The 144,179-nt window shown below is 45.2% G+C and overlaps 1 protein-coding gene across 1 annotated transcript; it reads left to right on the top strand.

The window, feature by feature from the left end:
- Nucleotides 1–48,663: 48,663 nt before the first annotated feature.
- On the top strand, nucleotides 48,664–89,606 carry LOC146862612 (uncharacterized). Its single transcript, XM_085643100.1, has 3 exons — nucleotides 48,664–48,731; nucleotides 52,040–52,205; nucleotides 89,145–89,606. Exons 1-3 carry the CDS (start codon nucleotides 48,664–48,666, stop codon nucleotides 89,604–89,606), a joined length of 696 nt encoding a protein of 231 aa, XP_085499226.1.
- The last annotated feature ends 54,573 nt before the right edge of the window (nucleotides 89,607–144,179 follow it).

Below are 144,179 nucleotides of genomic sequence, written 5' to 3'. Positions count from 1 at the left end.
CCCTGGCTGTGATCCTATCTGTTTTTCCCAAAGCTGCATTCCCAGGTGGACTGTACCAGATGTGCCCAAAGTTACCAGAACCCACACTTGTAGGGTCTGCTTGCATGCTTCATCCGTACTTGCCAGGCGGCCAACCCCAAGCGCTGGGCGAGTGTTTGTTCTGCTGACATCCACTTACTGGCCTGTTGATAGGCACCTATACTCCCTGTATGCAATGGCAGTGCTATCCCTGTGCAGCTGCACTATACACTGCTGTGACCTGCTGCATAGAGCCTAGTGGATCAGTGTGTCCCCTCACATGGTGCATTGTTGTGAATACAAGGCCCGGCAGCGATACAGCACTCCCCGAGAAGCCCTGTAGTGTGGGGTTTATATGGGCTAGATGTGCGTTGTAAAGTCCTAAGGCTGCCTGACGACAGGTACTTTTTATGCTTGTATGCCTGAGGTGCCCTCCAAGTGCAAATTACCCTGGCCACTGAGCATCTCCTTCAGACCTGTGCCACCTGGGCAGCTGAACGGGGCACATGTCTGTTGTGCCTGTATGCTCCAATAGTACTACTCCTCCCAGATGATGTTGCCTTGCGCCACCTAGGATGGTGAAAATTTGCCTGCGCCCGTGAAGGGGCTCTGATTACCATCAATACTTAAACAAAAGGCCACAATCGTCCCCGCACCGCGCTTTACTAACAAAAGAGTAGAGCCAGTTTAAAAACACAGCGTGTACCGAAGGACTCCCTGTGTTTCGAAACTGGCTCTACACTTTTGTTAGTAAAGCGCGGGGACGATTGTGGCCTTTTGTTTAAGTATTGATGGTAATCAGAGCCCCTTCACGGGCTGTGATTACCATCAATACTTAAACAAAAGGCCACAATCTGCCCTGCGCTCTGCAGCCACACGCCCACATGCCCACAAGCCCCCAAGCATACAAGCCCCCAAGCCCCCAAGGCCACAAGCCCACAATCCCCCTTACCTGCACTCCGTCACGACTCCTCCGGCACGCACACCGCATTCAAAAGCGCCTGCTTTTCGCGCTACTCGCTTCTTTAAAGCGGTGGCACGACTCTCTCTCGCAACGTCCTGGCTGTGTGTGCGCTCCACAGACGGTAGTGCGTGCTGACGTCAGGAGAGGTGCGCGCGCGCCTTAAAGGGAACGGTGCTCCTGTCTGTTTTTCCCCCATTCCTTGAAGTTTCAGAGACCACTCATCTACTCAAACATGAGCAATCAAGAGTTGCCTACAAGTCAATGCACTAGATACTCAAGCCTATATTTATAATTTTTTCACGCAGCGCAATGCAGCTAACCACCTTGCTGTGCTGCGTGAAAGGAAAAGGACAGGAATGCGCCGTATTTAACATTTTACGGCGCATTCCTGTCCTTTCCTAGCGTTGGTGTCGTTTTGGCTGCCTAGCACCGACACAGGCACCCTTGCAACATGGTGCAATGGTTCCTGCGTTGTAGGCAGGATTGTTTTTGTGGAGGAAGGGAGACCTTCATGCACAAAAACAATCATGAGAGGCTTTTTGTTCTTTATTCTGCAGCACACATAGAAAGAGGAAAAAACAAGGAGAAATTAAGATATTTCTCCTCGTTACGCCTCCCCTGGGGAGGTGTAGCATTTTGATGCTTTCCCAGGTCTACCAGTAATGTTAAATCTGTGAATGCGCCAAAATTCATAGGTGGATGCATGTGAACACCACGCGCTACCTATGGAACGCCTTCCTGGGGCAGAGTAACGCAAAGCAGCGATTTTTGCTGCCTTGCATTCCTCTGGAATTATCAAACCAAGCAGAGTCACGCAACGTGGCCTTGAGGGGTTTAATACATCTCACTTAGGTTTTGCGTCGCCCTTGCACCCCTTTGCGAGGGGCAAGGGTGACACAAAACTTTGATAAATTGACCCCTAAGTCTTTGATTGAAGATCTGCATCCCAAGTCTACTTGACTCTATGGAGTAGCTTGGTCTAGCAGCATAAGACCTAACTCTAAGGAGCACAAGACCTAGCTCTAAGGAGGTGCAGTGAAGGTCGAGACAGGGTTATAACCAGGGCTTTAAGTGGGATGAAAAAACTGGGTGGTCTCTAAAGGGGACGTGGCCGATGTAATTAAGGGCGTGGCTTAAAAACACTTAAGATCAAAATCTGTGCTGTGCTTAGCATAGTGTGCCGCCCGACAGGTATTTTACTGCTGCCCGGTAATCAGAATCTTCACAAAACCAGGTTCATGAAAGAAAAACTATTCACAGCCAACTACCCAATATGGCGTCCTGCAATCCCTTACTGACATAAAAGCACAACAATGTATCTTGAAAGGGGAGAGATTGAAGCACTGCTTGAGCTTCAAACTTTAACAAGCATTTGTAATGCATTAGGTCTCGCATTTACGCGAGTTTGAGTTATTGACATTGCAAATAACAATGCCTATTGGCATTGTCATTTACAATGCCAATAGCTTTAACTCGTGTAACTGCGAGACCTATTGCATTGCAAATGCTTGTTAAAGAGAGTGGGGAAGCACCACGGAGGTGTAGGTGGGGGGATCAAATGGGTGAAAAAGAGCAACAAGGAGCTGGCAGAGAGAAAGCAGACTGGCGCAAAGGCAATGTAGGAAGAGTTGGGGCAAAGCACATGGGCGAAGGAAGAGGCGCGTAGAAGGATTTAAAGGAGAGAAGCTAAGAGAAGAGGAGAAAAGGAAGTGAAGCGGAGAGAAAGAAAAGACGCAGGGATAGGAAAGGAGATAAGTGGAGAGAAGGAAGAGATGCGCGGAGAAAGAGGGAAAAGAGAAGCGGGAGAATAAAGGAAATGAGAGAAGAGGAAAGAAGGAAGAGCCGCGGGGAGAAGAAAGGAAAGGAGAAAAGAGGAGCGAATGAAAGAAAGAAGAGATGCGGGGAGCAGGGGACGGGAAAGAGGATGGAAAGGTGCTCAGGAAGAAACTGGCGGCGAGAAGTTAAGTAGAGAACGATGAACTAGAGAAATGGAAATACAAGCAGGAAGTGGGATAAGGGAGGGGGTGGCAAATGGCGTGTACATTTCGCGGGCGCTTTGATGTTCGCAGTGGCTGAGCGGCTCACTGAGAACATCATAAGAGCATTGGCCTCGTGTGCAATTAACCTGAACCGCGGCTGAACTGTGCCCTTTGAACCCGGTGAGGAGATAAACACATTAGCCAGGTAATGATCATTAATACCGCTCTCTTTAACTGCAGCCTGCAAGCAGCAGCTCAAATCAAACATCGCACTGGTAACAGTGGGGGAGGAGCTCTGGCGACAAGGGAGGGAGGGCAGGGCTTGATCCGGTCCCAGGGAAAGCCTTTAGGAGTTCAGCGTCATTTCCTGCTAGTAGGCCCCGTGTAAAAGGCAAGGGGAGCTATGTCCACCCCGCCATATCTGGATTTATGGGCGCAGGGAAAGCTCGGTCTTGGAAGAAACTCGTGTCATTTAGTTCGATTCAAATGGTCTTAATTTAAAACTACTAAAGCTTGCAGAGATAAACAGAAGAAAAGGCGATTTACAAAAACTAAAGCAAGGCTTCAAAATGTCCCTCAATAGGAAAAGCCATCCTAAACCCAATGTCACCAGAATCCTGCATTGGCAAGAGAGGACTACATTACGCGTCACTGCATACGATTTTTTTTTTTAATTACGTGTTAATTTTTGGGGAAAGTTACATCAAAATATGTTTTCAAACAGAATTTCTTTAAAAACACAAACTAGTAAGTGAAATAGAAGACTACAAGGAGCTGGCAGAGAGAAAGCAGACTGGCGCAAAGGCAATGTAGGAAGAGTTGGGGCAAAGCACATGGCCGAAGGAAGAGGCGCGTAGAAGGATTTAAAGGAGAGAAGCTAAGAGAAGAGGAGAAAAGGAAGTGAAGCGGAGAGAAAGAAAAGACGTAGGGATAGGAAAGGAGATAAGTGGAGAGAAGGAAGAGATGCGCGGAGAAAGAGGGAAAAGAGAAGCGGGAGAATAAAGGAAATGAGAGAAGAGGAAAGAAGGAAGAGCCGCGGGGAGAAGAAAGGAAAGGAGAAAAGAGGAGCGAATGAAAGAAAGAAGAGATGCGGGAGCAGGGGATGGGAAAGAGGATGGAAAGGTGCTCAGGAAGAAACTGGCGGCGAGAAGTTAAGTAGAGAACGATGAACTAGAGAAATGGAAATACAAGCAGGAAGTGGAATAAGGGAGGGGGTGGCAAATGGCGTGTACATTTCGCGGGCGCTTTGATGTTCGAGTGGCCGCGCGGCTCACTGAGAACATCAAAGCGCCAGCGAAATGTACACTCAGGCTGCCAAATGGTGCGCGCGCCGCATGCACTGTGTGAAAGTGATCGCGATCGCGATCACATCAAAGCGGCCGTGCGGCCCGCGAAAGTGAAAGCAAACGAGTGCTTTCAGGCCTCCAAATGGTGCGCGCGCCCGGCGCACATGCACTGTATTTGGAGGCCTGAAAGCACTCGTTTGCACTTCCAGATCCCCCATTTACAAAAGCTCTTGCAAGAGCAGCGCTAAAGCGCTGTCTCAGGCGAGACCTAAAAAGGACATATTTGAATGAGCCACTCAAGCTTACTGCAAGACTAGAACAGCCTCGCTTGAACTCTGAAAGTTGTCAAGGATCCGATGTTCACCATTGTTGCCTAGGTAACGGCTGTGCTTCTGCGCAGCATATACCTTCTGAGTGTAATTAATGTGATAGGGGCGCACCCATATTTTCCTAGAATACATTCATAACAATTTATTTTGAAGGACTCGAACACTCCCTGAGCTTCCTGGTTTTCAAGTACCAAGAATAATTATGAAAGTCCTGACAAAAATTCTTGTGCAAGTCACCCAAATGATTGCCTGGTTAAGGAAGGCGCCTTGTTAGGGGCGTGGTGCTGGCGACAATAAGGAATGACACAGCAGGCAATACTACTATATTCAGACGTTATAGCCTTCCAAAATAAAACAAGTTTCCGCCGAACTGTGCACTACTAACCAGTCGCCACGGTATCATTGGAACGTGTTACTCAGGGAGATTGACAGCACAGTTTAGTGACAACTCTAATAATCTCAGTTCTCCTGCCATTTCAGCTCAATACTTCATTGAATATTTGAGGAGAAATCAACAAGCTGATATGTATAATTTGGAAAGTAGCAAGTTAATTGTGAGATCAGCGTGGGGAAAATATACAAAACCGAAAGAATGTCACAGCAGCAATGAACCAAATGGAGGAATGTCAGTCTGCGCGTTATCAATGTGCAGAAAAAGCTCTTACAGTGGCGTTAAAAAGTGTAAAAGGCTGTTCTAATACACAGCCAATGCACTGCTGTGAACAAAGTAGCGTAGTACAGGGTATCCTGGGTACTAATTCCTGAAAAGAAAATTGGTCTCCCTGGACCTCCCTTGAGAATTTAATCGACAGTCGTGATTGGGAAGCAGTGACCCCCACCTCATTCCTCGGGGTCGGTTTCATTGTACATGCTGCACTACGCCCTAGCATGAACATACGAAGAAGTTGACAGATTCTCTAAGCATTATCACATATGAAAATAAGCGCATGATTGAGAAAACGTATGCCCGACTACATGATGCACAGTACTGACAAAACAAATCACAATGCGCATGCCTCAACATTTAAAAAATATTCTACTCTAAATGATACAAAGAGCTTACATAGCAATACTTAGGTTTAAAATTTGGCAGTCGGGCTGTCCCCCACCAGGACATTTAAAGCATTAACAGAAACCGACATCAAGGCGGTTCCTGCCAATGTGTTGAAACTTTGCCGCACTGCTCTGTCCATTATGGCGTTGGAGGGGTGTAACCACGGCAGAGACAGATTAGTCTCTGCTGTCATTACACCAAAGGTCCACCTGCATATAAATCGAGCAGGCATACCATTTTATTGGGGGGAAGGGTATTCCATTCACATTGTCTTTTTTTAACTTTTATATAGCGCAAACTCAACCCAAAGGTATCAGAGCGCTTTACATGGTCACCAGTTGCATCAAAGACAGACACAGTAATTTTTGTTAGGAATGGGGAGATTAGGTGATTTGTCCAGAATCACAGGACGTTGAGCATCCCTGCCAAGACTCAAACTCAGTTCCCCAGCTTTGAGGTCGACTGCTCAAGTCTTTAGGCCTCTCTATTGCAACAGAGTACTCCTTTCGTCAACATGTAAATCGACCCCTTAGTCAGCTACAATAATTCTTCATAGTTGTTATTGCTGGGTCTGCCATTGCGTCCTGGGGTCTGAACTGATACCTCTCTTAACCCTGTAGGAGATCCTGACAGCAAGGACAAATTTTGTCCATGGTAAAACTAAGGGCCCGATTTAGAGTTTGGTGTAGAGGGTACTCCGTCGCAAAAGCAAAGGACTACTCACTCTGCCAAACTGAAAGTCTGCCCATCTCATTTAGTTGGTGGACCTTCAGTGTGTCAATGATATACACCTCTGACGGCCTGACAGAGTAAGAGACTTCAGAGAATTTGGCATTTATCCAGCCGCCCTACTTAGGGTGGGCGAACAAATTGCAAGATTTCACTGGCCATCAGAACCAAGTAAAACCTGACTGTAAGGGACAGTGAAAACTGTAAAATGACCTGCATGCTATGAGAACAAACTTCCCTGGTGAGGGGGCCATTGCTTTTTTTATTTTCAAAAACAAAAACCAGCATTGGGATTTTGTTTTTGCAAAATGAAGAAAACATTGAAAGTTAGCCATACAGCTTGGTCATGTTTACGGAGCTGTCAAACTTTCAATGCATTGCCAGGAACCACATTTTCACCTACTCTCTTGACTCTCCTCTAATCTCCTTTATACCATATTCCTTTCGCCCTACTCCCCTCCTTTTCTCCTCTCTTCTATTTCAAAGCATGTGGTGTCCTTCTCCCTCTGACCTACATTTAATTCTCCTGCTACCAGATACCTGCTACCATTAGTCTCTTTCTCATCCAAATCTTTTTTTATTTCTCTCCCTCACTGACTCACTTCCTACCATTCTCTATTACACTATTATTCGACCCCTTTTTCTTCTCTTCCCTTTCCTCTTTTGCAGGTTTTTATCTCCTTTCTCTTTCTCTGGTCTTCCTCAATTCTTTAAAGTTTTACTGTCTCTGTTTTTCTCAGTTTCATTTATACTCTTTATTACTCTACTATCCTCTTCTCCCTTTTCTTCTTTCCCTTTCTGTTTCCTCCAAATGCCATCTTTCCTTCCTCTTCCCCCTTCATACTCTAGTTTGCACTTCCTTTCCTTGGGTACACTTAATTCCCCACCCGCGTTCTTTTTCTGAGCAACAGCTCCTTTCTCCCTCTCCTCTTCTACTGCAAATTTTAAAAAAAAATTGACCTTACTCCGCGGGTGGTAGGTGTTGCTGTTGAGACTGTGTTCAAGAGAGAAACAGCTAGTATTTTTACTCACAGGGCTCTACATAACAGCTGCATTGTTTTTGTTTTACTGTAAGTGCGAGAAGGACAACCCAGTCACAGGGGACTATTTTACTTTTATTTCATAAATTAAGAAAGATTTCAATACATCTGCTTCTTTATTTTTGCTCCAAGCACTACATTAATCAGACTTTGCGTGCACATGAATTTACCACGGTTTTGGCAAGTCAGATTGCTTTGAGGAGGATGGGTTTTAGGAGATTGTTAAGAATATGAACTTACATGGCCTGACGTTTTATTTTTGTATTAGATGCTATATTTCGCAATTTCTTCTGATAAATACATTGTTTTACAGATTGTTATCAGTGCTACCTACTGCTGCATTTTCTCGCCTGGCTCGAAATTAATCACATTTTGCTCGCAGCTGATTTCAACAATAGGTTGTCAGAAAAGAACATTTTGTACAGATGTGTTGGTGCTTTAGGACATTAAATGTGTGCTTCTTGATTGTGTTTTAAGCACTAAGTTCATTGCATTTTACTTACATTTGATTTGAACACCACTTTGGGGGAGCTCCATATGTTTTTGCGGGGTGGGTGCTGATTGGTATTAAGTGTGCGACACATAACATCACCTGCTTCTGGATTCTGACTTAGGTGCTACACTTGTGACTTCTTTTCTCTCACTTTTTTAAACATGGCTTTAAGGGAACATCAGACGGTACCACATGACTGAAGGAAAAGGGGGAGGGGGGATGCAAGAAGTAGATCTGAAATAAAACAGGAAGGGGAGATACAAAATGAGAGAGGTGAGTGAATAAGCACTTAGGCAATTAGGAAAAGGCACTCAAAACCAACCCAGATATCGATAGGAAAACATACCTTTCCAATGTTTTGGAAACGGAATTTCATAAGAAAAAATAATCGCAGTGTCGTACATTCCTAGGTCAGAGGCCTTGCTTGACAAGTGAATGGGTATTGTTAGAAATAAATTTGAACAAAGAGCTAAAAAGCCCAGCTCTGAACCAGATCATTGTAAAGAAAAAGCAGGAATGCCATCATGCACCCTTAAAAGCAGGAATTGTATGTTTGAGTTATATGCATATGCATTTTCACAACAATAAAACTCCAGTTTATCAGCCATGCTCGTGGCGCTGTGGTTTGCAAATCTTAACTCTTAGGGCATTAGGCAAATTGGTGGATCTTTATTTTGCCCATAGATTGAAATTTTGACAGCATTTTTGAGCCTGAGGAATTTTACAAATGCCATATAGTTTGGGGAACAGAGGACCTTAGTTTGTTTGTTTTCTCAAGCCCACTGGGTTGGTCCAATCCTTCTTTTGAAGGTTGGGATTATCTTTGAGGGCCACTAAATTGGGAAGTGAGTTAATAGTAAGTCTTTGATTTTTTCACTGAAAATTACTAGTTTGGGTGAGCTGTAGATTTTGGTTGGATTCTTCTTTTGGGGCTAGTATGTTTTGTCTTGTGTCAATAGTGGATCTTGGATTCCTTTTTGGGCGCCAATTTGTCTTGTTTTTAGTCAACAGTGGATCTTGCTTTTCCTTGGGGGTCATTATGTTTGGTCTTAAGTCAATATTGAATTTTGGATTCTTCAAGAGACCATTAGCTTTAGCTTCAGTTCAGCAGTGATTAATCATTTCGTTGGCGAAGCTGGCAATAGGTTGGGTGTAGGATCAAATAGTGTTTGGTTGTTTCCTCGATGCCTAGTAATTGAGGTATATTTTGAGCACCTGCTCACATGTCCTGGAATTGAAGCTAATACACTTCTGTCATTGACTGTACCTTTCCCACCAAGGCTACGTAGCTTACAGACTCTGATACTGGAAGACATTGAATTGCCAAGCTTCGGAGCACCACAGTCTCCTCAAGAGATTGCAGCATCGTGAGCTGAACTGTTACAATGAGTCATTGATGAGATTGGCTCTGACCTGATATGGGATGTAAATTGAAATGTAAACCGTAAATAATTTGTTAGAAGAGGAAAACCTAGGCCCGATTGCAGGAATAATAACAATATGGATTTCTATCTCAAAGGAGAAGGAGGGATGGGGAGGTCTTCCAAGCTGTGTAAATACTGCAAATAGAGACTATTGAAAAGAAGTTTCCCAGATTTCAAATAGTAAGTTGCTCAAGAACATTGCCATACGTGAATAGAGGTGGAAAAAAGAGACACTGTGTGTGTTGATCCAAGCTACTCTAAAAGGGGAGTCTGGAAATTTGAATCGTAGGCACAAATGTATTGCAGGTGCAGTCATTTTTGGGGGTAATTGTAGTAATAGCGGTAGCCATTACAGAGGCAATTGTAAACGCACACACAACCAAGAGACCTGGGGTGGCGGTACATCGGACATCTGCACATACCACTACTGTCTTGAAGGAGGGTACACTAGAATCTGAGAAAGGCTTAATAGAGCAAACTAGTCACTTTCTTCATGTAGATCTGTCTGAGGGAGATTATACATTGAATGCTTATGCTAAGTTGCTGTATGAGAATGTTGACACTATGGAGGTGAGAGATTGCTCTGTGTGCATGCAATTACCTGCTTCAGTTGAGGAGGGAATACGATTTCATCGCTTACCCTTGACTTATGGCATTAGTTGTAGTTTACTTCTTAGTATGTTTTATGGAAAAAACAATTACGAGTACTACTTTTTAAATTATGACGTGGTCCTTAAAGAAATACCTGTATATAAACACCTGAATAAATGCAATTATTTTAAGAGAATAGAAATAATGAAAAAATACTTCTTACCAACAGTGACACTGCTTACGTGCATAGGCATAACTTAACCTACAAACTAACAGATATAGAAAATAAATGTATATATTAAGTAGAAGATAGATGTAGGGGAGTAGTTAGGAATGTTGACAATAAGGACAAGGATTCAGATTGGACCAACAAGGAATTAGCTTACAAGGCTAAGGGAAGTCCTGGTCCTCTAGCTTTAGATTGGCAACAATGAGGCAAGCTTTGCATACGCCAAGCTGAGACTTGGTACGATACACTATTTGAGGGACAGAGTGCGTGTGATCATGTCTTCTTAGTTAATGGTCCTTGGAGGACATTTTTACAGGAGTCAGTTTGAATGGTACCAGAAGTGTATTGTGTGTGTGGAAAGAATGCATATGTTCGACTACTGAGCAAGTGGTGTGGCACTTGTTATTTAATGGTCGTGTTTCTGAAAATATATAATGTGGATGACTTGGAGAGATCCGAAGGGGTGTCGAACAGCAGGGAAAAATGTGGACTGACTGCTGTAGAGGTTGTGGGACCTATATTTGGAGCAATGATACCTAGTTTGGGAATGGTGTTGAATGACATCAAGATTAGAAGGTTGTCTACCAGAGTTTATATGTTTTCTGCTAACACAGAACAGTCTTTGCTATTCATAGATGGGGAGATGGTCACGATGAGAGCTATGAGAATGCAGAATCGACTTGCTTCAGATGTGTTATTGGCAAAAGAAGGTGGGGTCTGTTGGATACCGAAGGTCCAACAGTGTCGTACTTATATTCCTGATAGAAGTAAAAAATTTGAGGGAATATATTAATAACATCACTGATATACATCGTGAAATACAGGATTTGGCAGCTGAAAGAGTTTGGAATAAGATTGGAAAAGGATTTGGTGCAGTTGGAAGTTGGTTTGCAAATCTAGGAAGTGGAACGGTTGGATACATCTTGAAACCGATAATGATTGTTATAAGTGGTATCATTGTCTTGGTAGGAATGATAAGGGCAGACAAGTGGCACAATGTGAGGCAAGTGGAGAACTCCTAAAGGGAAAGAGAGGAAAGGATGGAAAGACTACTGGACAGTCCCTATGAGAAATTGAAGATAATGGATGAGTGCAGGCAGAGGAGACATCTGTTTAGATCAGTCTACTCTGCAGGGATGTTTTGAAGTGTTTTATGATGACTCAACATCATCAGCGGGGGAACTGATGGAGTGTAAATCACATTTCATTGGTAGGGGTGCATCATAATCACATGCAGAACCCACCCGCATATAACCTTGGAACTGCATTAAAGTGAAGTGTTAGAATTGTGAAATGTCTTATTGTAACTATGTGACGTATTTTAGGTTATTGACAAGTAAATGGAGAATTAACGTAGAAAATGAATGTAACTAGCAGAAAACGTTAACATGAAGAACTTGTTTTGTGAAACTGACAAATAGTCATGTAGGTAAATGCATTTGTTTAAAATGTTTTAATGTTTACGTGAATATGCAAATGCTTACATAATGCATTCTTATGTTAGCTGAAATTTTAGGTCTGACATGCAAATCCCTGACAACTTTCGCTTTAGAATTATCAGTTTGAATTTCATGTGTGCAGTGGAATCTGTTCTTTCTCACGTTTTATATTTCAGGTGAATAAGATCTCTTTTAGGCAGAATAATGTTTGTGTTTTACTAGCTAGGCAAGGAGAGAAGCAGTTACAATCATGTGACTTTTGTCGCTAAAGGAAGGACATTACAATTCACACAGGAGAAAGCCTGGGAACCAAAGACATATTGTTGCAAGAAAGGTACATGTACAACACCGTGGAAAAGTACATTCAGGACTGTACCCAGAGTAAATGGCTTGAGCAAGGTGCTTTATGGGATTTCTACCTGTGGATAACTGATTGATGGAACTAGGGAAAGTGCTCTAATTCTTTCTTGCCTTCAGAGAGAGAGCATCCCATAACAAGCTCCTTCATTGTGATGGTGGCTTTATGCTACTTGTCCCTTTGATAGTGGAGAGGCTTCTTAGGAAGACTCCACGCACTGACACCTTTTATCCTTTCTATTGGAAATTCTTATGTAGGGATGTCATCTCAGCGTTAGAGTAGGAATAGATTTCATGCTTTTCAATCATCAACCCTCGATTCAGGGAGATTTGGACTCACGGTTCCTGATTTTCGGTATCTTACTTCTTGAATTAGTAGTTTTGTTCATGCTGCACCGTTTAAATGGGATGCGTAGACTTGGCTTCATGTGAATACCTTTGTATTTCTATACCCTCCTGTTGAGGTGTCTTTATGTCCAGTTATTTTTGGCTTTATAATAAACTAACTAACCTTACATATTTGCCCATGGGTTAATATGTATCAAGAATCATTATTGGCTAATTGACTGTCTATTAACAACTTGTCTCCTCTTTCCACTTACTTTCATAATGCGAAAAAGAACCATCATAGTGTTTCTTAAGAAAAGGTCTAGATCTAAAGGCCTTGCCCTTTCACAAACAGAGAGATAGAAAATCATATAGTTGCGCTTGGCTATAGTAAAGGTGAAAAGAGGGAATAGAGAAAGGGGAAAGAGGCATTAGTGCCTGATAAAGTAGAGAAGGGCTGAACATGTATGTCTGTGAGAGCGAGAGAGTAAGGAGATAAATTCAAACACCGCAGATGGAGTTATTTCCGGCAGCTTTTACAGATTTAAATCATGCCTGCCCATGATAAAAATTCATCAAGAACCAAGCTGTACAAAAACCCCAAAGACAGTACCTCCATAGAGTTACAACCCATATGAGGCACCTCGAACAACTCTGATGTGTACTAATGTGGATGCTTGATGCATCTTACCAGGGAGACTGAGAATCACCTAAAGGTGACCAGCAGCTTTACATGACCCAAAGGTGACCAAGAAAGCCAGTGATACAATTGTGAGCAGGAACCTCAATGAAAATGAAGTGAGGAGTGTCAGTGACCGTAACATTATATTAGAGTCTCAGTGGCCGAAGGTGAGCATAAGCTTCAGGAATCTGCGTCCAAGAGCAGGAGCCTCTGGGAGACCCGAGGGTGAAGAAGAGCCTCAGGGAAATAATGCTGAGGTGGAATCTTGGGCATCTGAGAGTGAGCAGGAGTGTCAAAGATCTGAAGGTGATCAGAGGCCTTGGTACAAACAGGAATCTCAGAGACCTGAAATTGAACAAGTACCTCAGGGAAATGAAGGAGAACTGGCGACTCAGGTATTTAAATTGACCCTCGGAGCTCCTGCTCACCCCATTGCACTCTGTAGGCATTGGGAGTGAATGGGGCCCCAGGTCCTTAGAGTGAGCAGAGTTCCCTTGATAACTGAGGGTAAATATAAGAGTCAGAGCAGTTCTGCTGAACATGGCTCTTAGTAACCTGGGAGTGAACTTGAGCTTCCAGGTAAAAGTGAGCATGACTTACAAGGCCTAAGGGTGCACAGAGAAGTTGGGCAAGCTGGATTCCATAGGTATCTGAGAGTGAGCTGGATTGCAAGGTACCTGAGAGTAAGCAGGAGCCTTGGGGGACCTCAGTGTGAGCAGGAGTCTCAGCAATATGAGCCACAACAGGAGCCTTAAGGTTCCCGTTGGTGTGTGAGTAGCTTTAAGACTATCAAACGGTAAGCAACAGCCTCAAAGCTTTAGTGTGAGCAGTACTCGTGAGTCCTCCAGGATGAACAGAGGCTTCCAGACCTGAATATGAGTTTGACTCCGAGTTTCTGTCACTCTGTGGAAAGTGAGGAACCCTAAGGATGAGCATGAGCTTCATGGCCTGATGTCAGGCTGGGGATTCAAGGATCTGAGGGCGATTGCAGGCTAAGGGGCCTAGTTGTGATCAATGAATTCAAGGACCTGAGAATGAAGAAATGTATAGACCTGAAGATAAGGTGAGGAGATCTGTGGATAAGTTGCTGTGGAAATATGGTGTTTCTAGTCTTGGCCAATGCTACTGGTCATACAGACTTAAAAAGGTTAATTCATCACACATTTCTCCAATAGTTACCCTGATACTAACTAAGCAATGTTTCTTTAAAAAAGACTTCATCTGTACAAATAGGCCACTTTTCCAAGGGTGCCTGGGACTTATGATTACCCCAGTTTCACCCTGCATATTACTTTAATCATTCTGTCTCCCCTCTTATGTTTCATAGCACTCAGTGGGGGCATCACGTTGTTTGGACGCAATTGTGTGACACATAGTGGCCAATTCAAAAAGGTATTTATGAGTACACGAAGTAGTACTCCATTAATAGTACTTCACATAGTTTCAAATGCCTTTATGAATTGGCCCCAAAACATCTAAAATGGAAATATTCGGGAAGTATTAATATACAGTTAGTAGGAAGGTGGTATAATTAGTAATTTTTTAAGAGTTTTATATAGCACGAACTAGACCCGAGACATCGGGTATCAGAGCGCGTTACATGAGCACCAGTTTCGTTACAGGTGGACATATTTATTTTTGTTAGGCACGGGGAGATTAAGTGATTTTCCTAGAATCACAGGATGTTGAGTGTCGTTGCCGAGACTCGAACTCGGTCCCCCAGCTTCGAGGTCGACCGCTCTAACCTTAAAGATACATTTTCTATTTCTGGGATAATCCAGAAAGGCATTTATGAGTTCATGAAGAAGAATTCCTGTAGTGCTATTGCACACTACTCTGTGGATTGGCTTCTAAATGATGCTTGCTTCTGGGTTGTTTGACCCTACATTCGTCACGTTTTTTCCGACTTGATTTTACCAGGATTTTGTTTGAGCAACAAATTGATCGCGGATGTTGGCAGGTCATTAAGTGTTTGACATATAGCACCATTTTCTGCATTGCATGAAAGGAGGGACAGTTATTACACTTGCTCGCGCTTGATTTCAAGAGCTTTTTGTAATATTGTTAGGAAGCGGGCGGGTAATGGAAGCTTCTGAAATACACCCCAGCCTGCTTCTGGGCTGTGCACCATGCACTTCACTGCTCATGCGAATCTTGAACAGCACTGTGTAGGAGCATCGCATTGCTCGGAGTTGTGTGTGGGATGACAGGTTGCTAAACGTGTGACACAAAAGCATCTGCACCTGGAGTGTCTGCCCAGATGCCACGTCTGCCCCTTTTGCTCACACACTGTGAGGAAGCAGTGTATTGTGTGGAGTCATGTGGTTGCTGGCAGATTAGCAAATGTGTGACGCACCGTCTGCATATGGATTGTGTTCCAGGTTCTACATCGATCACAATTGACTCGCACTTCATTTTAGCAGCAATGGTCAGAGCAGCCCTGTTTCTGTGTGATGACGCGGGAGGACAGAACATTTAAGTTGATATATACCTTTGCCTGCTACTGCATTGTGTGCCGGGTGCTAAATGTATTACTCTTTTGTTGCATTTGGTTTCACTAGGACTTTGTGTGAACATTGTGTGGCGGTGCTGGGTGCCCTTTAATTTATTATAGGCAATGAGGCTTCTCTCTGTGTGCTTCGAATGTTACATTGATTCCTTTTGCTTGGGCTCAATTTTAACAGAGCTTTCTGGAAGCATTTCAATGTTTATAGTCCTGTGATGGCAGGTCGTTTTAGAGTGGGACACAACGCCGCCTAGATGCTTCTAGTTTGTTCGCCAGATGCTACATTCATCAGTTGCCACTGAGTACCAGCATCTTCAACACACACATCACTATATTTAGTGATCCCACTCGAATTGGGCTGCCATTATATGTTTTACGCAGTAGCAGCTAGTGGCATGTGTAAGTGGTGGGACCAAGAGCACCAGGTCTCGTGGCAAGTTCAGCAACAACTTAATAGGCCCCTGCACCCTCCCCGTCAAATTAGTAAAACTGCACTTTTTAATGAAATAAATGAAAACAAAAGTACTTACATTTCAGGTGCAGGGAATACCCCGGAGATGTGGGACCACCATCCATTTGGTGTCCTCACAGAAGACACTCCACTGCTGAAACCACAGAACCTGACTCGGAAGTAGAAGGCCAATAAACCCTAACCAATCCTGGAGCTACTCTCATGCCATTTTTAGGGTGAGAGTAGCGCCATGATTGGTAGCAGCAGGCTGACACAGCGCTCCTTGTTAGAGTGGAATCCGCCTGGCTGTTTTACAGCTGGTACTGCGGCGGCCTGAAGTGCGCGTGTCGGTCTGGCCGTCGCCAATCCAAACTGTGGACCTTAGGTTTTAAGCAAGTCATTCCTGCTGTCAATCAGCAGAAGGATTGGCCCCACCCCGGGAAACGGCACACACTTCACCAAAATGGTCATGTCCATTTTGACCATTTTATTTAAATTATGTTTTGCTGCAGCTGTTATGCTTGCAGCAGACACTCCTCCACCCTCAAGGAGGAACCACCACTTGTTTTTATGTGAGGCAAAAAGACACACATAATATGTTCAGAGTGGGCCTATGTGAGTGATGTAGGGTGAAGGTGTGGAAACAACGGATGGCGTACTGCTGAAACGCCTGTAGCTGTTTTGTTGAGGATGTCACAGTTGTGCATGCTGCATGCACCCAGCAATCTGGGCTGCACATTGACTATGATTACAGTAACAATGAATACTCAAGCACTGCTCCAGGCAGCTAGTACCATCACTGGTGCTTCACTGCAGTCAACTAGTAGCACATCACCTACACTTAGATAAGACCCTGGCAAAAATACAATGATGGTTAGAAGGCCCTGAGTTACAATTGCAGTTCTCAGAAACAGGCAAGTCCGAGTTTAATTCCTGTTTTGTGATGGCACATCCATTGGAACCGTCTTGTTCCAATCTGTGGAATCAGAAATTGACAATATCTAGAGCTCTGAGAGGTCTTCAATGCCACCACTGATTTTGAGTCTAAGACCATTGTTAGACCTGGCAGCATTAGGGCAGACTTCCCTCAAACATTTTGCCTACTCCCTTCCTGCTCGTGGAAAGTCGTTTTTGCTGGGTTTAGGACTCTGTGCACTCTACCACTGCTAACCAGCGCTAAAGTGCCTGTCCTCTCTTCTTTAAACAAGGTAAAATTGGCCTACACCTGATTGATCCATTTAATGTACCCATAACTCCCTAATAAAATGGTACAACATGTACCCAGGGCCTGTAAATTAAATGCTACTAGTGGGCCTGCAGCACTTCTTGTGCCACTCACTCATGTAGCCTTTTAAGACAGGTCTGTGATTGCAGCATGTGTGTAGTTTTAAACTGCCAATTCAAGCTGACAAATTAACCTATCTGCTAGGTCTAAAACTCCCTTTTTAATACATACAAGTCAACTCTAAGATAAGCCACAAACTCCCCATAGTGTAGCGTGCAGTGTGTTTAAAAAGTTGGACATGTATTTGTAAGGTTTACATGTCCTGGTAGTGAAAAAACCCTAAATTTGTTTTTCACTACTGTGAGGCCAACGTGATTCATGTATAGAATATATGTGCCTCAATAGTCAATAGACAGAAGCAGATGAAAGTTATTTGAAGTATCAAGACAATGAACAGGATAAAAAAAATCCCCCTTCATGATAATACAGTGAATATATGCAGGCATATAAAACAATCTGGAATTCTGGGGTACTCCTACTATGCAGTCCCTACCCTAAGTGTCTAGGGTGTGTGTATATGGGTTCCGCCAAGAATCCCCATACTGGATGATCCAACCCCTGTTACCTGAAGGGAAAGAATGTAAGTCCCCATCTTGGTCATGAGCTGGAAACCCTTGCGGAGATATCAGCAAGCTGTTGGGCCAAAGTTTCAGCGAGTAGAGACCGCGTCAATGTCAGTAATGCATTCCTATGATTAAACCTGGAAATGCATGGTTATTTAGAATGAAAAGCATCTTTGCAAGTCCTGTGCAAGCCAGCATTGCTATGGCCTATAGACAGCTACGTCGCCCTGTGTATGAAAAGTAGGATGACAGTTGCACAATGTGTGTCGAGATCTTGTACATGGTGTTCAAGGAGTTGTGATAATAATGTTAAGTGAAGCGGAATCTCTTAGCGAAACAATTTCAGAGAAACTAATCCAGCATTGTCACACACACAAATGTGTGTAAAAGGTTATTATGTGAAAGGGAAGTCAATATAAGAAACATGTTCACTGCAGCGTTTTTACATGGGCCTAACTAAGACACATTCCACTACTAGAGTGTTAAGCAGAGGTTCATTTTGTGGCTTTTGAGGTTCACTTTGACAGAGATTGTAGTTGTTGCTTGAGAAGGGTATTCACCCCGCTCAACCAAAAACCCAATTTCCTACAGCCACTGATAGAGAGTTGAAGTAACTAAGGAACACGACATACCAAGCACAGCAGAAGCAAGAGTTCAAATGAAAGAATATTCAGGCAATAGATACCCAGTTTTCATGGAATCTATGATAACGGAGTGCTAGGGTGGCACGTCAATCTATGGCAGAAGCCCCAACAAGGACATCACTACAAACAGAGCAAAACAAGGGTATTGCACTTGTTCACCATGCTGAATGTCATATCCATGTTTAGTAATTTGACGTCACATCATAGACTGACATTCACAGTAGCCTTCCTAAAGCCAGTAAAATTGCATCACTTCCAGTAACACTCCTGGAATATGGCAGCAAGCAAGGAATTTAACATGTGCCTAGCTGCATTACAAGCACACAAAGTCATGGGTACAGGCAACACGCCACTCATACTCTAGCTCACCTGTGGTGGTCTTCTGAATGCAATCAAATATGCAAGCTGAACCATCTTAGGGTATATCTACTTAATAGAAAACAGGCAATAATACTAGCTCTGGAGCTTCTGTTGATTCCTTTGTAGAAATTGAGTGTTTTGGGAGACGGTGCAAGCTTGTAGAGAACCCCGTTCTATCATAATTTCCCCGCTTCCTTGCCATTGACACAAACCTTGGCTGTTGGGAAGACACAGCGCACCAGGATCATCCTTAGGAATACAGGGTTATGCCCCTTACTCACAGGGTCAGCTCCAGGAAGTTTTAGCCAACTCTGTCAAAATATTTATCTGAATCTGATGAAAGGAGTAGTACCAGTGTGTTCTTCTTTGCTACTATATTTATACGAGTGTGCTACTTTTTAGGGTTGTCTCCGAACTGTGGTTTGGAAATGAAACCTGCCTGGTCAGTTCATTCAAACTTGCAGTTTATCTTCATTGTTAAGGAATAAGAGGGTACGGTATGCCCAAGGCCACTGGAAATATGTGATTGTGTTTCCACAGCATTTATAAAAAAATTATGGATCTGCCACATAATCCATCATCTGCTGCATAATCTGCAGATTTTAACAAAAAACTTTTTTTCTCGCTCACTGTTCAAAACGTACTATTAATGCAGCGATACGTGTTGCAGCGCAGTGGAAGACCCGTTACAAAGGTTGACTGGTCACCTTTCTGTTGCTTATTGCAATGTTTAGGTGTTAAACTGAATGAGATACAACCTATACCCAGATGATGTTATCAAGAGTAGAAATGGCAAAATAATTAAACAATACTATCAAAAAGTGTGCCCCATTATGCAGCATAATTTGCATTTACTTTCAGCATAATTTAGTCAACCCTGCCACATAATATGGCCCTCTCCTGCCGCATAATTTCAGTGGTGCTGGGTATGCCCCACAGTTCTCCGGGTCTTTTTGCAGCTTCAACAATAATGAAATTCTGGCCTGAGCCATCGAGGGGTTGATCATTCCTATCATGGCAAAGTTATTAAATAACATGGAGTCAGATAAAAACCCATTTTGTGGTTGCAAAACCCTGCAATTCGGTAAATCGCAGGATTTGAAAGAGAAAATGTATTTTCCAAATGTACTAAACCTATTTAGTGATTCAGTGAGAGCTACCAGACCTACAGCATCCCTTCTGTAACTTTCAGTCTCTAATGTGACATCTAGACTCCACGTCAACTCCATTGCTCCCTGGGATACTTTACATCCCAATGCCAGTGGGCTTCAACTATGGGGGATCATTTTTGACTGCTGTCTGATGTTGATGCAGCAGCCGTCCTCTCTAAATTCTCCTTTGCGTGTAACTTCATACAGGATAGAAGCTTCTCCTCTGCTTTGGCGCTGGGGTTAACTTTGGGTTGGGATCGGCTGCCCATACCACTTCGCCACTGTAGTGTCCTATTGAACACGTTCTAGTGTGTCAACAGGCACTAGGTTAGCAGCCACTCCCTCTAGGGCAGACCATACAACCATCCCACACCCATCCAACACAGACATCACCTGTCAGGTGACCCGGCCAATAAAGGAGTCCAAATGCATGTGCCTAAGGAAGTTTAGTACCCTTTCTAATGTGTGTCTGTGTCTTCCTTTACCAATTAGGTAGGCCCTGAGCCCATGACTTTACAATGATGAGGGATATGACCTCACCTGCTGTACTGCCTAAACTGCCCTGAAGAAGGAGGGTGTATGGCTCCATAGATGCTGCCACCATAGTCTGCCAAGGGCAATGAGGCAGTGCCCTCACAATGAGAGGGAACGCTTTTACTGCCAGAAGAAGGGTAGAAAGGAGACTGGTCATCTCCATCACTACTCTGCAGCTGCTGCCATACGCCTCTACCCAACTGTGCTGATGGTGGGAGAAGCCCGCAGCGCTGTCATACGCTGCTGCGAGCGCAGGATCAGCGAGGCACAGAGACTCACACGATGGTCTGTGAAGAAACTGAGCTCCCGCTCGCTGAGGAGTGAAATACTCCCCGTTGTTCCCACCCGATGTGTCCTAACACACACAAGTGAAGGTATTATCAGGTTTGGGCAGGAGGCTCAGCACAGTATGGCCTGTGTGTGAGGCAACCCGCAGAAGACTGTCCCCGCCCACAAGCAAGCCATCCGCCGACCTTTATGTTAAAGAGTAGCGCCCTTTCAGCATAGTGAGCCATACTTCTCAGCAACGGTGGCACACCGGCACATATAGACACTGCAGATCTCTATCAAAGCACCCGCAAGCCGCACCACTGCTCCGCGGAACAAGGCCATCACCTGCACGAGTCTTGCTGCTGTACGGTGCTAAATGCGGTCACTGCCACAAGGAAGTAGTGCCCCACACCTTAATGGCTTCAAGCCCCACTGTTCACAGAATGCCTAGTCATTTGGATTTACCCAGAACACCAACCTTACTCCCAAGGAACACATTGCAAAAAAACAAAACAAAGACAGCCTGCTACCAGCTCTCTCTTCTAAATAAAGTCGAACCATCACTGCCAGAATACAGCTTCAGAACTGCTGTACAAGTCCTTGATCTCTAGCATCTGGCTAGTGGTAAAGCCCTCCATCATGGTCTTCCAGACTCCACACTGGCATGCCTTATGGGCATCCTACACACAACAGCACGTCTCATCAGGTCCTGAAGAGACCAGATCACATTGTCTCATTCTGAAACAATTGGATTCACTCCTGTTGCTGACCTGCATCGCCTCCTTGAAAACCACCTACAAGCCATCACGACCAGCACCTCTGACAATCTTACTACCTCAGCACAGTTGCAGCCAGCACACCATCAGAATACACACTAAGACGTGTAAAAAAAGAAAAAAAACAGAACAGCAAGTCTTTTCTATCTATGCACCCCAGGATTTGGAACGACATCAAGTTCACCCTATAATCAGTGGTCGAAGTGGGGGAAAAAAAGTAGGGGAACTGTGGGCGGAGAATCATAGGGCGGGAATAACCCAAGGATTGGCTCAGTGGGCGGAGACAGAGGTGTGGCTAGAATGCGCAAATATCCCAATTTTTAGTATTTGTTTGGCATTTCACTGCCCAGTTTAATCAACCAATGGATACACAGGATTATATAAGGTTATAATGAGTTATTGACATTAAAACACATTCACAAAGTGGGATATGCTTCTAATCACAGAATGTCCCAAATACGATAAAATGTGGAAGCACAAGCAATTTTTCGCAGAGCCATGGTGTTTATCATCAGCACTTCTCCCTTTTTCCACAACAGCAATTCAAACATGAATGGCAAAATATCCTAGTTTGCAAATGTTTTCTATATAACTCTGGCTCTGCCATACTTGCCTCCTAATACAAGATCTGCTGCATGATCTGACCATTTAAACTAATAAATTGTTTATAGCTCAAATGTATCAAAAGTTAACAAAAAATGTGACTTGTTTTGCTGTGGAGTGGATGGCTTATTGCAAAGGTTGACTGATCATCTTTCTCACTGTTGCATTTGTATGTTACACTGGTGCTAATAAGGCAAAATCTTTCCAAAGACTGTTAGCATGTGTACACGTCAAAATAATAAAATATCAGAAAATATACTGCATTACGCTGCAGCCTTTTTTTTAATGCATAATTTAGTCAACACTGTGGCATAATTTTGTCCTCCTTTGCTGCATATTTAATTCCAGTGACCCCACAGCAAGCAGCACATGTTAAAAGTGCTTGTGAATGAAGCAGAGAGACTGTGAAGTTTGCGAACTTAGTTTGGTGTGCGTGCCAAATTCTGCATTGCCAATCCCTGGTGAGTTGCAGCTACTACTTCTGAAACAAGGCCAATGGAGCTAACTATGGTTGAGGCAGACTGGCCTCAAGGGCAGGGCCGGTCTTAGCACTGGTGGTGCCCTCTGCATTAATGTTTGTTAGTACCCCCCAATGACCACACTCTCTCTCAGATGCATTTAATTTGATTTACAGCACCACTCATACCAGTGTAGGGTGTCAGAGCACTTTACATCACACACATTACTCAGAGACAATCAATATGTGTGTAAATCACTGTATAGAAAATGTTACATAAGACTAAGGACTAGAAGGTGTAGGAGTCACATGACAACCATACTACTAGGCGGTATAGTTTAATAGTGATTGGTCTGGAGAAACAAACTCAGAATTTTAAAACATAATACCATGGTTGGTGGTTCTCTTTAATAATCAGAATTGATTTCTGTCCAAAAGAACACTTTTTGCAACATTAGGATAATCAAAGACTGGGGGGAAAAACATAACGCTCTAATCTATACCTTGCTGTTTGTATGCAGCTCTCAGATGAAAGTAAATAGCTCACTGTTCTATGTTAGGATTTTAACTTATAAACTGCAAGTAACAAAAGGATCTCTCTGTCAAACTCAGTAGCTCACTGACCTATTTACATTATGTGCACTTTGTGATCTGTGTAGGAAGGTGGAATCTGACTACATGGTTGCCCCCACTTTTTTCCTGGTGTTTTGCCGGTTTTCGACTTAGTCTGGCTGGGATCCTGCTATTCAGGACCCCAGCCTATCTGCTTTCTCCCTTAAATTGATTACAAGTACTATAGGTACACTCAAGATTGGATTCTGGGGTACCCTTATAAGTCCCTAGTATATGGTATACTATGTACCAAGGGCATAGGTACCCCAGAGGCCTACCAGGGGCTGCAGCATGTATTGTGTCACCCCTGGGAAGCCTTCCAACATGACACCACAGGTCTGCTACTGCAGCCTGGGTAAGGTGGTGCATGCACCCCTTACTGAGATATAGGTTCACTATATCTCTCCATATTACTGCACATATAAACCTATCAGTCACCCCTATGGCAGGCCTTACCAATCCTGAAGGCAGGGTGCTGGGTTTTATGTGAGAGGGTGCCCATGCATGAGCAGAGCCCCTCAGCAGCCTTCAGAACCTTTATTCTGGGGTTGTTTGTGATGCTGCCAAACCATACACTCTTAAGTGCATTATAACCAAACGGTAAATGCTAACTTTGGAATGGCTGCACGGAAACATGTTGTATTTGGTGTCAAACACTTTGGAATCATACCCCCACACAAGTAACTGGTCCCACCCTTCTAGAGGGAGAGACATGACAGCACCCGTATACCCAGTACCAGCTAACAGAGCCCTGGCATCACAAAATGGATGCTGCCCTCCTGTTGCTGGATGAAACTCCGGCAGGGGAGGCTTGGACAATAGGTTTCCTGTCACAGGGAGGTGTCATCACCTCCCAGAAAGGCTTTAGTGTATTGGGGCTGGGTGGGTGCACTCCAAGAGTGCTTTGACGTTCAGCACTGGGGGCACATTTGGTGTCCCTGTGCATAGTCCAGCTCAAACCGGTTGCAGGGGCTACCAGCCCCTGCTCTGGCGTGAAACTGGACAAAGGAAATGGGTGTAGCCACCCCTCTTTCCTGACCCTCCCATAGGTGGGTCCCTAGAGTTTGTCCCACCACGTCCTTGGGTATAAGAAAGGAACCCCTGGCTACTGGACTTTAGATTACACCTGGACGAAACTCTGATACTGAATCCTGGAACTTCGACGATCTACATTGAACTAGATAAGGAAAGAATCTCCCTGTTCCGTGAGCTGGCCCTTTGTGTTTTCTCTCGAGGTCCCTTCGCGATCCCTAGTCCATCGACTGGTGGGTCCCTGTGAAGGCAACTTTACCTCTAATTAGGCTTACCTGATTGCTCCAGACGTGTCCTGACACTCCATTGCTTGGGGAGTCCCCAGGACCTTGCTGGTCCGCACCAAAGCATCTTTTCTCTTTCTGCGTGGGTTGCTGTTGCCAAGGCTTGTTGTGTTCAATACGAGGACCGACACCCCAGCACTCGACATCCTTTGTGGGACAGCACAAATCCAGCTTCTGGTTGTCGTCGACGCCTCCTGGTCCTCATGGCTGCAGAGTCAAGCTTCGCCTCTTCGCACTTGAATCACCCAACATCGGTGTATTTTCGTCTACCATGCCCCTGGTCACTGGCAAGTGACCCAGACTCTGTACCCTCTGCTTTCAGGTTCTTCTGATCTTCGATCCAGGCTTGGATCACACCGGACACTTTTCTCCTTCCCAGCAGCAGCACTTTGCAGTAGATCGCCATTGAAATCAACGACGACACCATTGCACCCGGCTTCCCTGGGTGAGGTAACTCAAGTACTCCGGTGCTCCCGTGGGTGCTGGCCCTAGAACCCCCTAAGCCTAAAGGGGTTTTCTCAAAGTCCTCTCCTAAGTGTCCTTAACTTCTAAAATTCCAACCGTGACTTTCCCATAAAATAGTATGGGGCTCGCGCCTGTGTTCTCACACTGCACACGTCCCCTGTGGGTCTCCTGTGTCACTACCTTGGGTGGTTCCTTGGGGTCCCAGCGATTCTACGTGCTTTAAGCACTGTGTCTAGTGAAGTCGTGGTTCTTATACCACTTTCTTAATATATGGTTTGGTCCGCCCCTAGGGCCCATTGTATATTGTGCTATTTACTGTCGTTTTAGAACTGTATTATTGTGCATCTTGGAATCTAATCTCATAAAGAGATTAGTAGTGAGTGTTTAGAAATAAATACATATATTTTATATATACCTTGTGTGGATCTCCTTTCATTTAGTAATTCAAGAGGTTATAATCTGGTAAACCAAGTTGCTTTACACTCCTTCAAGATTTAGCCTGAAGGCTGCTCTCCATAGGTACCACTAGGATAGCTTTCAATAAAGGTTGTCTTTAAACCTATCATCAATAAGGGTTGTTTGGACTGGTACAAGGTGCCCACTATAACTAGTGGACAGCATATACTAGGCCAACTTCTCACAATCTGTATGGTACATGTTCTTTGCAGCAGGCACATTAACCCTCTGAGCTACCTTTCCATGAATCAGAACTTCCACTAGACAAAATGATCTCTCTCTAGGAAGAACATTAAACACCAGAGTCATCATGACATTTTTATTGTTGCCGAAAATTGCTGGAGGCCAGGAAGAAGGCAGCAAGCACTTTTAAAACCTTAATATACTTGCAAACATAATGCCTCCACCCAAAGTCAGCACCCGGTGCGGTCACACCGGTTGCACTGCCCTAGAGCTGGCCCTTCTCAAGTGTCCTGTGACCTCAGTGACAGAGTCACTGTCGCTCTAGGGTGTGCTGCTTCATAGGCCTGTCTGCAAGACTGGAGGGGAACTTCAATATGGATTGTGGTGGACAAACCTTGAAGGTTAACCCACACTTTCCACTGCTAGGGTCCACCTGCTGGCGCTAAGACACCAGGGCTTCTAAGGTCTTGCGCAGCCTTCTAAGGTCTAGCATGGGATTGTGCTCTCTCAGGAGAGTGGTCTGGTGGACTGGTTATTAAGGCTGAACCTGGTTCCCCAGTTACAAATTCAGTAGCTCTGGCCATAGTGCCACATTCTCTCCCCCACTGAACACCATACTGCCCCACTGAGAAAAACTCACACTGCCTTCAACTACAACCCAATTGCTGCCGGCTATAAACACCTGGATGTGGCTCAATTTAAATGACGCAGCGCAATATGCAGCCTACAAAAAAAAGTGACAAAATACTGGAAAAAGCAAACACTCATAGGGAATGCAAAATTTAGCAAACCATGTGAATTGTAAGCAGGAACAACATGGTTACCTTAATGCGTTTACACTCACTATTCAGAAATCAGTGAATGCTCTTGCCTGAAAAGTTAAGGACATGACTACAGGGCCCTGAATGGACCCATTTCAATGCCCATTGCTTAAATCCTTACAAAACGTAAGCAGTATGGTAAAAAGACCACATCCCTGTACGCAGAGCCGCAGTACACATTTTGTTTTCCAATCCACACTTTGCAGTACCTCGAGGATTGGTGCACTAGTTGCAAGCCCAGGGAAAACAAAGACAAGAAAACAAAAATAGCGCTTCACTGGCAAACTCTGTAAAAGTGGCGCTAATGTGTTTGGGTGTGAATAAAATCAATCTGGTCAGTTTGCTACCAGCAGGCGCGCAACACCCATTGGACTCAAAGGGCTTCAGCCGCCCCCTCCCCCCCTCTCGTGTGTGGCAGCCCGGGATGAGACAGCTTCCCGGGCACCCAGACAGCCGCACCCGAGCACTTCACAGGTCTTTTAAAGACCATTTGCATGTTAATGAGGCCTTGCTGTTGTTTCACCCCTTTTAAGAGCCCCTGCAGCTCCACTTTGCCTATTGCTTACAGATTAAACCCCCCCCCCCCGAAAAATTTTCTTTGCCCTCTGGCTACCAGTCAGTCTTACTTTACTTTGTTATTTTTCCTATTTTTAACCTTTTATTCCAGATGCTGCACTTTGGAATTAAAATACGACAAAATTATTTTCATTTTTGGATCCATTTCACAGGGGAGGAAATAAGAGAAAGGAGAGGAAAGAGAGTGAAAACCCCGTCTTGAAGTCATGGTTTTCAGTAAGAGAAGAACTGCTAGACAGAAAGAGAGGGAAGAGGGAAAGAGTTGGGGGGAGGGGGGAAGGCAGTTGAAGCTACAGAGCAGAAGCGGACACTGTATTTTTCTTCCCTGGGTAAGAAGAAAAAGACAGGGTCCTGTTACTTCTCTGCCGCCCGTCCTCGAACGCCAGGAACGCCGAGCTTTATAGGCCATGCCGATTTCTTGCGGAATCGCTGGAATTGAAGAAGTAGGGGCACGCCGTGCCCTGCCGTTCCCCCCCACTTCGACCACTGGCTTCACAATGAATTAACTATCTACAACCTATATTTCTGTACTATTGCTTATTGCCTTTATGTTTGTCTTTGACCATGTATAGTTCTCTGCTCCCTTGTGTCTAGGTTCGCGCTATAGAAATACATATATACATACACACTGAAAATAGATGCCATCACAACATATAGCTAAGCATTATCTGCTCCCCCTGGGGTAGATAATGCTGCAACCCTGCGTGTATTTGTAAAGGTCACGTTCACCCCGAACGGGGTATCTTGGCGCTGATTAACAGATGTTTATTGTTACCCAACTCAAAGGTAGTCATTTCAACGACCTCAGATGGATGAAAGGCTGAGTGGACCTCCTGGATTTGAACCTGTGACCATGAGGTCCAACACAGGCCCCTGCAGTGGATGCGTTAGTCCCCTGAGCCACCAGACCCTACTTTGCTATTTTACCTTTTCTCTCATTCTAGGTCTGAACCTGCCTTCCAGCTTTAAGCTCATTTATTGTTGCCTGTGAGAGTGAAGCCAAGGACTGGCCTCTGTGTATTAATTCGTTCCGCCCTTTCCCTCTCTGGTCCAGGTCTAAATTGATTCTTAAAACTTAACCCACCCAAGACGGAGATCATAGCTACAGAAAACCATGTTTGTGGAAGGGATTGTTTGTTTTGGCACCAAAACCCCGGAGCGTCCCCCAGACCAGCACAGATGGTAAAAACACGGTACTCTGATAGGTTCTGGCCTCTCCATTGAGGAACAACTTACTGCAGCATCAACATCTGGATGTCATCCTTTCAGTATTCGTCTGCATATTTTCAATTTTTTGCTTACAGAGTCCTTACAAACGAAGTGCTTATACTATCTGACAATGCAGTATATTTAGGTCTGCCTATTAAACAGCATTGGACTCCTCTGTGTCTCCAAAACACAGCAGCCAGGACCTTGCTCGATTTGAAAAAGTATGACCATCTCCGCGACCTTTAACAACAGCATCATTTGTTTTCCTTTCATGGAAGAATCTAGTTTAAAGCCTTGTGCGTTATGCACAGGATTTGATTGGTCATGTTCCTAAATTCCTGTTTGAAATACTCACCAAGTATGTACCTTGGCACCTGCTAATCGTTATCCTGTCTTTTGTTCGATTTCCCAAGATCCAAATGCAAAGGATGATGCCATTGAGGCTATGGCTCCTTCCGTGCCCAAGGTGCCATGACTAGGCACAGTCTGTCCTCAGTCTTGTGCTGCCAAGAAGGCCAGTTAAAATTCAGGAAAAAGTTAAATAGGTGGTTGTTTACCTCTTAATGTCCACCACGCGCCATGATTTTCTGCATAAGGTTCAATAGCACCAAGAGAGTATTCAGAGAGCCAAGGCACTGGCCTTCATCAATAATACAATAATATTAATAACACAACAGTAATAATGATAATAATAATAATAATAATAATAATAATAACAACTCCCATGATGAATTTTACTATGGACCAGAGGAAGGGATCTGAAATCTGGTAGCCAATCATGGCGTTATCCCAGGCCTGGAGTAGGTGGGTATCATCAGTGAGCTGCCACTCTTACTGCCCCATGAAGTAATTAGGATGTCCTCCTTTATAAACAAGCTGCACGTTCTCACTGATAGTCACTAATGGATAAGTACATGCCTTGACTCTGGGCGCCCTAGCTTAAACCAGAGGACTCCATCATGAAAATAGTGTATGGCCCATCAGCCCAAAATTAATTTGGTGAAAACCCGTTTTTGGATTCTGGAATTTCTCTGAAAGACACCAGTTTTAATTTTGGAAGTGACCCCAATGACCTCCCCTAAATGGTGAAGATGATACTTGGCAAGTTTTAGCTCCTGATTGGAATGAATGAATACATTTAGGATTTATAAAGCACCTGGTTACTCCGATAGAGTGTCCCTGCGCTAAGCAATAGTCACATATCAAGGTCAGAAATAGTCAGAAGCAAGTAGGCCCTATGCTCCTTCTAACTCTGTTTGAAGAGCCAGGTCTTCAGGGTTTTACAGAAACTTGCCTCAGACTGTTCAAGTCTAAGGTTAAGTGGCATTGCGTACCATAGCTCGGCTGCACGGAGACCAAAGGAGCAACCCCACAGTCGAGCACGCCGCACTCTGGGAATCACTGCCAGAGCTGCTTCCCCAGATCTAAGTACTCTGGAGGGGGAGTAAGCACTGATCAAGGGGAAGAGATAACTAGTACCCCTCTGATTCATTATCCTGTGCATAAGACACAGAGCTTTAAATGAGATTCTGTGTTTTACAGAAAGACAGTGAAGTTCAGCCAAACCGAGGCCAATGGTGGTCCATTTCAGAATTCTTAATAGCATCTGGGCTGCTGAATTTTGTACTCTTTGAAGCATTGCCAGTCTGCCTATAGAAATCCCGAGTAGAGCATTAGCCTCAAAAACTTCCTTAACAGCCTCAGTACCCCGAAACAGGTGCCCACCGTGGCCCTGATCTGACTTTCAAACGATAGCTGAGCGTCAAAGGGGATGCCTAGATTTTTCACTTTAAGTTTTGGAATAGGGGTGGGGCCCAGAACAGCAAGCCACCACGCCGAGGACCAGATTGAGGGCTGTTTCCCAACCACCAGCACCTCTGTTTTATCTGCATTTAACTTCAGGCAGCTAGCCTGCATCCATGTCGCTGGATCAGCGAGACATGATTTAACATTTCCTGCAGCCCTACCGTCATCATTAGCAAGTGTAATAACTAGCTGAGTGTCCTCAGCTTATGACACCAATCTCCATGGTCCTCAATAACGTCAGCCAGTGGGAAAAGATGTGAGTTAAAAAAAGTAGGGTTCAGTGCCGATCCCTGGGGCACTCCCTGCTGTAAGGGGATAATGTCAGAGGTATATCACTTCTGAGTTACCTGGAAAGAGCATTTATGGAGAAAATCTGCAATCCAATCAAAAGCTCTACCCTTTATGTCCTGTGTCCACAATCGTTCCAGCAGCACAGTGTGCATACATCAAATGCTGCGCTATGATCCAGCATGATGAGTGCCCCAGTTTTCCCTTTGTCGGCTAGCCTGCATGGCATCTCTGAGGCCAAAAGCAAGGCAGATTCCGTGCTGTACTGTGGTCTGAAACCCAATTGAGTCTCAAGAAGGAGATTGTTCTCTGTGATAAACTCCGTCAGTAGAGAATTGACATGTTTTAAGCAGCCGCGGTCGGTAGTAGGAGTAACTGCAGGGCGGTGACGTGGGGAGGGGGAGGGTCAGGGTGGGGGGTAGTAAACTATGGATGAGGAGGTTTACAGGTAAGTTAACATATAAATTAATAAAACAAATTTCGTTGCGTGCACTGCATCCCCAAATGCGATGTAGTACACGTAACGAAATTCGTTTTATTAATTTATATGTTAACTCACCTGTAAACCTCCATAAACCATAGTTTACTACCCCCCCCCGCCCCTCCCTCTCCCCACGTCACCACCCTGCAGGTACTCCTACTACCGACAGCGGCTGGTTTTAAGCCAGTTTTGCCAGGAAAGTAAGTAGGGAGATAGTGCGAAAATAATGTGGATATCTCAAACAAAGGCATTGAACATGGTTTCTCTGTAATTGTACAATCAACACGTTTGTTGTTTGGCAGGTTTTCACTCTAGAGCAGCAACACAAAACTAAGTATTGCCACACAGCTTCACTCGCAGCCACCAGGTATCGGTGAAAGATCACTGTGTGAGTCACCGTGAGCCCTGTAAGCTTTTGAATGCACTGCTGAGCTTTTAAGAACGGTGGTGAACGGGGCTGTGCTTCACACAGCTTGTCAGTGCTTGTTGCAAAAGCCTGGTCCGACAGGACTGCACATTTTACGCACACACAGGATTTCATTTCACTGCATTGTGCTGGGTCAAAGAGAGGGTAATATCAATATTTATGAAGGTTGGTGTATGATTTGATTTAACATTAACTGTTGTACTTTAAAAGGCTGTGCCGCTTTAGCATTCAGTTTTATCTGTTTGGCTGCCGTATTTTATTATGCTCAAGTGTTAGCTTTCTCCTTCTCCTCTGTCTGACTCTGGGTAGGTGCAGAATAATGCAGCATCCGTTCCTGTAGTGTACGCATATAACTTTGTGATTGCTCATTGATTACCCTGACCAGTTGGTTATGGCATGAGGAGCTTTGAATCTTTGATTAGGATCCATACTTGCTGTCAGTGCTTCATTTGCAAAAGAATAAGTGCTGGGTCCCACAGTGCTATTGAAGGTCCGGGTGCCAAATACCACGGCTTTCTAGCCTAAAATTGAACTCATGCCTCTTTGATCAACCACCAGACACGCCTTGCTCCTTTATCTCAGTCATTCTGGTTCTTTTTTACCCCTTCTTTCCTCCTTTGTCACTGTTTTCTGTTTTTCTCCTCCTTCCTCTTTCCCCTTTCATGTTTTTCTGTCTCTTGCTCTGGATCAAAGTCTATTGTTGAAAAATAATTGCCAGTGATCCCCACCTGCAACCATAAGCACTTAAGCAATGCTTGGTGTGTCTTTACCAGATGTCTTCAACCAGTCCATGCAGAAACCTTCAGAGTAGCTCCCTAATTAGGAACTGCAATATATAAGCTTGTGTTTTCCTTTAAAGTTAAGGAAAGGCTATGTTTTTTTCACAATATTATCAGGCTGCAGATAGCAGGGCCTAATAATGAGCAGTGCTACACTCCAGGTGGGTAACAGAAGTTCAGAACTGGAGCACTGAGGTATTGAACTCTTAAATGAAACTTATTCTCAACTCAATATTGGAGCACGAGAACATAATTATATTTTTGAATATTTTTGAATGAGAGAATATTCAAATGAAGCATGAAAGTTGTGATTAAGGTAACTCTTCATTTGAATTTTCTCCCTTTTCAAAGTGTTGCATTTAGACACAGCAGGCATTTTGCTCCCAGTGGATGGTAGACACAGTGCCTTATTTATAACTGAAAAATACAGTATTTTTCTTTTAAATGGGAGAAATTTTAAAATGATGTTTTTCACTACTTCAAATTATGCCAATTGAGTCCTAATGTTTAATGACACATGCTTCTGTACTTTAAATTCCTCACATTTAAACAAATTACTATTTTCCTGTTAAAAAATAGGGCACCATGTCCACAGGCCACTAGAAGTGAAATGCCTGCTGTTTGTAAAGACCCTTTGACATGGGAGAAATTTAAAATGATGATTTTTATATAATGTATATAAACATAAAGTTAACTCAGTTGAATCTTCTCCCATTTCAAAGTGTCACAATTGCACACAGGCGGTATGCTCTTGGTGGCTGGTAGACATGCTGCCATATTTATAACTGAAAAATACAGCCATTTTTTAAATTGGGAGAAGTTTAAAGTGAAGTAAAATGATACTCATTAGGAACATTTTTGAAGAACTTTTTTCTGCACTTTAAATTTCTCTCATTTAAAAAGAAATGGTTTTATGTTTGTGTTTTACATGTAGCAGTGCCAGATATGGCGAAAGGTATGTCCTGTTATGTTATGTTATGTTAAACTTTTATTTCTATAGCGCACGGCTACTCCGTGGAGTGTCCCGGCGCTTTATCGATGCAGCTCAGTAAAACCTAAAAACATGAAAACAAAGAAAAGGAGAAAAAAAAAAAAAAAAAAAAAACACCCTAAAGGTTAAAAAGCCACGTCTTGAGGCTCTTCCTAAACAAAAGGAGAGAAGAAGAGGACCGTAGGACCAAAGGCAAAGAGTTCCACAGCTGAGGGGCCCTCAGACTGAAAGAGCGACCCCCGTGCGGGCCTTCCTCACCCGAGGAACCACCGCGAGAAACAAAGATTCCGACCGCAGACATCTAACTGGGCGGTAGAAGGACATTCTCTGCTGTAGATACTTTGCTCCGGTGCCAAAGAGCGCTTTATGCGCCAGGGTCAGTACTTTAAACATAATCCGCTTCCGGATTGGTAACCAATGAAGCGATCGGACCAGACCCGAAGCTCTCGCTCGCCTATGAAGGCCAAAGATGGCACGGGCCGCGGAGTTCTGCACAACCTGCAGCCGCTGAACCAGATATTCCGGAAGACCTACATAAAGGACGTTCGCGTAGTCCAATCTAGAGCCTATCAAGGCTTGCACAGTGATCTTTCTATGCTCTTCTGTGAGTAAAGGCAGGAACTTCCGGAGCATCTTAAGCATGCCGAAGCAAGTACCCACCAGGCCAGAAATATGTGAGCTCAGTGACAAATTATTGTCAACCTTCACTCCGAGATTCTTAGCCACGAGCGATGCCTGGACAGGGGAATCCATACCTGATGGCCACCAGGCCTGCCAATCGGGGTCCAGAGAGCAGCCGAAGAACAACACCTCCGATTTACTGGAGTTTGCCTCCAGCCAAAGACCATCTCCAAGCAGCCCCGGATGTTCTCACCATCAAAAGCCTGGTCTTTCCCACACGTGAAAAGCAGTTGGGTGTCATCAGCGTAGGATACGATCCGAGCCCCAAAGGACTCCACCAGTGCCGCCAAAGGTGTCCTAAAGATGTTGAACAGAGTCGGGCTCAACACAGAACCCTGTGGAACACCGACTCCCAATGGCGGCATCTCGGCGGAGCTCGGAGAGGCCCAGACCGTTTGTCGACGGCCCTCGAGAAAAGATGTAAACCAATTGAACACCATCCCCCTCAGACCGATGTCATAAAGTCTGGAGAGGAGCACCTCATGGGGGACGGTGTCAAAGGCCGCCGACAGATCCAGCATGACGAGCATGGCCCTTCCTCCAGAATCCAGTGTCTCCCTGATGATCTCAGACACTTCCAGAAGTGCCGTCTCCGTGCTTAAATTAGGACGGAACCCGGACTGCGATGGATGGAACAAATCATTGGATTCAAGAAAACTGGAGAGAACGCCATGAACATGCTTCTCTGTGATCTTAGCCAAGGCCGGCAGAAGGGAAATCGGCCTGTAATTGGCCAAGACCTCAGAGTCCAACCCAGGCTTTTTGAGGAGGGGGATCACCATAGCTCTTTTCCATGGCACCGGAACCTTCCCCTCTCTCAAGGATAGATTCACCACAGGGTTGACTAGTGGGTTAACCACGGCCGCCATCTTGGCCAAAAATTTAGCAGGACAAGAATCCAAAGGTGAGCCCGATTTAAGGCTGGCCAGCAGAGCAAGAGAAACATCGGCCGAGACAGGAGGAAACTCGGCCAGAACCGCACCCTGCCCGGACGGAAAGGACAATCCGGCCATCGGGCTGGAACACACCTCCACAGACCTCACTGGGAAGGAGTCCTGGATAGATTTTATCTTATCCGTGAAAAATTTGGCCAGATCACAGACCCAGCGCTCCGATGGAACACTATGGGCCACGATGGATCTAGGCGCCGTAAACTCCCTCACCACAGTGAAGATCTCTTTACAGGAGTTGGAGGCAGTCTCAATCCTCCTGGCCAGATACTCCTTTTTCTCCCAGAGAATATCCTGATGATAGGATTTGATCATTGTCCTATAGGCCAATCTAGCTTCCGGGTCATAGCGAAGACGCCATGCCCTCTCGGCCACCTTACACTGTGCACGAGTAGCACACAATGCCTTCGTGAACCATGGGGCTGAGACCCTCTTAGCCCTATCCCGAGGGGCCATTACGGGGGCCAGGTCGTTCAGCCTCTCCAGCAGCCAACCCTGCAAGGACTCCACATCCTGCTCTAAATCCCCTAAAAGAGGGCAAGGATGATCTATAGCAGCCTGCGCAAGCAACTCGGGTGTAACTCTGTGCAGAGCCCTTTGAATAGTGCCATGCTGTCTGGGGGCGCTACTGAATAATTTATCGCCACCCAATACACCGAATCTGGCCAACCTATGGTCGGTCCAGAGCACCGGAAGGAGCCACCGGTACATAAGACACAGGCTTTCAGTCACCCATACACATCAATCCCATTCATTCGCACACATGTTCATACATCCCTACTGACCATGCACTCACTGATGCACATGGCAGCCCTATCATATTACCCCTAGTCACAGTATTTTGTTCAAGCCATAGTATCGGGCTCCATGGACATTAGGTTTGCGAGTTACTTGGCCTTCAGTACCTCACAAAGATTTTCACTGATCAAAGTAGCTTTCATTACAGAAAAGGTTGGAGACCCCTGGTTTACACTATCTTTTAGCCTTTTTAAAAGTTTGTCCTGTTTTAAACTGGATAGAAAGCAAATGGTCCTCACGTCTTTAGTCTACATCATTGTAGTTGGGTCTCCAATTCAAGTTAGAAAGTACCCATTTTAAAAATAGATAGGTGGGGCTCAGACCACGGGCATTACTCAAGAGTAAAATCTATGTTGTGAGGGGGATAGCCCCAAGGTTTTTTGGCCTCTAAAGGGCCCCTAAAAGGCTTAAAAGAATCATTCCTTCCCCGTCCATGCCCAAACTGTACCTGCTAGTGACCTCTGTGACCCTTCACCAAGCAGGATAATTGGCCATGGATTGAGGGGCTGGCTAAACATAGGTCTTTTGGGATTTGAAACCACATACATAGACAGCAAACATTAGAATCTGACAGCTTTATCTGTCCCTATCTGCGGAAACATGGCTTTCTTTTGATCGCTATGCCCAGGATTCTGATTCTAGCAGGATATTGGGCCGACAGTAGGAAAACCAGAAGTCGAGGTCTACCAGTGCTTGCAGTCCCTCCACAACAATGAACCGTAGACTATGCCACATTTCTTTTCCCTTCTTGCGGGGAGTGCAGACTCCTTATCCTTTTCTGGCTACGCACATAGTAGGACAGAAAGAAAGTCGGGGTATGTGTCAGTAAAACAGAGGTCTTGTGAGACATGAAGTTACTTAACTGGGTAGCACTAGGGTATTTTCTCCCCCTCCTTCGAGGGAGTGTGGCTCCCTTTGGACATCGCTTAGCCTGCCACCAAAAAGATACAGGGCGAAGGAGGTTCTGGTAAAACATATGTATCATTAATAGTTTTTAACTGAAATGTATTTAGATATATATTTATTGCTATTTAGGTTTTTGGTGGATGGTCTGACCATGGCTTTTGCGGTGCCGTGACAAGGCATACTCGGTGCCCCACCACCAAAGTCGTAAGCAGGCCCTAGGTGTTGCCCTACAATGGCATTCTTTGCATTAAGTCAGCTGATGACATCATCAGCATACAACTCTTTGTAAATATGGTTCTGTGCATTTTTTCATTTTTCCCGCAATTCAACACAGCAGAATTTTACCCAGCACAGCGCTGCCTGATGTTTTGTATATCTGGAAAAATGTTTGCTATGAGGCACACTCTCCTCACACATCCAAAACCAGGGTGAGAAACCCTACAGAAACTCCCAAAATCCCCTCATTGCACAATACTATGTGTTCCTTTCTCCAAGATTCATTATGCCTACTGTGTACCTTACTAGGCTCAAGCTATGCCAGGGATGACGGTGTGGATGAGACATATTTTTTCTACAGCCCTAAAAACTTGCAAACACCTGATGCATCCTTTATTGCATCTTCTTATTTGTAGATCCTACTACAATTGATTGTACTGACATTGCACAATTTTCCTGTATGAACCATTTTCTTAACTCTTAGGGGCCTATTACGATGGCGGGCCTACCGGGAAACTGGACTGGCCACCACAGGTGCGGCGGTCTTGCCATGGGAATTAGGATGCCACCGCCACGGTAGCGGTGGCATGCCGCATATATTGCATTGTGGCACGCGGTGCTGTAAGAAGCACCCGTCACAATGCAATATATGCATGTCGTGCATTTGCATGCACAACTTGGCAGGCACCGCGCGGTGCCTGCCACATTGTGCATGCAAATGGAGGGTGGTACCAATGGTACCCCCCAAGTGCGCCCCCAACCCACCCCAACCCCTGGGGGCCCACAATGGGCCCCCGAAAGTGAACTCCACCTGGCTTTCCATGACGGGGTCTCCGCCATTAAAAGCCCTGCAGCGCCGCCCATCCTAATATGGATGGCGAAGTCTTGCAGACACTACCACCATATTGGAGCCCCTTCTCACCCAGTCGCCTGTCCCACCGGCAAGACCGTCCGCTGGGGTCCCCATTGCCATCGTAATTTGGCGGGGGAAATGGTAGGCGGGCGTTGGACAATAACAGGCGGATCACCACGTCCAGACGGGCGGTGGCAATCTGCCCGCCATCCAAATAAACCCCTTAGTTGCTGAGAAAGCAGCGTAGTCATAAGTCCCATTGCTGTTGATAGTTATCTAGACATCAACCTACACATCTGCTCCTTTTGAAGTCTAGCATTCACACTAAATTGCCTGTAGAACCAAACGAAGCAGTCCGGGAATCCCCCACTCTTTTAAATCCAATGTTTTAACTATCCTCTGTATTTAGTTTTCAGGATCACCCATATGACAGGCAGGTTTGACAAGCATGCTCTACCTACTGCCACAGTAATCTGATGAGGTCAGACTGATCTTATGTCCAGTTGAACCAGGTGTCGAGCGAAGTGGTGATGCGAGGGGAGGACAAAACAAAAACCAAATGCAAACAAAAAAAAGTACCTGAATCCGGCTGCATTACCACTCTTCTGGCTGCACTTCAGGCACAGGCTCCCAGATTGCCCTGCGGCCAATCCTGATGCTGCTCTCACTGACTGCATGAGAGAAGATTCAGGATTGGCCTGAGCACCCTCGATTTGCTCTCCCGGGGAGACTGGACCTGCTGTCTCCAACCCGGTAACGCAGCTCGGGATGGAGACAGCTTCAGTGTGCATGACGGTTTGACCGGCCTGAGACAGTCCACCAAACCATCATGCGTACTGATAGGAGTGCCCATCACTCCCCTCAGTAGCTACCATCCCCTGCCCCACCTCCATGACTCCTCGGCAGGAGAAAAAGAAAACAATAATAAACATGCTTTAATATCGTTTTATTTTTCAAGTTTTGCAGCTGTTGGCTGAGCAGGCATCACTCTTCCTCCTTAGCGGAGGAGCCGCCCTTGCTTACATCAACCATGATGAAGTTTGTGAACTCACTTGACATTGGAGCAACTTTGTAAGACAGTTTACATGTTAAATATCTGCTGCGGGTTTCAGGAAACGTAGATGTGCTTAATACACAATGGTAAAGTTATTTGTTTTCTTTGTAGACGTATTGTGACACCAATAAAAATAAAAAAGAAGAAAGACTTGAAAAAGAGAGAGATCGACAGAGAGTGAGCGAGAGAGAGTTGCACAGATTTGCTTCACGGTATTTATGGCAGATGAACTTTTCTATTCTTATGTAGCAGTCTTCTTTTATGCTGAAAAGATGGAAGGATAACAGAGAGTTTTACACAAACTTCATAAATTAACACAATCAGGGTTCAAGAAAGCAACAAAAATGAATGAAGAAATCACACTAGATAGTTCAGACAGAAACAGTTCGCTATGTGATATAATACCCATAAAAGCTATTATATGCAAGACTATGGTGGGGATAGCATAGATGAGCTTGAGAGTATAAATCCCTAGTTAAAATGAGTCCAGACTATAGTTCTTGGCAGTGTAAAATGGATGGATTAATATCCTTAAATCCCTCTATCTGAGGGGGCTAGTATAATATCACTGTGTTCCATCTAGGGGAAGGTGGCATTAAAAAATTGGCTTTTCATTTTAATTTTGTAGATATTATCCTTATCACCGCAGTGATGGGGTGCTGTAGTCTGGGAGCATGACTAGAGAAGAACTGTTTGGTTGTTTATGATTTTTTCATCGGAATCATAATGAGTGTTTTTGTGCTCCTTAGTTGCAGGGGTGACTTCTCTGCTGTGGCGGTGGAGCGGTGCCCCCCCCCCCCCCCCAGCCAGCAGCAGCAGCAGCTGCAAAACTTGAAAAATAAAATTATAATAAAGCATGTTTATTATTGTTTTATTTTTCTCCTATTGTGTAGTCTTTGCGGCGGAGCCAGGGGATGACAGGCACTGAGAGGGAGCGGTGGGCACTGTTATCAGGGTGCGTGATGGTTTTGCCGGTCATCTCAGGCCAGCCAAACTGTCATGTGCACGGAAGCTGTCTACAACCCAAGCTGCGTTTCTGGGTTGGAGATAGCATGAACAGGCTTCCAGGCTTCCTGGGGGTGCACAGGCCAATCCTGAAGCTGCTCTCATACTGTGAGAGCAGCATCAGGATTGGCCGCAGCGCAGTCTGGAAGCCAGTGACTGTAGTGGAGCCAGGAGAGCTTTAGGTGCATTTTTTGGGGGTATTTGTTTTTCGCTTTGCACCCTCTTCCGCACCCTTCCACTTCACCCTGAGTCCAGCCATGACTGCTTAGTTGGTGTTGAACTCCTGAGAGCTGTAGTTTCTTTGCTGGACAGATTGGTGTAGCTTTGTATATTGCATGTGAATGAAGCAAGCTAGCTTGAAGCTGTTTCCTGCTACATGTGAGATCCAGTTGAGTGAGTTCAGGAAGGGAAATATATGGTTACATGTTTTTGCTCCCATAAATCAGCTTGATTTCTGCCTGTATAGCTGCTTTGAGGGAGGCTAGGTATACTATTGAAATTCCAACTAAAATGGAGTTTCCATAGTCCATTCTTACTAGAACTAGGGCCAAAATTACGTGTGAAGCTCTGTTCAGTTTTGAATTTGTTATCTCTTTCATTAGTCAGTTGGAGTAGCGCTCCATTTGTGATGTTACTGATATCAGCATGCAGGTTTATGTGTATGTCAAGGATAAAACTAAGAAATGTCATAGTGTTCAAGATGGTTCAAGATAGTCACCCAAGCACTCATCAGCAGCAGACTTAACTACGGCAATGCTCTCCAAGCCGGCACCACCCAGAAACTCCTCAAGAAACACAGATTGTTCAAAATGCTGCATCCAGACTGGTCCTCAACATCCCCCCGCCGCAGCCACGTCACCGAACACCATTGAGAACTCCACTGGCTCCCAGTCAAAAAAAGAATCACTTTCAAGCTCCTCACACACGCCTACAAAGCCCTCCTCGACGCTGGAGCAGCATATCTGAACCATCGCCTCTTATTCCACGTACCCACCAGACACCTCCACTCCAACCAACTGGCCCTGGTCACCATCTCATGGATCCACAAGACCAGAGTGTTTAAAGATAGAGAGAGACCCCTTGTCAAATTCAAGGGAATAGGGTACTTTTCCAAGTAGAAACTAGCAGTCCCTTGAGCTCACATATATTAAAAACAATATAAATTTATGAAGATAGTCACTGTGCACAAAATTAAGTTGAAAAACCGTGTACATTTATTTTATAAAAACATATGTTTGATCACATTTAAAAACATCACTGTATATTCATTGCTCTTCTAATATGCATCCTAGATCTAATCACATACAATATTTCATGACTAACCAGTATATACAAAGAGTTTCAGACAGAATAACACATTTGTCATACACAAATCAAATAATTAAAACCTATACACGCCCCTATTTTAAGCCCACATCCCAGAGAGAATACAACATGAAAAAAGACACTCTACTTTGTCATAAACTATACATCCAATTCGAGACAGCTAAGAGGATTAAACACTTGTAAGATCTTGACCCATTTATCCTGTCAAGTGGATATCCGTTTCTTTGGATTGTATTTATCCTATGCGTCGACGCGTTTCGATGGGCTTGATTTCTGCCACTATCTTTATCAAGACCAATGATCGATGTTTTTCTCTCGTTCAGTGTTGGTTTTTTAATTTTCAACTAAGGAAAGAAATTTTTTTTTTATTAATAATATATTTAGGTGGGTTTTCCATTGTATCTATTTCGACAATGTTATGACTGGACTGTACCTTAGCCCTAATGCTAGTGTTGTTTCATCTGGACAACTGGATATCCCCAAGTTCTAAACCATTGTCCCTGTCACTCTTACTGCTTGATATCTTTTGTAACTTAAGCTAGTCTTTCCACTCAATTTTGGTATTTATACTGTCTCTACTCATCAATGTTCTCACCTGAGTATATTACTCCTAGTTCCTTTTTGGTTCAACCTCCTACAGATGGTTGGGAAATACTTCTTGTGTAGCGGCAATTATTATTCCTCCTTCTTCTTTCGGCTATGTATAATCTGTAAAGCATTTAAATTCCCTTATTATCATTATTTTGTCATCTTCGCTTTATTTAACTGCCTCCCTCTGTGCCTTTAAATAGTATGGTTAATGTTTGCTTTTCATTCTTACCGGTAGATTTGTATAGAGCTGCTCGACTTTTCCAAAAACAGGCCACTGTTCTGGCTCTTGTTCAATTGGCCCCGTTATTGTTGTCAGTCTATAATACATACATATTGCATTAATATCTCTACTTTATTTGACCTCATCCGTTCCTATCATAGGCCCATTGTTTGTTTTGAGAAAAACTTTTTTATTTTCGTACCTTTTTCTTCCCATTTATGGTATTGCCCGCATGTAATTCTGTTGCTTCAGCTCTTAAGCAGATAAAATTGCGACTACTTCGAGGTCCGGAAGTGACTGGAGCGTCCTCCCTGTTTTACACTTCCCTGTTTTAAGATAAGAAAAAAGGGAGTTTTTACAATTAATGTTGGAGACACGTAAGGAGTATGCCCCTTGTTAAGTCTCTCAAAAGCCCTCATTTTTCTTTCTTGTTACAGCGAAAAATAAATAATTTCACTGTTCGTTTTTCCCTTATTATTCTCACCTTAGCAATGCCGGTAAAAAACGTCCATGCGGGGATCCCTCCTTGATGCGGTCTATGATTGCCGCCATTATCACCCTATGTACTCTATTTATTCAGACAGAATCCCTTTCTGATTGGTTGTTTTTGTCCTGTGACTTGTCTTAAGCCAAACACTTTTGCTCCTTCGCGTGGCTTGTGATTATTTGCATGTTAGCTCGCTGCTCATACGCTGATTCAGACATGATGAGTTATAAACAGTAGAACCCCATTCATTGGTTCTAATGTCCCCACCTCCCTCTTGTGGTTATGTTTCACTCGTCCTATTTTTTTATTTTGAGGGTAATTTAAATAAAGCTTTACGAATTTCTTAAGTTGTTCAGTTTGACACTAAAAAGAAAGAGAAAAAAACGTTTTTGTTCGTTTTGTTCTCACATATGATTTCCTGTTTTCTTCCTTTTCCCGTTGTTTATTAGGTGTTACTGGTTCTCCATTTATGTAACGATAATGTGTGTCTACTCTCCCTTCGTAATTACGGACAAGTTATTCCAGTTTGTCCAAAAAAATATATAGGCGAAATATTTGCCACCTAACAGAATCTTCCACATATTTATACCTACGGAGAAGGGAAGCCAAATGCCCCTTCCCTATGACGAATCGTGTTAGTAACCCTTATTGTCCTACACTGTCTGTATAGAAAATGATATCAAGATTTTAAACTCCCTGTTCATGCAGTTATCCCTCCGGAAAAGAGGGTCGGAATCATGCTGACCGAACGTGCAAATGTATCGATGTTATCAATTATCACAAATGCTCAAATTATGACCAAAAACACAGATATTGGTCTAAAATGATATATTATATGAACTTGACACATATAAGTATATGTATTGGATCATTCATGGTATCTGCTCATAAGGCTTAAAGGTTGCAGATAAATGAATTAATGCCCCGGCTATGTCACTGAACCATTGTTACACTCAAACTATCTAAAACCCAATCGGGCCTAAGATATCTCAAAAAGTCTCTCATCTTGTGATGATACTCATCCAATCTTCCTTGGAATTAAGGCCCCTATCCACTGTATTCAAATAGCACATGAACCATTGTTCACGTTGTTTTCTCCGGGTATTGGGGTCCCCTCCTCTCCTATTTACTAGTATTTTTTCTAAGATGAACCATTGGAATTCATTGTAATCATGTTTGAGTTTGCTATAATGGTCTGTGAGTGGAGCCTTGTCTTTCATATTCTTAATTGCGGACCTATGTTCACACAGGCGAGTGCGGAGTTCTCTGCCTGTCTCCCCTACATAGCCCAATCCACACGGGCAGATGAGGAGATAGACAACATTTTTGCTGCGGCAATTGTTCAGTGTTTTCGCCGATATGATCTTTTGATTATGTGTGATGCTTTTACCTTCTAAGCATTGTGCACAAGCCAAACAAGAGCCACATTTGTAATTCCCTTTGGCTTTTTCACCTGCCAGCGTAGTTTGAGTATCGTGAGTCTGTTTATAGGTCTTCACTAAGGAGTTACGAATTGTTTTATTGCGTCTAAATGAGAAGAGAGGTTTTTCTAATCTGTGTTCTGATTCATAGTTGAGAATTTTCCAATTTCTATTAACTATGTTTTTGATCTTATTGCTTATGTTGGAAAATTGTGATACAAAAACAATTCTGCCACTTGATATGTCTTTTTTCTTTTTATTTTTGTTGGTCTCTAGTAGACATTCTCGGTTGTAAAATCTCGCCCTTTTTAAGGAATGTTTTATTAGCTTCCTAGGATATCCTCGTGCTTTTAGTTTGTTTGTTAGGATTTCCGCATGGCGGTAGAAGTCATCCAAGGTCGTACAATTGCGTCTCAGTCTTAAAAATTCCCCAAAGGGGATATTATCTTTTTGGGAACGAGGGTGGTTACTGTCATATGTAAGTAAAGTGTTCTTATCTGTAGGCTTTGTGAAAAGTTCCATCTGTAACTTATTTGCCACATTCTTAATTTTGATGTCCAAAAAATCAACATACGAATTGCTGTAATTTGCTGTAAATTTGAGATTTTGGTCACCCAGATTAATCCAGTCTATAAAAGAATCTAACTCCTGGCTGTTACCGTTCCATACAAAAATAATATCGTCTATGAGACGATGCCATCCCTGTATGTTCTCAAAAAATGGAGCCATCTCATTGAAGATGTGTTTCTGTTCGAAGTTACTGACATAGAGGCATGCCAGACTGGGAGCACAGGTAGCCCCCATGCTGGTCCCTTTCACCTGTATATATGCATCATTTTTAAATAGAAAAATATTATTCTTAAGAACCATTTCTATACAGGAGACTATAAAAGTTTTATTAGCCCCTTCCAAGTTTTCGTTCTCAAAGATGTCTGCAACCACCCTGATAGTGTCATTTTGGGGAATGTTTGTGTATAAAGCTTCGATATCCAGGGTGACCAAAAGTTGGGTCACCCCGTTGAAGCTCTGTCCTTCAAAGATAGAAATCGCATGAGCTGTATCTTTAATATAGGACCTCTGTTTCTGTACTATCGGTTTAAGGAAGTGGTCAACATATCTACTTAAGGGTTCCAACATTGAGCCTATACTGCTGACTATGGGCCGCATGGGAGGGTTACTAATGTTTTTATGGATTTTCGGTAGACCATAAATGGCCGGTGTGATTGGATGCGCGTTTAATAGAAATTTGTACTCATTTTTGCAAATCCATCTCTCATCTAATCCCTGTTTAAGAATGGTAGCCACTTCCTTCTTGAGGTCTTCTATAGCACTGAGATGGATGGGACAATAGTGGTCCCTCACCTCTAGGAGATTCCTCATTCTTCTATCATAATCATTGGAGTCGAAGATTACAACTCCCCCGCCTTTATCGGCGGGTTTGATGACTATCTCCTCACATTGTTGCAATGATCTCAGAGCCTTTTTGTGTTCCAAGGATAAATTGTAATTATTGTGTTTAGGCATGGTATTGCTCATGTTTTTTATCTCCATTTCTACTACCCTTTCGAAAATCTCCACATTTTTATTTACTTGTCCCAAATTTGGGGTAAATGTCGATTTTGGTTTGAAACCAGAAACATTATTTGGTTGTATGTACTCCTTATCTTCAAAAAACCTATTTAATCTTATTTTCCTAAAGAACATTTTTAGGTCACTTTCCAGCTCGTATGTATTGTGGGGGGCTGTTGGTGCAAAACTAAATCCCTTTTTTAAAATCTCTTCTTCATTTTTCGTTAAAATCTTATTTGACAAATTAATGATGGGTAGTTCCTCTATCTCCAGTATTGTCTGTTCCTGGTTGTCAGGTATTCCTGCCCTGGGTTTTGAGGTTGAGGGTTCCTCGGGGGTTCCTGCCGATTGTAATTCCTGTAACCCCTCTGTCCCCGATTTTGGCGCCTGCCTAAAAAAGGTTCCCTCTCGAATGCTGGTGTTGGTCTGCTGTTGTGTTCCCCCTCTTGTTCTTCCTCACAACTGGAACCTGAGGTCTCCGAAAAGGTAACCCGTTTGCTGCCACCTCTTGAATATACAGGTCTAGTGTATTGGGGTTTTTCCCACCTTTGGTCTTGTCTATTTTTGTAATAGTCTTTCCCCAAATATGGATATACTACTTCTTCGTTATATCTTTCTATATCCTTTCTTAATTTCTTCATTTTTTTATTTGTTAAATAGTCTTGATAGCTCTTCGTTTCATTTTCTAATTCTTCTAATTTTTTCTTTGCTTCTTCTAATGCTGAACTTTGTTTTAATTGGATCTCCAAATCTTCTATTTGTTTCCTTTCTATTTCTATTAGTTCTTGCGCTGTCTCAATAATGAGAATCAGCCAATCTCGGCTGCAGCGATTGGCTATATGTGTCCAAGTTTCTATAAATTTGGGGTTCTCTGTAAAAAGTCCAGGCTCATTCCTTACTTGCAGACCTATAGGAATTACCCCAGCCTTCAAATATTCAATTAGAAATTCCGCATGTAATTCTGTGCGGATCAATTTCTTTTTAGCATTCAAGATTTTTATCAATTGTTCATGACTTGTATTTTTCAGGGCATTATTATTGCCAGAGCGAGGGTTTAGGCTAATAAGCCTGTTAAATTGGTCCTCTGAAAATCCAAAAGTTTTTAACTTATCCATATGTATTATAAATAAAAACCTATGAGTGTCCTAAGATCACTTTGATTGATTATCAATACCTAGGAAACCTAGGTTCTCTCCAACCGACAGGTTGTACTTAACAAGTGTTTAAAGATAGAGAGAGACCCCTTGTCAAATTCAAGGGAATAGGGTACTTTTCCAAGTAGCAACTAGCAGTCCCTTGAGCTCACATATATTAAAAACAATATAAATTTATGAAGATAGTCACTGTGCACAAAATTAAGTTGAAAAACCGTGTACATTTATTTTATAAAAACATATGTTTGATCACATTTAAAAACATCACTGTATATTCATTGCTCTTCTAATATGCATCCTAGATCTAATCACATACAATATTTCATGACTAACCAGTATATACAAAGAGTTTCAGACAGAATAACACATGTGTCATACACAAATCAAATAATTAAAACCTATACACGCCCCTATTTTAAGCCCACATCCCAGAGAGAATACAACATGAAAAAAGACACTCTACTTTGTCATAAACTATACATCCAATTCGAGACAGCTAAGAGGATTAAACACTTGTAAGATCTTGACCCATTTATCCTATCAAGTGGATATCCGTTTCTTTGGATTGTATTTATCCTATGCGTCGACGCGTTTCGATGGGCTTGATTTCTGCCACTATCTTTATCAAGACCAATGATCGATGTTTTTCTCTCGTTCAGTGTTGGTTTTTTAATTTTCAACTAAGGAAAGAATTTTTTTTTTTATTAATAATATATTTAGGTGGGTTTTCCATTGTATCTATTTCGACAATGTTATGACTGGACTGTACCTTAGCCCTAATGCTAGTGTTGTTGCATCTGGACAACTGGATATCCCCAAGTTCTAAACCATTGTCCCTGTCACTCTTACTGCTTGATATCTTTTGTAACTTAAGCTAGTCTTTCCACTCAATTTTGGTATTTATACTGTCTCTACTCATCAATGTTCTCACCTGAGTATATTACTCCTAGTTCCTTTTTGGTGCAACCTCCTACAGATGGTTGGGAAATACTTCTTGTGTAGCGGCAATTATTATTCCTCCTTCTTCTTTCGGCTATGTATAATCTGTAAAGCATTTAAATTCCCTTATTATCATTATTTTGTCATCTTCGCTTTATTTAACTGCCTCCCTCTGTGCCTTTAAATAGTATGGTTAATGTTTGCTTTTCATTCTTACCGGTAGATTTGTATAGAGCTGCTCGACTTTTCCGAAAACAGGCCACTGTTCTGGCTCTTGTTCAATTGGCCCCGTTATTGTTGTCAGTCTATAATACATACATATTGCATTAATATCTCTACTTTATTTGACCTCATCCGTTCCTATCATAGGCCCATTGTTTGTTTTGAGAAAAACTTTTTTATTTTCGTACCTTTTTCTTCCCATTTATGGTATTGCCCGCATGTAATTCTGTTGCTTCAGCTCTTAAGCAGATAAAATTGCGACTACTTCGAGGTCCGGAAGTGACTGGAGCGTCCTCCCTGTTTTACACTTCCCTGCTTTAAGATAAGAAAAAAGGGAGTTTTTACAATTAATGTTGGAGACACGTAAGGAGTATGCCCCTTGTTAAGTCTCTCAAAAGCCCTCATTTTTCTTTCTTGTTACAGCGAAAAATAAATAATTTCACTGTTCGTTTTTCCCTTATTATTCTCACCTTAGCAATGCCGGTAAAAAACGTCCATGCGGGGATCCCTCCTTGATGCGGTCTATGATTGCCGCCATTATCACCCTATGTACTCTATTTATTCAGACAGAATCCCTTTCTGATTGGTTGTTTTTGTCCTGTGACTTGTCTTAAGCCAATCACTTTTGCTCCTTCGCGTGGCTTGTGATTATTTGCATGTTAGCTCGCTGCTCATACGCTGATTCAGACATGATGAGTTATAAACAGTAGAACCCCATTCATTGGTTCTAATGTCCCCACCTCCCTCTTGTAGTTATGTTTCACTCGTCCTATTTTTTTATTTTGAGGGTAATTTAAATAAAGCTTTACGAATTTCTTAAGTTGTTCAGTTTGACACTAAAAAGAAAGAGAAAAAAACGTTTTTGTTCGTTTTGTTCTCACATATGATTTCCTGTTTTCTTCCTTTTCCCGTTGTTTATTAGGTGTTACTGGTTCTCCATTTATGTAACGATAATGTGTGTCTACTCTCCCTTCGTAATTACGGACAAGTTATTCCAGTTTGTCCAAAAAAATATATAGGCAAAATATTTGCCACCTAACAGAATCTTCCACATATTTATACCTACGGAGAAGGGAAGCCAAATGCCCCTTCCCTATGACGAATCGTGTTAGTAACCCTTATTGTCCTACACTGTCTGTATAGAAAATGATATCAAGATTTTAAACTCCCTGTTCATGCAGTTATCCCTCCGGAAAAGAGGGTCGGAATCATGCTGACCGAACGTGCAAATGTATCGATGTTATCAATTATCACAAATGCTCAAATTATGACCAAAAACACAGATATTCTGTCTGAATAAATAGAGTACATAGGGTGATAATGGCGGCAATCATAGACCGCATCAAGGAGGGATCCCCGCATGGACGTTTTTTACCGGCATTGCTAAGGTGAGAATAATAAGGGAAAAACGAACAGTGAAATTATTTATTTTTCGCTGTAACAAGAAAGAAAAATGAGGGCTTTTGAGAGACTTAACAAGGGGCATACTCCTTACGTGTCTCCAACATTAATTGTAAAAACTCCCTTTTTTCTTATCTTAAAACAGGGAAGTGTAAAACAGGGAGGACGCTCCAGTCACTTCCGGACCTCGAAGTAGTCGCAATTTTATCTGCTTAAGAGCTGAAGCAACAGAATTACATGCGGGCAATACCATAAATGGGAAGAAAAAGGTACGAAAATAAAAAAGTTTTTCTCAAAACAAACAATGGGCCTATGATAGGAACGGATGAGGTCAAATAAAGTAGAGATATTAATGCAATATGTATGTATTATAGACTTACAACAATAACGGGGCCAATTGAACAAGAGCCAGAACAGTGGCCTGTTTTCGGAAAAGTCGAGCAGCTCTATACAAATCTACCGGTAAGAATGAAAAGCAAACATTAACCATACTATTTAAAGGCACAGAGGGAGGCAGTTAAATAAAGCGAAGATGACAAAATAATGATAATAAGGGAATTTAAATGCTTTACAGATTATACATAGCCGAAAGAAGAAGGAGGAATAATAATTGCCGCTACACAAGAAGTATTTCCCAACCATCTGTAGGAGGTTGCACCAAAAAGGAACTAGGAGTAATATACTCAGGTGAGAACATTGATGAGTAGAGACAGTATAAATACCAAAATTGAGTGGAAAGACTAGCTTAAGTTACAAAAGATATCAAGCAGTAAGAGTGACAGGGACAATGGTTTAGAACTTGGAGATATCCAGTTGTCCAGATGCAACAACACTAGCATTAGGGCTAAGGTACAGTCCAGTCATAACATTGTCGAAATAGATACAATGGAAAACCCACCTAAATATATTATTAATAAAAAAAAAAATTCTTTCCTTAGTTGAAAATTAAAAAACCAACACTGAACGAGAGAAAAACATCGATCATTGGTCTTGATAAAGATAGTGGCAGAAATCAAGCCCATCGAAACGCGTCGACGCATAGGATAAATACAATCCAAAGAAACGGATATCCACTTGATAGGATAAATGGGTCAAGATCTTACAAGTGTTTAATCCTCTTAGCTGTCTCGAATTGGATGTATAGTTTATGACAAAGTAGAGTGTCTTTTTTCATGTTGTATTCTCTCTGGGATGTGGGCTTAAAATAGGGGCGTGTATAGGTTTTAATTATTTGATTTGTGTATGACAAATGTGTTATTCTGTCTGAAACTCTTTGTATATACTGGTTAGTCATGAAATATTGTATGTGATTAGATCTAGGATGCATATTAGAAGAGCAATGAATATACAGTGATGTTTTTAAATGTGATCAAACATATGTTTTTATAAAATAAATGTACACGGTTTTTCAACTTAATTTTGTGCACAGTGACTATCTTCATAAATTTATATTGTTTTTAATATATGTGAGCTCAAGGGACTGCTAGTTGCTACTCCACAAGACCAGAACCATAGGAAGATCCTTCTCCTACCTCTCTGCCAAGACCTGGAATAACCTGCCTCTCCACCTTAGGCAACCCCGTCGCTGACCCAGTTCAGTAAGGATCTCAAGACCAGGCTTTTCGACTGAACCTCAGCGCCCAGACGGATCAGCAGCCCCCCCTTTCCCCCATCAGTGCATTGAAAGCCTCATGGGTGAGTTGCCTCACCATACAAATCCCTGATTGATTAATTGATAGATTGATTGATTGATGGTTTGGTTGGTGTTGAGAATATGTTTTCCCTTGAGCCAGGCTTTACCGGGGTGCTACATTTGTGTAGCATGATGATGAGAAATTCTGTTTTATTGGGTTTAGTTTTAAGTAGTGTTTGGTTAGCCAGGATTGGCTCACATTGAGTAGCTAGTTAATAATACTTGTTAGACCTGACAGCCTTAGGGTGGTCTTCTTCCCAACTTTTTGCCTTCCTCCTCCACTTTTTCTGACATAGTTTTTCCTGGCCTTAGGACTATGAGCACTTTACCACTGCTAACCAGTGCTACAGTAGATGCACTCTCTCCCTAAAACATGGTAATATTGGCATATCCCCAACTGCCATATTTAATTATATAAATCTGCAAGTTAAATGCAAAGAGTGGCCCTGTATCACCTATTGTGCCGCCCACTTAAGTAGCCCTCATGTCTCAGGCCTGCCACTGCAGTGCCTGTGTGTGCAGTTCGCACTGCTATTTTGACGTGGCAAAATAAACTTTTTGCTAGGCACAAACCTTCCCTTTTTTGTACATATAAGTCACATCTTATGTAGGCCCGGGACAACCCACAGGGCAGGGTGCAATGTATTTGAAAGGCAGGGCATGTACTTTTAAGTTGTATATGTCCTGGGAGTGAAAAACTCTCAAATTCATTTTTTTACTACTACGAGGCCCATCTCTCCGATAGGATAACATTGGGATTACATTATTCCATATTTTGTAAGTGTAATTCCCAATTGTGAAGAGATGGACTTTTCAAGTTTAGTGTCTCTGGAATTAAAAATTAAAATCACAACTGATGGTGAACTGGGATTTTAAATTGCAATTCTGATAATGACACTTTTAGAAAGTTGGCATTTTCTTACTTTAGCCATTTGGTGCAGGCAGCCTGTCTCTGATACATGCCTGAGATGAGTGACAGTTGTGCTTTGTGCATTCCCCATAGACAGCAACACACAATGGGAGCTTAGGTGTGACTTGATGGGCCATCCTAGCAATATGGGAGGGAGGAGCTGGACTCAGCCTCACGTACACCTGAATAGGCTGTGTCCTGTTTCCACACAAAAAGTTAGATTCCCACCCATAGTGAGTCGGGAGCCAAGGCAGGGAGGGAGGACCTTTGTGCACTTCAAAGATCGGTGTTTGAAGTCTTCCCCCTTTCAAAGGCACAACTCGATATAAGTACTGGACATAAAAGCCTTCAAATTTACCTGCTTCTGCACTTGGACTCTCCCATCTGTGAGTCTGCCCTGTTAAGTGGTGCCACCTCTGTCCTGGACCCATGGAAGTAGGCCTAAGGTTCTTACTGCAGTAAAACCTATGCATTCCCTGTCAAATTGCATGGATCAGGACCAGCGCTTCACCCCAATGCACATATAAGAGCCGTCACGTCACACCTGTTGCCTGGATTAAAACCAGAGCAACACTCCTGTTGCGTGGTTTGGAACCAGCACATCACCTCTACTGCGTGGACAGGCCTCAATGCATCGCCTTGGGAACCACCACTGTACAAGGTCTCTGCATCTCTGTCAATGACATCCTCAGTGACGATGATGAATCTCCACATCACATCTCTACGCTCATTGGAAATGATGAATCGTTGCTGTTGTGCAGATCAGGACTGGCGCATTGCCACTACTGCGTGGATCAATACCGCTGCATCGCTTCAACAGCGCCCCTCATCTTCAACATCGACATAGCCAGGATCAAGGTACTTTTAGTCAGCTGACCTCTCAGGGTCCCTGTATCCAACCCAAATGTAGGAGAGTAGGATCTGCTTCTTATGATTACCCCCACTTTTTGCTGATGTTACACTGTTTTTCGACTTTAGTCTGGCTGGGGCCCTGCTATTCAGGACCCCAGCCTAGCTGCTTCCTCTCTAAATGGATTCCTAGTACCTTAGGTATACCACAGATTGGATTCTGGGGTGCCCTTATAAGTCCCTAGTATATGATATACTATATACCCAGGGCATAGGTACCCCAGGGGCCTACCAGGAGCTGCAGCATGTATTATGCCACCCATGGGAAGTCCTCCAAAATGACACCACAGGTCTGCTACTTCAGCCTGAGTAAGGTGGTGCATGCACCCCTTACTGAGATATAGGTTCACTATATCACACCCTATCACTGCACATATAAACCTATCAGTCACCCCTATGGCAGGCCTTATCAATCCTGAAGGCACTGTGCTTGGTTTTGTGTGATAGGGTGTCCATGCGTGAGCAGAGCCCCTCTGCAGCCTTTGGAATCTCTTCTCCGGGGTTGTCTGTGATGCAGCCTGACCATATACTCTTAAGTGCATTATAACCAAACGGTAAATGTTAACTTTGGACTGGCTGCACGGAAACATGTTGTGTTTGGTGTCAAACACCTTGGAATCATACCCCCATGCCAGTAACTGGTGTGGGAGTATGATCCCCAGTGCTTTAAATGGGCCGGTACTCACCGGTACTGAGTACCGGCACCTTTTCATTTTCTCCCCTTGAGTACCGGCACTTTTTCTAGAACGAAGAGAGTACCGGTACTCATGGGGACCTGACTTTAACCGAGGCAGCGCTCCTTCATCCCTTAACTGATACCAAGGCAGCACCTTTAACAAGCACTGCACGGAATCAATCACAGGAGCTCGTCACCAGGACACAGCGTGAGCTCATCAGAGCAGGGGGGTGTCTGCAGAGTCATTAGCATATCATTGATCTTTCACAGTGGGGCTGAGAGGGTGCTGTAAAATCTAATGGGTGGCGGTGGGAGGCACTGTTCAGGACATAGCAAAAGAACATTTGTTAATGCTTTTACTGTGGCCACGCATCTAAATTGCCTTCTTCCATGTGTAAATAAGAAGGGATCTTGTTACCAAACTCGCCGATTCCTATTTTACCAACCTTGGACAGACTGTAAGTCCAATGAAAAAGGTGGAGATTGGCACCTGGTTCCCCAGTACAGACATTGTCAGCTCTGGCCCAAACTCAGTTTTTCAAAAGTTTCAGGAGAGACTCGTGTACTAGACAGATGGCTCAGTGGACTGTAGGACACCGGTTCGATTTAAGGCAGGCTGAAGCAGCATGTCATCCTTAGGCGGTCGATTAAATAAATGCATTTTAGATAGATTATCGAAAAATCTGTTATGCAATTGCTTCATTAGTATTCAGACCTTGAGGTTTGATACATAAACTGTCCTCATTTCTTTGGAATGCTTCACATTACAAATTTTATTTCAAACCGTTTGCAGGCGCGAGTGGTTCCGTTTAAAAAGTACTTCTTTTATGCACAGATTACAAAATCGAAGCAAATGGAAATATTTGCTGAGGTGAACTTTGTGGATGCTGTATTCAGAAAGGAAGGTTTACTGAAAGTTATAATAGTGACAGTGGAGGCAATTTAAAGCTGTAACGTTCTAACAGTACATGAGCAGGAGTGGGTAAATCTGCCTACCACCCTAAAGGAAATTGGAGTGTGCAACGGTTTAACAGCAAAGATAAAGGGGTTATTGAGTTGGCAAAAAAACAAATAAACTGAATTGGGAGAAAGAAGTAAGACAAGCATTGGCAAAGCCATCAGGTCTTGTAATGGGACAGTTAAAACGAAGCTCTATGAAGCGGCCAGTAGAAACATGGAAGTAGTGGCAGTGGGTAGAAGAAACAGGATAGGAAGAGGTGGAGGCAGGGCTTAATTTGTGCCGGTGCTTTCCGGTGCTTAGCACCGGCACTTAATTATCAGGGCCGGGTCTACGTGTCTGAAGCAAGCAGCATTATTCACAAGGTTGATAACATAACTGATTACTGCTCCTGAGTCCCGGTGAAGAAGAGTGCTGCAAACTTGCATAGTACTGGTGTTGCGGCGCGGCAGTGAGAGCCTGAGCCAAGATTCAGCCAAGAAGATTCATTTCAGATTTATGATGGCATTCAGGCTTTGGCAGGCCCTTAGTTCAGTGTTGCCGGTGGGCGGGACACTGAGATTGGGCTGGATTTGGTTCTCCGGGGGTCGGGGCTGTGCGGCAGCTTCCGCAGATTTTATTCAGGTTGCCACGCCCCATGCCCCGGCTTGATCACGCGCTCCCCGTAACGAGTGATCAGCATTAACAGCAGCAGCAGTCTGACGACGTTTAGGGCAGTGCAGGCAGCAGAAGCACCACCAGGCCCCGTGTATTTATATTTGTTAATAAAGGCACTAACAGGCAGTGTGACCCGGACCAGCCCAACACATAACCGTAAGTACTACTAGCAGTATTATAGTAAAGAGGCTAGCAGTAGCCATAAACACGCCGTCGTTACTGTCTGCCCGCCCCCAGCCTGTGGCGTAGCTTGGGCCGCCTAACGAGCTTCTTGGTGTGTGGCACCGCACCGGCCACCAGTAGCAGCGTCAGTGTTTAAATTAAGATTTTCTTGCGCGGGCCCTGTGCACAAACATTATTTGCTTTAAATTTCTTATAATTTATTACACTCGTCGGGAGAGGCTGGGAAAAAGGCCAGGTCGGGTGGCCCTGGCTATGACTGCGAGGAATTGGCTCTTTGAAGTTCGCAGGGGTAGGCAGAGAGGACTGACCTCCCCGACATCGGATCCGATCACCAGAGAAGACATGAGGTGTTGAATAATGTGTGTTATTCCGGAAAGACAATCAACATCAGTTAAATCAGAGATTCGACTTTTGACCTTATTTCTGTGTCAGGCGCCGGCGATTATCTCTGTAAACACATACATTCCTTTTTAGGTCTCGCCTGAGACAGCGCTTTAGCGCTGCTCTGGCGAGACTTATAGTAAGCGACATTTGGAAGTGGAAACCAGTGCATTTCAGGCCGCCAACTACAGTGCATGTGCTCCGGGCGCACGCACCATTTGGCAGCCTGAAAGCATTCGTTTTCTTTCACTTTCGCGGCCGATAAGATCTCCCCAAAGGCTGCCCCACAAACTCCTCCCTTTTAACAAGATCCCCCTCTGAAAACAAGCAAGCAGAACAATTCAACCGCTTGGCAGACTTCCCCACCCGCTTCCTTCTGCTCGCACTTGATTTCTCCACTCAGAGACTTTTAAAGTTTGCTCACATTTCAGACTAGATTGCACTGATCCATTTTAAAACAGCTATTGTTTTACTTCACTTGTCCCCGCCCCAGTACTTCGGCACCTCGCTTAGCCGGCTATATTTACAAACACCCCTGCCGGTCCCACCTGCGAAACCTCAGATATGCAAACACATCTTTTGTGTTCATTTCTCCTGTTTAGTAAAGTACTCCCGAATCAAGCACTCCAACTGCTCCTATGCAGCCAAGGCATGACGCACAATGTCACACCAGCAGAAGCTGCACGCCATACGGACACCAGATAACGTAACATACATTGGTGTTTACAATACTGGAATGGTCTAAAGCCCACATTAATTTCCATCTGGTCTGGGAGTAAGTTGAAAGAAAGTCATTCCCAGGTCGCCAGCTTTTTCATACCAACCCCTATGAAGTATCCCTATTCCTGCATGTGCGACTGCTAGGGTGATTGTATATGGCGAGTGTCTTAGAGTTTTGTTACACCACTGTCTTTCAGACTGCCTGACAGTGTGAGGAGGGTGGAGAGAGGTGAGGGGTGAAGGGAGGCTGGTGCAGACGATTTGTAGGCTCGGCATCACAATTTAAGTAAACAACCCCTTCCTGGTTCACAGGACATCCTTAGTTAGAATTTAGCAGAGCCCGTCTTAAATTACACTAAAAAAAATGGTCTGCACTGTGGGCATCAAAATTCACAGCTGTCACCATTCATCCTAATCCAAACTTCCGCAGTTGACTGACGTTGTGTGATTCTGTGCAAAGCACTTTATTTCACTATGGCTTCAAGTGTAAAAAAAAAAAAGAATAAGGTAATGGGCATTTCAAGTACGTAACGTCTCTTCATTATAAAAAAAATCTTTTGTCGTCACCAAACATTCTATTTAATGTACATTTCTCCGCTGCTTCCCAGCCGTTTGTGCACTATACAAATGTCAATACATTCATACAATAAATGGAAAAGCAAGTTTGATAGGATGATGTATCGCAGATCTTCTGTCCACAAAGATTGTGTGATTCCCATGAGCTCCATGAGGATAGAAGTGAACGTTTGCAAAATACTAACAATGTACGAGGATAAACATACCACAATGCACAGACTATCTATATTATGACTTTGCTGACACTAAAGTTCGATATGTAGGGATCTAGTGGACCCATAATATGAAAGCGAATTTCAGCTTGCCGCAGAAAGCATTCTAGGGCTTGTAGTTTTCATTTCTCTATTGTCAGTGTGTCACTGCAGGTCCTGGCATGCATAGAGCTGTTGGCTGAAAACCCAGCACTGGGAAAGAGTCAGACCTCTGAGACAGGCTCAGCGTATGCTCATACATCAAGCACATTTGTTCAGCCATCATGTTTGCAGCCACGCAAAGATATTTTCAATTCAGAAGCTGACCGATGGGACAATTGTAACACAATACTCATCATGTGACATAGTATTGCAACTAGAAACGCGTGTCTCAAAGACATCAAGCAAGAAATGGTGAAAGCATGCTCCAATTAAACCACTACTTTTTCTGCTCCATTTGCAGACGGAAGGGCCGGTCATATTAGCTAACAAGGTTTACATAAAGCAGAGGTCTCAGGTTTCCCATATCCATGCATGAGCAGCTCTTCCAGTTCAGGTTTTTTGGCGTTCTGAGGCTTGGAGGCCTGTCTTTTGATGTTATAAACAGGATTACAAAGCCTGTTTTACGGAAAAAAAAAAGCTGGAATTGATAGACTGCTCGCAAATTGAACTTGTTAGGTCTCGCCTGAGACAGCGCTTTAGCGCTGTTCTGGCGAGACTTATAGTAAGCACTTTTGGAAGTGCAAACGAGTGCTTTCAGGCCACCAACTACTGTGCATGTGTGCCGGGCGCGCGCACCATTTGGCAGCCTGAAAGCACTCGTCTTTCACTTTCGCCTGTCACACAGCCGCGCTTTGAAGTGTGATCGCGATTGCTATCACTTACATTTCGCGGGCGCTTTGATGTTTTCAGTGAGCCGCGCGGCCACTGAAAACTTTGTAGCTACGTCTGTGTACGAGGCACCTCTTGATCTCTAGTTTTGTATTACGAATAACAAGCCTTGCACTTTAAGTTGTAGGGCTGTCCGTGTTTTGCGTTTCATTCTACTGCTTTCTTTGTTGTGTGTGATAAAATGTCTTTGGAAAAATGTAATTAAGACGGAAAGACAGTAGTGTCCAGGAACTCTATTTTCTAATGAACTGACAAGAACAAAAGTGCGATTTTCATTAAATGGACTGTGAAATAAAAGCACATTGATACCTTTTGTGAATAGTGAGGGTTCTATAAAGTGTTGGCTTTAGATTGCGGTAGCGGAAGCACTTTTAGACGGTCGTTAGCACCGGGCAGATCGGACTGCTAAAGCTTCACAAGCTTCTTGTTCTACTTTGCCACAGAGACACTGGTCCGCTGATAAACCTTTCTTCGTCGTAGTAAGGGGTAGAATCTCGGATAACCCACTGCTGGTCTACCCAGAGAGGACCATTGATAGCCAACTCCAAAGCACAGTTTCAAAGTAAGAACATTTCAATTTCGTTTTCGGTGGTTTTGTTTTATTTGGGACAATCGTTTTTTTCGAGCTAACATGATCAACCAGCGAGATCAAATTTTATGGAGTCAATTAGTACTATGTTTCTGCCACCATTCATTAATAAAAGTTACATTTAAATTCACACTTTTCATAAATCTGTGTTATATGTATCCGGAATTGATGGTCTTAAGAATGCATAGGGGTCTGCTGGAACCCTTAAAAGCCCCCCCCCCATTCTAATGAGAGCCCAGAATGTATTTTTATGCCCTCAAAGTAATATAGCCCTCTCAGTTGGTTCGCAGTGACCTCAAACTTGTAATCACCCATCACGTAAGCTTCTTGGCAGGTTCCAAACAAGCAGATGATATAGAAGTGGTAACATGTTACCACCTTCGAAAAACCAATGTTTCAGACAAATTTAATAGAACTTTCATCAGGTGTGCCAAGTTGGATCGTCCTGTGCCCACAATAAATGGTGCTTCTGTGACCCGGGTTGTTATAAATATGTGTTTGTTTCATAGTTTGGGGCAATTAGCATAATGCATTTGCACCAATAGAACGTGTGATATCAAATTGTTACGGAAGATTGACTGGGATTAACCTAGTGCCTAGATAGACCACATTTTAAAGTATATGCCATGTAAGTATAAGGGTTTCTGTCACTGCTTAGCCATGGCCCCTTGCTCACTTTGCCACTGCATTCAAGATAGCCTGGCTGACGAGGGTTATGAACCTGAAACCGGTCCCAGGATGCTTGTTTCCGGTTACAGGGAAGACATGGCTTGGCAGTCCGGCTGGACTGTACCCATGAGGCACAGGGTCAGACTGATTTGCATATGGCCATGTCTGAACTGGGGTGGCGGAGTGAGCTAAAGAACGGTGATGGATTAAACCCAGATCAGTTGACTGGGGGTGACTGCTTGCAATGTTCAACACTCCGTCCATCACCCCCTTTGGTTTTGCTATGATCCAGGACATCAAAGCGCCCGTGAACACCATTTGCCACCCCCACCTCTTCAGCCAACTTACTCGCCATGTCTGCTCTGGATTCTTGTGCCTCTTTTTGAAACTCATGAGCAGTAACATTGTCGTGGTGTCACTAGTTTTTTAAAGCACCTCCACCACTAATGATAAAGCGCCCAAACAAATGGTGGCCCAAACGCTCCCATATTTTCAGAGGGAGGGATTTCTCCACACAGAAAAAAAAAATTTCCACATCGAGGGAATAAAATAATTTAGATCGAAACATCCGGCACTTTAAGGTCAAGTACCCGCACTATGGATTTCATGGATTTCCCAGATTTTCATGGCCAACCGAAGGGGCTTTTACTTTTACAGTCCTTAAATCGCTTCCGTAAGCTTCTGACAACAAAAGTTACTCATTTTAGTTTTGTGAGCTCAAACTGTACACACTAAAATGTCCATTCGCAGCAAAGAAACGAGGCAAAAATACTGTTCAGAGTTTTCTTTAATTACAAATTCAGATGGTGTTTTTACCGTGAAATCGAGATTTGTGTTGACACCGCGACCATTGACCTTTACACGGAAAGACAGAGTCTTTAGAGCGGCCCTGCATGTTTAAACAAGGTCACGACAAGCTTGTAGGGACAGATGTGTTAATATTTGCAACTTTTGTCCAATACGAGCGGGTCCCTCGCCGCTTGCTGACCTGGGGCCCTGTGGCTGCTGATAAGGCTCGTCCACTGCAAGCAGACACTGCCCTCTTGTGGTAAAGACAGGGATCTGTGACAGCCCCGACAGGAGTTAAACGCGATTCGTGGACTGGCAAGAAGCTAACAGGTGGTAGTAGACTTTTGTCTCGTAGCTTCTGTTCATACTCAAATAGTTTATAAATGAGAAAATTGCCGGCTCTAGAACTAATTTAGGTCAGCTGTTTGAGGCCCTCTGGGGGTCCACCACTGTTTAGAAAATTAAATGATACTAGCAGATTAATAAAGTACATACACGTGACTAGGCGCTGAAGCTTGCGTTCCCTGCAGTATGCACACGGCCCGGCACCCCAGGCTGGATGTCCCTTCAAAGGCCAGTGACAATGCCTCCCTGCATATATTTTGTGCCAGTAGTTAAAAGCAATATCAGCAAAAACAACGGAATGGAATGATGTTCAGAGTGGTTAGCAAATCAAGCATTTCTATGCGTCTATTTTTATTCTCCTGGAAATTACCGACTTCAATGTCACTGCAAGTTATCAATTATAGAAGTAACAGGGACGCAATTAACTATGATGACATAAAAAGCTGATCGCCTACTAATACTGGTGAAACGTGTGGAACACAAGAGATGCAGTTTACTTTACTCCATCTACACGACAGCTTCCTAAAATCAGCTAAATGTTGGGAGATGTTGGGATGAGTTGGGCAATCCTGTTGTAAAGGTACCCCACTCTTTGCTCAACAGGTCTTAATACTGCGGTTCAGTGACTGAGGTTGACTTAGTGAAGGGGTGATCCACGCCACACACTGCTGCACACTGCTGCATTACTCACTGCTGCATGCTGCACGACACTGCTGCACGCCACACACTGCTGCACGCCACACACTGCTGCACGCCGCACACTGCTGCACTCCACACACTGCTGCACTCCACACACTGCTGCACTCCACACACTGCTGCACTCCACACACTGCTTTTATGCGAGTTAATGCTACTGACATTGTAAATGACAATGCCTTTTATTTGTTTTAAAACCAAAACCTAAATAAAAGGCATTGTAATTTTACAATGCCAATAGCTCAAACTCTTATAAATGCGAGACCTATTGCATTGCAAATGCTTGTTTTTAATAGGGTGATTTGTTTGTTCATAATATTTACTTGGTTAGATGTTGGGTGACAACACAGTGCACGAGGCGTGCACGCGCGCGAAGCAGCCATATGGCTTTATGTCGCTCTCCCTGCCTCTTTGACCCTTGCATTCCCCCCTCCCTTCTCACCCAGCCCTTTGATGCTCTGCTCCATTGCTTTCACTTTTGCCGCTTTGATGTTTGGATAACATGGGATTAAGCTACTTTGCAGGCGCTGATGTTAAGCACGTGAATTTACAATTGCTCAGGAGATTCTTGTATAAGATAATATACATGTGTGAATTTGCTCACAAGGAAAGTAACATTCAAAGCGGTTTGATAGAAGTGCAGTTTCCAGGCCTAGTTGTTTCAATTTCTAAAAGTTGTCGATCTGCACCAATGCAAGGACAGGACCCACGGGCGCACTTTTATGACTTTTTTTAAGAATCAGACTCCCAAGTTTATTTTCATGTTGCCCATCATTTTGTCCATAATTGTTTTGCACGGATTATCAATATATATTAATCTTTTTTTAATGTTGGCATGCCTCAAACATGTTTTAATAAATTATGCCTCCGGGAAATAGTAGTTAAAGTTGCACAACAGTTTAGCAAAATGTATTTAAGCTCCATTTTTGTGTTTACAGGTTACTTTGAAAGCAATCACCAATCTTGCGCGTATATTTTTGACTGTATTTGAATATCATCGGGGGACATTCTGGGAACAACATGAATATTCTCCAATTGCTAAATTTTGCAAACGTGTGCACATTTTCATATTGAAACCACTGCCAGTAATGCAAGCTGAGCTCACAGCACACTGCATTTCCTTAGCGTACTCGCCCTAAGGCCTTGAATTAATGAAAAGTACATAGAAGTTTCAACAATTTTTGTACACCTGTTGTCTTACTGGCAAACAATTATTTTTCACCGAGCCATACTGGGGTACCATAGGGGCATTAGGCACAGGGTGTGAATTTAGATCACGACCATTGGCCGAGGGCTCAGAAGGCACAGCCGTGGCCATGCAGAGCATGAATAAAGGCCATCTACCTGTTCCCCTATTTTGTTAAGTTTTTGTCTGATCCTCAAACAAAATGCAGCATAATAGGTAACACACTTACAGAAGCACATTTTCAGGTGGGCACGACATGTTCCTGCACATTTCTCATCGGTCTCATCTCAAGCATCAGTCTGGAGCCAGAACTTTCTTTTTACATGTAATAGCTTCCTCGTGGCATGAAGCGGTGTTGCGGCTTTACATATGAATTTTCTCAGCATTACCAGGTTTAGCAACAGTGACAAATATCCAGTCCCTTAAAATATCAATCCCATAGGATATGTCCACCGAGATCTAAATCAGGCCCTCAGTGAGCCTCAGTTCTTGATTGCTAGACCAAGCAGTATTTACTTATTGAATGAATGAAGAAAAGGCAATGTTATCCCTAACCAATACTTATTATCAGCACTGTTCCTGCCAACATCAATGAGCCAGCCTTGCCCCTGGTGAAATGCGCTCACAGTCCATTTGGAAGCTCCTCTGTCGCCACAGCAAACAAAATCCTAATGCGAAAAACAATTCAAGATACTCCATGGTTTTGGATGGCCGTCCCTTTTTTTGTCAGCAGATCCTACAAACGATTGAGCATCAATTCTAAAATCTATTCTTCCGTCAATATAGACAAGCATTTGCAATGCAATAGGTCTCGCATTTACGCAAGTGTAAGTTATTGGCATTGTAAATAACAATGCCTTTTATTTATTTTTTTAAAACAATAACAAAAATAAAAGGCATTGTCATTTGCAATGTCAATAGCTCAAACTCACGTAAATGCGAGACCTATTGCATTGCAAATGCTTGTTACCATTTCTAGCTAAAGAACAGCAGAAGGAAGCTGTGAGAGAGGACACGAGCACCAATCTGCCGGACACGGACAGATCAAGTATATTGTATTCACTCCAGGCAACCGAGCTATTGTCTTCTGTCTGCTGCTCCAGCCCGATCCCATTTCACCAACCTGGCAATGCCACAAACAGGGGTCAGGGACAGGCACAGAATGGCCTGAAACCGGCAAAAACTCTCCTAGTACACCAGCAATTTAAAAGAACATTGCCAAAACTGGAGAGCTTTTTATTAGCTTTTTTCTATAGCATTTGTATTTATTGTCAGAGGCGTCCATTATGCTCTCAGCGTCACACAACTACTCAGCTTTACTGCTCACCGCATTTTTACGCCTATGCTACACAGCCAATTAGAAAATATTTTTTTATCCCCGATGCTGAACGTGACCTAAGGATTTTGTCAGTGCTTGGTTTAATTAAAGTACCCACAACACTGTACTATCGGAACATGGGTTATCAATTGTATGGTAGGTTAGTTTAGAGATATGGTAGGTGTGGAATGTCGGTATGGTGGGTGTGGTATATTAGGAAGGATTGGTTTGGTAAGTGTCTGGTATTTAAAGTTTTATATGGTGTGGTATGTAATGTTAGTTATGGTATGTAAAATTAGATATGGTATATATATATATATATATATATATATATATATATATATCCAGCTCACGGGAAGGTCCAACAATTGGGCTGCACTCGAACACAGAAGAGCTTTTCCCAAAGGCTTTATTTGGTAAAACAGTCGCGCTGACCCGGTCAATAAGGCAGCAGACCACAGCCCTGACGCGTTTCGAGAGTTCTCTTTTTCAAAGGGTAAGTGTAGTCAGAAGCACGCATGTGGCCACACCTTCCTTTTCCACCATATCGTGAGTCCTGATTGGACAACTCTGTATGAGGGGCTTCGTTTGTGGGGCACAGAAGTGGATTTAAACCGCCAAGCTGTCCGGGGCTCATGGGGAGCCGTAATCTGCAGTGAATTTGGAGCACCACCATCTAAGGGTTTTAACACGGACTACACCTCCCAGAACACAACGTGAAATCTCATACAGAGTTGTCCAATCAGGACTCACGATATGGTGGAAAAGGAAGGTGTGGCCACATGCGTGCTTCTGACTACACTTACCCTTTGAAAAAGAGAACTCTCGAAACGCGTCAGGGCTGTGGTCTGCTGCCTTATTGACCGGGTCAGCGCGACTGTTTTACCAAATAAAGCCTTTGGGAAAAGCTCTTCTGTGTTCGAGTGCAGCCCAATTGTTGGACCTTCCCGTGAGCTGGATATAGATGCGGCCGTCCTGCCGCAGGGCTGCACCACTTCGTAATGGGGGCCACGGAGTTCCTAATCAAGAGGGGCTTCGTTTGTGGGGCACAGAAGTGGATTTAAACCGCCAAGCTGTCCGGGGCTCATGGGGAGCCGTAATCTGCAGTGAATTTGGAGCACCACCATCTAAGGGTTTTAACACGGACTACACCTCCCAGAACACAACGTGAAATCTCATACAGAGTTGTCCAATCAGGACTCACGATATGGTGGAAAAGGAAGGTGTGGCCACATGCGTGCTTCTGACTACACTTACCCTTTGAAAAAGAGAACTCTCGAAACGCGTCAGGGCTGTGGTCTGCTGCCTTATTGACCGGGTCAGCGCGACTGTTTTACCAAATAAAGCCTTTGGGAAAAGCTCTTCTGTGTTCGAGTGCAGCCCAATTGTTGGACCTTCCCGTGAGCTGGATATAGATGCGGCCGTCCTGCCGCAGGGCTGCACCACTTCGTAATGGGGGCCACGGAGTTCCTAATCAAGAGGGGCTTCGTTTGTGGGGCACAGAAGTGGATTTAAACCGCCAAGCTGTCCGGGGCTCATGGGGAGCCGTAATCTGCAGTGAATTTGGAGCACCACCATCTAAGGGTTTTAACACGGACTACACCTCCCAGAACACAACGTGAAATCTCATACAGAGTTGTCCAATCAGGACTCACGATATGGTGGAAAAGGAAGGTGTGGCCACATGCGTGCTTCTGACTACACTTACCCTTTGAAAAAGAGAACTCTCGAAACGCGTCAGGGCTGTGGTCTGCTGCCTTATTGACCGGGTCAGCGCGACTGTTTTACCAAATAAAGCCTTTGGGAAAAGCTCTTCTGTGTTCGAGTGCAGCCCAATTGTTGGACCTTCCCGTGAGCTGGATATAGATGCGGCCGTCCTGCCGCAGGGCTGCACCACTTCGTAATGGGGGCCACGGAGTTCCTAATCAAGAGGGGCTTCGTTTGTGGGGCACAGAAGTGGATTTAAACCGCCAAGCTGTCCGGGGCTCATGGGGAGCCGTAATCTGCAGTGAATTTGGAGCACCACCATCTAAGGGTTTTAACACGGACTACACCTCCCAGAACACAACGTGAAATCTCATACAGAGTTGTCCAATCAGGACTCACGATATGGTGGAAAAGGAAGGTGTGGCCACATGCGTGCTTCTGACTACACTTACCCTTTGAAAAAGAGAACTCTCGAAACGCGTCAGGGCTGTGGTCTGCTGCCTTATTGACCGGGTCAGCGCGACTGTTTTACCAAATAAAGCCTTTGGGAAAAGCTCTTCTGTGTTCGAGTGCAGCCCAATTGTTGGACCTTCCCGTGAGCTGGATATAGATGCGGCCGTCCTGCCGCAGGGCTGCACCACTTCGTAATGGGGGCCACGGAGTTCCTAATCAAGAGGGGCTTCGTTTGTGGGGCACAGAAGTGGATTTAAACCGCCAAGCTGTCCGGGGCTCATGGGGAGCCGTAATCTGCAGTGAATTTGGAGCACCACCATCTAAGGGTTTTAACACGGACTACACCTCCCAGAACACAACGTGAAATCTCATACAGAGTTGTCCAATCAGGACTCACGATATGGTGGAAAAGGAAGGTGTGGCCACATGCGTGCTTCTGACTACACTTACCCTTTGAAAAAGAGAACTCTCGAAACGCGTCAGGGCTGTGGTCTGCTGCCTTATTGACCGGGTCAGCGCGACTGTTTTACCAAATAAAGCCTTTGGGAAAAGCTCTTCTGTGTTCGAGTGCAGCCCAATTGTTGGACCTTCTTGTGAGCTGGATATAGATGCGGCCGTCCTGCCGCAGGGCTGCACCACTTCGTAATGGGGGCCACGGAGTTCCTAATCAAGAGGGGCTTCGTTTGTGGGGCACAGAAGTGGATTTAAACCGCCAAGCTGTCCGGGGATCATGGGGAGCCGTAATCTGCAGTGAATTTGGAGCACCACCATCTAAGGGTTTTAACACGGACTACACCTCCCAGAACACAACGTGAAATCTCATACAGAGTTGTCCAATCAGGACTCACGATATGGTGGAAAAGGAAGGTGTGGCCACATGCGTGCTTCTGACTACACTTACCCTTTGAAAAAGAGAACTCTCGAAACGCGTCAGGGCTGTGGTCTGCTGCCTTATTGACCGGGTCAGCGCGACTGTTTTACCAAATAAAGCCTTTGGGAAAAGCTCTTCTGTGTTCGAGTGCAGCCCAATTGTTGGACCTTCCCGTGAGCTGGATATAGATGCGGCCGTCCTGCCGCAGGGCTGCACCACTTCGTAATGGGGGCCATGGAGTTCCTAATCAAGAGGGGCTTCGTTTGTGGGGCACAGAAGTGGATTTAAACCGCCAAGCTGTCCGGGGCTCATGGGGAGCCGTAATCTGCAGTGAATTTGGAGCACCACCATCTAAGGGTTTTAACACGGACTACACCTCCCAGAACACAACGTGAAATCTCATACAGAGTTGTCCAATCAGGACTCACGATATGGTGGAAAAGGAAGGTGTGGCCACATGCGTGCTTCTGACTACACTTACCCTTTGAAAAAGAGAACTCTCGAAACGCGTCAGGGCTGTGGTCTGCTGCCTTATTGACCGGGTCAGCGCGACTGTTTTACCAAATAAAGCCTTTGGGAAAAGCTCTTCTGTGTTCGAGTGCAGCCCAATTGTTGGACCTTCCCGTGAGCTGGATATAGATGCGGCCGTCCTGCCGCAGGGCTGCACCACTTCGTAATGGGGGCCACGGAGTTCCTAATCAAGAGGGGCTTCGTTTGTGGGGCACAGAAGTGGATTTAAACCGCCAAGCTGTCCGGGGCTCATGGGGAGCCGTAATCTGCAGTGAATTTGGAGCACCACCATCTAAGGGTTTTAACACGGACTACACCTCCCAGAACACAACGTGAAATCTCATACAGAATTGTCCAATCAGGACTCACGATATGGTGGAAAAGGAAGGTGTGGCCACATGCGTGCTTCTGACTACACTTACCCTTTGAAAAAGAGAACTCTCGAAACGCGTCAGGGCTGTGGTCTGCTGCCTTATTGACCGGGTCAGCGCGACTGTTTTACCAAATAAAGCCTTTGGGAAAAGCTCTTCTGTGTTCGAGTGCAGCCCAATTGTTGGACCTTCCCGTGAGCTGGATATAGATGCGGCCGTCCTGCCGCAGGGCTGCACCACTTCGTAATGGGGGCCACGGAGTTCCTAATCAAGAGGGGCTTCGTTTGTGGGGCACAGAAGTGGATTTAAACCGCCAAGCTGTCCGGGGCTCATGGGGAGCCGTAATCTGCAGTGAATTTGGAGCACCACCATCTAAGGGTTTTAATACGGACTACACCTCCCAGAACACAACGTGAAATCTCATACAGAGTTGTCCAATCAGGACTCACGATATGGTGGAAAAGGAAGGTGTGGCCACATGCGTGCTTCTGACTACACTTACCCTTTGAAAAAGAGAACTCTCGAAACGCGTCAGGGCTGTGGTCTGCTGCCTTATTGACCGGGTCAGCGCGACTGTTTTACCAAATAAAGCCTTTGGGAAAAGCTCTTCTGTGTTCGAGTGCAGCCCAATTGTTGGACCTTCCCGTGAGCTGGATATAGATGCGGCCGTCCTGCCGCAGGGCTGCACCACTTCGTAATGGGGGCCACGGAGTTCCTAATCAAGAGGGGCTTCGTTTGTGGGGCACAGAAGTGGATTTAAACCGCCAAGCTGTCCGGGGCTCATGGGGAGCCGTAATCTGCAGTGAATTTGGAGCACCACCATCTAAGGGTTTTAACACGGACTACACCTCCCAGAACACAACGTGAAATCTCATACAGAGTTGTCCAATCAGGACTCACGATATGGTGGAAAAGGAAGGTGTGGCCACATGCGTGCTTCTGACTACACTTACCCTTTGAAAAAGAGAACTCTCGAAACGCGTCAGGGCTGTGGTCTGCTGCCTTATTGACCGGGTCAGCGCGACTGTTTTACCAAATAAAGCCTTTGGGAAAAGCTCTTCTGTGTTCGAGTGCAGCCCAATTGTTGGACCTTCCCGTGAGCTGGATATAGATGCGGCCGTCCTGCCGCAGGGCTGCACCACTTCGTAATGGGGGCCACGGAGTTCCTAATCAAGAGGGGCTTCGTTTGTGGGGCACAGAAGTGGATTTAAACCGCCAAGCTGTCCGGGGCTCATGGGGAGCCGTAATCTGCAGTGAATTTGGAGCACCACCATCTAAGGGTTTTAACACGGACTACACCTCCCAGAACACAACGTGAAATCTCATACAGAGTTGTCCAATCAGGACTCACGATATGGTGGAAAAGGAAGGTGTGGCCACATGCGTGCTTCTGACTACACTTACCCTTTGAAAAAGAGAACTCTCGAAACGCGTCAGGGCTGTGGTCTGCTGCCTTATTGACCGGGTCAGCGCGACTGTTTTACCAAATAAAGCCTTTGGGAAAAGCTCTTCTGTGTTCGAGTGCAGCCCAATTGTTGGACCTTCCCGTGAGCTGGATATAGATGCGGCCGTCCTGCCGCAGGGCTGCACCACTTCGTAATGGGGGCCACGGAGTTCCTAATCAAGAGGGGCTTCGTTTGTGGGGCACAGAAGTGGATTTAAACCGCCAAGCTGTCCGGGGCTCATGGGGAGCCATAATCTGCAGTGAATTTGGAGCACCACCATCTAAGGGTTTTAACACGGACTACACCTCCCAGAACACAACGTGAAATCTCATACAGAGTTGTCCAATCAGGACTCACGATATGGTGGAAAAGGAAGGTGTGGCCACATGCGTGCTTCTGACTACACTTACCCTTTGAAAAAGAGAACTCTCGAAACGCGTCAGGGCTGTGGTCTGCTGCCTTATTGACCGGGTCAGCGCGACTGTTTTACCAAATAAAACCTTTGGGAAAAGCTCTTCTGTGTTCGAGTGCAGCCCAATTGTTGGACCTTCCCGTGAGCTGGATATAGATGCGGCCGTCCTGCCGCAGGGCTGCACCACTTCGTAATGGGGGCCACGGAGTTCCTAATCAAGAGGGGCTTCGTTTGTGGGGCACAGAAGTGGATTTAAACCGCCAAGCTGTCCGGGGCTCATGGGGAGCCGTAATCTGCAGTGAATTTGGAGCACCACCATCTAAGGGTTTTAACACGGACTACACCTCCCAGAACACAACGTGAAATCTCATACAGAGTTGTCCAATCAGGACTCACGATATGGTGGAAAAGGAAGGTGTGGCCACATGCGTGCTTCTGACTACACTTACCCTTTGAAAAAGAGAACTCTCGAAACGCGTCAGGGCTGTGGTCTGCTGCCTTATTGACCGGGTCAGCGCGACTGTTTTACCAAATTAAGCCTTTGGGAAAAGCTCTTCTGTGTTCGAGTGCAGCCCAATTGTTGGACCTTCCCGTGAGCTGGATATAGATGCGGCCGTCCTGCCGCAGGGCTGCACCACTTCGTAATGGGGGCCACGGAGTTCCTAATCAAGAGGGGCTTCGTTTGTGGGGCACAGAAGTGGATTTAAACAGCCAAGCTGTCCGGGGCTCATGGGGAGCCGTAATCTGCAGTGAATTTGGAGCACCACCATCTAAGGGTTTTAACACGGACTACACCTCCCAGAACACAACGTGAAATCTCATACAGAGTTGTCCAATCAGGACTCACGATATGGTGGAAAAGGAAGGTGTGGCCACATGCGTGCTTCTGACTACACTTACCCTTTGAAAAAGAGAACTCTCGAAACGCGTCAGGGCTGTGGTCTGCTGCCTTATTGACCGGGTCAGCGCGACTGTTTTACCAAATAAAGCCTTTGGGAAAAGCTCTTCTGTGTTCGAGTGCAGCCCAATTGTTGGACCTTCCCGTGAGCTGGATATAGATGCGGCCGTCCTGCCGCAGGGCTGCACCACTTCGTAATGGGGGCCACGGAGTTCCTAATCAAGAGGGGCTTCGTTTGTGGGGCACAGAAGTGGATTTAAACCGCCAAGCTGTCCGGGGCTCATGGGGAGCCGTAATCTGCAGTGAATTTGGAGCACCACCATCTAAGGGTTTTAACACGGACTACACCTCCCAGAACACAACGTGAAATCTCATACAGAGTTGTCCAATCAGGACTCACGATATGGTGGAAAAGGAAGGTGTGGCCACATGCGTGCTTCTGACTACACTTACCCTTTGAAAAAGAGAACTCTCGAAACGCGTCAGGGCTGTGGTCTGCTGCCTTATTGACCGGGTCAGCGCGACTGTTTTACCAAATAAAGCCTTTGGGAAAAGCTCTTCTGTGTTCGAGTGCAGCCCAATTGTTGGACCTTCCCGTGAGCTGGATATAGATGCGGCCGTCCTGCCGCAGGGCTGCACCACTTCGTAATGGGGGCCACGGAGTTCCTAATCAAGAGGGGCTTCGTTTGTGGGGCACAGAAGTGGATTTAAACCGCCAAGCTGTCCGGGGCTCATGGGGAGCCGTAATCTGCAGTGAATTTGGAGCACCACCATCTAAGGGTTTTAACACGGACTACACCTCCCAGAACACAACGTGAAATCTCATACAGAGTTGTCCAATCAGGACTCACGATATGGTGGAAAAGGAAGGTGTGGCCACATGCGTGCTTCTGACTACACTTACCCTTTGAAAAAGAGAACTCTCGAAACGCGTCAGGGCTGTGGTCTGCTGCCTTATTGACCGGGTCAGCGCGACTGTTTTACCAAATAAAGCCTTTGGGAAAAGCTCTTCTGTGTTCGAGTGCAGCCCAATTGTTGGACCTTCCCGTGAGCTGGATATAGATGCGGCCGTCCTGCCGCAGGGCTGCACCACTTCGTAATGGGGGCCACGGAGTTCCTAATCAAGAGGGGCTTCGTTTGTGGGGCACAGAAGTGGATTTAAACCGCCAAGCTGTCCGGGGCTCATGGGGAGCCGTAATCTGCAGTGAATTTGGAGCACCACCATCTAAGGGTTTTAACACGGACTACACCTCCCAGAACACAACGTGAAATCTCATACAGAGTTGTCCAATCAGGACTCACGATATGGTGGAAAAGGAAGGTGTGGCCACATGCGTGCTTCTGACTACACTTACCCTTTGAAAAAGAGAACTCTCGAAACGCGTCAGGGCTGTGGTCTGCTGCCTTATTGACCGGGTCAGCGCGACTGTTTTACCAAATAAAGCCTTTGGGAAAAGCTCTTCTGTGTTCGAGTGCAGCCCAATTGTTGGACCTTCCCGTGAGCTGGATATATATATATATATATATATATATATATATATATATATATATATATATATATATATATATATATATATATATATATATATATATATATATATATATATATGGTATATATAAGGTATGGTCCAGAAGGGATGGTATATAAGGTAAGATATGAAAAGTTTCCACAGAACAGAGAACTCAGCCACACAACTGTTTTTACATGTAAACATACAGAAACATTGTGGGGAATGGAAGCCTATACATTTAGGGGCCTATTTGTTTCAAAGTTGTTCTAAATGCTGATAGAGAAAGTCATGAATGGATTTATTTTCAATTACTTAAAGCAAGGAAAGGACACCTCCTTTTTACTTCCTACTACAAGTGCATTCTGTTTAAACCCCAAGCCCTAAGTAGAGTACTGTAGCACCACTGGCTTATGTTTCTAGAAAAATTGAACTGTGACTCTCACAAAACATTGTGGTTAAACTATCACTAGGCCTCAGGGAAACAGAAAACCAGAAACTCTTCCACTGAATCTTCCCCCCTGGCTCTCCGCATAATATATTTAATTGCTCAGAAAGCATAAGTAGTCTGCCTACGCACACCTCTACAAAGACTTTACATAATATATTTCAAACTGGAAGGTCGCAAACCACTTTCACTTTGCCTTCCTGTTTCAAAAAATATATCTGTGTCCTTTTTTCCTATCTCATCTGTTTGCTGCATTTTAATTAGATGAATGGTTGTGTTATTGAAGGAAATGTATTTTGGTCCATAGCTTTGCTATGGTTAAACAACTCTAATTGAAAAGAATATACTTGGAATATTGTTTAATATCTTCTTCACGGTTGTGACATTTCCAAGGACTGGGCGTTTGGTTTGAATTGTGATAATAGCAATAGCACTTATATAGAACACACTGTGCCCTACTCTGTCTAGGCACTGTAGAGTCTTTTACTAGTAATAAGAAGTGATGACATCATACAACGAGGAAAATTTTAGAGTGGTCCTAAATATCATTGATTTAAGCTGCCACTAAATGTCTAAAAGCAGAGTGTTCCACTGCTTAAACACCTCCCACCCACACACTTAACAATCAAGTCTACTGATTCTGAACATAGTACTTCTGAGTCAAACGACCTTGGCCCTTTGGTACAAATGGGGTAGAGATGTTTTCCTTCAAGTAAAAGAGTGCTAAGTGCTTAATTGATAATGTACTGCTTTGGAAAGTCCAGGCAGTTGAACTTAATGTGGCTTTCAATTTTGAGCGAACACGCCGCTCCTGGTATTGGATATATGACCTCTCTTACATGTAGGGGTGTAGCTAGTATTGGTGCAGCAGGTACAGTAGCACCAGGCCACAGAGCCTTGAGGTGCCCAATGAACCCTGGTAATTGCTGACTACCACAATAACAGTTAAAGGGGGCATTTTCCTTGCTTGCAGCAGGGCCCATTACATCCTTGCTACTCCATCGCTTCCATGCAGGCAGAATTTCTAACACTGTCATTCTGTGCTGCCTCGAGTCTGTGCAACAGACCTTTGGTTAGGCTAAGCCAAAGGGATTTGCATCATTCCTAGCATTACAGGTTATTGAAGTGTTTCGTACATAAAAAGCTTAGGAAATGCAGATTTCTTTGAAAACATTCAAAATGCTCCACTGCAACATACCTAACCACCACACCCTCACCACCTCCGCCAGAATGGGCAAGGCTCCTTTGTTATGTTTGTCCTTACTGTGATGTCTGGATTTTTCACAATCTTATTGACTTCTTCAATGATGTAACATTTAGGGCAGCTGTAGCACCAACACTGTGAAAATTGTTCCAGCTGAAAATTGTTCCAGCGCTACTGGCTTGGTTTGGGTGCCTTTGTTTGACATTTTAATGTTTTCTGGTCTGGCTGGGTGCCTTTGTTTGATGTTTTCATGCTTTCTGGCCTGGGTGCCGCCATTGTGTAACGTTTCCATGCTATCTGGCCTGGGTGCCTTTGTGCACCATTTCCATGCTTCCTGGTCTGAGTACCGTGTGAGATTATGATTTCTGGCCTGGGTGCTTATGTCAGGTCATCATTTATGATTTACTATGCTTTGAAAGTTAATACAGCTAAATATCTAATGGAAAATGTGTTGTGCACCATTTTGGTCTTTGTTTTTACAAAATGTTCTTGAGGGGAGAATTCCTCCCCGCTGTCCCCCAACACCTATAGCAGCCGTTAAGCTTGCTTGCTAGGCACCGTATGGGGGCTGGTCTAACAAAACTTGTGAGGGCTGCTTTGGGTTACCAGTCTGGCCCTGAGCGTCTATTAATTAATAATTTTTGTGACTGACAGTGGGAAACGAACTCTGCACTCTGCCACCAACGTCACCCTGCTTTTGGAGTAATACCTTTATGAACTCAAACCCCTTCCACCACTGGAAGTAACTAAGTGACTCATTCAACTGTATTGCATGATTTTATTCAGTTTATCTATTAAGTGTGTTTTCACAACATTTTGGTTTATTTTGTCACATACGCTATGTAAAAGTTGTATCTTTGAACTCATAGACTCTGTTAAAAATGGCATCCCCCAGTATTGTCCTTTACCCAAATCAGCACATAGAGCACTGGAATTATCCCTTTTCAATGCATTAGTGATTCTAGCTAATTTATTCCCAAATTGTGCTTTGAATGCACTTTTGATTTAATCTTTTTCCAAATTTTCACAGGGCAGGGAAACCTCCTATCAAAACCTTACTATGATGAAGGCTCCCTTGCTGAAATTCAGATCGGGTATGGGGTATTATTACATCTGACTTTTAGCAGTGCCAGTTGAGGATGTGGGTGGAGCTAATAGAGTAAGTGGGTGGAGCAAGTAGAGGAAGTGGGCGGAGCCAGAGAAAAGTAGGTGTGGCCTCTGACAAACATTTGAGCACCAGTACTTCATATTTTATAAACTAAGCACTGGGTGGAGTGGAGAAGAAACAAGATGGAGGAGGGCGGGGGAAGGTTAAAAAAGTGCAGTGACGTGGCCAGCATTTACGACCTCATATCGTCATAAAAAAAGGTTACTTATTAGTAAATGCCTTATATATAGTTATTTGTGAGATAACTAATGGCCACATACATCCCATATTCTAACAATGCATGCAGATTTTGTGCATACAACCTTGGCACGGTCAAAAAGCGAACCCCGCCCCTTGTTCCACCTTAGCACCGCCCTTGTGCCCACCCTAAACTCCGCCCACTGCTCCTTTTGGTGAGTACCTGCACTTATTTTTTTCCATTTAAAGCACTGATGATATCACCCTTCTAGAGGGAGAGACATGACAGCACCGGTATACCCGTTACCAGCTTACAGAGCCCTGGCATCACAAAATGGATGCTGCCAGCCACAGACACGAGTCTGGCCTCCTGCTGATGACCGAAACTCCGTCAGGGGAGTCATGGACAATAGGTTTCCTGTCACAGGAAGGTGTTACCACCTCCCAGACAGGCCTTAGTGGATTAGGGCTGGGTGGGAGCACTCCAGGAGAGCTTTGAAGTCTGCTCTGGGGGGACATTTGGTGTCCCTGTGCATAGTCCAGCTCAAACCGGTTGCAGGGGCTACCAGCACCCGCTCTGGCGCGTAACTGGACAAAGGAAATGGGTGTAGCCACCCCTCTTTCCAAACCCTCCCATAGGTGGGTCCCCAGAGTTAGTCCAACCCCTTCCTCGGGTATAAAGAAGGAACTCCTGTCCTTAGGACTTTAGATTACACCTGAACGAAACTGTGATACAGAAATCCTGGAACTTCAACGATCTACATGAGTAGATGACTGAAGAATCTCCCTTGGAGTAAAGGAGTTACTCCCCTGCTTGGCAGGCACCAAAGACGCATCTGTCCGGTCTGCATCTCTGAAGCTCCCGCCGGATGCCGAAGACTTTGCAACACAGGAGGTTGGTTTCCAGACTTCCCAGAGGCTGACCCGAGTCCCCAGCAAAGCTGGGACCTGTAGCCCTCGTGGGTACTGTGGAACCGGAACCCCTGGACACCGTGCACATTTGCAAGTGCATCAGCTTCTCGACGTCCTTTAAGGCTGTGCATTGGGTTACTTGTAGCCCAGACCCCGAGCACCTTTTCCACCAAAGATTGCTGGCCTACACTCCATGAGTGTTCCGTGAGCCCGCCCTTTGTGTGTTCACTCGAGGTTCCTTTGCGATCCCCAGTCTGTTGACTGGTGGGTCCCTGTAAAGGCAACTCTTACTTTAATTTAGCTTCCCTGGTTCCTCCGAATGTGCCCTGACTCTCCATTGCTTGGGTAGTCCCCAGAACCTTGCTGGTCCTCACTGAAGCATCTTTTCTCTTGCTGCGTGGGTTTCTGTTGCCAAGGCTTGTTGTGTCCAATTCGGGCACACATGATGTAGCACTCGACAACCTTTGTGGGACAGCTCGAATCCAGCTCCCGGTTGTCCTCGACGCCTCCTGGTCCTCGTGGCTGAAGAGTCAAGCTTCCCCTCTTCGCACCTGAAGCACCCAACATCAGTGGGCATTCGTCTATCATGCCCCTGGTCACTGGCAAGTGACCTAGACTCTGTCCCCTCTGCTTTCAGGTTCTACACATCTTCGATCCAGGCTTGGATCTCTTCGGGCACTTCTCATCTGCCCGGCATCAGCACTTTTTCAGTCTCCTGCCATTGAAAACGACGACGCGACCCAACACCATTTGACATCTATGCACCTGGCTTCACTGGGTGAGGTAACACGAGTACTACGGAGCTCCCATGGGTGTTGGCCCTAGAACCATCTAAGTCCAAAAGGGTTTGTTTCTAGTCCACCTCTAAGTGTCCTTAAACTTTAAAATTCTAACCGCGACTTTCCCCATAGAAGCTAACGGGAGCTCGTGGCTGTGTTCTCACATTGCACACGGCCCCCGTGTGTCACCTGTGTCACTACCTTGGGTGGTTCCTTGGGGTCCCAACGATTCTACAGATCTAGGCTTTGTGTCTAGTCAAGTCGTGGTTTTTATTCCACTTTCTTAGTATATGGTTTGGTCCGCCCCTAGGACCTAACGCGTATTGTGCTAATTTACTGTAATAGTTGAAGTGTAACGTATGTGCCTTTGCCTCTAGCCTCATAAAGAGACTAGAGGGGTGTGTTTAGTAATAAATACATATATTTTATTTATATACCTGGTGTGGTCTCCTTTCATTTAGCCACTCAAGAGATTATAGACTGGTAAAACAAGCTGCTTTACATTCCTTCAAGACTTAGCCTGAAGGCTGCTCTCCATAGCTACCACTAGGATAGCTTTCAATAAAGGTTGTCTTTAACTTATCACCTCTAAGGAGTTGTTGGGACTGGTGCAAAGTGCCCACTATAACTAGTGGACAGCATATACCAGGCCAACTTCTCACACCGCACTCCCTCGCAGTCAGCCTGAATGTTTGGCTTTGTCCTGGTCCAGCGCCACCAGATATCCCTAGTAAGCGCTTATTGTTTCTAAGAGCTATTTTACAGATTAGTCTTTAAAAATTCATATCTCATGTTCTACTTTGGATTTTTGTCATTTTGTTTTTGTTTTATTTATTAAATTAAGTTTTATATTTTTAACCTGGCATGGAATCTTTTTACGTGGTATTTTTACTGTTTTACAGTTTTATGTGTTGCACAGAAACTTTACACATTGCCTCTAGGTTAAGCCTAACGGCTCTGTGCCAAACTAACAGAGGGAGAGCACAGGATAATTTATGGTTTGCCTGCTTCTTACCCTGACTAGGACTGTGTTTGCCGCTTGACCAGGGCTCATACCCCAGTCAGCCTGTTAGAAACTGGGTCTCAAGTTTGTAGTGGTTTGCACCCTACCCAAGTACGGACCACAATCCTAGTCAAGACAAGTTTGATACTTCAACCTAAATTAACCTGTGCTCTCCCTCTGGTAGCTTGGCACAGAGCAGTCAGGGTTAACTTAAGATGCAATGTGTTAAGTATTCGTGGAACACATAAATTACAGTATCACAGTGAAAAGATCACATAAAGGCTCCACTCCAGTTCAGAAAAATAGAGAACATTTGTCTGAGCAAAACAAGACCAACACGACAAAAATGCAATTAGTAGAACTTGAGCTACAAATTTCTAAATAATAAACTACAATACAGTGCTTAAATGTCAACAACGCTATGGGGTTACTTGAGGTCATGGTAGACCGAGGTAATTTCAAAGTTTCAGGCTGACTGAGATGGAGGGCAGGACCCGCTGAAAAAGTACCTTGGAGCAAGTGTCAGTGTCGGGGACTCACTGCATCGGCTCAAATTCACAGAGTCGGGTCGATGCTTGGAAGTCGAGCCACGCAGTTGGGTCTCACATTGTCATCAAACCCCTTGCAGGCATTGTGTCGCTTTCGGACTTTGCAGTGGTGTCTTTGAATCAGTGCTGTGTCATCGTCGAACCACGTAAATTACGATCTGTGTCATCGTCGAACTGTCACTGCGTCTGATTTAAAAGGTCCTGCGTCAGTTCTGATTAGCGCAAAGTCGTCACTGCATCGTCTTTTGCAGGAAGACAGCTGCAGAACCCCTTTATCAGGCCCAGGACTGAATTGGCACCCAAGAGGTTGCCACAGTTTAAAAATTCCAGCAGCTGAAGCAGAGTTGAAGGAAGTCTTTGATGGCCCTGCGATTTCAACAACAGGGGACAAACCAACAAGCCGTTGGAGAAACTTGGGTGCAAGGATGTAGAGATCAGGTCCAGTCCTTTTCACTCCCAGGCAAGAGGCAGCAGGCCAGCGCCGCAAGCAGGTATCAAAGCGCCAGTCCCTTCTGCAGCACAGCAATCAGCAGGCAGCAGGCCAACACTGGAAAGCAGTTAGCTGAGTGACAGTCCCACCTACACCAGAGCAGCTCTCTTTCCTGTCAGAATGCACTTGGTTCCAGCAAAGTTAATATTTTGGTGGTGTCAGTACTTAGACCCAGTTTTGCCTTTGAAGTTGGGTAGACTTCAAAGAGGCCTTTGAAGATCACAAGACCCTGCCTTTACTGCCCTGGCTCCAGACACACTACAGGGAGATATGCAGCTCTTTGTATGGGGAAGAGCAAATCCCTGTTCAACTGCAAGTGTCAGCTTCTCCCTGCCAATCTACCACAGGATGGACCATCAGCATGCACATGTCACACTCTAGCTCCCTTTGTGTGTGACTGTCTAGAGGGAATGCACATAGTTCAGCTGTCACCCAACCCAGACGTTTATTCAGAGACAGCACAGAATGGTTAAAGTAAGTGTTGGAAAACGAGGCAGCATCTGTGAGGCCTGCACAAATAACATGACTATATTTGTCCTTCACTGGGAACCAAACACCCAATTGTAGCGCCTGACTCTCAGAGGGTAGCGTTGCAGAGCAGTCTGAGACTTACTCAAGGGAGGTGGTGTGGGCTAGTAATCGCCATTTGCAGGTGCACAAAAATAACACTCAATAATTGATTGTCCAGTCTGTACTTTGCTTTATAAAAGTAAGAGTACATTTATTAAACACACACACCACTCAATACTATGCACCAATTTACAAATATACATAAGCTGTTGGAATTACTTTGTGACATTGCATAACATCTCCACCCCTCCCGCAGGGGGGGGGTCTAGTACCACCACTCCCATGTATGCACATCAACTTTGTGGTACTTTAAATTCTGGACCCGTGTTATAAACATCGTCGTATCATGACGATTTTGGTATCAGCAGACCGCAAATGATTAGGATACTATGCACAAGCATTTTCGCCATATTCGGGTGAAGAAATCACCCTGAAATCATAGTTTCCGTTCTGATCCCTCGGTTTCCATTGAACGGCAGCCATTTTGTGATTGCCCTCACATAGGCCAATGACTAGGCCAAAAATCGAGTCTGAAGGACACATACACCTTTGCTGACTCCTCTGTGACCTGGGCAAGCTGACTCCACTGCTTGAAGCCAAACCTGTTTGGCCAGTTCCTTTCCCAGTGGCCGAATTAGATTAGTATCAAGGCACAAAATATCATAAAACCTTTCATCACACACAAACCATGCCTAAACTTACACACACCAGTCCCTGTTTTTTTCTTTATGACTTGCTTTACGAGGAGGAGGTGCCCGTTTTTATTGGGGGTCCGTCGATATCTGATGAAAGTACTGAGCCTTGCCGGGTAATTGATTGAGGGCTGGACAAACTGAAATATGGGCTTGTCATCATGACTCTGCTTTTTCTTTGTAGTGAAAATATGTGAATGGTCAACTGTAAAATAAGGAAAGTTTGCCTAGAGCATAATATTTTGTATAAAAAGAGAAGGCTGGCTTTGTAAGGTTGAGCAGTCTCCTGAGAATATACACCGTGTTGTACTTCTAGGATACCTGTTACTGGTTGCAGCCAATAAATACGATCTTTGACTTCACCAAGAAGACTCTGGGTTTCTGTAGTCTGAAACAGGAAGGACTCGAAGTCTTAGGGTGTGTTCCCTGGCACCGCTGGGTTCTGAAAAACCCAGTACTTCAGTTGGCGCCCACGTTGGGCGATTTCAGCGGTACCGGTCCAAGCCAGAGGTTCGTGAGGAGCTTTGTGTGAAAATTCTGGAGGAAGGCCGCCACTTCATCGACCCCTGTATGTCGACGTGGTCTGAAAGTCTTTGCTGCGAGGTTCCCCGCTTCCCGACGGCTACGAAGGACTGCTGCCCTGACTATCGCCCTGTTTTGGACCCTTGATGATTGGTAGAGCGAAACGATAGACGAGTCTTCTGGTGACGTCATCGATACCTCAGTTAAGTATAAGTGGAGCGTCTCCCAGGCCTTAGTTTGGTTCTTAGTTTGGTATCCCCTTGGGATCTTTGATTTGGAACTTGCAAGTACCAAAGCCGAGGGACTCGTGTATTCACGAGACTATCGTATTCGATAATCCTTTGAAGTTTGAAGCTAGACTAGAGAGCGAAGATGCCTGGTCTTAGCAGACTTGGAAATTTGTTTTGTCTTGGCTGTAATAGGGATTCCCGATTGGAGGACTCGTGTCCGGTTCCTCCGATTGGAACTCCAACCTATGAACTATATGTGAAACATGGCGTAGGCCCCATCAAATAAATGAAGTATGGATCCGATACACCAGGAAAGATGGTGTTTTAAAATGGCCCCAATATGGTAGTTTTGACACGGAGATTCTGGATAATCTGGAGGTTAAACTTTTTAAGAAGAAAGCCCGGCCGCGATGTTTGACTCTTTCCGCCTATGGTGTAAGGAAGCCAAACAGAAGGAAATTAAATTAGCAAAGAGAAATAAGAGAGAAAAGGGTATCTCGATAATGCAAGCTGCTATGCAGTTTAAAGATAATGAAGAAGAACAGATGAGTGAGCAGTTGCACAGGCAACGTAAAATGGTGATCGATAAATGTTATCCAGTTTTGCCACTTCTTCAGCAAGATGCAGCAAAAGAAATTGAGAAAGATCCTTTAATGTCACACTTGTTGAGTTCGCCACCCCCTTATGCGCAGAGTGCTACAGCACCTCCGCAACCTTTAGTTGTGCAACCTCCGGTTATTGTGCCTCAGGTTCCTCCACTAATTATAGACAACAAAAGGTCCCTAGGAGCAAGTAAAAATAGAGAAGGGAATCAATAAGGACCCAAGCAGTGCTTATTTTTAAAGACTTGTCCAGCCGGACAGTGGTCATAAATTTTACTGATATAGTAATTAAGCAGCAGTTACAAAGAGAATTCGCAAAGTTGGACACAAGCCTGTCCAACTTTGCGAATTCTCTTTGTAACTGCTGCTTAATTACTATATCAGTAAAATTTATGACCACTGTCCGGCTGGACAAGTCTTTAAAAATAAGCACTGATTGGGTCCTTATTGATTCCCTTCTCTATTTTTACTTGCTCCTAGGGACCTTTTGTTGTCTATAATTACATGATTCCCATGGTCCCAGGCCGACCTTATATGGGTGCTCTTGTTGTAAATTAAATCAGGTTCCTCCACAGCCGCCAGCTCCTCTTCAGTTTGCTCCTACTCCTATGGCGCAGCCCCCTCAAGGGTCGCTGACTTTGCTACCTGCTTCATCTGTACTTCCTACGACTTTGTCTACTACATCGACTGCCTCTTCTGGTGTTCTTCCTGATACTGCCTCTGTGTCTGCATCTGCGTCTGCCTTGCCTCCCTCTGTTTTTCCTCCTGTTCTTTTGTCAACTTCTCCTTCTATCCGACAGAGAATGACTGATACTGTTGCTAGCATTATATTTCCTCTTTTCGGGTCATCTGGTGTGACCCCTGATTCGGAACGTAAGCAGTCGCGTAGTCAACTGCCTGATTCTCGAGAGAGAGAGAAGTGTTTGACCATATGGCGCGTAAATGGGTTACTTTCCCTTTTAAATAAAATGTAGAGTCTGTTATGGATGTCTTCCATCAATGGGAAGCACCAAAACAAAGATACGTTTTTGAGAAAATGTGTGCTTTCCTTTGTGAGGAACTGGAGGATAATGATTTGGAAGTAAGTCCGCCTGAATTGTGCCGTGTACGGTTTGAGTTTTCAAAAGGCACGATTGTGGGTTCTGATGTTGAGAAAGCACTCACAACGTTGTTGTCCTTTAGGAATAAGGATCTTTCCCAGTCACTGTTTGAAAATGACTCCTCTGTTAAGAAAAAAGTGCGACAGTACCCAATGAGAGAAGTCCCTCCGGTATGGAAGGACGCCGTTGCGGCTGATGCCGTTAATAGCATTGTTGCTGCTCCAGCTCATTTTCAGTGTGTTTGGGTACATGTTCCTTGGAAGCGAGCTGAAGTTTTAGCACTTAAGCAGACCTTGCCTGACCCCCGTAAAAACCCTGCAGGGTATTATAAGGAATTATCACAGACTGCAGACTCATGCATTATGAATTTAGCCGACATAGACATGTTATTTGGGAATGTTGTTCCACAGCCTTTGTGGAGATTGATTCGCCATACAGATCATGCGCAAGAGTTAGGTGACATATGGGCTAATATTAGTACTGCAAATGATAGACAAGTTGGTGGTGCAAAGCCTGAGCCTTTGGTAGCAGAACTTCCTGCTAGGATCATTACTTACATGAAGACTTTAATGCCTGCGATGCGTGTGAATTGGGATAAATTGTCTGCGTGTAAGCAGAAGAAAGATGAAACAGTGTCTGATTTCTTCACTAGGTTTGAGGAAACGTTTATCGACCACAGTGGTCAAGATAGGAGTACAGAAGGTGGTCAACGGTTGTTCGTTGACAAGTTTGTGCACAATTTGCTTCCCGAGCTGTGTAAGAAATTGAAAGATTCAGAGAGTTCTTGGGCCGTTTCCTCTTCAGCACAAATATTGGCTACTGCACAGTACTACGAAAATAGGGATAAAGATGAGAAGGATAGAGCAGAAAAGAAAACTAAAGAATTAAAGACGAAGGTTCTTTTACAACAGGCGTATCCGCCACGTGGTGGTCAGAGTAACTATCAGCAACCTCAACAGTTTCAGAGAAACTCGCAAAGGTTCGAGTATTCTCAACCACGTGTTCCTGTAGGTCCCAATCAGTGTTCATATTGTAAAGAAGAAGGTCATTTCAAGTATAGTTGTCCTATTTTGTTACAGTGTACGAATGGTGCTTCTGGCGCAAGAGGTCGAGGGGTTCAACAAGCTCCTAGAGGTAGAGGACGTGGAAGTTTACCCCAGAACGCGCGTTCCCTTCCGCCTCAGAATTCAATGAATAGTTTTGACCAGCAAAATAACGCGTCTGGTAGGACGGCTCAGTACTATGCTGACGACTACTATGCGGAAGATGAGAATATGGAAGGTAATGATTGCTAGGACAGCCATAGACAAAGAGAGGGAGTTGTTTCAGTTCCAGTAGATCAGAGTGGGCCATATGTTAAGGTGATTACATCAGGTGTGTCAGAGCCTTTTCTGTTGGATACTGGTGCTACAAAGAGTTCTATTATGCACTCAAAACTCCCTGGCGCACCTTTGTCTGGCAAGATGAACGTTTCAGTAGGTTTTTCTGGCGCCCCGGTTAGGAACCCGATTTCTAGTCCTATGTCCCTTTCTGTTGGACCTTGTGAATTAGAAGCACCCCTTATTCTAACGACAGGTTGTGGTGAAAACTTGTTAGGATTGGATTTGTTGAAAAGATTGTATGCGACATTATATTGTTCTCCTTCGGGAGTACAACTTGCACTGGGTGAGAAAGTGATCTCTCCAATGTATTTGTCGAAGGATAATCTTCCGACAGAATTGTCGTTTCTTCCTGATATTCTTTGGGCTACTGGTCCTAATGATGTGGGTCTTTTGGAAATACCGCCATATGTTGTGACACTGAAAGCCAATGTTAAATTGCCACGCATTCCCCAATACAAGATCTCTAGTGAAGGCGAAAAGGCGTTGCTAGCGATCATTTATGATTTGATTGAAAAAGATGTAATTGAAGAGACAAGAGGCAACGTTTGTAATAGTCCTGTTCTGCCTGTTTTGAAACGTACTGACCCTTCTCAGCCACCTGTTTACAGGTTCGTGATTGATCTTAGAGAGGTCAATAAAATAGTTGTGCCACAGTTTCCAGTTGTTCCTGATATCACTGCCCTATTGACTATGATTCCAGCTTCCGCCACCTGGTTCTCGGTGATCGACTTGAAGAATGCTTTCTTCAGCATCCCGATTGCCAAGGAGAGCAGGGATATTTTTGGCTTCAGTTTAGGAGGGCGAAGCTTCCGCTTCAAACGCGCTCCTCAAGGCTACTGTGAAAGTCCATCAATATATAGTCAGGCTTTAAAAACACAGCTTGATGCAATTGTTTTACCTGATGGCGCTACCCTTATTCAGTACGTCGACGATTTGCTAATCGCTGCAGATACTGAGGAGATTTGTAAAGAAGCCACCTTGTCGTTGTTGCGTCATTTGTCTGATTTAAATCACAAAGTGTCACTTTCAAAACTGCAATATTGTCGACAAGAAGTGACCTACTTAGGTCATCTCTTATCGAAGGAGGGAAGGAAACTGACCCCAGAAAGAATTCAGGCAATTGCAAAATTGAGTGTGCCAAGGACACAGAGAGAAGTACGTGCTTTCTTGGGCATTACATCATACTGCAGACAGTGGATACCGAATTTTTCTTTGCTGGCCAAACCTTTGGTAGCTTTGACCTGTAAAGATACACCGAATCCCGTTCCGTGGTCTGAAGATTGTCAGAAAAGTTTTTCCGAATTGCGTAATGCACTGTGTTCGGCTCCTGTGTTGGGTACCCCCGACTACAGTAAGCCCTTTACACTGTATGTCCATGAGAAAGAGGGTTGTGCATTGTCAGTGCTGACACAGTCTTTTGGAGACAAGCAGCGTCCATGCGCGTATTTTTCGTCGACTTTGGATCCGGTAGCTAAAGCATTGCCGAGTTGCTTGAGAGCCACAGCGGCAGCAGCTGTTTCTATTCGATAGTCTGCTGGGTTAGTGATGAATAATATGTTGATTGTGATGGTTCCACATGCAGTAGACATGTTGTTGAACAGGACCAAGACACAGCACTTAACTAGTGCTCGATTGTCAGGTTACGAGTTAACACTGTTAGCGAGTCATGTGCACATAAAGAGATGCAATACGTTGAATCCAGCCACGTTATTGCCAATTTCAGTAGATGCTCAAAGAGGGGTTGTGGGGTGCACACCATTTCTTCTACTTTGTCGAAAGGTTTCAAATTGTATCGATTTTTTCTCTGGTTTGCGTGCTCGTCGGGAAAATGCCTAACCCAACAGACATCCGGATTTGTGACAACATGAACAGGAAGAGGCACTTCTTTTAAGTGCCCCACCCGACCGCACAGCTAAAATTGCGCCGCTTTGGCTAGCCGTTCAAAATGTCATCCATATTTAGTCCAATATTTAGTTGCATTAACCATTCATTGCACGTTTTTCTTTTGGTTCCACCTGTATTAATCCACACTCGGGAAGTTATGCTATTTTCAAAGTTTCTGATGTATAAGCTGTGCCCATCCGGGCCTCTTGCTTAAAACACGACAAATGCAAAAGGTTCATCCGAAGCAGCGTTTATTATAAAAGACCAATGCATTTCGGGCCCCAAGGGCCCTTCATCAGGGTGCGCTAAAAATGACAATAAAACAAACAATCATTACCATCATAACAATACTCAACATTTGATCATATCACCATGTTACAATACAAAATATGTCATATGTTACATCTACCTCGTACTCATCTCTCTATGAACCCCCTGCGGGAATCAGTTACGATGTTACCCCTATATTCATGAACAAACTGTTCTTGATCACTTCTGGATATGGCATAAATCTCTTCTATTGTGTACAAAAAGCATTCATCCCCCTTCTGGATGTTGTGTGTGTTTAGATAATTCACATTACCCATTTCCTCCTGAATGTAATTAATGTATTAACGGATGCCTATTAAAAAAACATTCATCCCCATCATGTTCCGTGTTCTCTCCTCACGAGTCCTCACGCTACCTCATGCTGATAATCACGCTTCTGCCATCTTCACTCACCTACTCACATACATACTTGCCGGGGTTGTATCAATATCGTGTCTCACCATTCTTTCATTTTTACTACTACCAGACCCTCTCTTTAAAAAAGTAAACATCGCTGTAATTCACAACGCTCAAACTAACCTATACACCCTCACAAACATTTTCCACACACTCGTCGTACAGTGTTGCTGAATGCAACATTCTATTCCCATGTATCAACCCCATTATCAATCCAATACATTCACGTACCTGCTTCAAACGTACACGCTAATCCGTCACCATCTTGTTTTCAATGCGTTTTTTGTACACCATTAACGCCCACCCTTATTTAAATCCGGGTCTTTCAAGACCACGCCTCCTAATTAAAGTGTTAATTGCCCCGTTCCCGCCATAGAGACGCACTCAATATTGTCCACAAATTAGATCAAACTACATTACCCATAATGCCATATATCCCAACTCTAAAATTAGGTCAATCTTTTTAAATACATCGTTGTCACTTGCAGTTTACATTGTTAAGTCACATCATATCTTGCTTATTATCAACAAATAAAAGTGAGTTTACAGTCCTCTGTCGCACTCAAAGACTCGAAATGTTGCTCGAACGAACCCAGTTTTTGCTCCGTACGTGTGGATAATCGTGAAGAATGTCTGATGTCTCCGTTACTTCTTTTTTACTTGGCGGGTGCTACCCCCATCTGGGTTAAGTTTCATAAATGCTCAAAGAGGGGTTGTGGGGTGCACACCATTTCTTCTACTTTGTCGAAAGGTTTCAAATTGTATCGATTTTTTCTCTGGTTTGCGTGCTCGTCGGGAAAATGCCTAACCCAACAGACATCCGGATTTGTGACAACATGAACAGGAAGAGGCACTTCTTTTAAGTGCCCCACCCGACCGCACAGCTAAAATTGCGCCGCTTTGGCTAGCCGTTCAAAATGTCATCCATATTTAGTCCAATATTTAGTTGCATTAACCATTCATTGCACGTTTTTCTTTTGGTTCCACCTGTATTAATCCACACTCGGGAAGTTATGCTATTTTCAAAGTTTCTGATGTATAAGCTGTGCCCATCCGGGCCTCTTGCTTAAAACACGACAAATGCAAAAGGTTCATCCGAAGCAGCGTTTATTATAAAAGACCAATGCATTTCGGGCCCCAAGGGCCCTTCATCAGGGTGCGCTAAAAATGACAATAAAACAAACAATCATTACCATCATAACAATACTCAACATTTGATCATATCACCATGTTACAATACAAAATATGTCATATGTTACATCTACCTCGTACTCATCTCTCTATGAACCCCCTGCGGGAATCAGTTACGATGTTACCCCTATATTCATGAACAAACTGTTCTTGATCACTTCTGGATATGGCATAAATCTCTTCTATTGTGTACAAAAAGCATTCATCCCCCTTCTGGATGTTGTGTGTGTTTAGATAATTCACATTACCCATTTCCTCCTGAATGTAATTAATGTATTAACGGATGCCTATTAAAAAAACATTCATCCCCATCATGTTCCGTGTTCTCTCCTCACGAGTCCTCACGCTACCTCATGCTGATAATCACGCTTCTGCCATCTTCACTCACCTACTCACATACATACTTGCCGGGGTTGTATCAATATCGTGTCTCACCATTCTTTCATTTTTACTACTACCAGACCCTCTCTTTAAAAAAGTAAACATCGCTGTAATTCACAACGCTCAAACTAACCTATACACCCTCACAAACATTTTCCACACACTCGTCGTACAGTGTTGCTGAATGCAACATTCTATTCCCATGTATCAACCCCATTATCAATCCAATACATTCACGTACCTGCTTCAAACGTACACGCTAATCCGTCACCATCTTGTTTTCAATGCGTTTTTTGTACACCATTAACGCCCACCCTTATTTAAATCCGGGTCTTTCAAGACCACGCCTCCTAATTATTCAGTAGAGACAGATGATGTTGAACAGCATGATTGTTTTCTCAGGACAGAAGAAGAAACGAAAGGGAGAGTAGATCTTAAAGATATTCCTCTTGTAAAGTGTGATGGTACCTTATGGGTGGATGGTTCATGCTTCAAGCTTCCGAATGGTGATACGACTGCAGCATATGCTATCACGACTTTGCATACGGTTGTTGAAGCTGCACGTATACCACATAATTCAGCTCAAGCAGCAGAGTTGATTGCACTTACGAGAGCGTGTGTGTTATCGAAAGGAATGAAAGTGACCATATATACCGACAGCCAGTATGCGTTTGGTGTAGCTCATAGTTTTGGACGATTGTGGAAAGAACGTGGGTTCCTGACTTCGCATGGAGCTAAGATTCAGCATGGTCAGTTGGTGAATGAACTTCTTGAGTCACTGACCTTGCCGTTACAAGTTGCGATTGTGAAATGCAGTGCACACAAGAAGGTTACTGATGATGTTGGTCGTGGTAATGCATTTGCTGACGAAATCGCAAAAGAAACAGCAAAAGATGTGATGAATCGAATGTATATTGCAGGCCCTGCAAGATGGGTTGGTGACGTTGGAATGTGTGAAGATACGATAGAGAGTGTGAAGTCTCTTCAAGCTGAAGCTTCAGAGAACGAGTTGAGTGTGTGGAGAGAAAGTACGGGTAAATTGGATGAAAATGGTTGTTGGGTTGACTTGTCAGAACATCAGCGATGGTTGTTACCCGATGCGTATGTGCTTGCGGTGGTGACAATGGCTCATGGAATGGCCCATATCAGTGTGAAAGGGATTTGTAAGTTGTTGGCTCCAGTATGGCAAAATGCTGGAATTCCTAAATGTGCAGAGAATGTGGTCAAGAATTGCATGGTGTGTCTGAAATACAATCCTGGTAGGGGAACCCCAACTCCAGCTGGTCATTTTGCGCCTCCAACGTATCCGTTTGAGGTTTTGCAGCTAAATTTTATCCACATGGAAAGGTGCAACAATTTGAAATACGTACTCGTTGTTGTTTGTGCCTTTTAAAGATGGGTAGAAGCATATCCCTTAAAAGACAACACTGCTTTATCCACAGCTAAAGCCCTTGCCAAAGAATTCTTCCCTAGGTTTGGAATGCCGAGGATGGTCTGGAGTGATAATGGGAGTGAATTTGTGGGTCGAGTGATGAAGAAAGTATGTGAAGGGCTAGGTATCCAGCAAAAATTTCACGCTGCAAATCACCCCCAATCGGCTGGACTAGTAGAGTGCTATAATGGCATGCTCAAATTGAAGTTGGCAAAGATACAAGCGAGCTCTGGTCTTAAATGGCCTGACGCTCTGACTTTAGCACTCCTATCAACAAGAATGACTGTGCATTCGCGAGTGGGACTTAGTCCCTATGAAATTGTGTTCGGCCGCCCGGCCAACATATGGGGAGTGCCAAGGCCGACAAAATTCAGTGAGATCGAACACCCTGTACTGCTTGATTATTTGTATGAATTGACGGCTAAATTGCGTGTTTTACACCAACAGGTTCACGATACTCTGCCTCAGGTCTCTGAAGCTCCAGGACATCTTATCGATCCTGGATCATGGGTGCTAGTCAAAAACTTCCAACGGACAAGCAATGACCAGCCCCGCTGGACCGGCTCCCATCTCGTCCTTCTCTCAACAAGATCAGCTGTTCGAGTGGAAGGGAAAAAGAACTGGATCCACGGCGTACACTGCAAGAGGGTCCCTGTGCCTCTACCGTATGACCGGTGGGTCCAGGAGGGGATTGCTGACTCTGAGACTGAGACCGTGCCTCGTTTTCTGCCTTTTAGCGATGCACAGGTAAAAGGAACGCTTTCTGAACAGGAAAGTGACAATATTTTGCAAGAAGCTGCGCCACCGTCAATTCGATTGAACACTACAGAGCCTGAACTCTTGTTCCAGAACCAGACAGTACCTGGAAAAAGCCGTTACAATTTGAGGCCGAGAACTATGGACAAATAAAAATTCTTTTTCTTTGCTATTTTTGGAAGTGCAGCTCTCTCATCTGAGAAACTTTCTTATTTTTGTTTTTAGGACCGCCATCCGGGTTCAGCTGTAGGGTCGTGGTTGCCCAAGTCTTTGGAGTGCAGCTGAAGACGTTAGGTCGACAGTTCTGGTCGGTCTAAGGAAGTTGCCCTGGACTGACAGAAGCATTCCTTAGCACAGAACACCCTACCACCGCGAGCAGCAATTAGAGAGGATGGAGTTTTTCGAGAATGAGAGACCTGCCAAACAGATGAACTTTAAAGCCAGAATGTGTACAATGATGACAAAGAAACGATTTTTGATATTATGTATTTTCATGTTGCTTAGTGTGATGACGTTTTTAATAGGATATGTTTTATTCTCTTTTCAAGTGACATTTGCACCCACTACACAGCCCATACCTCCTTCTACTGTTTCCTCGCATTCTTTTTACCCTCTGCCTGAACACGAGTCTGCTAGAAGATTAGAATTTGTCAATAATTCATTCATTCAGCTTCTACACCAACACCAATTAGTAGTTAACACAACTAACTGTTGGGTGTGTGGTCTTATGCCGCATACTACTGATAAAGGTATCCCTTATCTGGTCCTGCCTTTCAGCCATAATGGTTCTGTGTGGGCATATAGAACGATATTCATATACGCTCATGAAGCCAACCCCCTACGTTCTGTGAAAGATAATGCTAAGAATAGTGCTCTAGTTAAGGGTATAGTAGATATGATTAGGGAAGATATTTCCTACGAGACTATCCCGAGAGATGAGACATTAGCATATATTGGATGGAACATAACAGGATATGGAGTTACTCTGAGTGAGAACCAGCGAGCAAAGAGATCCTCCCCGATTTGGATTTTACCCCATCAGGGTCACCTATGTCTACAAGGTAATGGCAAGAATCCCAGAGCTCAGCTAGGGAGAAGTATCTGCACTGAAACATATGTTTTTGCGTCTCAGACTTCCCCTTCGTTCTTAGCAGCTAAGGGTACCTATTTCATCTGCCATAATAGAGCCTATACATGGTTGCCCCCTGACTTCTCAGGCACATGTTTTGTTTTGTTCCTGTTGCCTCCCACCTACATGGCCGCGGCAGATTACCATAAGACAAGGATAGTTAGAGGTGTCATCAGTAAAGAAGACACTACAGGACAAGAACTTGGAAATTTCGTAAAGGGTTTTCTGCCGTTTTGGGGGCCTATGGTTAACAGCAGGAACATAAGGCAATTGACAAGGGTGGTTGAATCCACGGTAGATGAAACCGCCGGTGCCCTTGGTAATTTGACAGCTGAGCTCCAGTCGGATCGCCTTATGACTCTTCAGAACAGGGTCGCATTAGACGTCATACTTGCAGACCGAGGTAGGGTATGTACAGTGATCCAATCAAGTTGCTGTGTTTTCATTCCAGATAACGCTCCGACAGTTTACCAGGCCATTTCCAAACTGCATAAGATCTCCGAATCTATTCACGAGGATAAAGGAGATTGGTCATTGATGGTGTGGTTCTGGGAACTAATATCCGCCTGGGGATGGAAGATTCTGATAGTCATTGGGATGATCTTAGCCATTCTTTTCCTGTTCTGTCTGTGTGTACAGTGTGCTCCTGCAATATGTAGCCTCTGTGCTACATCGTGTGTAAGGAAACCTGTATCAAGGGACAAGCTAAGTAATAGGATGATGCTACAGCAACATCTCAACGACTTTATGAACATAGACCTGGACTCAGATTAACGTGAGTATAGGTTATTGCCTATGTAAGGGCAAAAGGAGGGTCTGTGGTACTTTAAATTCTGGACCCGTGTTATAAACATCGTCGTATCATGACGATTTTGGTATCAGCAGACCGCAAATGATTAGGATACTATGCACAAGCATTTTCGCCATATTCGGGTGAAGAAATCACCCTGAAATCATAGTTTCCGTTCTGATCCCTCGGTTTCCATTGAATGGCAGCCATTTTGTGATTGCCCTCACATAGGCCAATGACTAGGCCAAAAATCGAGTCTGAAGGACACATACACCTTTGCTGACTCCTCTGTGACCTGGGCAAGCTGACTCCACTGCCTGAAGCCAAACCTGTTTGGCCAGTTCCTTTCCCAGTGGCCGAATGAGATTAGTATCAAGGCACAACATATCATAAAACCTTTCATCACACACAAACCATGCCTAAACTTACACACACCTGTCCCTGTTTTTTTCTTTATGACTTGCTTTACGAGGAGGAGGTGCCCGTTTTTATTGGGGGTCCGTCGATATCTGATGAAAGTACTGAGCCTTGCCGGGTAATTGATTGAGGGCTGGACAAACTGAACTATGGGCTTGTCATCATGACTCTGCTTTTTCTTTGTAGTGAAAATATGTGAATGGTCAACTGTAAAATAAGGAATGTTTGCCTAGAGCATAATATTTTGTATAAAAAGAGAAGGCTGGCTTTGTAAGGTTGAGCAGTCTCCTGAGAATATACACCGTGTTGTACTTCTAGGATACCTGTTACTGGTTGCAGCCAATAAATACGATCTTTGACTTCACCAAGAGACTCAGGGTTTCTGTAGTCTGAAACAGGAAGGACTCGAAGTCTTAGGGTGTGTTCCCTGGCACCGCTGGGTTCTGAAAAACCCAGTACTTCAACTTGCCCCCAATGCAGTTAGTTGAACATAACCTGGAGCGAGGGCCCTACGCACTGGCACCATCCCAGTGGCGAACACCCCATTACCTCAACAAGCATTAAAAAGGAGTAAACCTGCCTTGGTGACACATGACGCTGACTGAGCATCTCCTACTGACCATAAAGTATGCACCTCTATATCTTAAGGTCTAGCAGTCTGGGGTCTTCACCTAAGCGCAGCAGCAAGAATCCATGTTTACGCACACTTTAGAATGACAGTACTCATCACCTTGGTTGATCATTTGAATGCATTGCAATTACAGCCCCTAAGGACATCACAGATGAAATCACAGGATTGCGCATATACAGCCGGACACCCTAGCAGGACTGTCTGGCAACATAACCCCACTTGGCTTATGACATCTCCTTACACATGTGACTTACAGTCCCTTCAAAAGAAGTACTCCTGGCAACTACACTTCTCCTGCAGTGTGCCTCTTCACTTTAAAAGGAATCCCAGGTAAAAGCATGGGATCAAGTAAATACAGCCAGACCCCCTAGCAGGAAGGTCCAGCAACATAACTCCATTTATCTTAACATCACCTTACACAGGTACTTCACTTTACACATGTGACTTTCAGTCCACCTAAAAAGAAATAACCAATAGTAAATGCATTTTGGTGCAATTACACCACTTCACCTCCAGAGGATGCCCTTCTCCAGACATCCCCCAACTCAGCCCTTCACTCCGTGATGCACTTCATAGTACACCCTCAGCTGTAGAACATAAGTTCCAGCCTAGAAGGTGTTAAAGGCTGGCTGAGCCCTTGAGAGGTTATTCTTTCAGATGCCCCGTGAAACTTAGGGGTGGACTGTTCTTCTTTATGCTGGGGGAGACTGCGGTGCTCCTGCAGGCCCCCTGCACCCCTTTTCAAACGTGAGGGTGACCCCCTCCTCTGGGGGCCACCAGGCACCAAAATGGCAGATTTCTTCGTGCTGGGGGGGGGGGGGGGGAGACAGGCCTCTCCAGCAGCTCCCCAAATGCCTGGTGAGGTATTATGGGGCGCTTCATGCTCCTCTTTACCAGCCCCCGCCACTGGGAACACTCTCCTCTGCCCTCTGGGACTCTGAGAGGGTAGATTCAGCAGTGTGCTGTCTTCACTGGCTCCCTGCGCCAGCCTTTTACTAGGCTCTCCTTCTGGGCCTTTCTTCTCCCTGCGCAGAGACCCCTGCTTCTGTGCACCAGTCCCGGGCTCTTCTTCTGGTGCTGATAGGGTCCTGGGGGCAGTCAGGGGGTCTCTCCTTCCAACTGCCCATTGCGCCAGGCTCCAGCACCATCAGCCTCAGCCTCAGCTGACCACACCCCAGAGAGACCTTCTCTTCCTGTGCAAGCACTTTTTAAAAGTTGAGTAGGGGGCTGGCAGGAAGTCTCTGTTGGTCCTATCAAACAGCGACACATCACGTCCCTGCCCCTGCTCCCTCCTTCTTGTCCAACCTCTGAGCTTGTTCAAAATGGTGTCGTCCAGGGTTTCTGGCCACATGTCTGAAGCCTCATTCCCCACGCTGCCTTCCCTCCTTGGCACAGCCTGGTGCCTGGCACCCAGTGACAGCTGCTAATTGATGAGCCTGTAGCCCCTCCCATCTTCTCTTCGTGGAGAGGAGGCCCTAGCTTGTGGAAGAAAGGTTATCAATCCATCCAGCTGAGGTCAGCCCTCAGCCTGAGTCTGGTCCTGGCTGGCTCACAGAAATATGACAGTTCTGGATGACCCAAAAGCAGTACAAATATGACTTTGGACTCTGCAGAATACTTCTTTTCACCTCCAATACAATGGACTTTAGTGTATGTCTGGAAACTGTAGGCCTTGTGGAAGTTAATTTAGCCATGGGCCCCACATTCCCTTAGGGAAATAATGAAGTGAAAACACAGTAAAACACACTGACTTTCCCTGGCATGTTTCTTTCCAGCGTATAAAGCCTATTCCAAATCACCACCCAATACTGCATAAGTCCTGCCACACCATTCACTTTGTAGCTGCTCCTGGACTGCGCACGCTAGGAATCTCCCCTGCGCAGCCCGTACACGTGTGCACACGCATGTACACATGTGTCTGCATGTAACCAGCCCGGTGTCCCTTACTCCAGCTGCTGCGCAGTGGCCTGGTCAAGCCAGGGGAACACCAGTAAAATCCCCATGCAGTCTCTTACATCCTGAGTTCACTGTGGGTGAGTCCCAACTTATGAGGCTCTCCCACAGTAAAAGCTCAACAATTAGGTGCTCAAAAAGCAAAAAATCCGGGCGGCCCATAGTGTCAGAACCACCTTCTAACACACGCCGTGCCCAGCTGATTCCTACATGGAAGAAGTAGCCACTCTACATGGGTACACTTCCCGTAGTCAGCGATAACTAGTTATAAGGGGTTCTGACCAGACCCCCCTTACTGACCAGTTATCCGCTTAGACCACCTACTCCTCCCATCCATGAAATTTCCCCCCATGACAGGGATCTCAGACTACCCTAAGAACCCTCCGGGCTCTAGGTTAGATACCTCTAGGTCACTCATGGTCTACATGGACTCAGCCTAACTATGCTCACCTTTGCCCTTGGGCATGCAACACTATGCCTACCACTTCTCCGGACAAGGGTCCAGTGCCTCAGCACCGATGTGGTCTTCTGGGATAGGTCTAAATCCCATACCCTGGGTCACTAGCTGGTCTCCCTTCCAGAGTTTGTTCCAACCAGTACCCTCTCTCCGTTTGGTCCTTGCACCCCAAAGATGCAATCTCTCTGGATCCTCACCCTCAGCCTGCCGCTGACGTCATTCTGCTGCCACCACCCTTTCGGGATGACTGTCTTCCCTAAAGAAAGCACAGCCACTTGTGCTTCCCCACACAGAAAAGCACCCTGTTGGCACTGGCCTGGCTCCCTGATAGGACCTCAGACCGGCCACACCACCACACTGGCAGTGCCAGGGAGGAACACTGATGGTGCCTCATCAGACATCCTACAGCTCATTCCCCCGTCAGTAGCTCCACCCGGAAATTACCCCGGGAACCTAGACCCCTTCCTTGTTCTCCGTTGCAAGAACAGGGCCTATGTACCCTTCCCTCCGAGAGGTGCGCTCTCCTCCCGGAGTACCCTTAGAGAGCCTGTGGGTCCCGAGTTAGCTAGACCCAGGCCCACCTCTCATGGTACTCCCCGGTCTCCCTGTAGCACCTTGGGAGACCGCCCAGGGACCTACATGGTCCCTGGATGGCCTGCACCACCCCTTATGAAGAGCAGGGTCCCTTCACTTAAGATAGGCCCCACCTGCCTTCAGGGTAGTACTACCACTCTCAGCCAGGGACCCTAAAGATCCCGGCTAGGCCTGCACCACCCCTTCACGAAACACAGGGTCCCTTCACTTAAGATAGGCCCCACCAGTGTCCAGGGTGGTACTACCTTGCAGAAGTCCACCTCCTGCCTCGAGCTAGGGAACACCCCCATGCTCCTGGTCCTTGGGTCCAAGTCCCACAGGACCTACCTGACTGGTTACCGGCTAGGCATCGCCCCAGCCACCACTTCAGGTTCCCTCCACCAGCTCCTGGTCCTGGGGTTCAAGTCCCACCGGACCTAACGGACTGGTCACCGGCCACCCGACCCTGACACCTCAGGGTCCACTGCTATCCCTTTCCCTGGAAACTAGGGAGCACATCGCCCCCACTCAGATCTCCACTGGGTCAGTTACCTAGCCCACCTAGGGTACCTAGGGGCTACCACCACACACCATCACTAAAGAACTACCCTCCTTGGGGGCCACCCACTACCAGCGGCCACCACTGGGTTGCTCACCTCTCCACCAGTTAACCTGGGGGACCTGCCGGACACTCAACTCTACCACACCCTCCTCCCACAGTGGGAAATGTTTCTTGGGGTCCCCCACCATGGGAACCCCTGGGGCGCTACTACACGGGGTAAAGAAACCTCCTGCCCCACCCTTCCAGTGGTTTTGGCCTGCGCCATTAGCAAGAAACTTCCAGTGGGGGAAGGATATCTGGGGCCCCTCCTGTGGAAACCCTCCCTGCCCTTAAAAAGCGCGGGAACCTCCCAGGACCCCTACTTCTCCTGTCCCCCGTGAAGGTCAATCCACCCCTACACCCCCACCTGTGATGTAGGTATCAGTTGCTGTCCCTATCTCTTGAGGAGACACCCTCCTCATGCAGGTGTAGTGTATGTAGTGTTAGGGTTCAAAGGTGTACAATATGATTTAGAACATTTGTATGCAATCATTTCCTGGAAAGCACCATCCCGCTAGCACATTATAATCAACATAGCGCGGTCATATCAATACAGCTTACATTTAAACCATAATAACTTCACATGACACATATGGGCGCGGGGCTTTCCTTTCCCATACCTTTAGTTCACATAACCAAAACGTTGAACCTTTCTCAGAGCCTTGCGCTCTTCCATTTGCTCATTGCTGCATAGGTAATGTGTGGCAAAACTGGACTTATCAAATGCTATAAATGCACACCAGAATGGGATACTATGTTTCCCGCCGCTAGACACCAATGATGGAAAACGAGGCAGCATCTGTGAGGCCTGCACAAATAACATGACTATATTTGTCCTTCACTGGGAACCAAACACCCAATTGTAGCGCTTGACTCTCAGAGGGTAGCGTTGCAGAGCAGTCTGAGGCTTACTCAAGGGAGGTGGTGTGGGCTAGTAATCGCCATTTGCAGGTGCACAAAAATAACACTCAATAATTGATTGTCCAGTCTGTACTTTGCTTTATAAAAGTAAGAGTATATTAAACACACACACCATTCAATACTATGCACCAATTTACAAATATACACAAGCTGTTGGAATTACTTTGTGACATTGCATAACATCTCCACCCCTCCCGCAGGGGGGGGGGGGGTCTAGTACCACCACTCCCATGTATGCACATCAACTTGCCCCCACTGCAGTTAGTTGAACATAACCTGGATCGAGGGCCCTTCACACTGGCACCATCCCAGTGGCGACCACCCCATTACCTCAACAAGCATTAAAAAGGGGTAAACCTGCCTTGGTGACACATGACCCTGACTGAGCATCTCCTACTGACCATAAAGTATGCACCTCTATATCTTAAGGTCTAGCAGTCTGGGGTCTTCACCTAAGCGCAGCAGCAAGAATCCATGTTTACGCACACTTTAGAATGACAGTACTCATCACCCTGGTTGATCATTTGAATGCATTGCAATTACAGCCCCTAAGGAGAGACATTGCACTCCTGAGGCGGAAGCCGGGAGTTAGTTTAAAAGCGCATTGATTTTTAAAACCTGTTTTTATCCTTGCTGTGTTCACTCTGAAGCTTACCTCGTTTCCTGAGCACTTCCCACCCCTGTTACTGATCTCCTCTGTCCCGAGCAGCCCAGCTGAACGCTGTCACGGGGTGGAGACCGCTAACGCGCCGAAAGCCCGCAGGCCACGCCCACAAACATGAGGCCACGCCCCCCTGCATCGCTACTTAGGTGCGCTGACGACAGACTTTACCAGAGACATTGCACTCCTGAGGCGGAAGCCGGGAGTTAGTTTAAAAGCGCGTTGATTTTTAAAACCTGTTTTTATCATTGCTGTGTTCACTCTGAAGCTTACCTCGTTTCCCGAGCACTTCCCACCCCTGTTACTGATCTCCTCTGTCCCGAGCAGCCCAGCTGAACGTTGTCACGAGGTGGAGATCGCTAACGCGCCGAAAGCCCGCAGGCCACGCCCACAAACGTGAGGCCACGCCCCCCTGCATCGCTACTTAGGTGCGCTGACGACAGACTTTACCAGAGACATTGCACTCCTGAGGCGGAAGCCGGGAGTTAGTTTAAAAGCGCGTTGATTTTTAAAACCTGTTTTTATCCTTGCTGTGTTCATTCTGAAGCTTTCCTCGTTTCCCGAGCACTTCCCATCCCTGTTACTGATCTCCTCTGTCCCGAGCAGCCCAGCTGAACGCTGTCACAGGGTGGAGACCGCTAACGCGCCGAAAGCCCGCAGGCCACGCCCACAAACATGAGGCCACGCCCCCCTGCATCGCTACTTAGGTGCGCTGACGACAGACTTTACCAGAGACATTGCACTCCTGAGGCGGAAGCCGGGAGTTAGTTTAAAAGCGCGTCGATTTTTAAAACCTGTTTTTATCCTTGCTGTGTTCACTCTGAAGCTTACCTCGTTTCCCGAGCACTTCCCACCCCTGTTACTGATCTCCTCTGTCCCGAGCAGCCCAGCTGAACGCTGTCACGGGGTGGAGACCGCTAACGCGCCGAAAGCCCGCAGGCCACGCCCACAAACGTGAGGCCACGCCCCCCTGCATCGCTACTTAGGTGCGCTGACGACAGACTTTACCAGAGACATTGCACTCCTGAGGCGGAAGCCGGGAGTTAGTTTAAAAGCGCGTTGTTTTTTAAAACCTGTTTTTAATCTTGCTGTGTTCACTCTGAAGCTTACCTCGTTTCCCGAGCACTTCCCACCCCTGTTACTGATCTCCTCTGTCCCGAGCAGCCCAGCTGAACGCTGTCACGGGGTGGAGATCGCTAACGCGTCGAAAGCCCGCAGGCCACGCCCAGAAACGTGAGGCCACACCCCCCTACACCACATTAAAATGTACCTCCTTAGGACGCGCAGCGGGCGCGCCGCCAGCGCGCCGAAGGCACGCCAAAGGCAAGCCCGTCTGCGCCCGTCCGCGACCGACAGGGACCAAGGGCCACCCCCCCTGGTCTCTCCACCAGCACCCAATATAGCTCTAGTGACCTTTACAAACTTAAACCTCCCAAGAAAGCCTGCTGTCACCACCTCCACCACCCTCTGTCCCTTCCTACCTCCTGCCCCCGCTGTGACTCCAGTCTCCATTCACACCGACACGTCCCTGAGCAACAAAGCTTCACCATACTACTCCTAAACTGCCGATCACTGCCAAAACATAGTGCAGAAATCTTTCTACTAATCGACGAGAAAAAACCCGACGCTGTCTTACTAACTGAGACCTGGTTAACACCTGACTGCGACCCTGATGTAATTCAAGCACTCCCTCCTGGCTATCAGATCGCCCGCAGAGACCGTACTCAGCGACCAGGAGGAGGGATTGCTGTTATACACAAATCCGCAATTCAGTGTCACCATAAACCAAATCCAATCCCGGACTGCGAAAGTATGTCCTTCTGCCTGAAATTCACTCCGAATGATAGCTTAATAGGTATTCTCATATACCGTCCCCCAGGACCTCTAAATAACTTTCACTTAGCACTTCCTTCGCAAGCAGCAATTTCCGCCATGTCCTCTTCCAATTTCACTATACTTGGTGACCTTAATCTGCATTTTGACGACCGGTCTGACAACACTACTAATGAGCTAGTCTCAAGTCTAGCCGCCATCCAACTGGAGCAACTAATTAAAAACCCCACCCACAACAGAGGTCATCTGCTAGACCCCATTTTCAGTAACTGTCCCAATCTCTCAGTAAGGTCTATCACTCAGCTCCCATGGACAGACCACTTTCTCATCTCACTCACCTGGTCTACCCATAAACATATCCCTAAAAACTCCACCCCACGCATAAAGAGGAACTGGTCAAAACTCCCTCAAGAGCAATGGGGCAACGGACTTATGGCCACGAAACCCTCTTTTACTCAGGATCCCCTACTGGATAGTGGGATCTTCAATGAGTGGATCAAGGATTCCCTTGACACCGTCCTTCCCATCAGGAAAACAGTACAAAAAAGAGTCCAGGAAACTGCTCCCTGGTACTCAGATGAACTAAGGGTACTCAAACGCCAGTGTAGAAAGATGGAAAGGAAATGGCGCCTTCAATATACCACCACTGACAAAGTCAGATACAAGGAAACCATAAATGCATACAAACTTGGGATCATTAAAGCCCAATCCACCTACTACAATGAAAAAATTATTTCCGCCAGATCCAAACCCAAAGAAATCTACCAAATCTTCAAAACCCTCTCCAAAATCTCCCCCCCCTTTAGTGTCAGCCGATAACCCTACCGTCCAATGCAATGATCTAGCTGATTTCTTCCACCAAAAAATCAATAAAATATACTCCTCCTTCACCACCTCTGCATCCGACCCAATCATCAATAATCCCCAGCTCTCAACAGATACTACCCCCCGGTGTCTAATAACCATGAGTGACATCCCACCACTAGACCTGGAATCACTTCAAACCCTTGCTCTTCAAATAAAATCCGGCTCATCCTCTGACCCAGCACCCCCCCTCACGATGACCATGGCTACCCAAACAATTTTCCCCACCCTTTTAGAGCTACTGAACTGCTCCTTAGAAAAGGGAATAGTACCCCCCATATGGAAAAAGGCCATGGTGAAAGCACTTTTAAAAAAGCCCAACCTCAACTCGAACGACTCCAATAACTATCGTCCTATCTCTCTGTTACCCTGGGCAAGTAAAATACTGGAAAGGTATTTTAATCACCACTTAACTAAACACCTCGAAGAAAATCTCCTATTGGACATCTTCCAAACAGGATTTCGCCCAAATCATGGCACGGAGACAGCTCTCCTAGCCGTAGTAGAAGAATCAAGAAAGATCCTGGACCGAGGAGGATCAGTGGCAGTGGTCCTCCTCGACCTCAGCGCCGCATTCGACACGGTATGCCACAGAACTCTATTACATCGACTTTCCGATCTTGGAGTTTCTGGAAATGCTCTTGCATGGCTAAGATCCTTTCTGAGTGGAAGGACCTTCCAGGTCTTCGATGGCGATTTCTGCTCCACTAGCAAACCTCTAAACTGTGGGGTACCACAGGGCTCCTCCCTGAGCCCCACGCTGTTTAATGTCTATATGAGACCGCTGGCTGGGATCGTTCGTCAATACGATATCAAGATCATATCGTATGCGGACGATACCCAGCTCGTGGTCTCCCTGGTACAGAAGAACAGCAGGCTCCCTCAAGTCAACTTTGCATCTTGCATGGAAGAGATAAAAAGCTGGATGACGGCATCCTCTCTAAAACTAAATGAGGACAAAACCGAGATCCTGTTCCTCGACCCCCCCTCTCCAACCACTATCTCACAGCTATGGCCCTCCAGCCTGGGCCTTCCCCCATCTCCAAAGGAGGATATCAAGAGCTTAGGAAGCTGGCTTGATAAATCCCTGACTCTCAATACCCAGGCAACCAAGACCTCAGCAACTTGCTTCGGATTAATCCGGATGCTGAAAAAAATCCTCCCGGTCCTACCGCTCGAAGCCAAACAAATCGTCATTCAGGGCCTCATTCAATCTCGGCTTGATTTTAATAATGCCCTCTACTTAGGAGCACCAGAATATGTATTAGAAAAACTCCAACGGACCCAGAACTGTGAAGCCAGGACACTACTACAGATACCCCGCAGAGAATCAGCCAAGGCGGGGATTCGATCTCTCCACTGGCTCCCTGTCAGAGAAAGAGTAAAATTCAAGGCCCTCTGTATCTCCCACCAAGCCTTTTACAGAGTTGGCCCCCAGATCAACCACCCCCTTCTTACTCCATACCTCCCCGGCAAACAGCTCCGATCTTCTAACACCTGCCTTGCCATAGTTCCCCGAATAAAAAGATCCAGGGCCGGAGGCCGGTCCTTCGAGTTCAATGCGTCCAGGCTATGGAACTCCCTTGCCCCCTCTTTAAGATCCATCCAGACTCTCTCCTCATTTTGCAAAGAACTAAAAACCTTTCTTTTCAGAAACTAAACTCCTCACCCCCGCCTTAGAGTACTTTTGTCTCTACTCAGCGCTTGGACGCCCTCGGGCAGCAGTCGCGCTATACAAATCTTCTTTTCATTTCATTTCATTTCAAGGGCATCACAGATGAAATCACAGGATTGCGCATATACAGCCAGACACCCTAGCAGGACTGTCTGGCAACATAACCCCACTTGGCTTATGACATCTCCTTACACATGTGACTTACAGTCCCTTCAAAAGAAGTACTCCTGGCAACTACACTTCTCCTGCAGTGTGCCTCTTCACTTTAAAAGGAATCCCAGGTAAAAGCATGGGATTACGTAAATACAGCCAGACCCCCTAGCAGAGAGGTCCAGCAACATAACTCCATTTAGCTTAACATCACCTTACATAGGTACTTCACTTTACACATGTGACTTTCAGTCCACCTAAAAAGAAATAACCAATAGTAAATGCATTTCGGTGCAATTACACCACTTCACCTCCAGGGGATGCCCTTCTCCAGACATCCCCCAACTCAGCCCTTCACTCCGTGATGCACTTCATAGTACACCCTCAGCTGTAGAACATAAGTTCCAGCCTAGAAGGTGTTAAAGGCTGGCTGAGCCCTTGAGAGGTTATTCTTTCAGATACCCCGTGAAACTTAGGGGTGGACTGTTCTTCTTTATGCTGGGGGAGACTGCGGTGCTCCTGCAGCCCCCCTGCACCCCTTTTCACACGTGAGGGTGACCCCCTCCTCTGGGGGCCACCAGGCACGAAAATGGCAGATTTCTTCGTGCTGGAGGGGGGGAAAGACTGGGCCTCTCCAGCAGCTCCCCCAGCACCTTTTCACAAGTGAGGGTGACCCCCCACCTCTGGGGGCCACAAAGCACCAAAACGGCAGATTTCCAAATGCCCGGCGAGGCATTATGGGGCGCTTCATGCTCCTCTTTACCAGCCCCCGCCACTGGGAACACTCTCCTCTGCCCTCTGGGACTCTGAGAGGGTAGATTCAGCAGTGTGCTGTCTTCACTTGCTCCCTGCGCCACCCTTTTGCCAGGCTGTCCTTCTGGGCCTTTCTTCTCCCTGCGCAGAGACCCCTGCTTCTGTGCACCAGTCCCGGGCTCTTCTTCTGGTGCTGATAGGGTCCTGGGGGCAGTCAGGGGGTCTCTCCTTCCAACTGCCCATTGCGCCAGGCTCCAGCACCTTCAGCCTCAGCCTCAGCCGACCACACCCCAGAGAGACCTTCTCTTCCTGTGCAAGCACTTTTTAAAAGTTGAGTAGGGGGCTGGCAGGAAGTCTCTGTTGGTCCTATCAAACAGCGACACATCACGTCCCTGCCCCTGCTCCCTCCTTCTTGTCCAGCCTCTGAGCTTGTTCAAAATGGTGTCGTCCAGGGTTTCTGGCCACATGTCTGAAGCCTCATCCCCCACGCTGCCTTCCCTCCTTGGTGCAGCCTGGTGCCTGGCACCCAGTGACAGCTGCTAATTGATGAGCCTGTAGCCCCTCCCATCTTCTCTTCGTGGAGAGGAGGCCCTAGCTTGTGGAAGAAAGGTTATCAATCCATCCAGCTGAGGTCAGCCCTCAGCCTGGGTCTGGTCCTGGCTGGCTCACAGAAATATGACAGTTCTGGATGACCCAAAAGCAGTACAAATATGACTTTGGACTCTGCAGAATACTTCTTTTCACCTCCAATACAATGGACTTTAGTGCATGTCTGGAAACTGTAGGCCTTGTGGAAGTTAATTTAGCCATGGGCCCCACATTCCCTTAGGGAAATAATGAAGTGAAAACACAGTAAAACACACTGACTTTCCCTGGCATGTTTCTTTCCAGCGTATAAAGCCTATTCCATATCACCACCCAATACTGCATAAGTCCTGCCACACCATTCACTTTGTAGCTGCTCCTGGACTGCGCACGCTAGGAATCTCCCCTGCGCAGCCCGTACACGTGTGCACACGCATGTACACATGTGTCTGCATGTAACCAGCCCGGTGTCCCTTACTCCAGCTGCTGCGCAGTGGCCTGGTCAAGCCAGGGGAACACCAGTAAAATCCCCATGCAGTCTCTTACATCCTGAGTTCACTGTGGGTGAGTCCCAACTTATGAGGCTCCCCCACAGTAAAAGCTCAACAATTAGGTGCTCAAAAAGCAAAAAATCCCGGCGGCCCAGAGTGTCAGAACCACCTTCTAACAGTAAGAAAACACCAACTTCTAAACATGGAATTATCATGCTTACAATTTAAAATCCTAATTCACTGTTGGACTTGGCCCTTTTTGCAGGGTCATCCCTAAACTTTTTGCCTTCCTCCTGTATTTTTTCTGACCTGGTGTTGGCTGTTTATGACTCTGGGCACCTTACCACTGCTGACCAGTGCTAAGGTGCATATGCTCTCTCTATGGTAAAATGTTGATGTTGATTGGTGTCCATGTTTGGCTTATTTGGTTTACTATCAGCCCCTAGTAAAGTGCACCAGGAGTGCCAGGGCTTGTAAATTCAAATGCTGCTGGTGGGCTTGCAGCACTGGTTATGCCACCCACAGAAGCGGCCTAGTAAAATGTGTCTAGGGTCTGCCACTGCAGAACCTGCGTGCAGTCTGGTACTGTCGCGCTGACTACGCAAGTGCACCCACTTGCCAGTCCCCAAACCTTCACTTAACTACATATTAGTCACCCCTCTGGTAGGCCCAAGGGCAGGGTGCATTGTAGGCATAAGGTAGGACATGCCCTGGTGTGTGTGGCATGTCTTAATAGTGAATTACAGCCATTTTCGTTTTTCACTATTGAAGGCTACCTGCTCTCCATAGGCCAGAATGAGCTGCTGGAATTACTACACGCTGTAATCCTTGTGGACTCATAGAGCATGGTAGAAAGTCATATTTAGTATGCCTGAACTCAGAATAATAAAATACTTCTTTTAGTAAAGTTTATTTTAATATCCTGTGTTTGTAAATACTACTTTTAGAAAGTTAGTATTTACTGACCTGGCCATTTCAATCCGCCTCTGCTGTGTGTGTGTGTTCTGCCTAGTAACAGTAAAGGAGCAGGGCTGGGGAATTCCAGGAGACAGGCTGGCTGCCAGGTGGTGGGTAGAGAGATTACACCAGGATGGGTGGGAGGAGTACACCTTTGACTCTGAATAGACCTGTGCTCTGCCACCACAATGCTGGCTCCGCCCCCTGTGGAGCGGCTGATGTCCCTGCCCTGCTGCTGAAAGGAAAGAGCAGAGTCACCACAACAAAGTGCTCCAAAACTGGACTGAGCCAGGCCCAGGCCCCCTGGCGACAAAGAACAAAAGGATTGTGCTATAAAAGAAGGAGCCCTGCTCCTAAGAAATCAGATCCTGTTTGCGCCAAGACGAACCTCTGCCTGAAGGAGAAGGACCTGGAGAAGCTGAAGGAGGAGTACTGTCTCTCTGCCTGAGAGACTGGCCTGCAGTGGGTGCCTGTCTGCTGGAAGGAGAGGAAAAAACTACAGAAAAAGACTTTGCATCAACTTGTGCTTTCAAACAATCTCCAAGGGCTTGCTTGTGAACTTGCCCCCTGAACTGCGCCCCAAGAACAGTTGGCGCTACCTTTCCCCCAGAAGAGGAGAAGCTGCACGAAGCGAGCCGGTGACGCTGACCCCCAGAGAACCTGTGCGCCCCTCTCTCTTTCCAAGCACCGCGACATCTGCCACCTGGGGCAACCACGAGCACCGCAAGGACCTGTCCATCTGGTCCCAGCACCGCAAGTAACTGCCCCTCCGAGCCGTAGCTCGCAACGCAAGGAAAAGAACCTGACCGTCTAAGCACCAAGCCTCTGCAACCCTGCGCCGCCGAGATCAACGCGAGGACCTACGACGCACTGGTGATCCCCCGGGAAAGCTGACAGCGCGACGTGCTGAAAAAGATTGCCCCCGAGCTGCCCCTCCTGCTCCTGCCCGTGGTCGTGTGCCTGGCTCCATCCGGAGGCGCCCCATGAAGAATCGCCGCCCGCTGACGAGAAGGGACGACAACGCGACGTGGGACGCTCCTCCTGGGACTCCTGAAGTTGCTGCGACCATCTTTCCCCAAGAAAAGGTACTGTGTCCTGAAAGCGCCGCTGTACGAAGCCTCCCGGGCTCTGTACGGTGCCAGCGTAGCGCTACGTGACTCACGCGTGAAGCGCGAGCTTTGGTACGGTCCGTAGCAGCTGTTCGCAGCATCCCAACGAAAGTACGAGCCGTACTGCATTGAAACCCATTGCCGGTGCTCACACGAGAAGCATGAGGTTTGGAGAGGCGTACCCGACCTGTACGACACGTACCTACGAAGGTACGGTCCGTACGGTTCACTGCCAGCGTACGCGTGCTCACGCGAGAAGCGTGGGAAACGGCAAGCGTACCCATGCTCACGCGGGAAGCGTGAGAAACGGCAAGACACCTCTAAAACCTAGTACAAAGCATAACAAAGGCGCTACGAAGCACGCAGAACCCCTAAGAAGCCTATTTTAAGTATAATTTTGCCATTTTAAGAACTGTGGACTGCCTGAAAGCCTTCAAGAGTAACTGGAACATTATTTGAACAAGAGAACTGTATTTTTGCAACCTGCCTAAAGAGATCTTATATATAAAGAACTTTATTTTACTATAAATACAGCCTTGTGTCTTTGTGTGGTGGGGTGGTGATCATTGTGTGGGATACCTTGAATGCTTAACCTAATGCCCTCTGGAAATCTAGCCTGACTGCTCGCGCCACGTTACCTAGAGGGTGAGCAGGGGTTATTTTTAAAGAGGTAATCCTACGCCCTGACTTAGAGGAAAGGGTCCCTGCTTGTCGCAAGTGCATAACTGCGCCAACCAGAGGCTCCGGATTCTAACATTCACCATAAATTGTGATTTTAAATTGTGAGTCCAGGAACACCAATCTCCAAATTTCTATCTTTTCCACCTGGAAATTACACTTAAAAGATGTTTTAAGTCAATCCCAATATTAACCTATCGGAGGGATAGGCCTAGCAGTAGTGAAAAACAATTTAGCAGTTTTTGACTACCAGGACATGTAAAACAGAAATGTACATGCCATACCTTTTAAATACACTGCACCCTGCCTTAAGGCTGCCTAAGGCCTACCTTAGGGGTGATTTATACGTCATAAAAGGGAATATTTGGGCCCGACAAGTAGGCTGACTTGCCATGTCGAAATTGCAGTTTAAAACTGTACACACAGTCTCTGCAGTGGCAGGACGGAGTCATGTTTAAAGGGCTACCGAAGTGGGTGGCACAACCAGTACTGCAGGACCACCAGTAGAATTTAATTTACAGGCCCTGGGCATATATGGTACACTCTACTAGGGATTTCTAAGTAAATGACATATGCCAATTGTGGCTAAGCCAATATTACAATTTTTTTTAGTACATAGCACATGCACATTAGCACTTGTTAGCAGTGGTAAAGTCAGGGGAAACCTGTGCCTTGCAGAACTCTTTGCTGGTAGGACCTCCTTCCTGTTGCCAGTTGGTTGGCACAGGCAATTTCCTCAGTTCAGCTACATCATCACCTGTAGGTAGCAGGGCGTCCCCTCAGGGTCTGCCTCTTCTCAGGACATGGGAATCTCAAGAGTGGGTTTCCACGTGCCTTGTCACTTTTTGGCAGGTGCCTTCACCATATTTCCAGGCTCCAGGTCCTCTTGACCACCCTGTCGGGCTGCCATGGACTGTGTGGTCAGACACGCTGACTCAGGCAACACCCATCATCTCCAAGTGTGACCTGAGCTCCACCTGAGCTCCACCTCATTCCATATGGTATGTTTCAATTCGTTGCTTAGCAGACAATCCACGGGCATGGATGGACTCACAGCTAACTTAAGCAGACCTGTGACTCCCCCCCACTCAAAGGGAACCGCCCCTGGGTATTGTCTCTCATGGATGTCAGCCGCAACAATTTGGTGGAGCGTATTTGGGACTACCTGCCCTGAAGACACCAGATGACACCCGTTGGTGGTCATGCTGGTGCCTGTTACCATCAGAGCCACCATCCTCTTCCCATTGCTGGACAACCATTGACTGTACATTTCCTAGTATTGTCAGGCATGTAGGTTCTCTGTACTATGTTTCCATCTCCCAGGGACACTGGGGTAAATCCTATGCCTCCCCAAAACTATCTGGGGCAATCTCCTCCCCACGCGCTACACTAGCCAACCCCAGCCACCAGTGGGAGGTTCTGCCCACTTGGGGCACTTGGTATCCCCTTTGTAGTATCTTCTTTGCTGACACTTCATGGGAGCCTTCCCTGCAGACTTACTCTCAGGGATCCACTTCTTTTACTTCTCAACAGAGGAAAGGGAACCGTGACCCACAGAACTAGTTTGGTGCCATTTTGAGAACTTCTTGCTCTTTTCCCCCCTCCTTCTTCTGTTGGGGACCCTGCCCACCCTTGTGGTGAGCCCCCAGATACCTTGCTGTGGACCCTGGTGCTGACCCAGTAGTCCACCTCCCTAGCAAACTCTCTGGGGACAGTGAGCTTACTATCAACAAGGTGCTGGCAAAGATTTGGAAAACAAATACTTAATATATGCTCTGTTGCAAACAAATTATACAGCCCGGGGTAATCCTTTCCCTCACTGCTCTTCACCCAAAGATGTAGTGCCTTGCAAAAGGAATCTACACAATCAACCCAGGTCTGTTGGGATAGCTTCTGACTGTCCCTGAACTTCTGTCTGTACTTCTCTGGAGTCAGACAAAAGTTCTGATTAGAGCCTCCCTCATGGGGAGGGGATACCTCATCTTGTCACTCCCTTCGAGGGCCAGTAGAGTGTCCCTTCCCTCACTAGGGATATGCCTCACAAATTAGCTCCCCAATCTCTCTTAGGAGCCTTGTGCATCTGTAGGACAATTTTGTAGTCCACAAACCATCTGTGTGTGTCGTTTCCAACTACAAAGTCAGACCAGGCTCTTGGGTATGTGGACATCCTGTCAGAGCACACTGCAGAAGTGTTGCCACCTTCTTGACTGGACTCAGCTCTCCTGACTTTGATGTCCTGCTCCCTCATGCTCAGTTTCTGAGCCAACATAATTTTTCTTTCCTCTATAGCCAACTTCTTTTTGCTTTCGTCTATCTCCATACCTAGCCTTTTCTCCTCTAAGGCATGTTCATTTTGCCCTGCCTCAAGCTTTAGTTTGGAAAGTTGTAAGTTAAATTTCCTCTCTTCCCTCCTACCCTCCAGCTCCTCTGGGGACTGGCCTTTAGAGGACACACTGCTTCCTGCCATGGGGCGGGGTGGTTGCCCCCTGTCCCACAGTCTGTTCCAGAATATCCACTAAATCTTGTTCAAGCTCTTCATCATTCTATATTTCCTCCTCATCATCCTCTGGGGACTTGTGCTGTATCCCTAGATTCTAACCAGGCCTGCTGCGCCTTTTGGAGCTCCACCTTCTTGGTGAAGCCCTTGGTAGAAAACTTAAACTCCTTGCAAGAATCCTTGAGTTGTTCCATTGTGTGCTTCTCCATTTTGGACAACTCAAAATCCATGTTTGCAGGTGCAGTTATTGGTTTCCCATCAGAGACATCATTTAGAAAAAAACAAGAAGGCCAATGGGGGGGAATGGAAACATTAATAAGGACAATTTAAAGAGAGCAGAAAAACATACCAAATGGGGATCAGAGACAATTGATTTGAATTGGACTTAGATATAGATAATAGTGCACACCAAATGACTGGAAAATACTGCACAAACACAAGTCCTATCATCACCGCTGATCAGAAATGTTAGAAATAGGGTATCTACTTGGCAGAGGTTTGCACCCTGCCCAAGTAGGGACCATAATACTAGTAAGGGTAAGTCTAATGCTCATCCTAACTTAACCTGTGCTCACCCTCTGGTAGCTTGACACAGAGCATCAGGCTTAACTTAACAGGCAAAGTGTAAAGTATTTGTGCAACACTTCAATTACAGCAACACAGTGAAAACACCACTAAAAGACTCCACACCAGTTTGAAAATAGAGAATATATAGCTAAGTGAAACAAGACCAATACGACAAAAAATCCAATGAGTAGAACTTGAGATACCAGGACATGTAAAACTCAAAACTACATGTCATACCGTTTAAATTCATTGCACCCTGCCCATAGGGCTGCCTAGGGCCTACCTTAGGGGTGATTGATATGTAATAAAAGGGAAGGTTTGGGCCTAACAAGTAGGTTAACTTGTAATGTTAAAATGGCAGTTTAAAACTGCACACACAGGCTCTACAGTGGCAGGCCTGAGCCATGTTTAAAGGGCTACTGAAGTGGGTGGCACAATCAGTGCTGCAGGCCAACCAGTAGCATTTAATATTCAGGCCCTGGGCACATATAGTGCACTTTACTAGGGATTTATAAGTAAATTAAATATGCCGATTGTGGATAAGCCAACGTTACCAATATTTTGAGTACAGAGCACATGCACTTTACCACTGGTTAGCAGTGCGAAAGTGTCTTGAATCCTAAAACCAGCAAAAATGTAATCAGCATAACAGGTCAGAACGCAAAAAGTCAGGGGAAACCACACCAAGGATGCCAGTTCTAACACAACCTTCAACCTAATTTCTAACAATTATCTAAGTGCTACCTTTAACTTCTGAAAAGCAAAGCAGTTGAACAATACATTTTGTGGTCAATCTTTTTAGGTCGAGCATTCGAGACCTCTTGTATATATGTTAGTATATACTTATAAATTAGTATATACTTATGTGTATGAACTTTGTGGGCACTGCAGATCAGCACTAGGACTTGTCTGCTTCTGCTTAGGGACTTTTTTTCTGTGCAACTGCCTCTATTTAACTGTCTTAATAAGGACCAGTAAAATACCAGAAATGCTTTCTGCTGAGGGACTTTCTTTTTTTAAAATTTTTCTTGCAACTTCTTTTATTTAACTTTCTTGATAGAAAACGACCAGCAGAGGTCAGTAGAATACCAGAATCACTTTAGCATTTTCTAGATTCCAGTCCATAGAAATGGTCTTCCATGCGCAGCACCCATAGAGAATAATATTTTTTTCAAATCTTGTATTTTCAGTGATATGACCATAGAAGGCCCTGATTTTATATTAAAAACAGAACATTGGACTAAACCATTTCCTGCTGAAAGGCAATATTTCTCTTCATGTGTTCCCATACCTGGCATGTTACGCCGTTTGGTGCTTACTTTCCACCATGTTAAAGAGCAGTAGATGTTTCAGCACCCAGACTAATGTGCTGCATGGTTCAGTGACTAAATATCGAGGGACACAATATCGAATGCACAAAATATCGACACCAAAATATAGAAGGACAGAATATCGACTCCCTATCTACAAACAGGTAAGTACTAAAATATCGATTCCAAAATATAGAATGTTAAAATATAGTTAGCCAAAATATCGAATTTTTTAAATGTATTAAAAATAATATAGAATTAATTAAATATTAAAAACAATTAAATAAAACATACATAATATAATATAAAAAAGCTTAAAATGTAAACATAATTAAAAAAAGTAAAAAAAAGTAGAGATTTTGTTGGATAGTGAGAGCGTAAAAATTACTATTCCCACTCCATAATTGCAACAGTAGGGAAAACGTTGGATAGCGTAGGGGTAAAAATTACTATTCCCACTCAAAAGAGTGCAACAGTAGGGAAAGCGTTGGATAGCGGGAAGGTAAAAATTACTATTCCCACTCGAGTGAGTGCAACAGTAGGGAAAGCGTTGGATAGCGTGGGGGTAAACATTACTATTCCCACTCCAGTGAGTGCAACAGTAGGGAAAACGTTGGATAGCGTAGGGGTAAACATTACTATTCCCAGTCCAAAGAGTGCAACAGTAGGGAAAGCATTGAATAGCGGGAGAGTAAAAATTACCATTCCCACTCCAGAGAGTGCAACAGTAGGGAAATCGTTGCATAGCAGGAAGGGAAAAATTACTATTCCCACTCCAGTGACTCCAACAGTAGGGAAAGCATTGGATAGCGTAGGGGTAAAAATTACTATTCCCACTCCAGAGAGTGCAACAGTACGTAAAGCATTGTATAACGGGAAGAGAAAGATTACGATTCCCACTCCAATGAGTGCAACAGTAGAGAAAGCATTGGATAGCGTAGGGATAAAAATTACTATTGGGTCAAAAAAAGGAGAGGGGGACCAGGAGCTGGTTGTGGTCCAATGTCCGTGCTCCACCAATGACAGTTAAATCAATGAGGACATTGTTCCATGTTGGCGGTGAAACAAAAATCGCGATCACCTGCTCAACACAAGAAAAAAGAGAAAAGAGAGTGTAGAGGGGGGAGGGAGGTAGAAGGGAGGTGAAAAGAGGCAGAGAGAAATTTCCCCAGTCTCAAGGATCTAGTCCCGAAGGGGAGGACTCAATGTAGCCTCTTGTTAGCCCTCACACACCCCGAAGGATGTCTTGCTTCATCATTGGGCTTGTTGTTGCTCCTCGTCGGGCCGGCGCTGCAATGCCCGACGGTCCCCCGAAGGGTCTCTCTGTCGGAGGTCTTTTAAAGAGAAAAGCCGTAAGGTGAGTGGGGGATGTGGGCTAAAAAAATGTTAGATCCGAGAGGTAAGTGGTTGCGTGCGTGCGGGGTGTGTGAATAAAAATGCCTAGGGGTGTCCAAAAAGTATTGTTTTAATATTGTAGGGCCCCATGCAAAATAAAAAGACCAAGCGGTCACGGGGTCACTAATAAGCGCGAGGTGCTAGTGTGACTTATAAAACGGTCGACATGTTTCACGCCTAGTATGCCCAAGAGGGTCAGTGGCGTTTCATCAGGACCAAACTAGAGTGAGAGGTTGTGCACGGTGAAGACGAGGATTCCAGTGAAGGGAAGGGTGACCTGCGTCTGGGAAAGGTAACGAGCGGTACGGGGCTGCGGGGTACAGTGACCTAGTCAGCAGAAACAGAGAAAGCGTACCAAGCTAGTGTAACCCTCGTGTATGTAACCGGGGGCTTCCTAGGTAAGACCGTGGCTGCCTGCGCCCTATTTGGGTTGCTTCGGGGGCCGGCTCAGTCAGCACCTACCCACTGCCAGCCTTCGGGACTAGATCCTTGAGACTGGGGAAATTTCTCTCTGCCTCTTTTCACCTCCCTTCTACCTCCCTCCCCCCTCTACACTCTCTTTTCTCTTTTTTCTTGTGTTGAGCAGGTGATCGCGATTTTTGTTTCACCGCCAACATGGAACAATGTCCTCATTGATTTTACCATAAAAATTACTATTCCCACTCCAGTGAGTGCAACAGCAGGGAAAACGTTGGATAGCGTAGGGGTAAAAATTACTATTCCCACTCCAAAGTGGGCAACAGTAGGCAAAGTGTTGGATAGCGGGAGGGTAAACATTACTATTCCCACTCCAGACAGTGCAACAGTAGGGAAAACGTTAGATAGTGTAGGTGGAAAAATTACTATTCCCACTCCAAAGAGTGTAACAGTAGGGAAAGCTTTGTACAGCGGGAGGGTAAAAATTACTATTCCCACTCGAATGAGTGCAACAGTAGGGAAAGCATTGGATAGCGGGAGAGTAAAAATTATTATTCCCACTCCAGTGAGTACAACAGTAGTGAAAGCGTTGGATAGCGGTAGGGTAAAAGTTACTATTCCCACTCCAGAGAGTGCAACAGTAGGGAAAGCATTGGATAGCGAGATGGTAAAAATTACTATTCTCACTCCAGTGAGTGCAACAGTAGGGAAAGTGAGGGATAGCGGGAGGGTAAAAATTACTATTCCCACTCCAGTGACTGCAACAGTAGGGAAAGAGTTTGATAGCGGGAGGATACAAAATACAATTCCCACTCCTCAGAGTGCAACAGCAGGGAAAACATTGGATAGCGTAGGGGTAAAAATTACTATTCCCACTCCAAAGAGTGCAACAGTAGGGAGAGCGTTGGATAGCGGGAGAGTAAAAATGACTATTCCCACTCCAGAGAGTGCAACAGTAGGGAAAGCGTTGGATAGTGTAGGGGGAAAAATTACTATTCCCACTCCAAAGAGTGTAACAGTAGGGAAAGCGTTGGATAGCGGGAGGGTAAAAATTACTATTCCCACTCCAGTGAGTGCAACAGTAGGAAAAGCGTTGGATAGCGGGAGGGTAAAAATTACTATTCCCACTCCAGAGGGCAACAGTAGGGAAAGCATTGGATAGCGGGAAGGTAAAATTACTATTCTCACTCCAGTGAGTGCAACAGTAAGGAAAGTGTTGGATAGCGGGAGGGTAAAAATTACTATTCCCACTCCAGTGACTGCAACAGTAGGGAAAGAGTTGGATAGCGGGAGAGTAAAAAATACTATTCCCACTCCTGAGAGTGCAACAGTAGGGAAAAAGTTGGATAGCGTAGGGGTAAAAATTACTATTCTCACTCCAAAGAGTGCAATAGTAGGAAAAGCATTGTATAGCGGGAGGGTAAAAATTACTATTCCCACTCCAGAGAGTGCAACAGTACGGAAAGTATTGGATAGTGTAGGTGGAAAAATTACTGTTCCCACTCCAAAGACTGTAACAGTAGGGAAAGTGTTGGATAGCGGGAGGGTAAAAATTACTATTCCCACTCCACACAGTGCAACAGTAGGGAAAGCATTGGATAGCTGGAAGTTAAAAATTACTATTCTCACTCCAGTGAGTGCAACAGTAGGGAAAGTGTTGGATAGCAGGAGGGTAAAAATTACTATTCCCACTCCAATTACTGCAACAGTAGGGAAAGAGTTGGATAGAGGGAGGGTAAAAAAACTATTCCCACTCCTGAGAGTGCAACAATAGGGAAACTAATGCTTTAATTTTAAAATAAGATTACATTAATTATCAATACAAATAAAACGTTTATTAAAATTAATTACAATTATTAAAAATTAATTACCATTGGCAAAAAAATAATTACCAATTAATAAAAATTAATTACAATTAATAATTAATTATCAATTAATTATCAATACACATACATTTTAAAAATTAATATTTACTTTATTACAATTAATTTACTTCCCACCCAATTCCCCTATAAATCCACAACCCACTCACAATACTAACAAATACAATTAACATTATTATCAATTATTCAATTAATAAAAATCATTTAGCAATTAATAAAAATTCATTAGCAATTCATACAAATTAATTACCCATTAACACAAATTAATTACCAATTAATAATTAATTATCAATTAATTATCAATACACATAAATTAAATAATAAATATTTACTTTATTACAATTAAATTACTTCTCACCCAATTCCCCTATAAACCCACAACCCACTTCCAATAATCAAAAATACAATTAACATTATAATCAATTAATCAATTAATAAAAATTATTTAGAAATTAATAAAAATTAATTAGCAATTCATACAAATGAATTACCCATTAAGACAAATGAATTACCAATGAATTATCAATTAATTATCAATACACATAAATAAAAAAAATTATATTTACTTTATTACAATTAAATTACTTCCCACCCAATTCCCCTATAAACCCACAACCCCCTGCTAATAATCAAAATGAAAATTAATATAATTATCAATTAATCAATTAATATAAATTAATTATCAATTAATAAAAATTAATGACCAATTAATAATTAATTGTCAATCAATTAATTATCAAAACATATAAATATAATTGATATTTAATTTACCATAATTAAATTACTTCCCACCCTACTCCCCTATAAACCCACAACCCACTACGGAATTAAATTACGCAAAAATTAAATTACATAACATTCATTAGTTTAAAAAAATTAAACATACATTACAAAAATAATACACAATTTTAACACATATACTACCATACATAACACTAAAAAAATTTGATACTATGGGATTCTATATTTTTAAAGTCGATATTATGGAATTCTATATTTTTACATTCTATATTATGGAAATCGATATTTTGTACCCCAATTTCGATATTCTGACCTATCTATATTTTGATTTTCGATATTCTGTCCATTCTATATTTTGGAGTCGATATTCTGTGCATTCTATATTTTGGAATCGATATTTAGGTCATTCACCGTTCTGGATAGCTAAATACATATAAGGTCCCAAAGGCGAGACCAATTGCATTGTAAATGCTTGTTTCAAACAGTTAAGGGTAACACTTTGGAGGTTTTTTCCCTCTGGAAGAAGTGGATTAGGATTTCCTTATAATGCACTGGGGATGTGAAGTTATAGAACTGATTACGCAAGATACAATTATTTGAAGAGAACTTCATTTAAGTATGAACAGTTTGACTTTTTTTTAAAATTTACATAAAAGCGTGAAGTAGTAACATATTAATGCACGTTCATCGAGGTTTGTTGAATGCATTTGGAGTTTAGGTAGGAGAGTCTCGGGTGAGATTGCATTTACTATATTCCAGTTCCCTCTGTTTTTTAATCGAGTGAATGCATTGTCAGGTGTGGGTGCTGTGCTGGATTGCGACCCCAGACCATGGAAGCTTTTGTGGGGGGCCATCATGTTCTGCCTCCTTTCTTGATGGCACTTGAACAATTCCGCCATAAACTCAAACATTTACAGTAAATACACGCACTTGTTAGCTCAGCACATAATTTACAATGCTCGCGCTGTGACGGTTTTCCTGGCCAACCCTTTGTACACAGCTCTGAGCAGATAATGCGCATTGCTATCAGTCACAGCTGTTTCTCTCAACTGCTGTAGCAGCACACCCTGCAATAGGTAACGTGTCATTGTCCAAATGTGCCTTTTATGGGGTGAACCTCACAGCAAGAGTCGGGCCTTGCCACGCTGGTGCTCCGACTGAACTGTCACGTGAATCTTGATCCGTAGCCCAGTTTGCTGGCAGGTAAATGTTTTCCCAATCCATATGTAGCGTTTACCTGTTTGAAGATCTTACCATGCAGAGTTGCATTTGTAGGTAAGTGCGATGTTCTGATACATAAGTGTTACTTTCAGAGTGATAGCAACGCCAAACCATAACAACAAATGCTTTCACCATGAGCCCAGCAGTGCATGTTTCCTAATTATCGTTTGAAATATGACTTTCAGACATCGTATGCATGGTTTTAAGGCGGCTGTATCCACTAAACAGACCTTTGTGTAGCTTAGCTCTCAAACATGAAATATGGAACCGTGCACTCTGACCGAGGTCCACAAAATCAATACCAAAGAGTTTTCTAATAAATACTTGTGAAGCACCGACAGGCAATGTATCCTGTTAGTTTGCAATGTCTGCTTATGTGACATTGGTTTGCTGTAAATATGATGTCCCAGTGCTAGATTTACTGCTAGGAAAGACTGTTTACTGCAGATGCATGAATAGTTTCGGATAGACAGGGAAGGGTTACGTTTTCAGACATTCCCTAAAGGGAGGGAGATTATCATTATCTGCGAGATGACAAAAGAAGATTTTGTGATTAAGAGAGATGTAGGCTCTGCCATCAAAGCAGGCCTCTGCAAAGTGGGTAGATTACATGGGTGCCATTCCTCTTGAAGGAAATAAGTAAGTAGTAGATAACTGCTAAAAACGATGATAGAAAAAATAATAATAATGATAATTGTGAAACCTATCAGCCTTAGGGTGGTCTTCCCCTCAACATTTTGCCTTCCTCCTCCATGTTTCTGACCTCCCTTTTGCTGGCCTTAGGACTCTGAGACTGTACCATTGGGAACCATTGAACATCGGTTCATATCCATTTGGCATAACCAATTAACATCCGCGGCCGGTGGAGGGTGTTCCGTGGGGCAGAAATGCGGGGCGAGGGAGGGGCAGGGTGGGGGGTACTGAAAACCGCGATGCAGGGCGCGCTACAAAATTCGTTTTATTTATTTAATTGTTTACTTACCTCCAATTATCCATATTCCGGTTTTCAGTACCCCCTACTCTGCCCCTCCCCCGCCCCGCCTTTCCGCCCCACGAAACTCCCTCCACCGGCTGCGGCTGCCAATTAATTTATAAGCCCCTAGTACATTGCACTACATGTGCCTAGGGTCCGCAAATTATATGCTTCTAGTGGGCCTGCAGCACTGATTGTGACACCCACTTCAGTAGCTCTTTAAACATAGCACTGGCCTGCCATTTGCAGAGCCTGTGTGTACACTTTTATACTGCCATTTTGACCTGGCAGGATTGACCTTTTGCCCAGCTCAAACCTTCCTTTTAAGTACATGTAAATTGCCCCATGGGTAGGCCCTTGTTGGAAAATGGCCCTCTCTGAAGGGTCACCCCAAACTTTTTGCCTTCCTCCTCGTCTTTTCTGACCATTTAGTTGGCTTTAGGAATCTGGGCTCGTAACCACTGCTGACCAGTGTTAAAGTGCATGCACTCTTGCCTCTAAACATGGTATAATTTGTTTACAACTGTTTGGCATATTTGATTTCCCCTTGTAAAACAATATAGCATACACCCAGGGCCTGTAAATCAAATGCCACTAATGGGCCTGCAGCACTGATTGTGCCACCCACATAAGTAGCATTCCAAACCTGCCTCAGGCCTGCCATTGTGGTACTTGTGTGTGCGGTTTAATGCCACTTCGACTTGGCATTTAAAACTACTTGACTAGCCTCAAACTTTCCTTTTATTACATATAAATCACCCCTAAGGTAGGCCCTAAGTAGCCCTAAGGTGCCATGTAAGTAAAAGGTAGGCCATATTTGTTTAATCTTTACATGTCCTGGTAGAGACACACACACAAATTTGTTTTTCACTACTGTGAGGCCTACTCCTCTCATAGGTTAGAATTGGTAATCCATTAATACACTTTTAAGCTGTAGTTCCTGATCAGAGAAGAGTAACCTTTTCATGTTTCGTACGTTTGGAATGGTAATGACAAATCCTTTTTACTGGTGAAGTTGGATTTAACATTACTGTTTTAGAAATGCCTCCTCTAGAAAGTGGACATTTGCTCTCTGGTTATAACTCTATGTGTGCTGCAGTCTGTCTCCAATACAAGTCTGGGCTTGGTGACAGCTGCACTTTGTGTATTCCCTCTAGACAGCCACAACACAGGAAGGATAGGTGTGTCTGAGTACCCTTCTACATACATCTGCATTCTGATGGCCTTGCCTGGGCAGAATGGAATGGAGGGGCTAACACTTCACTTGAATAGGCTGTGACTTGTCCCCACACAAAGAACTGATTACCCCCCACATATAGCCTGGCACACAAGACTGGGTTGAAAGGGATGCCTGTGCACTTCAGAGAACTGCTTTGAAGTCACCCCCCACATCAAAGGCAATGTTGTGTATAAGTAATGGCTCTCTTCCCCTCTAAAATCAGACACTGCTGGACTTGTAACTGAAGCTCTGCCAGAAGAACTGATGTGCTGCTTGAAGGACTCGACTGGACTGCTGATCTGGAAGGCCTGCTTTCCTATTTGTTGCCCTGCTGCTTGCAGCTCTCTGACTCTACCTTCACTCCAGGTGATCTCCAAGAGCTTGTTGGCTTGTATACTCATGTAAGACTTTGATCTTTTAATGACATAGTGATCAGACACTCTTTTTCTATGCCAAACTTTTAAATTCTTGTGTTGTGATTCATGTAACTCAAAGGTTTGTCTCTTTAAATAAATTCTCTTTCGAAGGGTTGGGACGAAGTAAAAACCGATACCCTTATAATGCATGGACATCTGCGTATAGTTATAAAGTCCCGACTGTCCGGACATTATTTAATTGCGGGTACACATGTTGCATGAATGGTGTCAAAACCCACCAGTGATAATAGCTCATGTTCAATCGTCAATGTTGTAACATTATTACCGGAATGCACTGAGGTTAGATCGTTGAACTCCCATTGCATGCCTTTCGGGATTGATTAAAAGGTATCCCTGTGGTAAATCCACGTGTACGGTGTATTTCACCACACATTGCACTCATTTAAGCCAAAGTCACAATAACGATGAGTAGTGATGTTATTTTGTCTTAGAGATATAGCGTATGTGGTGTAAACCGTAAGTAATAGGTTCACCCCCTCATCGAAAGTACACCTTAGAGTGTGGACTCAAATTTCACGAGGCCCATCACCAGGATATACAAGACCAATTCTGTCGTAAAAATATCCGCTTTTTTCCTTTTTAATCTTGTCTCAGGACCCCAGTATTAAATTATTTTTCTCCAGGCTTGGAGGGGGATCCTTCAGACAATTTTAATCTTTACACTTATTTCATTTTTGCCTCCAAAACACCCGCTCCGCTGTAATCAGGCATTGAAACAAACCTAGCATGCACTGGGCACCCTAAGTGGGAACCCGATGATAAAGCATGCCACCAACTAGGTTGGTGGGGGAGGGTTCTTCTAAAAACCCAATGAGTTTTCCTTATACAATGGCCTGTTGATGCAGTGAAATTGATTTTCCTCCCAGGGCCCGTCCTTATTGTTGCTTTATATTGAATCCAGGGAAAAGGGACGTGCTCAATTTTTCCTCACTCTTTCTTTGTTTATATAGACATTTCATTGTTTAAACAGCAGTTGTAATTCGGACCAGACCAAACTTTTGTGCGCTAGCCTATTGTGTAGTAGGGGTTGGCCACCAATAGAGGACTGGACTCAGGGCCTGGATGTAAGTCAGGTCCTTCACCCAGACCCCATTGCGCACAGCTAAAAGAAAAGCACGGCAGGGGATGGTCACCTGTGGAGGGTTGGCCATTGGCCAGGTCCTGCAGCCATCAGTGCTTAGCCAGAATCTTGTGGAAATTGGGTCACTTACAGAGTGCTGGGCACAGGGCCTTGCTCCTGCTGTGCATGGCCAGAGTATTGGTAGCTCTGGATACTGTTATCAGTAAGGTCCTCAGTGATGTCATCTATTATTTCATTTGAGATGTCGCCACTGATGGCATTCAACATGTCATGGGAGATCTCGTATGTAAGGTCATAAGAAGTGAATGACTGGAGGGAGAGTTATGGTTAGTGTATCTAAGCATAACTGGATAATTTCAGTGATTCTTATGTTTCACCTATCAGACAGCTTTAAGCTGTCTATAGGTAAAAGTCTTTTGTGGAGCACACTAAAATGTACAATAGGCTTAGAGTCTGCTCATTGCTTACCATTGGATGGATATAGTCTTAATTTCATTTGCTTGCATCTTATTCGATAGCTTGCCTTCCACTTGTGTTTGTCCCACCCCTTGAGCATAACCTTTTGATTGAATTACTAGTATTCTTTCACTGCTCAAACTCAGGGAACAATTATTTTCCTTTTTCCTTCACCTCACCATAAGAGTGCATTTGTTTTATAGCCCTCTCCATTATGTGCCGCTCCCCCACACACATTGCTCCCACGTTTGCTCTGTGTTGTTCCCTCAACCCTCACCAAAATCTCCTTTGCTTTCCCCAACCATGGCTATCTTTTTTATTTCTCCATTTTCTGTCCTCGGTCGGGCCTCTTCTCAAGTGCCTTTATTGCTTCCTTCGTCTCCTGCTCACTTCATCTGCCATTTGCTGCCCCAATCACTCTTCTGTGGGTCCCCTAACCTCTTGCAGTCTGTGCAATTTTGTTAGAAAGCCTGGAAGCCGCCAATTGCTGTTGGGATTTGCTCCAATGTGAAACATGCTTTTGCACAACTAAAATTATATGTTTCAATTTACTGATTTAAATAGCGATCCCAGTGGAACAGCATTGGCAAAGCCAAAGGTCAAACACTGCACTAATTGAGGTTATCATCAGTGGTGTTCTAAGGTATTTTTAAACATACATTAAGGTCTTATAAACAAAGCTAACCATAACTTCACTTTCATTTTTATATTTTTTCAGTGAATTTCTGGGTTTTTAATCATATAGCTGGATTTGCGCAGCGAGGTTTAGGCATAGGGCCTGTGGCAAACTCTGCAGCCAATTCTTATAACAACTCACTACATACAGGGACATATTTACAAGGTACCTGCCCCACCAGAGCCTCACTTTTTTTAATGCTCCGGTGGTGCACAATGCAAAGCCATTTTTGCAAGGCCACACAAAGCCACCCTGCGTGGCTATTCATAACCTTGTAAATGTTGCCTCCTTTCATACATTACTCTGAATGAAAGGGACATTCCATGGGTGTTTCTGTGGGTGTTCTCATGAAACTCCAATGAATCCAGAACGCCTCAGCACGACTCGTCATGGACATCCACCGACACAGCCACATCACCGGACACCTGAGAAACCTGCACTGGCTTCCCGTCAACAAAAGGATCACGTTCAGACTCCTCACCCACGCACACAAGGCCCTCCACGACCTGGGCCCCAAGCTCCTCAACAACCGCCTGACCTTCCACAAACCCACCCGCCAGCTCCGCTCCGCCAGCCTCGCCCTCGCCGCCGTACCTCGCATCCGAAGAGCCTCCGCCGGAGGAAGATCCTTCTCCTACCTGGCAGCCAAGACTTGGAACTCCCTCCCCATTCACCTCCGGACAACCCAGGACCATCTCGCATTCAGGAAGCAACTCAAGACCTGGCTATTCGAGCAGTGACGTCCACCCCCCTCCCCCCCCCAGCGCCTTGAGATCCTCCGGGTGAGTAGCGCGCTATACAAATGCCAATGATTGATTGATTGATTGATGGATTCAGGCACACTCCCAGATTTTCAAGATTTCATAAACCTGTGAATGTGCCAGATTCTAATGCCTCCCCAGGGTTCAACGAGGAGAAATGGCTTTATTTCTCCTCGTTTTTGCCCTCTCTATGAGTGCTGCATTCTGCAGCAAACGCAGAAGGAGGAAAACACCATCAATGATTATTTTTGTGCAGGAAGAGACACCCCAGCAATGCAGGCACACTTGCACTATGGTGCAAAGGTGCCTGTGTTGGCGCTAGGCAGCCAATTGTGTGCAGACGTAGCCGAAGGCACAGGGATGCATCATATAGTTGTAAATACAATGCATCCTTGCATTTTCCTAATGATGCTGCTTGGTGCAGCAAGACAGCTTGCAGCGCTGTGCTGCCTCATTTTCTATTACATATGCCCCACAGTCTTAAAGCACAGCAAGGCCATTCATTCAATCCACTCTGGACGACCACGCCCCACTATGCATGGCCTTAGGCATTGCGCTACAGGTGGTGGCCACAGGACCTGAACTCTGGCAAGGACATGCACTCTACCCTCCATGGGTGGCTAGTCTTCACTGCACAAAACATTCAGCTGTAGACAGCATTGATTGGCTGCAGTGCCTTGCCTTCACCAGGACCTGCATCAAAACATTTGTGAAAGGCCAACCCCACTGCACATAGCCTGCAGCCCTGCACAGCGAGAATTAGCAGCAGGACCTGCACCCAATTCTTTGAGGGCATTTAACCCACTGCATATGGCCTCTGGCTGTTCACTGTGGGAATGGACACAGGACTTTCTTTTTTGCAGATCATACTCCAGCCCAACATGCTGCGGCTGCCCAAATCCCTGCATTTTTGTCTTTGCAGCACTTTTATAGTATTTTGAAACTTCCGCTAGCTTATTGACAATATTTGATGTTTCATATGGTGCAGGAATCTGCTTTTGGTTTACAGAACCTGGAACTGGGTTATGGGGTGCCTTCCTGCACAAAAAGAATCCCTAGAGGTGTTTTCCCCAGGGTAAGAGGAAAAAACAAGGACAAAACTAAAAAATTCTCCTTGTTAAGCCTGCTCTGGGAGGAGTAAAATGTTGGCTCTGCTCCAGATTTATGTGATTTTGTAAATCTGGGGCAGCATCATAATCCATGGGTGTTGAGTGAAAACACCCACCGCAAAACCTATAGAAAGTCTCCTTGATGCAGAGTAAGGCTACGAGGCGTTTTGCTCTGCCTTACCTTACTCCATATCTAGAGGTCATGCAAATCCACTAAGGGTGGTTCTATGTCACCCTATAGAAATGATTGACAGGCCTGTGCCACCAGATCATCTAAAAAAGTGATGCTCCCGTGGCACAGGCCGCTTGTAAACAAGCCCCCAAATGTGTAGGTTACCAAGAATGCATTGGTTGGAGTGTAGTGTTATAAGGTTTGAAACTGTGTATAGATACATGGTGCATTGCTAGGTGGTGGTCTGTAGAGGAAGTTGGTGTGGGCTACATTCACACCTTTGCAAGGACATTACACTCTACAGTACCTGTAATCCTTTGAATCCTGGCATTGCTTGCAACAATTGTTTTTTTATTCCCTCCTCTACCATACTCAAAGAATGGTAACTGTGCAATTTAAGCAAATATTTCCTGTTGTGGGATAGCCTAAGCTTATATGTATCCGTTAGTAAAATGATGCAAAATTACATTGTATCCTTAGCCAATAAAAGTCTTTCATAATTTATATCATGCCAAAAAATGTGTAACATAAATATGCACCTTTAAAATAGATTTTTAACTCAAAAAGAGGTACCATTGATCTCGGCGGCAGAAGTATTTGCATTTCAAACAGCCTTTCAGCTTCTGAAATTCAACAAATGTTGCAAACTCTGTTTCCAACTCACTTTACTGACCTTTTGCACATTCTATTCCATACTTAAAACACTAGACTTATAGAGCATGTTTTTAAAATTAATCTATCTGGTTTACAGAGTGGCTTCAAAAGTATTACTGGGTATATTCTTGCTTTTTTTTGTTCTTTGTTTTCTGGTCGGTTTGGTGAAATATTAATCACTATTCTCAATTTGGGTGTGCCTTTATTTTTGTTTTGCTAAAGCAATCACAATCAGCATGAGAAGTAACACACCTTATCCGACTGAATATCAGTTATACAAAGCTATAGCTTTATGTCTATTAGATCTGCTAGCTCATCTTGACTGCACATGGGATTCTGTATCTGAAAACGTTCACCTTCTCATGTGAAACCAATATTTCGATGCTTGAAATGTGTTTAGATTCACCTTGGACATTCTCTTGGAACAATGAGAAGTGCCACATGTGGATTGCTGGGAGCTGATTTAACTAATCACAGAGCATCGGGCGTTTTTGGAATGCAATACAATTACCCTTTATGAAAGATGCCTGCTATTAGTCACTTGTACATGCAGCTCAACCGCCATTGGTGCCAAATTCACCATTCTTAAATGTATCCGCTTTCACCCCAGAGCGACCCAAGAGCTGCAGTTGCATACTCAACTCCGCTTTGATGGCATACTCGCATGTGGCTTATACAACTTCAATCTTCACAATTGTCAAGAGCATTCTGGCATCACCAATACCCAGTGCTTGAAATGGAAAAATAAAAGTGCAGGTACTCTGTAGCAGAGTACCTGCTTGTTTCTGAGAAGTGCCGGTACTCTGCAATTAAAAGTATTGTATTTCTCTTGAGAAGTGCAGGTACTCTCCTCCTCAAAATAAAAAAGTGCCGGTACTCCGTACCGGACTGTACCGGCCCATTTAAAGCACTGCCAATACCCATTGATATCATTGCACACTCCAACTGCTTCAGTTTTCCTGCAACTTGCTGATCATCATTGTTTCCACCTATGGATTTTCTCATTAATGCTGCAGATTTACAAATGTACCCATCTGTTTCATAAACGTCAACTAAGGAAACAAGAGAAAGATATTAGCCTGTAGACTGTAGCTGCTGAAGTTAGACTATGTAGCCAACTTTGGTGCTTTTTAATTCCTCTGGGAATGGGGAACCTCTATATCTTTATGGTTTTGTCAGGTGAGTGTTGGTGGGGGGGAGGGTGAGATCACCAGTGACCTCCTCGCCCTGTGACAGTGTCGCTGACAGCAGAGAAACGGGTAATACCCAAGAACTGGACTCTTACTGGACTGACCCCTTGACGGGGTGATGTCTTGTGTGGGCACCTGGCAGGCAGAAGGGGGATTGACCTGCTGGTCATCCTGGACCCTTCTGCCTTACCCCACGATGTATGAAGTGGAACTTTGGGGTATTCGACGTGGACAGGCACCCTGGTAAGGACGGTGCGTAATGCAGTATCCTGACGTATGTGTTCCAATGGTATCTCTCTGGGATGGAGGTGATGTGGTAATCGTTGTTACTGAAGTCTTCCAGCTGTAGATTTACTTTGCCAAGTAGTTCATGGATGCTGTAGGTAGAGGATCTGGGAGATGTATCATGATTGGGGCCTTTTGGCACAATGTATTCTGCATAATTTGCAGGCCAATGCAATATGAGCTGACACTAAATGAAATGTATATTTTTTTGTGATATTTCTATCTGATTGCTCTTCTTTGTGGCATCTGCATTACTATGATTTTTGACTGCGGCACAATATCTAAATTTTCATTCTAATGAAAGGGCTTGGCTTTAGTTATCATGTACACACACGGGGCAGGTATGTTTCCTACCTTAGCTGTTTTTAAATGTGGCCTTCATAAATTTTCTTACAGGTTACTAATCAACTCTGATCGGATATCCAGGTGTATTTCAGGCACCAACCACTTCCAATACCAGATTGTGGTCACCTCTTTATTTTCAGTGAGTTCTCCTTCCAAATCTGCCTTCATGCCTCTTGGTGTCTCCAGAATGTTTTGCTTGACTTTTTTGTCTCTGACCTTTTTCAGGAGCTTACGGGCCCTTTATCTAAACACACAGCCGGATTCTTCGCGCTGTTTCTTATTGGTAATTACACTTTTCACTTTATCTTATACTATTACTGCCTCCTGTCTACATCACCCATTAATGTTTGCCTAATTAATTCCAGGTGCTTCTGTCCCCCCCTTCACAAGTCCTCCAAGGTCCTGATGAAGACCCCCAATAAGGATGAAATCACCTTTATGACTATAGGGGTCGAAACGTCGACACATTGTATTATGTATCAAACATAGGTGACGGAGATATGTTTATCTGTACCTATCGTGTTATGTTTTTCTCTATATGCCTTTGCCAAATAACAGGCGGGATACATTTTACAACCCCCGGATGTATATAAAACACATTACCTTTCCCTTCCTTTACACCATCACGCAACCCTCCCTAAAACACTCACTTTTCCCACCCCCCTTTTCTGAGCACCAAATTTTATGACTATTGATTCATACTATGTTTTCTTGTTTGATTGATTCAATATTTTGTGATGCCAATTAAATCACTCATAGACTTCTCGTGGTGATGCTTAAATCATTTTCTATGTATGTTTGAATTTGTTTGGATTGAAATTAAACTCCACTGTGACCTTTCTTCTTATGTAACGCATTCTGAATATGGGCTTTAAGCTCTGCCCATGTATTAAATTGGCTCCTTTGATCGTCTTTTGGAAATGATTTTGTTTTCATTGGTTAATTTGTTTAGTATTCCCTCCTTAGTACCTCCTTTTCTCCTAAAGTAACCTCTCATGACAACTGCCCATGTTACATGTGTAACAAGTAAGTTTTATTTAGAGTTTGTGGTCACTATTTTCCTAATCACTTTCTCCTAGCTGCTGTTGGGGGCACAACAGGCTCTCCCACTTCCACAAGCCAGAGTCTACGTGTTTTCGTGGCACAGCGTGGCGCCTGATCATGGAGGCCACACTTTATCTTTTAAAGACCACCCACCCCACTGCACTCCATTACCAGCTGCCTCGTTGTATGCGTCATCAATTTTTTTTTTTAAGGCTGCTGACCCCCTTACCCCTCCTACAACACTGCTTGCCAGCCCCAAAGAGATAGCTTCTTTGTTTTGGGTTAATTACAAGTAATGCTTCTCAGAGGTTCACAACATGTGTGCCCTGGCACCCTGGTGTGCTGTAAAAAGTAGCCAGGGGCTTTGCGCACCTAGCACAGAGTTTGGAAAACAACAGATACAACGTAAACAAGCCAAATCTGCAGTAAGATGTTCCCTCCCCTCCCCACGGCCGGCCGGCAGCCTTACTTCATGCTCCACGTGGCACCTGATTTGAGACGTCCTGCTTTATATTTTAAATGCCCCCGTCCCATCGCCACCCCATGACCGGTCACCTTGCTTTATGGTTCATCAGATTTTTTAAAATTATTTGCTATTGCTTTAAGTGTGCCAATACCTTTACCCCCCACACACAACACTAATTTGCCCGCCCCCACAAGATCGCCTCTTTTTTTTTGTTTAATCTGAATTAACGCTTCTCAGTGGTTCACAATGTTTTCCTCGCGGCACCCCTGTGCGTCGTAAAAAGGAGCCATGGGCCTCGTTCACCAAGCACACAATTTGGGAAACTACAGATACCACGTAAACAAGCCATATCTGCATTAAGATGCTCCTTCCCCACTCCATGGCAGGCCGCCTCACACCATGCTTTGTCCATTTTGTTTTTTAGGTCTCGCCTGACGTTTCAGCGCGCATGCGTTGCTCGCTCTGCGAGGGCTTCTTGGAATCAATCCGGTTTCAGAAGTTCGCTTTCCGCTCCGCCCGTAATTTCCATTGATTTGCGTCATTTAGCATCACCAATTATGCTAAACGGGGTGTAATGTTTGTCCCTGAGGCTTTTTAGTCCCTCCTGGTTACCACCCTGTCCACTTTTGGCCCCGCCCACCTGGACTGGATCTTTTACTTGCGGCGATACACAGTGTCTTTTAATTAGTGGGTAAGCACTATTTATTCCATTCCACAGCTGCAAACGGTCATGGGAGGCAGTGTGTTTGTGTACACTAGTTTTGTTTTGTACTTGCAGCATGTTATGCATGCTTTCACTTTCCCACTTTCACACCCACCACTAGAAAGACAGGCTGCGCACCTCGTCCAAAACTTTATTTTTGTAAACATTAAATAATGGCGGCCGCGCGTTTTATTTTTTGCTTTCACTTTCCCACTTTCACACCCACCACTAGCGGGACAGGCTGCGCACCTCGTCCAAAACTTTCTTTTTGTAAACTTTAAATAATAGCGGCCGCACATTTTGTTTTTCCTGTTTCCGTGTCACAGCAGCGCCTTGCAAACACGGCACGTGCACCACTTTCCTTCCAGTCCATCCTGCGCCCTTGTTTCAGCAGTGGCCAAGGGTGGCTGGTGATGTGTTGCCGGGCTGACTGTCCACCATGTTTACACAGCTCCCACTCACCCCCGCTGCCAGGAATGAAGGTCACACTGCCCTGGGAGTTCTTGTCACTGCAACAGGAGCAAATAAACACGGATGCCCAAGCCGCTTACCTTTTTTTATGTCAAGCTGAGCATTTCCAGCAGCCGGGGCACGGGGCAGCAGCTGCCCTGACCTTCTTCTGCCCTCATCCCCCGGTGCCTCTATCGCACTCTGCGCTCCAGAGGTGCACTCCACCCAGCGGCAAACAAGGGGCGTCTTGTAGGATCACTGCACCAGGAAACTGCTGCGAAGAACGAGGGAGGGTTGTAGAACTTCCCATAACTGGTCTGTAATGTGGACAACAACTTCCCATAACTGGTCTGTAACTTGGACAATAACTTCCCACAACTGGTCTGTAACATGGACAATAACTTCCCATAACTGGTCTGTAACCCAAACTGCATGGTTCCTGACTCCGAGTAGCCGAGCAAACTGACCATGGATGCTCGAACCAGGAGGCAATAAACAATATAAACAACGTGGAAGAGATACGATGGAAGATGGCAAGGTTTACGAAAGGAAAGGAGGTTTAGTTTTATGGCTTTAAGGTAAATTCCCATCCATACATAAACATTGAAAAGATTCCACATCCTATTAGTGCAGTGTCCTGCTATGTAAGCAAAGGAACAATTTTAATTTCGTCACAAAATCAGTTTATTTATTACATTATATGCATGCCATGCCCTTCACCTGTGATCACGACTAAGCATACAGAGTTGAAATGGCTCTACTGGAGAAAACCGTGGACTAATTGATTGAGGAACAATGGGATCCCCTGCAAAGAACACTAAATCCTAGGGCAGGGAAAATGCATTTGAAAACAAGAGACGTAGGCAATTAACTGGTCATAAGTGGACCTATGTTAGACACATTGATATAAACTTCGACTCAGTGTAATCAACATTTATGTTAAAAACTTCATTTTATTAATATAAATTCATGATAAATAAGTTGTGAAGCAAGTGGAACATACTATACTTAACAACATAACAGAAAAACATTCATATATTTGTGTACAGACAAATATAAAACAATACAATACAAATTATTTCTTGCGTGCAAACAATTAAACACAAATGTATGTTGTTTGATTCCTTTTAGAACATTAGTGGCTGAATGGTAGACAAATTCTTTGTTTCTCAAGAAACAAAGAATTTGTCTACCAAATGAAGTTTTTAACATAAATGTTGAGTACACTGAGTCGAAGTTTATATCAATGTGTCTAACATAAGTCCACTTATGACCAGTTAATTGCCTTGGTCTCTTGTTTTCAAATGCAAACCGTGAACTATCTTTTTGCAGACAATAACAACTGAACAAGGTGCCTGAATGTTCTCCAGAATAAATACAATTAATAAATGTATGTTAGATATCCCACCCTCTTTCAACACTGTGCCTCCCTCTTTCACTGCTGTGCCTCCCTCTTTCGCCTCTGTGGCACCCTCTTCTGACTCTGTGCCACCCTCTTCTGCCTCTGTGCCATCCTCTTCTGCTGCCGTGCCTCCCTCTTTCACTACTGTGCCTCTGTCTTGTGCCACTGTGCCACCCTTTTCTGCCGCTGTGTTACCCTCTTCTGCCTCAGTGCCACCCTGTTCTGCTGCTGTGCCGCCCTCTTCTGCCGCTGTGCCACCCTGTTCTGCTGCTGTGCCTCCCTGTTCTGCCGCTGTGCCTCCCTCTTCTGCCTCTGAGCCATCCTCTTCTGCCTCTGTGCCACCCTTTTCTGCTGCTGTGCCACCCTTTTATGCTGCTGTGCCACCCTCTTCTGCTGCTGTGCCACCCTCTCCTGCCGCTGTGCCACCCTCTTCTGCCGCTATACAAACTCCACAGCTGTTAGTTCTGGGTGAGGGAAAAGGGGAGAGAGGGAGGGCGTACCTGCACTTCTATATGTCCAATTCAAGAACTGGGAACAACGAGAGGTTTCTTCTTCAGAAAGAAATGCATTCAGCCGCGGCCGGTGGAGGAGTTCCGTGGGGCGGAAAGGCGGGGCGGGGGAGGGGCCCGCCCCGCCTTTCTGCCCCACGGAACACCCTCCACCGGCCGCGGCTGAATGCATTGTACTACTCAGCTGCCTTCGCCACCCCCCTACTGAACCCACCTGTAAGTACTGCATTTTCTTTTACTTTTACCCTATCAATATTTTGACAACTGTGCTCCTCATTCACGAACTTGCACCTACAATCACAATAACCATACTCGACCGCTGCTCTGTGCGCTCAGAAGAGAGGCCAAGGATTGGATGAGCATGTATTTTAAACACTTTTGATGAGTGCCTTCAGCATCAACTCCAGAGCTGTCGGTCATGCCCTGACATAACAAGCATTTGCAATGCAATAGGTCTCGCATTTACACCAGTTGGAGCTATTGGCATTGTAAATGACAATGCGTTTTATTTATGTTTGAAAAATGAAAACATAAAAAAGGCACTGTCATTTACAATGTCAATAGCTCAAACTCGCGTAAATGCGAGACCTGTTGCATTGCGAATGCTTGTTGTTAGCTGCTTTCGCTTTAAGCGTGCAGGCCCTCTTCTCTGTGGTGCACAATATATGAGACGCGGCACCCTGGTTAGCCATCAAAAGGAGCCAGATGCGTTGCGCACCAAGAACACAATTTGGGAACCAATACATACGCTTCATCAGGTAAACAAGCCAAATCTGCAGTAACGGACCAACATACACTGTGTTGTGAAAACCACCCACTGCTGGTAGCCCTGACATACTATTTCCGTAAGCTAAACAAACTTACATACAGCATTTGAAGAAAACAAACAAAGTAATGGCTACTCTCGACAAGCACCATTTGCAGAGGGCGGGGCTTTAAACTGACTTACTGCGCAAGTGTTAATCCCAGTTGCGATGTTCCTGCACATAATGCAACGTAAACGTTGTCTTCTGGACGTTCCTGGTGCAGAATCTAATTGCTGTTTGAGCCGGGCAGGTCAGTGCTCCAAGTGTGATGTGCTCACCAGTTACACAAACTCCCATGTGCAGTTTTGGCTACCACTTCGTGTTTGTTTAAACATGCATTCCATCGTGTGCATAGTACCCCCAGGGGCACCCCGCTGTCCCCCCTCCCCCAGAGTAGGTTACCCAAATGACACACACAAGACAGTTGGTGTTGGGCAACAATGCTGCAGGTTTATTACATAATTCCAGAATATGTAATGGGTGGGTTATCTTACGGGCGATCCAAGGGCAGTCAACCAACTGGGTCGCCTGCCCGCCTGATGAGCCGGGCAGCGCGGGAGCGATGCCCGCCGTTGCTGCCATCCATGTGATTCTTTCTACGTTCACGTGCCGTTGGTAACTTCTACTCACGCCCCCCCGCTCGGGGCGGAGCGTCGCTTAGCAAGCCCCCGGTTGTTCAGGCCCACAACCGCCCGCCGGACTAGTGGGGCGCCTACACGGCTTCCGGGACCCTCCCATGAGGCTACTCGGTTTTGGCTCAGGCACCCCCTATGGTGCCGCGCAGAGGTACCCTTTGTACCGGCCTGCTTCCAGATCACCCTGTAACTCCGCCTGCAACGAAAAAAGAAAACATTACAACGCTCAGAAACCCCCCCCACCCAACGCCTACGCCGGGTAAGCGGTAGGGAGGGAAATGGCGAGGTGGGCGACAAAGAGGTCGCCAGGAAGGGTGGGGGAAGGCTAAATAGCCTCCCCCTCACACCAGGGCCAGGACGTGACACGCATTGCGCGTCACTTCCTGGCAAGCCCGAGGAGGGGGGCTCCGGTCGGCCTCCCCTCCCCCTCCCTATGGGAGAGGGTGGGGAGGGGTGACCGGTGCCCCGGGGGCACTAAGGCACCGACCGCCGATTGGCCCCCTGCGGGGGCCGCGGTCAGCGGCATAGTACCCCCAGGGGCACCCCGCTGTCCCCCCTCCCCCAGAGTAGGTTACCCAAATGACACACACAAGATAGTTGGTGTTGGGTAACAATGCTGCAGGTTTATTACATAATTCCAGAATATGTAATGGGTGGGTTATCTTACGGGCGATCCAAGGGCAGGCAACCAACTGGGTCGCCTGCCCGCCTGATGAGCCGGGCAGTGCGGGAGCGATGCCCGCCGTTGCTGCCATCCATGTGATTCTTTCTACAATCACGTGCCGTTGGTAACTTCTACTCACGCCCCCCCTCTCGGGGCGGAGCGTCGCTTAGCAAGCCCCCGGTTGTTCAGGCCCACAACCGCCCGCCGGACTAGTGGGGCGCCGACACGGCTTCCGGGACCCTCCCATGAGGCTCCTCGGTTTTGGCTCAGGCACCCCCTATGGTGCCGCGCAGAGGTACCCTTTGTACCGGCCTGCTTCCAGATCGCCCTGTAACTCCGCCACAGCCCTGGAGGCGGCTCACCGTCGCCACCAGGGCCCCCACCAACCCGCTATAGTCTTTCTTGCAACCTCTCCTGTCTAGGGCTTCCAACGTCTAGCTGGAAGGGAACCATCCCTGCACAAGAAGAGTGTGAAATTTTTTGCCACCTTATGACACTTTGACAGCGCTAGCGGTGTCCAGTGAGATCCTGTACAACCCCAGGCACAGGACTACCAGTGAGTTATAGCTCCTGGTGGTGTAGATGGCCCCATCTATGTCCCCAGGCCCTAGACGCTATCCATCCTTGGTCAGATAGGGTCAGCTGAATTAAAGGACCCGTTGGGCCTTAGAGGATGTGCCCAGAACTATTCGCTCCTCTGCGGAAAAGTTACACCTTTTCACAATTCCGGGCGGGAGGAGGACGGCACCCTGGCGTGTGAAGCCCGATCATTTGATGGCCTCACCTGGCAGCCGCCCTCCGCACCGGGTGTGCCTGGACCTGCGTGCCCATCTCTGGGACAGCAGCCCACCCGCCTGCCGGCTTTGGCTGTTATGGCGAGAAGGGATTTACTTAACCTTTGGACAGACCCTTCAGAATGCTAAACCTGGTGCACAGTAGTGCTCCTAGCTGACAGCGCGTGACCATGGGCAAGGGGCGACTCTTGCCCCCGCCCACCGTCCGTTATTCCCCGTGGGAATTATGCCCCTACAGATCCCTCGGTGATGAAACCCCCTAGGCATACCATCCTCGGGAATCTGTCTGGTTTAAGCAGTGCGTGCTGTCTTTTATGGTTCAAGCATTGACGATAGATTAAGTCCTACTTCGCCCCTCCCATCATCGGTGGGAGGGTGGCAGGGGTGTGCCCCCCACCAGCCCAGAGCATCCATTGCGGTGCCACATACCCGCTCCGTTGAATTAGAGTTTGGTGGCACCATAGGCGTGCCCAATGTTGTATTGACATAATGTTCCCTTGTATTTGGCCCGCTGACACCCCAGTTGTTGGGATGGCCGCATCCCCTAAGCGAGGTAAATGTGTCCGTAAACCCGGTTCCCAGTCTCTTGCCGCTGCAGTGACCGACCAGTGACTCCGCTGGGGGGTACCACCAACCGCAATGGTCCTCCGGGCATTAATAAATGCCCTATTCTCACTTGGACCTATCTCTAAATGGTGGTGATTTCACACAGCTGTGAGGCCCGAGGCCCGCCTATGAAACCTATTTACCTGCTTATTGCTACTTGGCCCCCTTATGGTTAGGCCTCAGAGTTTGGGCAACACGCACCCACTGATACTTTATCTGTTGCTCAATGCCCTAACGCTGGTTCTCTGAAATGGTGGAACTGTCACCTTTCTGTGTTGACTAGCCTAGGTGTCTCCCTTCAGTGAATAGCAAGCTCACCCCTGGCATGTGCCACGGGCACCGTGTCGTCGTCGGCCAACGTTATGCTAAGGAATGTGGCCTGTGGGTAGTCCCATGCTCATTGCTCTCTGCCTGGCACCCCACAGGGCAGTGTGCTTACAGCCTGCCCTGTGCAATGTTGTGCCTTCTGAAATTCTAGGCCGCATAATCTAATGTTCGTAAAGCTTTGCTTGACTATCAAGTGAGGGGCAGGCGGCCCCATACGCCCGCGCATGGACCATCTGCACGGCAAATCCCGCAAGTCCCACCTGCTGAAGAAGAGATGAACATCTCTTGAGGCCCCTCATATTCCCACTGACCTGCACGGATGCTGGGGCAGGGGGTCCTGGGAGCAATGACCAACTGAGTGATCACATGCAACCCGGTCAGGTTGATTGCCCAGACAGGAGTTGTATTGCATAATTGCAACCTGCCTGGCCCAAGATTTAACTCGGGCGCCAAGAGGTGGTCTGAAACACTGACCGGTGGCCAGCAAGTAATTGGCCTGACAGCAAACTATTGGTGGGTTTGAGAATAGTTCTATGCAGAAAAGCATTGAAAGAATCGCCCCTCACGTGAAGGGACAAATACCCTGTCCGGTTACCCCAAGGCAGGCGCACTGCCGTGCCAGCTGAAGGCAGAGTGACAAACGACCACCGACCTAGAGCTATTCACGGCGAAATGTACCTAGAGAACCTGGTAAGCAAAACTAGAAATTGGCATACGCGCGCTCTTCCTCCTCAAGGCAGTTCTACGGAACCCTGTATACTTATTCAGCTGGCAACAGTGGGTTCCATCCCAAACGCATAGATCCAAGCCTGTTGGGTCATCTCTACAATCTACCGGCTGCACCAGCTTGTGGCAGACTATCCCCAGCGCCAGCTCGCCATTTGCTCGCGAGCGGCGCACCCGAAAACACTTGGTCAAATCACCCTGGAACTTTGTGTCGTGATTTGGGCCCTAGTGATGCGCTATGTGGTGACCACTTATTCTTTTGCCGCAATGTCGGTGCATCCCCGTATTTGATGAGGTTGGGGCACTAAGCTACACCCATCTATTGGCATACTCCAGGCTTCCATCTGCATTAGATACTAAATTACCATTCTATCTCGGTTGCGTTGCCCTCCAAGGACTTGGCACCCACCTGGGTGGCTAGGATTCAGTTAGCTATGTGTGATTTCCCCCACATCAGTGCAACTCGGAGTGGCAGGTGAAGGACTAAGACTGGGGGTAGAGTTGCGGCTATAGCACACCTCTTTAGCGTGTAGGCAGCGTTCCATGCTTAACGTTACTAGCCCAGCCCAATGACCGTTCTACGTTAGGACTATCCCCCTCTGGTCCGCCCTGCCCAAGGACTACTGCACTTGGGAGCGCGAGGCCCTAAGCAATGGGGGTTTGGATGTCAATAACAGCCTACCCATGGCCCTATTCAGCAAATGTTGGGGCAGCGGGACACGTGATGCAATCTGCCGTGCAGTTCGAATTCTCTTGATGGCTCCAACAGTTAACTCCCTAGTTGGTAACGAACTCCCACTTGGCATGTGTGGGGGCGTCTGCGAAGCATCATTCATGCAGCCGCTGCTAAAACACATGCAGTAAACTGTGCTGACATCGATATTGTGGGACTGTTGTCAATTTAGCATGCACATCTATGCTTAATGGTATTCCACAGTGCCACCGTTTGTATACCGTTTGCAACATGGGCAAGCCTGTAACTAGTGACTGTCTTTCTGTATTTAGACATTCAGTCAGCAGGTGCGTGGAGTCGCCCGAAGGTGTTGGAGCGCAGTGCATGAGCACCGTATTTATATACATATTCAGGCACGGGGGGGGTAAGTGATTCGCCCCGAATGACGTTTACCTATTCAGGCACGGGGAGTTTCCCGCTTCTGGTCTGCGGGGAGGGAAAAGACAGCATGAACCGCTCTGCTACTCCCATGAGGCACTCGGAGCCTTGCTCCTAGGACAACGGATGCAGCACCGATCCCCCCGACTGGCCCATACTTACACCCTAAAACGATGGGAATTGCAAATGGACGTCCATTGTCGTTTGCTGGTCCCTCAGTTAGCTGTGTCCAACTGTAATCCGGCGAGAACGATGCTGTAACAACAAACCATTGTGAGACAAGGAACACACATGCCCAGGAACACACATGCCCAGGAGGGGGGGGGGTTTCCTACTCCCCCCCGACTACTGCGGCGTTGAGGGGTGAACTTGCGCTGCTCGCGCACTCCTCCGCCCCACTTCCCTGCCGACCGCTACTCAGCTGTCGGGTCTAGACCTCCACCTGGATGCGCGCTCTTGACAACAATGCTTAGCCTCCCTGCTAACCGCTGCTCTCCTGCCTGATCTACACCTCCACCTCGATACGCGTTCCTAATTGTTACTCTGTACAGTAAACCTTCGGGGACGGGGCAACAGGCGCAATCTGCGCAACATTACGCAGTACGCCCCGTGGCATTTATTTACACTGGTTCGATTGGCACCATGCACCCCTACAAGTCTGTTGTCTATCATAATCAACTCAAATCTTTTGGGTGATTTGGCATGACTGACAGGGTTCCACTTCTCGTGATATCCATGCACGGGACCTTAAGCGTGACACCAATAGACACGTCGTACACTTTATGATACCTATACTGCATTACCTTCAAGGTATTGTTGGGTAGATTGACATAGTACTGACCAATCCCAAGTCAAGAGCCATGCACTAGGACAGTCGCAGCAGAGCATGCAGCCAGTTCAAACCGGCAATAAAACACATATCTCACAGGCAAGTTAGGGAGAGCGCGCCTAGCTCCATCCCGTGAAGACACATAGTTCAACTCCTTCCCTTTCCTGTGACAAGCTAACAGAAGTGTGGTAAATAATTTTCCTTTACCGGGACTGAATTTGATACAGAAACATAATAAAATAGCTCAGTAAAATGAGAGGCAGAATCCGTGGTATTAGAGGTTCGGAATGGGCTTTATTGCAATACTCGATTATAATCGGATGCTCCAAGTTCCATCACCACGGAGGTTCAGGAAGTGAAGTACATACATTATTGACATGAAATGACTTTTATAGATCATACATTACAATGAGGCGAATACAGTAGGCGTAACAATTGATAAGGAAAATGACGAATATCATGCGTAACCGAAAATGGGTGTAATAAGGAGTAAAAAGGAACATAATTGGTTGTGATGTCATGTATAGGTGGATCTATAAGATAATACTTGGCATAGATGCGCGCGCAGCATTATGACGTGTGATTGACGTGTAACTAGGGGGTGAAGGGGACTTGACATTTAGCTCTACATGTGGAGACAAAAAGTCTGGGGGGTCAAGTCAACCTAATCCCAAATCATATCTAACATCCTATGTTTAAAGAACTATGTTATCCACAAAGGAAGGACTCTCGGACAGAATCTATTCTATACTGACTGTGCGTGAGTGTACAAGCGTCTAAGTGTCTACACTAAATGCGAGGGCAGGAATCTTCCATAGTAACAGGGCTATGAATTACTTGTATTAAGACAGAGAAGCCGGGCCCTTTGCTTGGTAGCTAGAAGAATGTTTACTTAAACTACTAGGCAGGAATGCATCGGCTGAGGGGGAAGCAGATAACTCGAAGGTGAAATACAGTTCTTGGCAGAGAATAGGCTGATGTCAGGCTTCATGAGCCGCGCAGAGAATGAGACAAAGTTCATGGTCACAGATGCAGGCTCAGACTGGAGCTTTCAGAGGCAGAAGGCAAGAAGAGTTTTGATGACAGAATTAGGGCCTACTTGCTTGGACTGTAAAATGGCATAAGTGAACCATATAAAGCCGGTGGCCTTTTGTACTTAGGAATGGAATATCCGGCCTATTCATGGTGGATCTGACAGAGAACATGTTGACGGTGGACGCACATGTGTTTGCGTCTTCATAACTGGAACTGGAGGGAACATACATGTACTTGTAACATGTACATAGAACCGTTGGGGTCCAAGATAGGGGACATAACTGACCAGAAAATCCATATTTCCACATTCCCTCCTTGTCCCCTACTTGCCCATCAAGAGACATCAATCTTCATTAATCCATCGATTTGTTCATATAGCATCATTTGTTCTTCTTTCTTCTTCCGGGGTCTTGAATGAAATCTTGGTGGTGGAATACACGATGTGGCACACAGACCACAAATCGCTGGTCCACATTGCAGACATAGACAGCAACTGAATAGTATGAGAAGGCCAATACCTAGGAAGGATAGAACTCTCCATCCCCAGGCTGATATCACACTCCAAAACCAATTGGACCAAGTCCAAGTGCCTGGGTTCTGGTGTATCTGGCTTACAATCTTGTGAAGGCGAGTTATAGCTTTATATACAGATGGCGAATTCTCTGGTATGAATACGCAGCAGCTTGATCCGATGACCCTACAAGCTCCGCCCCTATCAGCCAGGATGACGTCAAGGACAAGACGATTTTGAAGCACAACAATCCGCATAGCAGACTGTTCTTCTGTTAAATTGCCTAAGGCGGAAATAGTTTCATTCACTACTGCTTCAAGGGTTCTAGTTAATCTACGTATCAGCTTACTATTGGTAACTGTACCTATATAGGGAAAGATGCCTTTATTGAAATCTGTGTATTTTTCCCATGCTGTTTCAGTGTAATCGACAATCGGGAGATCTCTCCGCTCTCTATTGTGTACTAAATGAATATTTCTGTAATAATCAGGAGGAGCTAGGAAAACAGGTGGCAAAAGGAATGCAATGTAGCAGGTACCATCCCAATCTAGAGGTAGACGCATATATGCAGTCTGACCACATATAAAGTAGGAGTGGCGATAAGCTCTGAACGAGGATTTGCCTTGATCACTGAATTCTACTGTAGTAGTGCATTTACTATGGCCCATATGTATGGAACCAACCTTTCTTACACACAATTCACCTTTTGCTGGGAATACTGACATGGTGGGTAAGACTAGTTCAACTTCGGATACGACATTTAGAATCATGAGATTAGGTGTAAAATTACCTAATCCATATACTTCATTTTCTAGATCAGTTCCTGTTCTTTTGGGGCGACCCTCCTTGTCAGGGTAGCAGACCTTGAGTAAAACTAGGTTTAGGTTTCCCCATACCCACTGATCTTGGAAAACTGCGGTGTCTGAGTCTATGGAATTGATTAAGCTAAACCATGCTCCACAGGAGCCATTATGTGTAAACGGATGTGGAAAGAAAGGCAAGACTCCTTCATAATTCTGATAGGGAGGGAGTCGGCCACACACCCAACAATTAGTTGCATTACTAGTCTGATGGGAATGATGTAACATACTAATGAAAGTGTTATTGCGCAGCGCAAGTCTATAGGACAATTCATGCGGGGGTAAGTCACTAAAAGAATGTTCTGCAATAACATTGTGAACATTTCTGGCAATAGGGTAATATATGTGCAACAGCATACTTGTAATAATTATTAAAAGACTTAAGGAAAACAAAATTAATAATGTCACTATACAATGGCTACGCAGTGATTTACAATACGCCTGTCGTTTCATCATTTTTCGCGACTGTCCATGATTCAGGTCTAGAGGATACATGTCAGAGACAGAGTCAACCGCTTCACCTAGGAGAGGACTTAAACAATCAAACCGTCTGACGTTCTAGGCTTCAACTTAACTTTGTAGAGTTCGCTTTCAGTTTTTTCCACCAAAGGAAGTTTTGAATCAGTCTGTGAGGGAGTGCAGGGCACAATGTCTATATCCGAGGATAGTCCATGAAATTTCTTGATATGACTTGAATGAATCCATCCCTTGCGGCCCTCAATCTTCACGGCTGTTCTTGTGGTCAGCAGAACCAACTTGGGTGTCTTCCACCTGGGCTCCAGCTGAGTCTTTCGGTCGAAATTTCTCACAAATACAATATCACCCGGAACTACGTCATGGGGTTTCACCTCAGTGTTGTCGGGAAATGCTGCAGCAACCTGTGAACGACAAGATTGTAGTGCAGACATCAAGGAAGCCAAGTAATCTGTCAGCATATTACAGTCAATATCAGTTATTTTGCGTGGTACAGGCGTCCCCCACATATTTGGTGGTCTGCCGAAGATCACCTCATACGGGGATAGCCCTGTTCGAGAGTGTGCTACCATTCTCATGTAAAAGAGTGCAACTGGTAATGCTACTATCCAGTCGACACCTTTCTCTCTGCATATTTTGGACAGTCTGATTTTCAGTATCTGATTATGTCTTTCTACGAGACCTGCTGCTTCGGGGTGTCGGACACAGTGGAATTTCCACTGATATCCTAGCAGAAGTGAAACATGTTTCATTAATTCGGATGAGAACGGCTGGCCGTTATCTGAGTAGACAACACGTGGTAAACCGTAGCGTGGGAAGAATTCTCGAACTAACTGTTTGGCAGTAGTCGGGGCAGTGTAATCTGAAACCGGGTATGCCTCCGTCCAACGAGACAGAGCGCAGACAACTACGAGAACATATTTGAATCCTCGACATCGTTCCATCTGGATATAATCCATCTGGAGGACTTCAAAAGAGGGATCAGGAGGATGAAATCCACCCTGTTCTACGGGAACGCTTTTTCCTGGGTTGAACTGGCAACAGATCATACAGGTACGGACTTTTTGTTTGGCTGCTGCTCGTAAATGTTTATTGAACCAAATGTGTTGAATGCTGTCTAGCATAGCTTTCTCTCCTAGATGCGCTGGACTATGGATAGTGTTAATAATGACTTGGACCATTGAATCAGGAAGGAACCATACAGACTTTTCCTTCGTCATCCATCCTTGGTCCGTTTGGATCCCTCCTAATCCAGTCCATTTCTTTATTTCGTCTGGTGTAGCATGTGTCTGTATGTCAATTACGTCAAGAGTAGGATCTTTAACTGTCATACAATGTGTCGGCATCGGGACTATTGTCTTTGTCATGTCGGATGTTTGTGTTTGAGCAGTCTGTTTAGCTGTTCTGTCCGCTAAATCATTGCCTTGAGAAATGATATCAGTAACCTTCGTATGAGCCTTACATTTCATAATTGATATTGCAGTAGGTAGATGTATTGCATCTAATAAGGCATGAATGAGGGGTCCGTGCTGAATGTGGGCACCGTGGGAAGTTAAATAACCTCTCTCTCGCCACAGCACGCCGAAGTCATGTACAACTCCGAATGCATATCGTGAATCAGTGTATATGTTGACCCTTTTACTTGTGGCTTGAATACAGGCTTGTGTCAGAGCAATAAGCTCTGCGGCTTGAGCTGACAAAGTATTAATACGATTAGTTTCAATGACTTCTGTATCTGTTGTGACTGCGTAAGCAGCCACTAACTCTCCTGTACTTGTTCTCATACATGAACCATCTACATACAACGTCAGGTCTGGATCTGACAATGGGACATCTGTCAAGTCTTGTCTAGGTTTCGTCGTTATAGTAATAACTTCAATACAGTCATGGGCTAGTGGGTCTGTTCCGGTTACTGGCAAAAGTGTGGCAGGATTCAATGTATTACAGCGTCTGATTCCTATGTGTGGCTGAAATAGTGTAAGTTCGTACCCTGTGAGTCGTGCTATAGTCAAGTGTTGTGTTTGCGTTCTATTTACAAGAACCTCTACTGCATGTGGTACTTGAACTGTCAATGGATGTCCTAACACTATGGCATCGCTTTGTCTAATTGCTAAAGCTGTCGCTGCCACTGATTTTAGGCATGCAGGCAAAGCCTGGGCTACGGGATCTAATGTACTAGAAAAATAAGCACATGGTTTGTGTGCTCCTGCTTGTTCCTGTGTGAGTACTGACAAAGCAGTACCTTCGCGTTCTGTAACAAAGAGTGTAAACTGTTTTCTGTAACATGGCGTTGCTAAAACAGGTGCTTGACATAAAGCTTTCTTTAAGCTTTCAAAAGCTTGCGTATGTTCCTGGGTCCAAGGGAGAACAGTCGATGTGGCTGCCTCCTGGGTTGTCAACTGAATGAGTGGTTTTGCTAGAAATGCATATTGCGGGATCCACTGTCTACAGTATGAAGTGAGGCCTATGAAAGCCCGCACCTCCTTTTGTGTCTTGGGTATTGGCATGTTAGCTATTAACTGAATGCGGTCTGGTGTAAGCTGCCTTCCCTCCTTGGACAGCGAGTGTCCAAGATAAATAACTCGCTGGACACAGAATTGCAGCTTAGAAGGGGACACCTTGTGCCCCTTTTCGGCTAGAAATTGTAAAACTGTCAGTGATGCTTTTTCACATTCAGGTTCGCTTCGGGCGGTGATCAGCAGATCATCGACGTATTGAAGCAGAGCAGTGTTAACTGGCATGTGGATACTGTCAAGTTCTCGTTTCAGTGCTTGGCTATAGATGCTGGGGCTTTCTGTAAATCCTTGAGGTGCGCGTGAGAATTTGAAGCTACGTCCATTTAAACTAAATCCGAATAAATATTGGCTTTCCGGATCTATTGGGACGCTGAAAAAGGCATTCTTGAGATCGATTACAGTAAAGAATGTTGCTTCGGAATCAATGGCTGTCAGTAATGACGAGATATCTGGGACCACAGGGAATTGTGGCACAATGCATTTGTTTAACTCGCGCAGATCAATAACCAGTCGATATACTGGCGGGGCCTTAGGATCTGTTCGTTTAAGAATCGGAATTATCGGGGAATTACATACATTGGAGTCTGTTTCTACAACTACTCCTTGGGTAATGAGCTCGTCAAGGATTTGAAGTAAAGCCACTACAGCATCTGGGGGTAGCTTGTATTGTCGCATTCGTGGTAGCACCACTCCTGCCTTTAATGTGACTCGATATGGTGTAATATTCATGCAACCAACATCAGTAGGGCCTTGTGCCCATAGATGTGTCGGTAAAGTCTGCAGTCGGGGATCCATGTCTCTAGATACATAGTGACCTTTAAAATCACGTAAAAACAATCTTACTCCTTCCGGAGAACAACATATTATGGCTCCTAGAGCTTTTAACGTTTTTATTCCTAATAGATTTTCTGGACATGATTTAGTAAGCAATAAATCTGTAGTTCGGGTCAGAGGTCCTATCGTAAGTGGCAGAGGTTGTGACACTTCATTAACAATAGGTTTTCCTGAAAAACCAAGGGAAATATTTTGTGAGCCTGAGAGGGGTGCCCCTGGAACTTCACTACGTTTTATAGTTGTTCGACTTGCCCCGGTATCGAGTAAAAATTTTCTGTCTTGGCCTAACAATTCACTATGTATATAAGGTCCTTCTTGGTCTACTGGTATCTCGATAAGGGGTAAGTCAACTTCCCTCTCTAGGCTAGTTCATGCGTAACGCTGGTACTCAGGATATTCATACTGTGCGGTCTGATACATTTGTCGTGTTGTTGTCTGTGTGGCAGCAACAGGCAACGCTGGTGCAGCTGGCACGAACTGTATTGGCTGTTGTGCGGCTGGCATGGCCTGGGCATGCTGCAGAGCTCCTTGTTCATTCTGATCTTGTCTAAGTGGCCGTGATCTTTCTTGCGTTTTACCTATGGCGATATTATGTTTTAAAACTGGACAATCGTGTACATAATGACCTGGCTTTTTGCAATAATTGCATGTCCCTTTTACAGGTCCTGCTGAATCAGAATGTGTCATACCCTTTTTATGTCCTTCAGCTGGAACTGTCTGAGAAACTAGCATTTTCATTTTTGTGTCTTTCATGCGTCTGTGTTCATGTTCTTGTTCCTCTCTAATTCTATTGTGATGATACTGTAA

The sequence above is a fragment of the Triturus cristatus genome, chromosome 2_2 (genome assembly GCF_964204655.1).
Source record: "Triturus cristatus chromosome 2_2, aTriCri1.1, whole genome shotgun sequence".
Lineage (NCBI taxonomy): Eukaryota > Metazoa > Chordata > Amphibia > Caudata > Salamandridae > Triturus > Triturus cristatus.
Note: the sequence above shows the minus strand (reverse complement) of the source record. Positions and strands in the feature narration are given on the sequence as shown.

Coding starts and splice junctions, on each gene's coding strand:
- LOC146862612 (XM_085643100.1), top strand. CDS start 48,664: ATGGCGGCAATCATAGACCGCATCAAGGAGGGATCCCCGCATGGACGT. Junction 48,732..52,039: donor TTTTTACCGGCATTGCTAAG/GTGAGAATAATA, acceptor TGACATCCTCAG/TGACGATGATGAATCTCCAC. Junction 52,206..89,144: donor TCGACATAGCCAGGATCAAG/GTACTTTTAGTC, acceptor TTACACCAACAG/GTTCACGATACTCTGCCTCA.